Genomic DNA, 144179 nt, shown 5'->3' on the forward strand with positions numbered 1-144179 from the left:
CTAAAATCTGAAGACTTTCCTCCTTAAAGAACTGAAAATAAACTCAATACACCTTGCTGACACTCCCCCATTCCTAAGCTGACTACTTTTTTCACCTAAAACTAAATCAGTTATGGCAGCAAAAGATTTTCATAGCAATGAAAGTTTGTAACTAACTGTATTTCAATCTCTTTATCTTCAACCCAATAATCTTTCAGTAATGCTTCTCCTGTCAGTAATCCTTCATTTTGTTTGGCAAAGGACATTTTGGAAATGTCTATTCTAGTACACTGACATACAGTAAAATGACACAGGTACTGCAAAGATCACACCTGCATGAATGGTGTTGATACTTGATTGGTATATCGCAGATCCAAACGACGGACACCATGAATAACAAAAAGCTCCATTTTCAGAGTCCCTGGTTGAATGTTTAATTAGATTAGTGAATTTCCCGTCTACTAAAAAGTCCATAAAAGTGAAACCTACCATTTGAGTGCTTAATTCTAGTGTGAAGTGTTTTACCATGGGAGTGAAAACTTGATCTTATAAAGATGTCATTAGAACTATCCCAAACAAGAAAAGAATCATCTGGTGCATTTACTAGCTACCCTTACACCTTCCAGCATGTGATTGGTCTCCAGTACCACCCTTATTTTGCACAATTTTTCAGCTCCCCTGTAAGGCCTGTCACAATCCCCAAGACCACTATTTTCCTTTGAATCATAAACTCTTGCTATCCCAGGAGCGGAGTCAGGATGAAAATTTAAATGACAGCACATGCTTTCTACCACATGGACATCTGTGCTGGTGAGCCCACAGAGGTTCCTTTGGATTTCATCATTCTGCATTGGAGGTAACAATGGCCAACGTGGAGGGACATCATCATGACTGGCTCGCAGGTTCTGTAATGTGACACCATGGTGCCAATGAACAATCCATTCAGTGATCCAAAGAGATCTCTGGGAAGACTAGGTCTTGGTCTACCAGATTATTGTTTCAGAGAAAGAGTTCTCTCCAACTTGAGAAGGAACTGCAGAAACTTTCATGGGAGCAGCTGTCCAGAAATAGCTAGGCAATCCTTCCAGAAGATACATCCCCTCGTTTGCAGGCACAGAATACCAAAGGCAGTCTTGAAGTGGAAGTACAAGAACTCCAGCACTCATTCAATGAGGAGAAGATTCAAGTCTCCATTCTAAGATTCTCAACTCCTTAATGAATTTTTGTTCTTAGCATAGTTTCAGGCTGAAGACGGTGACAATCTTTTCTAATATCATTCCGTATTGGACTTTGATTGGAAGAATGAAGCAAGGCTTTGACTCTCACCTCCTCCAATTTGATACACGCCTTCTCAGAGTTTGTAGGTCAAGAAGCCAAAGGGTTGGTGATGACTGCAATGAAAGTGGATCTTATTGAGCTTTGAACGCTCACATCTTGAAATATTGGTGCCAGGAGAGTAAAGCTATCTCCAGCTGGCAGAGCCCCAGAGGGTGCGCTCCCCTTGCCTTTCTGCTATTTTCCACCTTTTTCATCTTCACTGTGAATGTCACAGCTGGCCATATCTTTACCACAGCAGCTAACAAATAAGAAATAATTCTCCCCTTGCCCTGACTGGTTTGGCTCAGTGGATAGAGCGTCGGCCTGCAGACTGAAAGGTCCCAGGTTCAATTCCAGTCAAGGGCATGTACCTTGGTTGTGGGCACATCCCCAGTGGGGGGTGTGCAGGAGGCAGCTGATCAATGTTTCTCTCTCATTGATGTTTCTCTCTATCCCTCTCCCTTCTTCTCTGTAAAAGCTCAATAAAATATATTTTAAAAAAAGAAAAGAAATAATTCTCCCCAAATGCAAGGGCTAGTGATGGCTGTTGTACTACCATGAAATCATTTCTTTTATATATATACTAGAGGCCCTGTACACAAAAATTTGTGCACTCGGGGGGTAGAAGGGGTCCCTCAGCCCGGCCTGTGCCCTCTCGCAGTCTGGGACCCCTCAGGAGATAATGACCTGCTGGCTTAGGCCTGCTCCCGGGTGGCAGAGGGCAGGCCCAATCCCTAGGTGCAGCCCCTGGTTAGGCTCAGAGCAGGGCCGATTGGGGAGTTGGGGCGCCACCCCCTGTCATGCACAGAGCAGGGCGAATTGGGAGGTTGCGATGCCACCCTCAGTCACGCTCAGGGTAGGGCTGATTGGGGGATTGGGGGGGATTGGGGCACCGCCCCCTGTCACACTCAAGGCAGGGTCGATGGGGAGGTTGCGGCCCCCCCCCCCCCGTCACGCACAGATCAGGACCGATCAGGGGGTTGAGGAGCTAACCCCTGTCACTCACAGAGTAGGGCCGATAGGGGACTTGGGGCACCGCCCCCTGTCACACACAGAGCAGGGCAGATCAGGGGGTTGGGGTGCCGCCCTCTATCACCCACAGAGCAGGGCCGATCAGGGGGTTGGGGCGCCGACACTGTCACACTCAGGGCAGGGCCGATGGGGAGGTTATGGCTCTACCCCATCACACACAGAGCAGGGCCCCTGGGGTGGGGATTGGGGCACCGCCTATTATCACCCACAGAGCAGGGCCGATCAGGGGTTTGGGGTGCTGATCCCTGTCACACACAGAGCAGGGCCTATCAGGGGGTTGGGGCGCCACACCCTGTCACACACAGAGCCGCAGGGCGATCATGGGGTTGGGGAGCTCCCCCTATCAGGTACAGAACAGGGCTGATCAGGGGGTTGGGGCGCCTTCCCCTGTCAGGAACAGAGCAGGGCGGATAGGAAGGTTGTGGCCATGCCCCCTGTCACACACAGAGCCGCAGGGCGATCAGGGGGTTTGGGCACTGCCCCCTGTCACACTGATCCCAGTGCCGGGAGGCATATTACCCTTTTACTATATAGGATAGAGGCCTGGTGTACGGGTTGGGGCCAGCTGGTTTGCCCTGAAGGGTGTCCTGGATCAGGGTGGGGGTCCCCACTGGGGTGCCTGGCCAGCCTGGGTGAGGGGATGATGGCTGTTTGCAGCTGGTCACACATCCTTCATGGTGGGGGTCTCCACTGGGGTGCCTGGCCAGTCTGGGTGAGGGGCTGAGGGCTGTTTTCAGGCTGGCGAGTGACTGAAGCTCACAACCTCTCCTTTTTTTCTTTATTTTTATTCTGGGCCAGCTTTAGCTTTGAGGCTTGGCTCCAGCTCTTAGGCCTCCACTGCTGAAAGCAGGTTTCTGGCCTTTGTTTACCTTCTGTATTTGAAATAATGTTGCGATCATGCTGGCTGAAGCCCGAAGGACTAAAGCAGGTTTCTGGGGTTTTGTTTAGCTTCTATATTTGTAACATAGTTGCTTAGAGTTGCAGCTCAGAGGCCGGCAGCGGCAGGCGGGGAACGTTGGAGTCCTCCATCACTGAAGCAAGCAAACCTCATGTTCACTTTAAGCTGCCTGGCTGCCGGCCGCCATCTTGGCTGGCAGTTAATTTGCATATCACCCTGATTAGCCAATGGGAAGGGTAGCAGTCGTACGCTAATTACCATGTTTCTCTTTTATTAGATAAGCTATCAGTGATGACGAACCTTTTGAGCTCGGCGTGTCAGCATTTTGAAAAACCCTAACTTAACTCTGGTGCCATGTCACATATAGAAATTGTTTGATATTTGCAACCATAGTAAAACAAAGACTTATATTTTTGATATTTACTTTATATATTTAAATGCCATTTAACAAAGAAAAATCAACCAAAAAAATGAGTTCGCATGTCACCTCTGACACGCATGTCATAGGTTCGCCATCACTGATATATATACTAGAGGCCCGGTGCACAAAAATTTGTGCACTCAGGGGGGTCCCTCATCCATGCCTGTGCCCTCTCACAGTCTGGGTCCCCTCGGGGGGATGTCCACCTGCTGGCTTAGTCCCACTCCCCGGGGAATAAGGTCTAAGCTGGCAGTCAGACATCTCTCTGGCAGCCCGGCAGCCCTCAGGGGATGTCCACTTGTCAGTGGAGAGCAGGCCTAAGCTGCAGTAGGACATCCTTAGCGCTGCTGAGGAGGCGGGAGAGGCTCCCACCACCACCACTGTACTGGCAGCCATCAGCCTGGCTTGTGGCTGAGCAGAGCTCTCCCTGTGGGAGCACACTGACCACCAGGGGGCAGCTCCTTCATTAAGCATCTGCCCCCTGGTGGTCAGTGTGTGTCATAGTGACCAGTCATTCCCAGTCATTCTGCTGTTAGGGTCAATTTGCATATTACCCTTTTATTATATAGGCTATATATACTTATTTTAATGTTTTAAATCATACATTATTGTTGAAAGTATTGCATATATGTCCCCATTTTCCCCTCATTGACTCCCTCCAGCCCGCCCCTTCACCCTACCCAGGCCCTCACCGCCCCATTGTCTGTGTCCATGGGCCATGCATATATGCATACAAGGTCCTGATTGATTACCTACCACCCACTCATCCTCCCATGCCTTCCGTCTGAGATTCCGCACTCTGTTCCATGCTTCCATGTCTCTGGATCCACTCCATTCATCAGTTTATTTTGTTACTTAGATTCAACATATGAGTGAGATCATGTGATATTTGTTTTTCTCCGACTGACTTATTTCACTTAGCATGATACTCTCCAGGTCCCTCCAAGCTGTCTCAAAGGGTAAGAGATCCCTCTTTTTTACTGCTGCATAGCATTCCACAGTACAAATGTACCATAGAATTTTTATCCACTCATCTACTGATGGGCACTTGGGCTGTTTCCAGATCTTAGCTATTGTAAATTGTGCTGCTATGAACATATGGGTGCATACATTCTTTCTGATTGGTATTTCAGGTTTTTTAGAATATATTCCTGGAAGTGGGATCACTGGGTCAAATAGTTCCATATTTAATTTTTAAAAATATATATTTATTGATTTCAGAGAGGAAAGGAGAGGGAGAGAGAGATAGAAACATCAATGATGAGAGAGAATCATTGATCGGCTGCTTCCTGCACGCCCCCTACTGGGGATGGAGCCCACAACCCACATGTGCCCTTGGCTGGAATCAAACTCAGGACCCTTCAGTCCACAGGCCAACACTCTATCCACTGAGCCACACCAGCTAGAGCTCCATATTTAATTTATTGAGGAAACTCCATACTGTTTTCCATAATGGCTGTACCAGTCTGCATTCCTACCAGCAGTGTACTAGGGTTCCCTTTCTCCACATCCTCACCAGCGCCTGTCATTTGCTGATTTGTTGATAGTAGCCATTCTGACAGGTGTGAGGTGATACTTCATTGTCATTTTAATTTGCATCTCTCTGATGATTAGTGACTTTGAGCTTGTTTTCATATGTCTCTTGGCCTTCTGTATGTGCTCTTTGGAGAAGTGTCTTTTTAGGTTCTTTACCCTTTTTTTTATTTTTTAAAGTTTTACATATGCCTCCTTTTTCCCCAATTGGCCCTCTCCCCCAGCCATTCTCACCCCGGGGAAGCCCCCACCACTCCAGTGTCTGTGTCCATTGGTTATGCTAATATGCATGCATACAAGTCCTTTAGTTGCTCTCTAACCTCCTCTCCCCTACCAATTGTCTCTCGATAGATCTATTCTTTTTTTAAAATATATTTTTATTGATTTCAGAGAGGAAGGGAGAGGGACAGAGAGATAGAAACATCAATGATGAGAGAGAATCATTGATCGGCTGCCTCCTGCACACCCCCTAATAGGGATCCAGGCAGCAACCCCTGGCATGTGCCCTTGACCGGAATCGAACCTGGGAACCTTCAGTCTGCAGGTTGATGCTCTATCCACTGAGCCAAACCAGCTAGAGCAGGATGGATCTATTCTTGTTCATCAAATTATGTTGATCATTATATCTCACATATGAGTGAGATCATGTGATATTTATCTTTCTCCAACTGGTTTATTTTGCTTAGCATAATGCTCTCCAGTTCCATCTATGTTGTTGCAAATGGTAAAAGTTCCTTCTTTTTTATAGCAGCGTAGTATTCCGTTGTGTAGATGTACCACAGTTTTTTAATCCATTCATCTGCTGATGGGCACTTAGGCTGTTTCCAAATCTTAGCTATTGTAAATTGTGCTGCTATGAACATAGGGCTGCATATATCCTTTCTGATTGGTGTTTCTGGTTTCTTGGAATATAGTCCTAGGAGTGGGATTACTGGATCAAATGGGAGTTCCATTTTTAACTTTTTGAGGAAACTCCATACTATCTTTTTAGGTCCTTTGCCCATTTTTTTAATTGAATTGTCTTCCTTCTGTTAAGTTGTATGAGTTCCTTATGTATTTTGGATAGTAACCCTTTATCAGATGTATCCTTACCAAATATGTTCTCCCCTACAGTGGACTCCATTTTTGTTTTGTTGATCATTTCTTTTGTTGTGCATAAGCTTTTTATTTTTAGTTATTCCCATTTGTTTATTTTCTCCTTAGTTTCCTTTGCCTTAGGAGATGTATCTGTAAACATATTGCTATGAGAGATGTCTGAGATTTTGCTGCCTATGGTTTCTTCCAGGATTATGTTTTCACAATTTGCATTTAAGACTTTTATTCATTTTGAGTTTATTCTTGTATATGGTGTAAGTTGGTGGTCTGGTTTCATTTTTTTGTATGTATCTGTCCAATTTTCCCAGCAGCATTTATTGAAGAGACTGTCTTGCCTCCATTGTACGTGCTTGCCTCCTTTGTCAAATATTAATTGAACATAATGGCTTGGGTCAGTTTCTGGGTTCTCTGTTCTGTTCCATTGATCTACATGTCTGTTCTTCTGCCAGTACCAGTCTGTTTTGATTACAGTGGTTTTGTAGTATAACTTGAAATATCATACTGGTATTGTGATTCCTCCAATGTGGCTTTTCTTTCTCAAAATTACTACAGCTATTCAGTGTCTTTTTTATTCCATATACATTTTTGGAGTTTTTGTTCTAGATCTGTGAAATATGCCATTGGTAGTTTAATCGGTTTTGCATTGAATCTGTAGATTGCCTTGGGTAGTATGAACATTTTAATGATATTGATTCTACCAATCCATGAATATGGTATATTCTTCCACTTGTTTATATCTTCTTCAATCTCTTTTTTTCAATGTCCTGCAGTTTTCCAAGTACATGTCTTTTACCTCTTTGGTTAAGTTCAGTCCTAAGTATCTTAATTTTTTTGTTGCAATGGTAGATGGGATTATTTGTTTAGTTTCTTTTTCTGAGAATTCATTATTGGTGTATAAAAAAGTCATCAATTTTTGGGTGTTGATTTTGTTCCTGTTACATTGCTAAATTCATTTATTAAATCTAGTCCTTTTTGGTGGAGTCTTTGGGGTTTTCTATGTACAATATCATGTCATCTGCAAATAATGAGAGTTTTACTTCCTCCTTTCTGATTTGGATGCCTTTTATTTCTTCTTCGTGTCTGATCACTGTGGCTAGGACTTCCAGTACTATGTTGAATAAGAGTGGTGAAAGTGGACATCCCTGTCTTGTTCCTGTTCTTAGGGGAAATGGGTTTATTTTTTGTCTTTTGAATATGATGTTGGCTGTAGGTTTGTCATATATGGCCTTTGTCATGTTGGGATATGCTCCCTCTATTTCCACTTTGCTGAGAGTTTTTATAAAAATGGGTGTTGGATTTTGTCTCATGCTTTTTCTGTGTCTTTTGATGTGATCATGTGGTTTTTGTCTTTCAGTTTGTTTATGTGATGTATTATGTTTATTGATTTGCGAATGTTGTACCAGCCTTGCATCCCTGGAATAAATCCCACTTGGTCATGTTGTAAGATCTTTTTAATATATTGCTGGATCTGATTTGCTAATATTTTGTTGAGGATTTTAGCGTCTGTTCATCAGGTACATTGGCCTATAATTCTCTTTCTTTGTAGTGTCTTTATCTGATTTTAGAATTAGGGTAACGCTGGCCTCATAAAAAGACCTTGGAAGTGTTTATTCCTCTTGGATTTTTTAGAATAGTTTGAGCATAGGTGTTAGTTCTTCTTTGAATATTTGGTAGAATTCCCCTATGAAGCCATCTGGACCAGGGCTTTTGTTTGCTGGGAGTTTTTTTTTTTTATTGCTTCTATTTCATCAGTTATTATAGGTCTATTCATGTTTTCTGATTTTTCCTGATTCAGTTTTTGGAGATTGTATTTTTCTGGGAATTGGTCCATTTCATCCACATTGTACAGCTTGTTGGCATATAGCTGTTCATTTCCTTACAATCCTTTGTATTTCTGTGGTGTCAGTGGTTACTTCTCTGTTTTAGTTTCTGATTTTATTTATTTGGGCCCTCTCTCTTTGTTTCTTGAATAATCTGGCTAATGGTTCATCAATTTTGTTTATATTTTCAAAGAACCAGCTCATGGTTTCATTGATTTTTTGTATTTTTTTTTTAGTCTCTATGTCATTAATTTCTACTCTTAATCTTTTTAAAAAAATATTTTTATTGATTTCAGAGAGGAAGGGTGAAAGAGAGAGAGATAGATAGATAGAGAGAGAGAGAGAGAGAGAGAGAGAAACATCAATGATGAGAGAGAATGAGAGAGAATCATTGATTGGCTGCCTCCTGCACACCCCCTACTGGGGATTGAGCCGCAACCTGGGCATGTGCCCTTGAGCGGAATTGAACCTGGGACCCTTCAGTCCACAGGCCAATGCCCTATCCACTGAGCTAAACCAGTTAGAGCTGCTCTAATCTTTATTATTTCCTTCCTTCTACTTATTCTGAGCTTTTCTTGTACTTTTTTTAGTTCTTTAAGCTGTAGGGTTAAACAGTTTATTTTTTATTTTTCTTGTGTTTTGAGTTACACTGAAGTGCTATGAACTTCCCTCTCAGGACTGCTTTTGCTGTGTCCCAGAGATATTGAGTTGTTGTGTGTTCATTTTCATTTGTTTCATTTTTTTTTTTGGCTCCATGTGCTTGGTTTTGGGTGTTTTTACTGTAGTTGATTTCTAATTTCATTCCACTGTGACCTGAGAAGATGCTTGATATGATTTCAATCTTCTTGAACTTGTAGAGACTTGTTTTGTGTCCTAATATGTAGCCTATCATTGTGAATGATCCATGTGCACTTGAGAAGAATGTACCAAGAAGTTCTCCCACCGTAGACACAGCTGATTCTCACAGACAATTGGCCTGGAGGTCAATTCCTCTGTGATAACTACAACAATCAAGGCCTAACTACAACAAAATGTGCACAAAGCCCACAAAGGGGTGCACCAAGAGTGTCCACCTCAGGTAATTGGGGAGTTTGAGCCACTGGGCCCTATAGGACACCTAGCACACAACGCCACTCTCTCAGTTTTTTATTTCTTTCTTGATCTCGTTGGTGACCCATTCATTGTTTAATAACATGCTATTTAGCCTCCATGTGCTTTTTTTTTTTTTTTTTTGGCTCCATGTGCTTGGGTTTGGGTGTTTTTACTGCAGTTGATTTCTAATTTCATTCCACTGTGACCTGAGAAGATGCTTGATATGATTTCAATCTTCTTGCACTTGTAGAGACTTGTTTTGTGTCCTAATATGTAGCCTATCATTGTGAATGATCCATGTGCACTTGAGAAGAATGTATATTCTGAAGCTTTGGGGTGAAATCTTCTATAAATGTCAATTAAATCCATCTGATCCACTGTGTCCTTCAGAGTCACTGTTTCCTTGTTAAGTTTTTGCTGGAAGATCTATCCAGTGAAGTCTGCATGGTGTTAAAGTCTCCTACTATGAGAGAAACCAAGATGGCGGCATAGGTAAACACCAGAAATTGCTGCCTCCCACAACAACTTCAAAAATACAACTAAAAGACAAAATGGACATCATCCAGAACTACAGGAAGGCTGGCTGAGTGGAAATTCTACAAGTAGAAGGAAAGAGATAAGCACACCGAGACTCAGAGGAGGTGTGGAAGTAAAGTGCGGAGGTACGGAGGCGCACGCAGCAAGGTTCTGGCAACTGAGGACGCAGCTGTCTTTTTGAATCAGGAGGGAGTTACAAGCCCCCGACTGCTCTGAACTCCAGTTCCGGGTGAGTCTCTGGGGACCCAGACTCATACGGGGAGAAACTGGACTGTCTGGCAGCAGGCAGGACTCGGAACTCGAGGGCGGCTTTCTCTCAGAGGTGCTTGCAGCTATTACTGAGACACTGAGATGCAGGGCCTCTTAGGGCAGGGCTGAGGATCAGCTATAGCTGTTTGCTCTGCCCTGTTGATTCCCCGAGACCCTGCCCCACCCAAGCTGTGGCAGAGGCTTTTGCATATGATGCCCTGGCCCTTTGCAATCTGAAAATTACCTAACAAACTGCAGCTGGGCCAGATAGACCCAGAACTTCCAAGAGAAGGCCCAAGGCCCCACAGCAGCTTGCATTGCTTCACAGCTGGGCCTCATTTGGGCACCTCCAAACCCCAAACAAGGGAGAGGAATCTGCAGATCTCTTCGTAGCTCCTGCTGGGTAGCCTCAGGAAGAGGCTACATTAGCACTTCCTTAGATCCAAGAGCCAGTGTACCCAGTGGTCAGAGTGGGACCATCCAGATTACAACTCCTCAGATCCATAAGGGACACACTCAGGGGGCAGACTCAGTGAGCACCAAAGCCCCACTGAAGCAAGTCTTGCCCCAGAAGGGTGTCTCCAGCACAGAAGTTCTCCCACCGTAGACACAGCTGATTCTCACAGACAATTGGCCTGGAGGTCAATTCCTCTGTGATAACTACAACAATCAAGGCTTAACTACAACAAGACTGTGCACAAAGACCACAAAGGGGTGCACCAAGAGTGTCCACCTCAGGTAATTGGGGAGGCTGAGCCACTGGGCCCTATAGGACACCTAGCACACAATGCCACTCTACCAACACAGGGAAGCATAAAAAATGTGGAGACAAAGAAACAGGTCACAAATGACAGAAATGGAGGAAAGAAAACTACTGGATATAGAGTTCAAAACCACGGTTATAAGGTTTTTCAAGAATTTTCTAGAAACCGCCGATAAATTTAGTGAGACCCTGGAGGATATGAAAAAAGACCAACTAGAAATTAAGCATACACTGACTGAAATAATAATACACAGAGATCCAACAGCAGACAAGAGGATCCCAAGAATCAAGTCAAAGATTTGAAATATGAAGAAGCAAAGAACGCCCAACCAGAAAAACAAAAAGAAAAAAAGAATCCAAAAATATGAAGATAGTGTAAGGAGCCTCTGGGACAACTTCAAGCATACCAACATCTGAATTATGGGGGTGCCAGAAGAAGAGAGAGAGCAAGATATTGAAAACGTGTTTGAAGAAATAATGACAGAAAACTTCCCCCACCTGGTGAAAGAAATAGACTTACAAGTCCAGGATGCACAGAGAACCCCAAACAAAAGGAATCCAAAGAGGACCACACCAAGACACATCATAATGAAAATGCCAAGGGCAAAAGACAGAGAATCTTAAAAGCAGCAAGAGAAAAACAGTCAGTTACCTACAAGGGACTGCCCATATGACTGTCAGCTGATTTCTCAACAGAAAGTATGCAGGCCAGAAGGGAGTGGCAAGAAATATTCAAAGTGATGAATAGCAAGAACCTACAACCAAGATTACTTTATCCAGCAAAGCTATCATTCAGAATTGAAGGTCAGATAAAGAGCTTCACAGATAAGAAAAAGCTAAAGGAGTTCATTACTACCAAACCAGTATTATATGAAATGCTGAAAGGTATTCTTTAAGAAGAGGAAGAAGAAAAAGGTAAAGATAAAAATTATGAACAGCAAATACATATCTATCAACAAGTGAATCTAAAAATCAAGTGAATAAAAAATCTGATGAACAGAGTAAACTGGTGAATATAATAGAACCAGGGGCATAGAAAGGTAGTGGACTGACAATTCTTGGAGGGAAAGGGGTGTGGGGGTGCAGGAAGAGACTGGACAAAAATCGTACACGTATTGATGAGGACAGTGGGAGGGGTAAGGGCAGAGGGTGGGGTGGCAACTGGGTGAAGGAGAGCTATGGGGGGAAAAAAGAGGAACAACTGTAATAATCTGAACAATAAAGATTTAATTTAAAAAAAGTCTTCTACTATGACTGTATTGCTGTTGATCTCTCCATTAAAGTCCTTTAGAAGTGTGTATATATATATATATATATATATATATATATATACACACACACACACTTTTGGGTGCTTCTATATTGGGTGCATATATGTTTACCAGGGTTTATATACTCTTGTTGGATCGATCCCTTTAGTATTATGTAGTGACCTTTGTTGTCTGTTGTGATGGCCTTCATTTTGAAGTCTATTTTGTCGGATATGGGTATTGATACTCCAGCTTTATTTTTTTCTTTTCCATTTGCAAGGAAAAATTTTCCCCATCCTTTCCCTCTCATCTTGTGTGTGTCTTTTGTTCTCAGATGTGTCTCTTGTAGGCAGCATATAGTTGGGTCATGTTTTTGTATCCATTCAGCTACCCTATGCTTTTTAATGGGAGCATTTAATTTTTAGGTTATTTACATTTAAGGTTATTTTAATTTTATTTTTATTGATTTCAGAGAGGAAGGGAATGGGAGAGAGAGATAGAAACATCAATGATGAGAATCATTGATTGGCTGCCTCCTACTGGGGATTGAGCCCGTAACACCGGCATGTGTTCTTGTCCAGAATCAAACCCAGGACCCTTAAGTCTGCAGGCCAACACTTTATCCACTGAGCCAAAATAGCTAGGGCAAAAATCTTTGAAAAAAATTTATACATTTTTTATTTCAGAAATAAATGCGAGGGGGAGAGAGAAGTATAAACATCAATGATGAGAGAGATCATTGATTGGCTGCCTCCTGCATGCCCCCTACTGGGGATGGAGCCTGGAACTTGGGCATGTGCCCTTGAAGGGAATGGAGGCTGGGACCCTTCATTCCGCAATCCAGCACTCTATCCAGTGAAGCAAACCAGCTAGGGCTTAAGGTTATTATTGATAGGTACTTTTCTCTTGCCATTTAAATTCTGTATGCCTAGTTTTCTCTATTTCTTCTTCTCATTACAGAAGTCCCTTTAGCATTTCTTGTAATGCTGGCTTGGTGGTGGTGTACTCCTTTAGCCTTTTTTTTCTTTTTTTGTTTGGGAAGCTATTTGACATCTATTTTGAATTATAGCCTTGCTAGATATAGTCATCTTGGTTTCAGATCCTTGCTTTCCATTACCTTGAGTACTTCTTGCCAGTACCTTCAGGCCTGTAGAGTTTCTGATGAGAAATCAAGTATGAGCCTTATTAGAGCTCCTTTGAAGGTAACAGTTTGCTTTTCTCTTGCTGCCTTTAAGATTCTTTCCTTGTCTTCAATTTTTGGCATTTTAATTATGATGTGTCTGGGTATGGGCCTGTTTGGGCTTCTCTGTGTCTCCTGAACCTATGTGACTTTTTCCTTTACCAGGTTAGGGAAGTTTTCTGCCATTATTTCTTCAAACACGTTCTCTATCCCTTTCTCCCTTTTTGCCTCTTCTGTCACACCTGCTATTAGAATATTGTTACGATTCACATTGTTCCACAGCTCCCTTAAGCTGTCCTCCTGTTTTTTAATTGTTTTTTCTTTTTGGTTCTCTGATGGAGTGATTTTTTTCAACCCTGTCTTCTAATTTACTGATTCGACTCTCAGCTTCCCCTAATCTGCTGTGTATTCCTTTCAATGTGTTCTTTATTTGTGCTATGCCATTCTTTATTTGTGTTTTCATAGTTACTGTGCTGGGCTGCATATCTGGCACTTCGGCCAGGTGGAGCATGCTGTCCTAAAACATAGATAGGAATGTACTGACATCAGGCCAGGCCTTGAGATATGATCTCATAGCCCCTTCCTAGCACGCAGGCCTTCTTTCTCAGAAGGTCCAGAAGTCTCATTCCAAATTTGGGAGACAAAAGACTAGAAACAGTATAAATAGAGTTTCCTCCATATTGGGGGCCCAGAATTGGAAAGACATATTTTCTTCTGGGCCTCCACAGAATTTAATAATAAAATGTGACTCCTGTAGTCTGCGCTGCAGTTCAGCCTCTGCTTTGGCAGGGTGCTGTAACTGTAGTTGCTGGTCAGCTCAATAAATCCTCGCTTGCTGTTTAAGACCTAATTGGAGTCGGTGGTCTTATTCTCGCGAATGTCACTCCACAACAGTTACTATATCTTTTCTCATGCGGTTGAGCATCTTTACCATCATTATTCTAAATTCTCTATCAGATAAATTTCTTATCTCCATTTCATTGATCTCCTCTGCAGAATTCTCGTTCTTTCATTTGGGGGTTGTTTCTTTGTCTCCTCATTTTGGCTGCCTGTTTGTGTTTGTGACTGTATTAGGTAGATCTGCTATGCCTCTCAATCTCTGGTACAGGACAGTGTCAAACGCTGTTTCTGACTAATTAGATCAGGCAAAGATTAAAAGCCTCTAGACACCATCTCTGTCTATAGCAGTGGTTCTCAACCTTGGCTGCACATTAGAATCACCTGGGAATCTTTTTAAAATCCTGATTTCTGGGCCTCATCCTCCGGAAATTCTGTTTCTTTGTTACTAATGTTGTGGCCCCACCCCATAACAAAGAAACAGAATTTCCGGAGGATGAGGCCCAGAAATCAGGATTTTAAAAAGATTCCCAGGTGATTCTAATGTGCAGCCAAGGTTGAGAACCACTAGTCTGTAGACTAATAGGATTTTGTCTTGAATTGCCCTCGAGCAATCATCCACAGGTGTGGCAAGAGTTCTTTTCAACAGGGTGGTGCAATTGCTTGTGCCTGGAATTCTTATTCTCAGTCTCTTAGTGGGCCTGAGCAACTCCACACAGTGTGGCAAGGTGTTTTCCAATAGGGTGGAACAATTGTCTCCCCCCCCCCCCCCATGCAAGTTGTCTGTATAGCTGCTATACATTTGCTGCAAATGCCTGCATGAGAAAGATGACCTCTGCAGCGTGAGGGAATGACTCAGCACAGGATACCTGGGTGTCTACCTTCTGAGCTCTAACCCCAGAGTTCCTGATCCTGGCTTCTGCTCACACAGTTCCAGTCCACTCTGCTCTTTCTCTCTCTCTGCAGGAGCACAAGGTGGGTAGCTTCATAGGGAATTTTGTGCATTGGCCCTTTAAGAGGATGCCTGAATTTCCAGCTGTCTCTCCCTGGCAGACAGCAACTCTGCTGCTTTTCACAGCCAGATGTTATATGGGTAACTTTCTCAGTTCTGGTGCTTTCTTCTGGGGGGCCCAGCTTGAGGATTAGACCACAGAGTTCTCAGTGGCAACCCTCACAGCTGAGATATCTCTCCAGAACTTCAGTTGCTGTCTGTGGGAGCCCGGCCAGGCCTTTTGTGCCTCTGTCCCTCCTACCAGTTTCTGTGTGGTCTCCACTTTTGGTCCTAGGTTATCAGGGCTCTCTCCAGCGAGTCTTCCGTTGATAATTCAGGAAGTGTTTATGTATTTTAGTTGTAATTCCGGTTTGTTCCTGGGAGCGTGTCTGAGCAGCATCCACTTACTCCGCCGCCGCCATTTTTAATCTCGAAATCTGTTTTTTCTTTACTTTTATTCAGGCTCAAAGATTTCTGGAATGTTTGAAAACTAAATTCCTTCTTTAAGCCTAGTTACCTAATCCAGAGGCGCGAATCTCTCCCCCAAACATCTGGAGAGACTGTGGTGCTACATGTACGCATTTTTTCCAGTTTCTTTTAAACTTCGGAGCCATTTTCAGGCAGTGGCGGTGGTGGTGACAAGGCCAGAGCTTGTCCCTGCTCCCTGGCTTGCCCAACGGGGCGACTACTGCCCAATGTGGGTTGTTTTAAGGGACTAATTTGTGCTAATTTGTTATACAGTAATAGAAGGTGCATACACCACTACGGTGGCAAACTTTGGGACTGTGGTTGAAGCAGTGGCTAATTTATTTAGATGATTCTTAATTTAGAATTGTTGCATGTACTAGTAAAAGGGGCTGGAGTGGGGGAACAGAATAGGTGGTGAAGAGAACATCTCCTTCAATGCTCAGGTCAGGCTTTCTTTGTCATAGTCCTCCAGCCTGAAGGGACTCTTCCCTCCCTAGATATTAATAGACAGTAATGTACTTTATCACCTAAATCAGTGGTTCTCAACCTTGGCTGCACATTAGAATCACCTGGGAAATTCTGTTTCTTTGTTATGGGGTGAGGCCACAACATTAGTAACAAAGAAACAGAATTTCTGGAGGATGAGGCCCAGAAATCAGGATTTTAATAAGATTCCCAGGTGATTCTAATGTGCAGCCAAGGTTGAGAACCACTGACCTAAATGATATTCATCTATGCTCTAGTCTAGTGGCTTTTTGAACCTAATTGGGCTTCAAGTTCCTTGAGGACAAAAATCTCATTGATTTTGTGTCCTCCACAGTACCTTACACATACAGATGTAAATATGACTTGATTGGCTAAAGAAGGTGCATTTGTCTGATGAGTAAGTTCTTCAAACTACACACTCCAGGTGGTATTACTGGAAGGAGACTGGAGATAGTTCTTGAGACTCCAACAGGGGCTTTTCCTTATTATCCACTGTGAGCCCCACCACCCAGTTTTCCACGGCAGCAAAATGTGTCATAACATTCTCCAACTCTTCTCTCAGGATAAGGACCACAAATATGGATAGCCCAAAGAGCCTGCCTGACTGGGAACATGACCTGGCATTGAACAACAGTTTAACTTAATTAGCTAGCACCCATTAATCAATATGGCCTAAACATCTGCCAGTGGAATCTGAGAAGTCTGTTCTAAAAGAAAAGCTGAGTTTATTCATCACAGATGGGGCACTTGTGAGGAGGTGAGGGAGGGAATGCCTTAACAGTTAAATAAAATTAAGAGGTTGGTGCCCAGTTTCCAGGAGAGTTTGTGTAGTGTATGTGATTGAAAAAATATCAATATTAGGAATTTTCTCTGTGCTCATATCCATTATTAACAGTTTGTGAACTGTCTCAAAGAAATTGAAGCAGAACTTAAGGACTTAGGTATTTTTTAATGTGGTCACATGGCTAGGTAATATAAACGTTTTTGAATAAAGTAACTGACTTGGTTTCTTAAGGATTTTTTTAAATAAAAAGGCTCTGAGAAATCCAAGTTGTTGCTTCCCTTGGTTTATAATTCTTTTTAAAAAAATATGTTTTTATTGATTTCAGAGAGGAAGGAAGAAGGAGCGAGAGAGATAGAAACATCAATGATGATGCAAGCATATAGGCACACAGACAACAGGGGAGTGAGGGCATGAGTGGGGGGATGGGGGTAATGTGGGGATAAGGACACATATGTAATAACTTAATCAAAAAATTAAAAAAAAGAAACATCAATGATGAGAATCATTAGCTGCCTCCTGCACACCCCACACTGGGAGGATTGAGCCCACAACCTGGGCATGTGCCCTTGACTGGAATTGAACCCAGGACCCTTCAGTCCGCAGGCTGAAGCTCTATCCACTGAGCCAAACTGGCTAGGGAGGTTTATAATAATTTCTTCCTGATTTGGCAAGTTACCAGAACAAGAGATGAGGTATAAATACTAATCTGACAAAATGTCTACACAGTGGACTTGAAACTGCAGGAGGATCATAAGAGCTAATTTGTTCAAGGAACTTGTGGAGGCAATTCCGATTTAATGTAGAGGTGTGGTTTAGGTAGATAAGCAAGTGAGTTAATTTATCATTGTTGCACTGCCTTGAGCTAAATGAAATCACCAATTGTGAGGATTTGCAAAGCTATTGGATGGAAATGAAGTCACAACTCAGAAAAAAGTCATGAATTTTGAGGAATATGAATCATCCTTAATATTGTTATGGCTGTGTTTGGAGTGCAAATTCTCAGCATGTCAGTGAGTTAGGAAGCAGTTTGCCTTAATACTGTGGGCAGAATTATCTAAATACCAAAATGATTTTGAAGTTTTGGGCTGAATGACCGAAATCTGAGATGTTTGCATTCATTTAGCCCTGTGAAAGGACCAGTCTTTTTTCATCAAAGTACTTAAATCAATGGTTGAAGTTAGAAGAATTAAGACGTGTTCAAATTGGAACCTTTAATCCCCATCGTTTTGAACAGTTCAGTCTTTGAAATATAACCAATTTATATTTACTTGCTCTACTAGGCTTGTAACTGTCCGTTTTTGTAGGAATAAAGTTGATTAAACTTTTGTAGATGCCTTTGGCATTTATGTTATCATCTACCTTCTTGGCTAAGTAATAGACTGTACCACTTTGGCAAACATGTATTAATCACGTGAGTTTCTTTTTAACCTTCCGCCTCACTGTTAAAAAACTTAGCACTCCTGATCTAGACAGTGCCCTAACCCCTAGCCAAAACGAAAGGGTTACTCCATTGCGCCTTCCGCACAATCTCGTTCGTCGCAATGGACCCTGCGCGGAAGGTTACGCGAGAGCTCCTAGTCATTTTGTAGGTGCGCTGTTGTCCCGCTCCTTCCGCGCTGGTACTTGATTGTAACAGAAAGTAGTTCCGGTCCGTGTTGTTTCGGTGGAGGAGCCATCGCCGCCATTTCAAGACCGTGAGAGTAGATGGCTAACCAGAGTTCCTAAGGTTCGGAGACTAAGTGCTGCCTCCGCTCAAGCCTCCCAAAGCACTGGTGCGGGAGCTGCTCTCTCACTCCTACCTCTAGAAACATTGCAAGTAGTGGTGGCATTGCAGGACTCAACACACCCTTCTTGCTCTCAAGAAGCTCCAGATGGCGTCTTCCGTGGGCAACGTGGCCGACAGCACAGGTACCGGTGGTCGTACTACCTTGGCAGACGCCCTGTTGTTGTCTTGCGCCGTTCTCTGCCTCTCATCCCCTGCCTTCCCTCCAGCCATCCCCATGACATCAGTGCATTGCTGAGCTTACCGTCGTCTACCAGCATCTAATCGGGTTTTCCGCTGTCGTCTGCTCCGCAAACATTTCCTCTTGCTTCCCCCGCTCTTTGCTTCCTTTCTTGCTTTTCACTCTCACAAAGGTCCTAGCTTTCCACGCTCTCGGGACGCTTCTGTCACCAGTGCACGCTTAGAATATTTCGGAATGGACTGCGTTGGAATGCCTGTCCTTTGACTCCCCGTCGCTACCGTTTTCTTCCTAAATTTAGCTCACGGCCTCTCTCTTCCCCCTTTTCACATCCCTCTTCATCCCCCTTACTGCCCTTTATCCTTAGCCCGATTTGGTCCTCTTGTCAATCTAGGGCGGGGGTGCTAGTCTATGTAATCATATCCTCACTTTGCATCACCCAAGGATGAGCAAAAGCTCCTCGGTGTGCTGCAAGTCACCTCAAGAAGAGGGGACATTGAGAAGCACCCCCTGGGCAGTGCCTTACTGGTGTTCCTTCAGTTGAACAGCCCCAATTTAGATTGGAAATTTCCAGGGGTTCCTTTTGCCAGCGCGCAATTCCACCAGCTGCCCCAGCCTGGATTTCCCACCCCGCGCTCCCTCCCCTCCCGCGGGGAACCACACCCTTTCCTTCGTGCTGTGGCCAGCCCTACGCCCGCTTCCTACCCTTGGGGAGAAACCACCCGTGCCGGTTCTTTGGCGATGACCACCCTGCGGGCCGAATTCTTGCTTTGTGTTACTTTCTCCCTGTATTCCTCCGCCGCCTCCTCTGGGTCTTCCATTCCATTCTTGAGCTCGGTATCTCTTATTCATAGGGTGCGTTTTTTTTTTTTTAAGTTTTCATCCTGCTTGAAGAGTTTGTAAAGCAACTGGAGTGTTAGCTGCCCTTTTCGACAATTCAGTCGAGATCATTTGGTACTAAAAATAAGAAAACAATCAAATTATAGGAGTGTCCTTCAGCTGCCTTTCCCTATTGAGGCTGTTTGGGGCGGGTGGGGGAGGGTGGGGATTGGGCTACAATTCTAAGCTTTCCCATGAGGTTCTTTTTTGTTGTTTTCTTTTTGTTTCGCAACTGAGATCTGTCCGGGATTTTATTTAATATGTTTGGGGATTGTGAAGTAAGTAGTAGGCGAATCTTCAATCGTATTTTATCCATGATTGTAGGTAGTGAAATTAATAACTAGTATTCCCCTCCCTCCCAGGTATTTTTAAGATTTAAGGTTTCCCTTTTTAATGTGTTATTTTATTTGAGGGAGTTGTCATTTCAAGTGTTAAATAAATGGCTTTGAAAAGTTGATAATGTTTTGAAATAAGGAGCTGAGAAGGTCTAGAGACTTGTCTGAAATGTAATTTTCTAGTTTAGTTAGAGCTACAACATCCCCCAGATTTGGATGCAAGTCTTTCTGCTTTGTGTTCTGGTCAACTATATATTCTCTTCAGGAAATTGACTTTGCTTTCCTGTATATAGATCACTTGTCAGCTCTAATGATTGGGGGAGCTTGTCTCTAATTTGAACTGGTTACTGTGACATTGGTAGAATTTAAGGAATTTGTACATGGTTTCCCATTGTAACCATCTAGTGAAATTCCAGCAATGTATCACTGTTTAAAGTATTAAGTTGAAACTTAGATGTGTTTCCCCCCCTTCCTCTGGGTTTTGTCATTATGTATCTGAATTAAGTCACTGTAGTAGACACAGCAAAGTGCTTTTATTATTCATTGTGTTGCACTTTGTCAAATGGTTTTATATTTTGTTTTCCTATTCTTTAAAAAAATCATTGCAGCATTAGGTAACTACTTGATTTATATAGGGTTATTTGCAATTTCTTAATCCTTTAGTTAATGTCAGGGCTCTTTGGAAAATGCCAGTGTTAAAGCAGCATGGATGGGATTTAGCTAATTTGGTTTCATCATGAGTATGGGATGGTAGAGGAGCAATATAATCTTGGGTCTTTATTTAAAATGTTTGATGACCCCTTTAAATATATTTGCTCTTGACAGATGAATTCATTTTGTTTATCAGCTGTTTTAAAAATAGCACCTTGACTTTCAGTCCCCCGCCTTATGCTTGTTTCTGGTATTGCCCTTAATTTAAACAAATTAAGTTGTGAAGTATACAAAACGTCACTAAAATGTTGAGTTTAAAACACATCTTGTGTCCCCACCAAGTTAAGAGATAGTTACCAATACTCCTCCCTCCCTGAAATCCCATCTAAAACATGGGAGAAAGTATTAAGTTTCCCAGTATGTTATTCTGACATTATTAAACTGTTGTGACCTTGCAAATCATGTTTTTGTATTTTGTTTCTATATGTTAACTGTAAAGAATAATGTTTAGTAAATTAGTGAATCTTTAAATGCTACTTCTGATTTGTAACTTAAAAATGCAAAATATTTATAGCCATAAAATTTAATATTATTTGAAAGTAAATATTTCTATGTACTCTGGGAAAGAAAGTTAATAGATCAATTCTAAAATGTTACTTCTGCACCTGATGTTAATTATGTTAATAAATAATGTGCAGAACACTCTAGTGCTTTACATAGTTTCAAGCGTTTTCATCTTTAAGTTTAATAGACCATGTTTTTACATTTTTTGTTTGCATTTCTAACTTTTTGTTTTCCCCCCTCCTTCCCTCAAATGTTTTGATGATTCTCCAGAACCAACGAAACGTATGCTTTCCTTCCAAGGGTTAGCTGAGTTGGCACATCGAGAATATCAGGCAGGAGATTTTGAGGCAGCTGAGAGACACTGCATGCAGCTCTGGAGACAAGAGCCAGACAATACTGGTGTGCTTTTATTACTTTCGTCTATACACTTCCAGTGTCGAAGGCTGGACAGGTAGGAGATGGGGTACCTTCTGGTGATTGCTGCCTCTGGTGCTGAGCTTGAAAAATAATACTTAAATATTTGAACTTGAAATGTTTCCAATACTGGGTTTCAACTGAGCCACCGACGCACATCTGTCTTGTCCACTTGTGACATGCCCAGCTGCCAGTTTTTCTCCCTCCCTTTTTGGTGATGGTTATGTTATCAGTATGACTACAGACCTTTTCTAGATTTTTTTCCACTAACTCTGCTGCTTTCTTAGCTCTGTTCAGGTAATAAATATTCATAGTATACATCTGACCTTCCAGCCTCACCTTTGTAAGATGTGTCATCTTGAAGGACAGAATACTCAGAAATGATGCTGTATATGCTGTGGTAGGAGTTCTTAGTTATAAAGACCATCATTAAGTTATATGCTACTTTAGATAATCAGTTGAATTAATCATAATCAGTTCTTATATCCTTTTAATAAATTATCATTCTGGTTTATTTAGACATTAAAAGGTGTGTACCAACAAATGGAAAGTGAGACTCATGCACATAGCATTTTCATTCTTGATCTTAATGATCGTGGTTTACAATGTGGCAGTTTGGGAATAAGACTCTAGTAAGAATTTTATCTCATAAGGAAAAAGAGCATTCCAATTTGAAATCTGAATACCTGCACATTTGAAAAGAGTTGATTTCCAAAATTTTCCTGTGTGCTAGTTTAAAGATAATGTTACTGTTACATAATTAGCAATAGCACATTGAGCTGTTTATGGGCCATACCTTCTTTCTCTAACATGCATACCCCTGCATCAACACTTTTCGCCTTTTTCAGATCTGCTCACTTTAGCACTCTGGCAATTAAACAGAACCCCCTTTTGGCAGAAGCCTATTCGAATTTGGGAAATGTGTACAAGGAAAGAGGACAGTTGCAGGAAGCAATTGAGCATTACCGGCATGCATTGCGCCTCAAGCCCGATTTCATCGATGGTTATATTAATCTGGCAGCCGCATTGGTAGCAGCAGGTGACATGGAAGGGGCAGTACAAGCTTACGTATCTGCTCTTCAGTACAATCCTGTGAGTACAATTTTAATGGTTATTGTTTTCCCTTCACAAAAGCCCAGAAAGAAGTACAGTTTGATACCTCAGACACTAAAATAGGTTTTTGTGTGGAATAAAGTCAAGAGTTTAGAAATGCTTGTCTACTCAAAATGGTGAAATTGCTTTGATCAGATCTGCATCATGTTTTTTTAAAATTTGTTTTATCTAGTAAGTTATATTAAAAAGCATAAAATTGCCCTAGCCGGTTTGGCGCAGTGGATAGAGCATCGGCCTGCGAACTGAAAGGTACCAGGTTTGATTCCAGTCAAGGGCACATGCATGGGTTGTGGGCTCCGTCCCCAGTGAGGGACTTGCAGGAGGCAGCCAATCCATGATTCTCTCTCATCATGGATGTTTCTATCTCTCTCTCCCTCTTCCTTCCTCTGTGAAATCAATAAAAATGTATTTTTTAAAAAAGCATAAAATTATCCTTATTGCAGGAAACTCTATTTTTATAGTGCCTGTAACAGTACAGAACATACGACATTGTTTTTGGGGTTTTGATTAAATTTGGATAAACTCTGATAGGTGTTTGCAACAGTTAATTGGTTTTGAAGGAATAGTGGATGAAGGGCTTTAATCTGTAATATAAATTAGTTACCACTAGATGCCAATATGTGGATCAGTGACATGAGAACTAGGCTGCAAAATTCGTTCCTCAATATCCTATTCTCTTTTCTTTCAGCATAATAAGAAATGGTAGAGTTGAAGTAATAGTGTCCACCCCAGGCTATTGGATAGTTCTTAAATTCTTTTTGGTGAAAATTGCAGATGTTTTCTGGGGACACAAGAGTAAGACTTGCCCTCAGAACTTTTGATGTGGTTAGGGATAGAAGATAGATAGAAACTTAAGAGGTAAGTGATAAAGAGAGGAATGGAAGGAATCCAGAAAATTTTAAGAATACATTTCCAAGCTGTGTTGTCAACATTTAGTTTTGCAGCAACTCTGGAAATGGTTTATAATGAACTGTTGTAGCTACCATTTATTGAAAGTTTACTCTGTGCTCAAGACACTGTCAGTTACTTCAGACGTTGTTGATCTTACATAATGCTCACAGTGAGCTTCAAAATAGATTATGTTCAATTTTACCAATTAAAAAAATCCAGACTTGGGTTATGTAATTTTGGGGGGATCACACAGCTAGTAGTGGTGAAGGGGATATTAAAACCTGAGCCTGAATAAAGCAAACATTCAGGAGAGAAGAAATAAAAGCTAAAAAGGGGATGATGTGCCCAGAGGGCATGCACTCCTCAAGGCAGCCCCAGTTGAGCACAATTTGAAAACCATTGATTATATCCTGCTCTCTCTTAACCCCTATTTTACAGGTGAGGAAACTGAAAGTTTGATTTAGTAGTTTGCACAAAGATCTGAAATCACTTTTTCTTATGACATCTATTAAGTTATTTTTTCAGTTAATTTTGAGAGTGTAAAATTAAAATTTTTTTAATTCAGCCTAGCCGGTGTTAGTGGATGGGCGTTGACCTATGAACCAGGAGGTCACAGTTCAGTCAGGGCACATGCTAGGGTTGCATGCTCAGTGTTGTTCAGGAGTCAGCTGGTCAATGATTCTCTCTTATCATTGATGTTTTTCTCTCACTCCCCCTTTCCCAATCCTCTCTGCAATCAATAAAAATATATATTAAAAAATTTTTTGTGTGGATACAGTGAAAAGTCTCTCAGCTTACCCTTCTTGGAGGTAGCCAATGAAACCAATTTCTTGTGTATTCTTTCAGAGATATTCAACGCATATATATGTAAATTTGAGTGCATTTTGTAATTTTTTAAAAGGATAATTCGAATTTTATTTGTATCTACCTTTGACATGTACAAAAACTCTCAGCTCCCCACCTCCTTCATTTTGTAATTTTTATTACAGTACTATCCATCTAGTTACCCACCAAAAATGTTGGCGAACCATGTCGTATTTGCTGCCACTGAGGCTTGGACCCTGTTCTTGCCAAGGCTCAGAGCTCACTTGTGCACCTAGTTGTCACAGTTAAGTTCTTTATTAATCAGGGTTGGTTTCACCCTTCACTTGTTTATTGAGTGTAAGCTCACGTGTGCCCTCTTACACAGCTGTGGCTCCAAACATCTTGAACTTTGATCCCCTTGGCTCAGGTTTCCAGTTACCTACATGTGTAGTACAGCATTGCTGCTCACAGTATACCAGACCGGAGGAGTATGATGAGGAGGGAAAACTGAAGTGGGAGACAGAACCATGCTTTTCAATATGTAACTTGTTAATAGGAAGCTTATCATTATGCCCTTCCAAAGAAGTAAGATAGCACTAAAATAAATCATGGGACTGCCCATTGAAGGCATTGAGGGAAGGCATTGAATAGCTATGTATTCCCATCTGGTCCAGTTTCTACTAGTGGAAAGTGCTGCTTTATTTCTCTGTCTTTGCCAGTAAGAATGAAAAAGGGATTGTACAAACTGCCTTGATTTCACCTAAATATACCATAGTGATCATTTTTCAATGCATTGAAAGATATCTAGTCTCAACTAGATTTCCTGTCAAATGCCTTTATCAGTTCAGTACTGACATAATCTTGGAGTCTGTTCTAAATTGTGTTATTGTTGGCAGTGCATTTTTGGCCTGAATCATAGATGTATTTGGCATTCTATGAAAAATACTTGAGTAAACTCAGGTTATTTTGGTTTTGCAAAAGTAAAATGTTAAAAGTAGTAATCTTGGTAACTTGTTTTCAGCAGTGTTTACCTTTTTTTTATTTTGGTTAATCTGCACCTGAGGGTATTTTTTCCATTGCTTTTTAAATTTAAATTTTATTTTTTAAAATATATTTTTATTGATTTCAGAGAGGAAGGGAGAGGGAAAGAGAGATAGAAACATCAATGATGAAAGAATCACTGATCGGTTGCCTCCTGCATGCCCCCTAATGGAGATCGAGCCTGCAAACCAGGCATGTGCCTGTGACTGGAATTGAATCAACTGCTCTATACACTGAGCCAAACCAGCTAGGGCTTCATTGCTTTTATTAGAGAGAGTAGAAGGGAGGGAGAAATGTAGGAAGGGAGGGGGAGGGGCAGAGGGAGAGGGAGAGAAACAGAGAAGCATTGATGTGAGACACATCAATTAGTTGCCTACCACATGCAGCCCTGAGACCCGGCCTGGGATTGAATCTGCAACTCAGGTATGTGCCCTTGACCTGGAATCGAACCCAAAACCCTTTGTTGTAAGGGTTGACACTCTAACCACTGAGAACACCGGCCAGGGCACTGTTTATCTTTTTAAGTTAATGGTATGTCAATTTAGAAGTTATTATGTGACTTGATTATAGAACTTACTTTTAAGAGAGCTATTTCATATTTTTACATTTTGAATTATCTCTTATAATGTTGGATGATTTAATAATTTCACTAAAATTTTAGTCCATTGTATATGAAGGTGCTATTGTAGCTGATGATTTTTCACATAATGGCTCATTAGAGCTGTCCATACCTTGTGATTCCTTTTATGAATTATGTGTAAAATTGTCCTAATGGCTATTTATAATCCTTAGTTGCTCTAAGTAGCTCTGTTTCTGAGTCTATTGGTTGGTAAACCATTGCTTCTTATTTGATTGTGGATGCATAACACTAAGAGCTACAGGCATGCTGACCATCATGTATTACTGTCACATTAAATGTTACTTATCATGTTAATTTTATTGTCGCTAGCTACACTGTATATTTCTATATATTTCTATTCCTCTCTGTCTGCTGTTTAAATTTGCCACGCAAGTGTCATATTTAAACAGCAGTGTGGTGGTTGCCAGAGGATCGGGGGGGTTTGGGTGGTGTGCACACAGTACAGAACAAAGATCTTGTAACATAGAAATCACCTGAAACTTATATGATCCCATTAACCAATGTCACTCCAATAAATTTAATAAAAAATAAGTAAATATTTGAGTGCTTATTATTTGTACAATGCTTTGTTAGGAATTGGGGAGATGAGTTGGGAAAAGTTGTGGATTATATTACGAGAGACTATCTGACCCAAAAAGATAAAAGGTGTGAGCTCCTTGGATGATTATCGTTAGAGAGTACTAATCAGAAGATTTTCTTGAGTGCTTAAACCTAAGCATTCTGTAGGAAGGTAAATAGCAGTAGACTTCCTTAGCTGAAGTGGTGAGTCAAATATGAAGAAGTGAGTGAGGTAGAGGAAAGTCAATTGGAAGATTTAGAATGAGTAGAGAGGCTGAGGAGTTTGAATTTAATATGATAGGCAGTTGAGAACTATAGGTTTTTATCAGCCTGATTTTACTTCATGTGTATATGTGTATATAAATGGTGGGGGTGGAGTGGGGTCCTAGGAGGAAACAGATGCTATCTTAGGAGGGGTGGATATGCAGGACATTTTTACTCATTTTCATCTCCTTAACATTCATTGTATTTTCCCTTGTCTACAATGCTCTCCTCCTTTGTCCATTAGAGTCCTACTCATCCTTTAAGGCCCAGCTTAGATTTCTTTTTGAATTCATTTACTTCTCTAAAATTCTTTACCACCTTGTGGGCATTTAATATGCCTTGTCTTTCCACATTAGATTGCAATCCCCTCTAGGGTAAAGATTCTATTTTCTTTTCCCTACAATTCCAGGCATATTATTGAATTGAATAAAGGTTTGCATAAGAGGCAATAACCTGGGAATGGATAGAATTGGCTGGGTTTGAGAAATGTATTCTCTTAGCAGACACTTTTGATTTTAATAAATGAAGCAGAATTGATGTCTTAGATTTTAAACATTTAGGAGAATAGTGGTATCCCTGACTTTTCTAGAAATTAACTGTTCATGCATAAGGTTTAGATCCTCAGATGAGAGAGTCAGATTTCACGATATGTTTTACCTTTTTCTAAAACTGCCTTATCGATTATCTTACAGTAATCTTGAAGATAATCTACTTTTAACTATGGTTATTGTGCTAATGATTTAGTGTGGTGCAGTGGATCTAGATGATATAACTAAATATAGATACACTGTCAAGACTTGGATGGCAGTTATCCAAGAGTTTATAGAAACTAGAGGGTAAAATTATGCAACAGTTGGCTACAATATACAGCCCATTAAGGTCATTGTTGGAGAATTATTGCAAGACTTACTATTATTACTCAGAAAAGAGATAGGAATTGGTAAAAGTCCAAAGCTATATATAACCACAATAATCTGGTGTAGTAGGAACCTGTATGAACAGATCAGATTGTTCAGTCATGGTTTGCAAAAACATAAGGATAACCTTAAATTTTAGGGGGAAAATCATATAAAGTAGATAGGGAGTTATAGAATTCATTACTTCTGAGAGTATAAATAGGGTTAAGAGTTCTTAGACTGCCCTGGTCAGGTGGCTCAGTTGGTTGGAACATTGTCCAGTACAGAAAAAAAAATTGCGGGTTTGATTTCTGGCCAGGGCACATACCTAGGTTGCAGGTTTGATCCCTGGTCAGGGCACATGTGAGCGGCCACTGATCTGTGTTTCTCACATCAATGTGTCTTTTTCTCCCCCCCCCCCCCCCCAAATCAGTATAAACATATCCTTGGGTGAGAATTAAAAAAAAGTGCTTAAACTCATTAGGGGAGGATAAATCTGTAATAAGATCAATGATATGTATAAATGTTTTGAGAATTAGTATCAGCCTTTTGTGCTTGAGGTCACTGGAGACAATTCTCTCCCCAAACACCAATCATTGCTTGATGGGCAGATAGATGGGTAGATCAGGGGACTGACCCAGTATGGCCAACCATAAGGGTGTTCTGTAGCAAGCTATTCTTTGCTGGCTGATTTTTGGTTCACCTGATGGATGATGATAAACAATCACAAAAGCTGTTGATCAGTAAAATTAATCACCTGATTAAAATACATTTGCATATAGAATGATAGATGTGATGATACTTTAACACAGTTGACAAAATTTCACTTTCTAGGATTTAATTTAAGGCTCTTCCACCCATGGAACAGTTTGGAATGATAAACTTACTCCCCATTGCTAGTGTCTCTGCTTGTTGATGGATAGATTTGATTGACAAAGATAAACAAGGACATACAGAAATTTAAACTCACTGTTCTGATGTTTCTTTTCATATTAATGAATGGACTGGTGAGTCAAGATGACTAACAACACAATTATGCTGCTAATAAAAAGCAGAGTCAACTGCTTTTCATTTATTCACCCATTGAACTCTAAATGGCACTTAATACTAATGAGTAATCTAGTGGCAGGTGCCAGGATTGAAGCTTTGATTGGATGGTAATCCTTTTTTCTAATGGTGAAATGAAGGCAGGGTTTCTAAATATGCCTGACAGCATAGGGGTAGGTTAGCTGATAGCTAATCATGGCTAAATACTCTTTTTTACTATGGAAAATTTTTGGTCTTTAATATGTAGGAGTGATTCATTATAACTATGAATAAAATAGTTGAGCAAACATTTGATTTAAAAGTGTTTTTATTGATTTCAGAGAGAGGAAGGGAGAAGGGGAGAGAGAGAGAGAATCATCAATAATGAGAGAGAATCGGCTGCCTCCTGCTCCCCCCTACTGGGGATCGCGCCTGTAGCCCAGGCATGTGCATGTGCTCTGACTGGGAATCAAACCATAACCTCCTGGTTTATAGGTCAACACTCAACCACTGAGCCACAGGGACCAGGCTGATTTTCTTTTTAACATGATTGATATTTGGGGAGAGGAGAAGCTATAGTAAGGCCCATAGTCTTTTGTCTGAAACTGTTGGGATCAAATGCATTTCAAAATTCAGAATTTTTAGGATTTTATTTTTTATTTTTTTTAAATATATTTTATTGATTTTTTTTTTTTTTTACAGAGAAGAAGGGAGAGGGACAGAGAGTTAGAAACATCTATGAGAGAGAAACATCGATCAGCTGCCTCCTGCACACTCCCTACTGGGGATGTGCCCCCAACCAAGGTACATGCCCTTGACCAGAATCAAACCTGGGACCCTTGAGTCCGAAGGCCGACGCTCTATCCACTGAGCCAAACCAGTCAGGGCAGAAAGATAATATCATACATGAAACTCCTAGGTGGGTCTGGAATAGCACCTTCTAGTAAAACACATATTTCTGCAGCAAAAGATATGAGTATTCACACTTAAGTGGGATCAATAAATTCTGTAAATTGTGCCAGTTTTGGTCAGGCTTAATCATCAAATACGTTTTGGAACTTTTTGGAATTTGAAATTGAGGATGAGGGATTGTGGTTCTGTACTTATATTTGTCAGCTTTAGTTGACAATAAATTGGAAGCTAGATGCATAAAAGTTATTTCAAGATATTTTTTAGTTGAGAAAGAGTATAATTAATGACTATCTCTGGGTTTCTAGGATTTGTACTGTGTTCGCAGTGACCTGGGGAACCTGCTCAAAGCCCTGGGTCGCTTGGAAGAAGCCAAGGTAGGTGTTTGATAGAGCACATTTAAACATCAGTGTTATGAAAACTTGTACTTTTTGCCAAGTCTTCAACTCTTCATTGAGCTGTCTTCACAAAACAGTCCTAAGAAACTGAGGAAAACTGACGGCATGAATCGCCTCAGACTAGAGCAGGGCCAGGCTTTGGCATATCTGTTCTAAATCTGGGGGTAAAGCAAGAACCTGAACATCTTGGAGCCTTTCTGCTGAGCTAGATCATCTTTATAACAATGGGCTCCGACATGATCTTTTGTGGGAATAAATAACATTCCTTCAAATCTGAGGCTTGCCTGCTGGTGACAAGCAGAGCGCCTGTGATTTGGCTCAAGACTCCTTATGATGCAGGTGCCATTGAAAATGCTGCTCTTCTAAGTCCTTTGTGGCTTGTAAGTGGAGAAGAACTTCATCCAAATGTTACCCTGTAATACTGGCATTTAAATTCTTATTTAACCTTCCTCCCTTCATCTTCCTCACCCTTTTTACAGTGGAAGAAAGGCTGTTAAAATGATTGCAAATTAATAATTGGAACATCCTGCCCCTTCTTGTCCCCACTCCTTCCTTCAAGTTCCTTTTCCCTCTTTTCCAATCCTAGTTGTCTACTTTTTTTCCTTCTTTACTTCCTTCTTTTATTCCTCCCTACCCCACCTCCTTAAAAAAAAAAAAAAGTCAGGACAAAGCTGGTTTGTTTGGGAAATGGACTGATCGAAAGAAAACTTGCCGAAGTGGAAAGGTGGCTTTTAGCATTCTGTGTTACCAAATAATGAATTTGAACACCAGGTTGGGTTATTAAAGCATTTGGTATAATTTTAAATTAAATTTATAAATGAAATTGTCTTGTTACAAGCCACCTTACGCAACCGCGCTGCAGGGGTGAGGAGTGGGGAGAAACCAGAATGCTTCTGAAACTCCCACCTGTTGCTCTGAGCCCCACGCGCATGCTAATGCGTGGAGTGTATGCGCAGCGTAGCTGTCTGTTTGCCTGCTTTATCCAGGGAGGGAGAAGGCTTTTTAGTATCATCTCATGTTCAAAGGCACTAGTTTTAAGTGCATAGTTCATAAATTCTGCTGACACTTTGGATTAACCTTATGTTGGTTTCCAGCTAATGAATTGTAATTGATTTTAATCTTAGCTGATAAATCCAATTGGTAATTTATAGAACAAATATTTGATAAGCTCCTATTAATTGTCACCCCACCAAGCGGACAGCTAACATGAATTGCACTTCACTGCAGCTTTAGAGATCGGTTTAGGCTGAGACATTGCGCCTGCCTTAGGTTGCTGACTTCTTTATTTCAGAGCTCTGGAGACACCTAGTTTGAAAAATGTTATTCTGTTTTTGTGAGAACTAGTGAACAAGAAAATACTCTTGAGTGAAATGCAATGTATTTCTTTTGTAATCAGTGCATTTGAAAATTCAAGCCAGCATATTCCTAGTAGATGGAAGCAAATTGAAGTTGTCTTTGTAGAAAATGAAGAGCCTTTCTTCCAGTAAAAATCCCTGCTGTATGCAGTAGCCCTGATTAACCCTCTCCCTTCTGCATGTTTCCCATGTTACAGACTTGAGACTGTCCTCATTCCCATATGTAATAGACATCCAAAGAATTTCAATTGCTTTGTTGAACTTTTACTAATGATCTTGTTTTTATTTTCTCTCTTGTTTTTGGTTTTTCACCATTGATATTGTATTTAGAAGGTTTCAGGTGGGTGAAACCTCCTATTCCATGCGTAAGGTGCCTCGCTGAAGGGAGCTCGAGGCCTGGATCTAGGGCAGACACACACCTCCTCCTCTTCCAGCAAGGAACGCACCGAAAAGTCACATGATGAGAAATATGGTAACGGGTTTGTAACTGCCACAGCAAAACAATTTGCCTCCATGCCTGAATCTTCTGTCTTGTGGCTTCAGAAACAGCTTAAAATAATTTTATTTACAAGCAAGTTATGTAAGAGAATGTTTTAAATTATAGCCACAATTCTGTCAAAGATAAGTAAAAGTTAATTGATATTAAAAATTATTAGATAATTTACTAGTAAAAGCTTCTAACTCTTCTTGTTGTTCATTTTTTTCCTTTTTTCTTCTTTGTTTGGATTGCAGCATTCTGCTCTTCTGATGATGCGCTGTGACCCTGCAGTAGCGCAAAGGCTGCGCAGCGTTAATGCGCAATGCGTGCAAATGAGCCCCTGTGAACGGTTGACTAGATGAGTAATCTGATTGACTGGCTCCCTCAGTCCTATTCTGTAGCCTTTTTGGATAAAATTGGGTTTTAACATACTTCAAGTCCCAACTAATCTCATTAAACAAATATTCTCTATGGGCCTGTCTAGTAGATTAATGGATCTGGTTGGCCGTTTGCTGCGTCTAGGGGTGTTCTATGTAGCGCAGCAGTTCGCAGCGATTGCGCAGTGCGATGCTGTTAGGTTGCGCAAGCGACGTTTGCGCTCGCATTACAGGGACCTCAACCTAGGTGCAATCCTGTCATATGAGGTTTCAGCTTCAGTCCCTCTTGGGAGATAGGGACATTGCAAGGATGTAACTTATACCCTGGGTTTATATCTAACTTGGCAGAAAAACATTTTTCTCCCCATAGCATAGTTTTGATGTTATTGTTTAGAGCAGCATTTCCCAAAATGTGTTTTATAGTATACTAAGAAAATAAAATGCCAAATGAAAGAAAAGATCTAGGATCAGCTGAGATCAGGAAACCCTGTGTATACTATTAAAGGCTTAGGGAAGTCCTGTAGTAAAGAAACCTGTCTTTCTAATTTATTTGATCATGAAATACTTTTTTCCATTGAAACCTATTAACACCTCAGAGAACACACTTTGGGAAACAGGTGGGGTCAGGGGGCTTGGCCTTAATTAAATGCGCCCTCTAGATATCACTTGAAAAGATAACGAGTCCTTAGGTGCTCAGATAAGAGAAGTCTAGCATAGATTCTTAAGGCAGCTGACTTCCCAGATAAGTCCTAGTGTAAGGGCTGGTCATTGGTTGGCAGAACTGAACATGGTGGTTTGCACTTGGGTTCTGGTGGCGCAGGCGCAGGAGCAGCCAGCTGTGGCAGCGCATTAGTTTTGGCGCAAGCGAGCCTATGCTGCAGGGTCACTTTTGGCTGGTCAGAGAAGGAATAATGATATCACCTTCTTCCCTCCCCCCCCAATCTTTTTTTTCCCTGTACAAATTTTCCCCTTTTCCTTTACCTCCTTTCCCTCCCATCTTCTTTCATTAACCCCTCCTAAGGCATGTTATTTGAAAGCAATTGAGACGCAACCGAACTTTGCAGTAGCTTGGAGTAATCTTGGCTGTGTTTTCAATGCACAAGGGGAAATTTGGCTTGCAATTCATCACTTTGAAAAGGTTAGTCATTAAATTAATAATTGGTATTTATGAAGTGCTCATGTGTGCAAGGTGTTTTTAATAGAACTACATAATATGCTTTTACTTAACCAATCACATAATATCTTTGTTCCCTGACAGTATTATAGCATTTGCTGGATGGTATGTGATGTGGTAGTTTCCAGTTTTGCATTGAAAATATATTTTTAGTAATAAAAAAAATCCAAGCAGCTTTACTGTAAAGAAGCAGGGCTTCTTGGTGAAAAGGCAGATTCCAGATCCAGGGTAAGAAATGTACAAAGTAATCTGGAGTGCCTTGTCATACCAGAAAGCAAGGAAGCTTTGATATATTACTTTGTGTCTAAAAAGACTCAGGAGGCAACTGGAAGAGGCTTCTATTGGCTAAAGATGGGACTTGAGTATCAGTAGGAAAAATAACAAATATATTAAAACTTGTCAGATATGTTTAAATCCATGAATTCATAATTCTCAAAAGAAATTCATTGATCACCTTTGGAAGATAAGGAGCAACTCATTTCGAAAACTGGTTGAAAAGGGAAGAATAAAACATGTCCTTCCTCCATTGTGTAAACTGGACCTCAGGATAACCCAGTAGTTGATATGGGAAAGTTTCTCTTTATAGAAATATTCCAGCTAATTAGTGAAGAAGGAATGATAGAATCAGAGTATCACCATTAATAGATTTAGGAATTTATCAGTGGCATAAAAGAGACAAACAGTCAGAGATTGTGTACCTTGTGATGGAAGTAAATAATTGCAGTAGGGAAGTAGCCTTGCAAAACGAGGAAAGAACCCAAATCTGATTAAGCTTGTAGTTTTAACTACCAATTTATAGGAAATACATGGGACAGAGAAACATGTTAAAGGACATTGTAGGGATGCAATCAGCAAAATCCAGTCCATGAGAAGCTGTATAGGACAGTGATCTGATTTCTTGAACCAATTACAGGAGTAAAAATGGATAGCTAAATTAAACCTTTAATTTTAAAGATTAAAAGAACCTGACAAAGTCATGTTGACAAATTAGATGGGTTTTATTTGGATCCTGAATCAAAACTGATAAGGAATTGTGCCAATGAATCGATACTTGATATTAAGGAATTACTGTCAGTTTTGTAGGTGAGATATTTGTATTACAGTTATGTTGGGAGGAAAAAGTATTCCATTTAGTCCCTGAGGTACATTTTGGAATATTTTCAGATGGACTGATATGTCCGGGGTTACCTTCAAAGTGATCTGGGAAGAGTGGGAGGTAGGTTGGAATTTAGACTAAATAAGATTGAACATGATTAGCCATGGCTAGATAGCTCAGTTGTTAGAGCATCGTCCTGATACACCAAGGTTGTGGGTTTGAGCCCCAGTCAGGGTACATACAAGAAGCAACCAATGAATGCATAAATAGGTGGAACAGCAAATCGATGTTTCTCTCTCTCCCCCCCCCTCTAAAATCAATTTAAAAAGAAGATTGGACATGATTAATTGTTGAAGCTGGATAATGGAGACCTGGAAGTTTGTTATATTCCTCTGCTTTTGTATATGCTTGAAATTTTTCATAGTAAAAAGTTAAGAGTTCTGGGGGTGGACATCTATCACTAGAGACAATCTAAGTTAAGTGCATCACTTTACTATATAGTTGGCATCTAAGTGAAAAGGAAGTGTTCTTTATGAATCTTTAATGTATTCACAGTTACTTACTACCTTTACCTTTTCACTGTTTCAGTTAAGGTTTGCAGTTATTACACCTCTCTTGCTCAGTGATTGCCTACCTTGGTTGCACACCAGGACATCCATATAAAATATATGGATGCCAGGACATATCTTTTATATGGATGTCCTGGCCCTGTCTTCAGAGGGTCTGATTTAAAAGGCCTGTGATGAACCAGGCACCTTTTAGGTGAATTCTTATTATACTGCCCAGGTTGAGAATCACTGCTCTAGATATATCTGGCATATTTTAAGATAACTTCAGAACTATCTGGATGAGACCATTTAATGGTTAGTTTCTTCTTTACGTAATGTATCTTATTGAGTATACCACTCTAATTACATAGCTTGCTAAGGTCTTACTGAGTATATAATTGCAGTTACTGAGATACATATATTCTTTTTCAGTTAGAGTTCGCTGCTTCTTCCTGTCATTATATAAGATTTAGGCTGATTAATCATTAATAAAATAGGGTCAACAATTAGAAGTATTCAGAAAAATGAAATTGGAGTAGTCCCAATTGAAAAAACTTCCCTTCAGGATATACATTTTTTTATATTACATGAGAAGTTATTTGATAACTTTGAGATTTGTGAATAGGGAATAATGAGTAGGCACTAAAATAATTGGGTTTTAAAAATAAATAAGATTTAATGCAATAGAAGTATAATTAGAGGTCTCAAATGTTCTCAATAAAAATTCTTAATTGGGAAGTGAATCTGAAATCCTAACTTGCGCTAAGTAACTACTGTCTTGTAACTTTCAGGCTGTCACCCTGGATCCCAATTTTCTGGATGCTTATATCAATTTAGGAAATGTCTTGAAAGAGGCACGGATTTTTGACAGGTGAGAGTATGTTCTATTTGATAATTTTCTTGAGAGCTTAGACTGAAATTATGACAGGGGTCTATTGAAATACATTTTCCTTTTCTAGTATGCTGCTTTTCCCTGATCAGGTCTGCTGGTTACCTTTCATTTATAGGTATTGTTGCCTGACTTCATTGTTGGCTTTCCACAGAGTCTTTATCCTCACTTTGGAGTTCAGTTGAAATTTTATTGTAAAAATATTGACATGGTTATCTTTTAGACTAACTTAGTCCTTTGATCTGATTCAGAAAGCTAAGTAAATCCTGACTTTTTTTAGTTGTTGTCAAAGGAAAGTCTATTTCTTAGGTGGGAATAGAAAACTTTTCCGTGTAGAAATATATTTTATAAAGGTGCAATTTTGATTTGAGGTTAACTATAGTATAGCATGAATTAATTGTAACTAATTACAATTAATTGATATACTTATGTATAGTATAGCATGAATTAATTGTAACAAAGCATCCGTTAAAAGTTAGTCGCATTTTGTGTGTGTGTGTTTTTATTTACAGAGCTGTGGCAGCTTACCTTCGTGCTCTAAGCTTGAGTCCAAATCATGCAGTGGTGCACGGCAACCTGGCTTGTGTATACTATGAGCAAGGCCTAATAGATCTGGCAATAGACACCTACAGGCGAGCTATTGAACTGCAACCACATTTCCCTGATGCTTACTGCAACCTAGCCAATGCTCTCAAAGAGAAGGGCAGTGTAAGGATTTTTATTCAGTCTATTTCTTTGTTATGTGGGATGATTAAAAAAGTCTTTTTTGTACATATTGTATTAAGTATTGTGGTGATAAATTGTTTTCCTTCAGAGTTTCGGTTGAGAGGAAGAAGAACAAAAATATTTTCTGGAATCTTACCAGCCATTAGGCTTAACCAAGCAATTATTAGAATAATATCATTGGTAGTTCTATGATTCGTCTGTATGGGTTTTGAATAGTTTGCTTTGTTTTCTAGGTTGCTGAAGCAGAAGATTGTTATAATACAGCTCTCCGGCTATGTCCCACCCATGCAGACTCACTGAATAACTTAGCCAATATCAAACGAGAACAGGGAAATATCGAAGAGGCAGTTCGCTTGTATCGTAAAGCATTAGAAGTATGTTGAGGATGGTGTGGCTGGGTATTTTGTCAGTGTGATAGTAGAAGGAGGGCTGTCAAGTTTGCCATGTTAACTACCTCTTTTGTAAAAATAGTGGTTGAATCATTCATTGAACCGGTAATTGAAAACCTAAGGTATGAGTGAGGTCCTGTGTGACATTTAAAAATTCCCTACATTGAGTTTCTTTTATGGGTAGATGAGATCTGCATAGAAAAATAGAAGAGTAAGCTACATTACAAGGGATGTTACCACTTAAGTATATAATTTCAGTGCCTGATGGCTGTAATGGTGGTTAGTAGGTATGGTAAGAGTTTGGAGCTGAGAGATTTTAGAGGAGAGAGATGCTGGAGTGATCATCATAAACTAAGATGAAGAAAGCTCTATCTCATTATGTTTTGAAACAAGGAGAGGTATAAAATAAAGGAAGAGGTAGAATTTGAGCTCCTTGGCTTTGGAGTATGACTAGGCTTGGAGAAACTGGAGAGAAGTGAAGGGATATAGACTTGAACAAAGTTCCTGTGGTAAGTCATCATTGTTGTTTTAGCAGGTTTTTGAAACTCAATTTTCTTGACTCTTTATAGGTCTTCCCAGAGTTTGCTGCTGCCCATTCAAATTTAGCAAGTGTACTGCAGCAGCAGGGAAAACTGCAGGAAGCTCTGATGCATTATAAGGAGGCTATTCGGTAAGATGCTCACAGTCTTTATTTTTCTTTCTTTTAAACTTAAATATTTGGCATTTGGCATGTGCTACAATGATAACAGATTAAATTCACATTACAGGGGGTTAAAGGTGTTTGTACCTGATAAAACCTGTGTTCTCTTCTTTAGAATCAGTCCTACCTTTGCTGATGCCTACTCTAACATGGGAAACACCCTAAAGGAGATGCAGGATGTCCAGGGAGCCTTGCAGTGTTATACCCGTGCCATTCAGATTAACCCTGCATTTGCAGATGCCCACAGCAATCTGGCTTCCATTCACAAGGTACTCCTGTGTATTGTAATATGTACATCTTAGCATGTAATGTTTGATTTTACGACAAAATTTAGCCATTTCACTATTTATTTCCAGGATTCGGGAAATATTCCAGAAGCTATAGCTTCTTACCGCACTGCTCTGAAACTTAAACCTGATTTTCCTGATGCTTATTGCAACTTGGCTCATTGCCTGCAGGTAAAGAATAACAAGCCAATAATTGGCTTTCCATGTTGTAATCACTTTTGTATTGTTATGTACCATATTAATCAAAGCCTGCCTGGAGACAGTGTTTTTTTAAATGGTTATTTGACATTAGGCCAAAGACATATAAAATGTTAAATCTTGGAAAAGGGTTTTCTATATAACTTATTTTTTTTGCCTCCTCTAGATTGTCTGTGATTGGACAGACTACGATGAACGAATGAAGAAGTTGGTCAGCATTGTGGCTGACCAGTTAGAGAAGAATAGGTTGCCTTCTGTACATCCTCATCATAGTATGCTATATCCTCTTTCTCATGGCTTTAGGAAGGCCATTGCTGAGAGGCATGGAAACCTCTGCTTGGATAAGGTGCGCCTCTTTTGTTTTAATTTTTTTGTTGTAAAATACATACAGAAACTACATCAGTCACACGTGTTGCTTGGTGAGTTACTGTAAGGTGAACACTACCCAAGTTGAGAAATGAAACCTTGTCAGCCACTCCAGAAGCCCCTTCTATTGTGTCCTGTTTCAGTTAGAACGCAGCCCATCCCACAAGGTGGAATTCTTAAATGAAATACTTACAATAAATTGTTGGTGTTTTCCTTTAATTTGAAAACCGTAATGTTCATTAGATTCCACATATAAGTGAAATCACATGGTATTTGTCATTTTCTGACTGGTTTATTTCACTTAGCATGATATTCTCGAAGTCCATCCAATGAACAAAATAAACAAGCAAAATAGAAACAGGCTCATAGATACAGAGAACAGACTGACAGGTGTCAGAGGGGGTGGAGATTGGGGAGATGGGTGACAGAAGGAGACTTTACTTTGGGTGGTGAATACACAATACAATATAAACTTGATGTATTATAGAATTGTTCACCTGAAACCTATGTAAATTTATTAAATGTCACCCAAATATTTCAGTAATAAAAGGAAAAGCCATAATGTTTAATAAAATGTTGATATTTTATACTCACTTTTGAGAATTAGAACACTACATACTTGATCAAAGGTGAGAATTTGCTTGGCAGAATATATTGGACTGCAAAATATAATTCTATTTGTTTTTTTAAAATGCTTCCCTACACAATTTTCTAAAATCCAGGGTTTGTCATGCTCTGTCTATACTGCCTCCTTCCTACAAATTTTAGATTTGCTCAGGCTGTTTCTGAGGGAACAGGTGAAAGTATGAAGCATATTATATAAACTACTAAGGTTGCATTGAACTGGCTATATGAATTAAATGAAGTACTGTGTGTAAACCATTCCTAACAGGAGTGAGGTGCAGATTTGGTGGTGTGTTTTTAAGTCATTTTTTCTAGATGAAAATTTCTAACAAGTATTGGATTCCATTGGTAGATTAATGTCCTTCATAAACCACCATATGAACATCCAAAGGATTTGAAGCTCAGTGATGGTCGACTGCGTGTAGGATATGTGAGTTCTGACTTTGGGAATCATCCTACTTCTCACCTTATGCAGTCGATTCCAGGCATGCACAATCCTGATAAATTTGAGGTAAGATTAGTGTTTCCCTAGAGTCTCTATCTATCTATCTATCTATCTATCTATCTATCTATCTATCAGTCCAGTGCCCAAACGGCAGAACGACCAGAACGACTGGTCGACCAGTCGCATGACATGCACTGACCACCAGGGGGCAGGTGCTCAATGCAGGAGCTTACCCCCTAGTGGTCAGTGTGCTTCCACAGCAGAAGCAGCTGCTCGGCTGACCAGGATGAGCGGCGCTCCCACAGTGGGAGCAGCCACTTAGAGGGTGAGTCCACAGCCGCTCAGATGACTGAGATGAACTGAGTGGCGCTCCCACAGTGGGCCGATCCCCGCATGCCATACCCCCACCAGTGCTGAATCCGTGCACTGGGCCTCTAGTTTGTTGGTAAAATAAACCAAACAAACCCCACAGTGGTGGCTTTATTGTAACCATTAGATGTTAAGCCCAGTGTTTTTTTGGAAAGATTGGAGACAAAGTTATTAAATATACTGTGGTGCTGTCTTTTCAGGTATTCTGTTATGCCCTGAGCCCTGATGATGGCACAAACTTCCGAGTGAAGGTGATGGCAGAAGCCAATCACTTCATTGACCTTTCTCAGGTAGGTGAAATGCTTACACTTCTTTTTGTCTTGAGCAAATAGTGAATAAAACTATTCTCATATAGCTTGTATTTTTCATGACAAGTATTTAACCTCAGGTACTACCTATGGGCACTACCTATGGGCAATTGCTTTGATCTTATTTCCCTAATCTTATTTCCTTTTAATCAGCATGGATTTTGCTGAGGCTGCAAATGAACTGGAAATGTAGCATGTTTGTGCTTGGACATAAAACTTTTCTGGGGATTCAGTCAGCACTTGTGACAGTAGATACTTAATATTAATTGAATGAATTGAACAAAATGGTGACTTGGAAGAAGAATAAATAAATCATTTTAAAAATGGTTCCTTTGGCCTTGGCCAGTGTGCTTAGTGGTTAGAGTGTCGGCCCTCACACCAAAGGATCACAGATTCAATTCCCAGACAAGGGCAAGTACCTGGGTTGCAGGTTAGACTTCTAGGCCCCCCAAGGTCGGAATCATATGGGAAGCAACTCTCACATTGTTGTTTCTTCTCTATTTCTCCCTTCCACTTCCCCTGCCCTTCTCCTCTCTAAAATCAATGGAAAAAATATCCTCATCCTCAGGTGAGGATTAACAACAACAAAAAAAGATTGAAGCCTGTGGGGGAATTAATTTACTAAGGGTATAGACAAGAGTTATTTTTTATAGACTTTATTAACCACTTTGGTGACTAATAGTGATACCCAATATATAGTATGTGTAGTAATTTGAATATGAGTCTTTGAAGTCTTAGCAGGAGGGTTGTGAGACTTGTCATTTAATACTTAATATTTACCAACATCTTTTGCAAGATAGCTGTTGTTTTTAAAGTATATCTTGATGAAGAGTTGGACTATGTGACTGAGAATCATACTGCCCTCCACCTTTGAGGTCTAAAGAGACTCACTGCTTATTGACTGAAGTCTAAACTCTTCAGTGTGGCCTTCACAACTTGGTTTGCCAATACTTTTCACCCACCATTCACCCTTATGTATACCTATACCAGTGGTTGGCAAACTGCGGCTCGCGAGCCACATGTGGCTCTTTGGCCCCTTGAGTGTGGCTCTTCCACAAAATACCGACTTCTGCGCATGGGCCACGAAGTTTCAATCACACTGTACATGTGTGCCCGCATGTGGTATTTTGTGGAAGAGCCACACTCAAGGGGCCAAAGAGCCGCATGTGGCTCGCGAGCCGCAGTTTGCCGACCACTGGCCTAGTGTAATCAATACGATTGCTTCATGGTAGCTTAGCCTATATACTCATAAATGAATAGTTATAAAATTTTTGTGGCATGCAGTATTACAGTCATATTCAAATCAGTATTGGAAACATTGTTACATTATTAAAAAACCACTTACCTTAATTATAGGCTGATAGGCATATGGTAATGTAATTCTTTGAAAGCAAAGTTATAAGGCAGTAAGTAAACAAATCCATTCTCAATTTAATACTGAATATCACTCACCTTATGCCTATTTATGGATAAACTATCCACTTTCATACAAATCTTGCACACCATATTCTATGTTGATGAATATGTAGGCAGTAATGACACAAAAGTATATTATGCAATTCTTGTCATTATTAACTGTACAGCAAGATAATTTACTATTCATTAAGTAGAAGTGGAACCATAAAGGCCTTCATCCTCATATTCACATTGAGTAGGCACTGGTGGAGGAGGAACGGGATGGGTTGGTTTTGCTGTCTCCAGTGGTAGAGGTAGAAGGGGTGGTAGGAGAGGCAGGCATACTTGTAATTCTTCAGAAATACATTTGTAATTTCTGTCTGCAGTTTTGCTTTTTCATTTCGCTAAAAATGTTTTACAGGGTACCCAACCCTTCCACTGTTTGCTTTAGTTTTAGTGCCCGTATCATAAAAGGGATCATGTTGTAAAAGAAGTCAAGAGCAGTCTTGAATAATTAGAACCCAGATTGCCTGATGTCAGTTTGTTTTCTGGCACTGGTTTGGAAGCACTCATCTCTATCAGGTCATCTTTTGTTAATTCTTCTGGTTTGGTGCCTATTAGCTGTTTAATTTCTCTAATATCCATATCTTGAAATCTTTCAGCCCCCTACCCCCATTTTTTTTGCCATATTCACAGTCTTTCATGATTTCCTTGATTGGCTCTGTCATGAATCCTGTGAAATCATGCACAACATCTGGACACAGTTTTCTCCAGCAGGAATTTATTGTTTCAGGCTTGATGGCTTTTATGGCTTTTTCAGTGACAATGGCATCTTCAGTGGTGTAATCCAGGGGTCCTCAAACTACGGCCCACGGGCCACATGCAAATACAAATATTGTATTTGTTCCCGTTTTGGTTTTTTTTACTTCAAAATAAGATATGTGCAGTGTGCATAGGAATTTGTTCATAGTTTTTTTTTTAAACTATAGTGCGGCCCTCCAACGGTCTGAGGGACAGTGAACTGGCCCCCTGTTTAAAAAGTTTGAGGACCCCTGATGTAATCCTTCCAGACATTCACAGTGTTCTCTCAATTGGGGGTCTCTTCCACAGAGTTGACAAATTTTTCCATAGAGTATCATGTTTAATGAGCCTTAAAGGTCTTTATGACTCCCTTATTTAGAAGCTGACTTAGAGACATTGTGTTTGGGGGCAAGTAGTCCATTTTGATGCCTTTGGTGTTGAATTTATGGGGTTCTGGGTGGTCAGGGGCATTGTCCATATCAAAAGAATCTAAAAGGGAGTCCCATACTCGCAAGGTACTTAGGATTCTCATAGTTCAGGTCTTCTTGTAAAACCAAAAGACTGGTAGCTGGTGTTTATCTTTTCCCTTCAAGGCTGGGGGTAAAGGGGTGGGGATGGCTGGGAGGGTAGCAGCTTTGTAGATAAGGGCATTCCTGACCATACACAAAACTGCATTTGCACAAAACAGAGTTAGCCTATCCCTTCCTGCTTTTTAAATTTTGGTGCTCGCTTCTCTTCCTTACTAATAAATGTCTTTTGTGGTACCCCCCCTCCCCCCAAAATAGGGTACCTTCACCTGCATTATAAATCTGTTCAGGCAGCGATCTTTTTTCCTCAATGATCTTAATGGCATCTGGGAACTTACCTGCTGCCTCTTGGTTGACAGAAGCTATTTCTTCCATTGTTTCGACAATTTTAAAAATATTTTTATTGATTTCAGAGAGGAAAGGAGAGGGAGAGAGAGATAGAAACATCAATAATGAGAAAGAACCATTGATCAGCTGCCTCTTGCACACCCCACACTGGGGATCGAGCCCTCAACCCAGGCATGTGCCCTGACTGGAAATTGAACTGTGACCTCCTGGTTCATAGGTTGACGCTCAATCACTGAGCCACACCGGCCGGGCTGTTTTGATATTTTTAAGCCAAACCTCTTTCTAAAATTATTAAACCATCCTTTGTTAGCATTACTTTCTTCAGCTTTAGACCCTTCACCTTCCTTTTGCTTGAGGTTGTCATACAGTGACTGCTTTTTCTCGAGTCATATAAGTCTATAAGTATGCCTTTCTTACAGCAGTTTGGCACCCACATCAAAGTTGCATTTTCAGTACAAGATAGAAAGATACTTCACACAAAAGTGCAAGGTTTTTTTTTGAGTCTGCTGGTATAGCTTCAGAGATGCTTCATGAATTTCCTTTTCTTTTTTTTATAATGGTACTTACACTGGATTCATTTATCTTGAACCTACTGCAGTAGACCTCAAATATGGTGGAATATACCAAGCAATTCAACTTTTTCTTGTAGTGTCATGACTTTTCTTTGCTTCTTGGAGCACTTTCAGTATCACTAGTGGCACTTTCTGTGGGTCCCATGTGTTATTCAAAGTTTATGGCGTTTCATTAAACACCATGAAAAGTATGGGAGAACCGTGAGAGATCACAGTCCATACACTATTTACTGGAGAGATGAACTGCTCGCACAGAGATTAGCAGCATCACATGGCGTTTTAAGCAGATAAAGCAGTTGAGCTCACTGCAGTAGCAACAGGAGGGGGCTAGGAAATTATTATAGTAGTACAGTGTGTACCACAGTTAATTTTATGCAGTTATGATGTAATACCACATCTTTGTTTATTTACATTTCTGTCAACTGCAAATAGTCATATATGGTCTGTAAGTAATAAAATTTTGATCAATTTTAACTTTTATAATAGATTTTTATACATTTTTATGGGAGTAAATGATAAAATAGAAGTTAGTATCTGTATATGTTTTATGCATTCACAGTATAACTTTTTTGTGTGTTTTTTTTTCAATAGTTCTAGGCTATGTAATTCATCTGTATTTTCAAACTGTCACAGATCTCCAACAATTTTTGCAGTATATTTATTGAAAAAAAAACCTGCACTGTTCAAACCTGTATTGTACAAGAGTTAAATATATTCTGTTTCTATAATGCTTTGGGCCCATTTTAATGGCACTTAACCATATTTTTACCTGCATTAATATAATTTGTGTGCTTTTGCATCTAGGAATCTGAATTCTGTTTAATGCCAATAAAACTAATTGAATTAGTCTGAGATTATACCTAATGAGTTCTTATTTTTTTATTCCATAGATCCCATGCAATGGAAAAGCAGCTGATCGCATCCATCAGGATGGTATACACATCCTTGTAAATATGAATGGTTATACCAAGGGTGCTCGAAATGAACTCTTTGCTCTCCGGCCAGCTCCTATTCAGGTAAAGGAATTAATAATTGCTCACAATGTTTATTGGACTAAAAAGACAGTAATGTGCTTTTTTCCCCTCTGGCTACCTGACATTGGAAACAATAGAGCAAGCATACCTGACTTAAGGGAAAAAAGTATAGTTCTTGAAAGGCACAGGGACAGCGAATTTTGAGTGTAGAACACAATGCCCACAGTACATGGATACAGAGACATGCATTTCATAGTTGGGTATAAATAGTTCTTTTGTCTTGTAAATTGGAAAAACATTTTAGCACTTATGTTAGTCTAAAATACTATTTGATTGCTTTTGGCTGAGTCAGTCCTCCCTGTTTGTTTTCTTACTTAATTTTGGACCCTTTGGAAGAAGGTTCTTAGTCTATTTTTTCCCCCTTAGGCAATGTGGCTCGGATACCCTGGCACTAGTGGGGCGCTTTTCATGGATTATATCATCACTGATCAGGAAACTTCACCAGCTGAAGTTGCTGAACAGTATTCTGAAAAACTGGCTTATATGCCACATACTTTCTTTATTGGTGATCATGCTAATATGTTTCCTCATCTGAAGGTAGGTAGAAAAACAGTGCTATGGGGAATTGCAAAGAACTGTAGTCATTTATTTTCTTGCTAGTGTCCCTATGCATCCTAAATGACATGTCTGAAACTTTTTTCTTCTGATTAGAAAAAGGCAGTCATCGATTTTAAGTCCAATGGTCACATTTATGACAATCGGATTGTTCTGAATGGCATCGACCTGAAAGCATTTCTTGATAGTTTGCCGGATGTGAAAATTGTCAAGGTCAGGACCTGGTCAATATTGTCATTGAAATAAAGTTAGTTATCTGCATTTGGGATCTTTTCCCTAATGATACATTTTGTGCAATTTTTTTTTTAAAGATGAAATGTCCTGATGCAGGAGATAATGCAGACAGCAGTAATACAGCTCTTAATATGCCAGTTATTCCTATGAATACTATTGCAGAAGCAGTTATTGAAATGATTAACAGAGGACAAATTCAGATAACAATTAATGGATTCAGTATTAGCAACGGACTGGCAACTACCCAGGTGAGAAGAGAATAATAGAGCATAATATGTACCACCAGGTATACATTCACCTCATTGAAATCTCATAACTCTAGCAGGTAAGCATAATTATCCCTGTTTTATAGGTGAGGAAATGAATTCAGTGGAAATTGGCATCTTAAATAGCTTTGTTTGATTTTAAAATCACCTGGACTCAGCCAGTAGGTTATACTAGTGAGGGTCTATTGTGTTCATATCTTGTTATTTCCTTCTGTGGCTTTATTCTTAACAATGATGAACTTGGTTCTGTAACTAACTTATCCTTTCCCTAGTTAATTCTTACTCATCTTTAAGACTTTCAGTTCAAAGAGCTCCTCCAAGAATCTGTTCCTGTCTTTATCCTCAGATTTCTTTGGATAAATATCTAGAAGAGGGATTGCTGGGTCATATGGTAGTTCTATTTTTAATTTTTTGAGGAGCCTCCATACTGTTTTCCACAGTGGGTACACAAATTTACAATTCCACCAACAGTGCCTGTGCGTTCCCTTTTCTCTACATCTTCACCAACACTTGTTTATTGATTTATTGATAATAGCCATTCTGGCAGGTGTGAGGTGATCTCTCATTGCAGTTTTAATTTCTATTTCCCTGATCCCATTGTATATTGTAACCTCTGTAATATTTGGATATATCTTTATATCCAGTGTGACACATAATTCCCTGGTTTTGTATTCTCCACTGAATTGAGTACTTGTGTCTTAGCAACAATAATGTAATATGTGCTCAATAAATATATAATGCATACTTGAATAAGTGAATATGTAGCTCGGTCACAAGATCATAAGGCAAAGATCTCTGACCTCTTAAGAGTTAAAATTTTTACTTGTACATCATTTTATACCAACAGTGCTCAAAATGAACTCTTTGCTCACAGGCCAACTCCTTAATAAGGAGGTAAAGGAATTAATAATAATCGCTCACTGTGTCTATTGGGCTAAAAAGACAGTGTTGTGTTCTTTTTCCCTCTGATTACCTGGTATTGGAAACACTAGAGCAGACATGTTTGACTTAAAGTATAGGTGTGTTTTTTTTGTTTTTCTTTTTTTGTGTGTGTTTCATTTTTTCCCATCACCATTTATCCCTTCTAATCCCTCTTCCATCTCCACCCTCCTTGCAATCACCACACTAAAGTATAGTTGAAATGCACAGTGACAGAATTTTGAGTGTAGAACGCAATGCCCATATGTATGAAATGGCCTTACACACAGGAATAAGTTACATAACAATGTAAGGCAGTACTCACATGTGGGAATTACAAGGTAAGATTATAATTGGGTATATAGATACTCAGTAATGGATCAATGTGGGGAGAGGCAGTCTTAGTAAAGAATGTTTGGAGGAATAATTTAAGTTTAGCCTTAAAGGGTGTGTTTCATTTAGAAAAGGACATTTCATTCATGAAGAAAAGAGTAAGCCAAACATGGCTGTTGGATTAATAGGGTTTTGAAAGTAACTTTTGGACAGAGTGAAAAGCTTTTATAGTGCATCACGCCCGCCCCCCCCCCCCCCCACAGCAAATTAAGATAATGTTATAACTTTTTTCTTTTTAACTTAATATGTCATGAATATTTTATAGGTCAGTGACGTGACTCTTGACAGCGATACCATTTTGCACATTAATTCTTCACTGATTGAAAAAATATCGGACTATGTTGACTTTAAGTAAAATCATTGTATTCTTTTTCTTGTTCTAGATCAACAATAAGGCTGCCACTGGAGAGGAGGTTCCCCGTACCATTATTGTAACTACACGTTCTCAATATGGTTTGCCAGAAGATGCCATTGTCTATTGTAACTTCAATCAGTTATATAAAATTGACCCTTCTACTTTGCAAATGTGGGCAAATGTGAGTTTATGTAGACTCATTATTAATATGTAAAGACTGGGAAAGATTTGGTATACAGGTCATCTTGCTGAGACTGCCTCCCACCTTCATTCATGAGTGGCTGTGCTCATTTCTGCTTTTTTAAAAAAAATTTATTTCCAGTTACAGTTTAATGCAATATTATATTATTTCAGGTGTAAAACATAGTAATTAGATGTTTATATACCTTATAAAGTGATTGCCCCAATAAGTTGAGTACTCATCTATTTACTATATTCCTGTGCTGTGATTTACACCCACATGGCTATTTTTGTAACTGGCAATTTGTACTACTTAACCCCTTTCACAATTTTTCACCCATTCTCCCAACCCCCTCCTATCTGGTGACCATCAGCTTGTTCTTTGTATCTGTGAGTTTGTTTCTGTTTTCATTTATTTTGTTCTTTAGATTCCACATATAAGTGAAGTCATATGATACTTCTTTCTCTGACTTATTTTACTTAGCATAATACTCTCTAGGTCTAGCAATGTTGTCACAAATGGTAAGATTTCATTCCTTTTTAATGGCTGATTAATATTCCATTTTAGATATGTATGGTATCTTTTTCTAATCATCTATTGATGGGCACTTAAGCTGCTTCCATATCTTGGCTATTGTATATAGTGCTGCAGTGAACATAGGGGTACATATATATTTTCAAGTTAGTGTTTTGGATTTCTTCTGATAAATACCCAGAAGTGGAATTGCTGAGTTATATGGTAATTCTATTAAAAATTTTTTAAGGACCCTCCATACTATTTTTTATAATGACTGCACACCAATTTGTAATCCCATCACAGTGCATGAAGGTTTCCATTTCTCCACATCCTTGCCAATACTTGTTGTTAGTTGGTTTATTGATATGGCCATTCTGACAGATATAAGGTGACATCTCATTGTGGTTTTAATTTGCATTTCCTCAATGATTAGTGATGTTGAGCATCTTTTTATGTTTTGTTGGCCATCTGTATGTTCTCTTTGGAGAAATATCTGTTTAGGTCCTTTGCCCAATTTTCAATTGGATTTCTTGTTTTCTTGGTGTTAAGTTGTATGAGTTCCTTACATATTTTAGATATTAACTTCTTTTTTAAAAAAATATTTTTTATTGATTTCAGAGAGGAAGGGAGAGGGAAAGAGAGAAACATCAATGATGAGAGAGAGTCACTGATTGGCTGCCTCCTGCATGTCCCATATTGGGGATCGAGCCCGCAACCTGGGTACGTGCCCTTGATCGGACTCGAATCTGGGACCCTTCAGTCCACAGGCTGATGCTCTATCTACTGAGCCAAATCTGCTAGGGCTAGATATTAACTTCTTATTGGATGTATCATTGGTAAATATATCTCATTCAGTAGGTTGCATTTTTGTTGATGGTTTCCTTCTCTATGCAAAAACCTTTTAATTTGATGTGGTCCCATTTGTTTATTTTTTTTCCTTTGTTTCCTGTGCCCAAGGAGACAAATTCAAAAACATTGCTACAAGCAGTGTCATGGGGTTGACCGCATGTGTGTTCCGAACTCTAGGAGTTGTATTGTTTCGGGACTTTAATCCATTTTGAGTTTATTGTCTCTTGTATAGAAAGTGATCTAGTTTCATTTTTCTGCATGTATCTGTGCAGTGCTCCCCACACCATTTTTTAAGAAACTTTCTTTACCCTGTAAGTATTGCTTAGGCTCTATAGGATGCTTTGGGAAGTAATGGACATTTTAATAATGTTAAATGTTCCTACCCATGAGCATGGTACATGCTTCAATTTATTTGTCGTCTTCAGTACCTTTCTTCAATGACATAGTTTTCCAAGTATTGGTTCTTTTTTGTTGTTAATTCTCACCCGAGAATATCATTTTTCCATTGATTTTTAGAGAGAGTGAAAGGGAGGGGGAAGAGACAGAGAGAGAAACATTGATGTGAGAGAGACACATTGGATTTGTTGCCTCCCATATGCACCCTAACCAGGGCTGGGCATTGAGCCTGCAGCCAAGGTACGTTCCCTTTGCCTGAATTGAACCCGAGACTTTTCAGTCTGCTGGCCGATGCTCTATCCACTGAGCCAAATTGGCTAGGGCCCAAGGATAGGTTCTTTACCTCCTAGGTTAAATTTATTCCTAGACTGTGAAAAAGAAGGATCTCTTACGCTTTGAGACAGCATGGAGGGACCTGGAGAGTATTATGCTAAGTCAGTGGTTCTCAACCTTCTGGTCCTTTAAATACAGTTCCTCATGTTGTGACCAACCATAAAATTATTTTCGTTGCTACTTCATAACTGTAATGTTGCTACTGTTATGAATCATAATGTAAATATCTGATATGCAGCATGGTCTTAGGCGATCCCTGTGAAAGGGTCATTTGACTGCCAAAGGGATCGTGACCCACAGGTTGAGAACCACTGTGCTAAGTGAAATAAGCTAGTCAGAGAAAGACAAATATCACATGATCTCATTCATATGTGGAACCAATGAATAAAATAAACTGATGAACAAAATAGATCCAGAGACATAGAAGCATGGAACAGACTGATGAATCTCAGAGGGAAGGCAGGGTTGGGTGGGTGAGTGGAGAGAGATTAACCAAAGAACTTACATGTGTACTAGAGGCCCGATGCATGAAATTCATGCAAGAATAGGCCTTCCTTCCCTTGGCTGCTGGTACCAGCTTCCCTCTGGCACCCGGGACCTGGGTTTCCCTTGCAGCCCCGGCTTCCTCCGGTAGGTCATCTGGTCTGATTAGCATATTACGCTTTTATTATTATAGATGTGCATAACCCATGGACACAGACAATAGTGTGGTGAAGGCCTATGGGTGTGGGGATCCAGGTGCAGGGTGAAGGGGGTCAATGAGGAAAAAATGGGACATCTGTAATAAATATAAATTAAAGATACAGATAAATTTTAAAAATACAACAGCAAAAAAGATAAAAAAAATACAAACCCTGCCCAGTTTGGCTCAGTGGGTAGAGCGTCTGCTCGCAGACTGAAGGGTCCCGGGTTCGATTCCAGTCAAGGGCACGTACCTTGGTTGCAGGTTCCCTGGCCCTCGTTGGGGTGAGTGTGGGGGACAACCAATCAGTGTGTCTCTCTCACATCGATGTTTCTCTCTGTCTCTCCCTCTCCCTTCCACTCTCTCTAAAAATCAATGGGAAACATATTGTCAGATGAGGAGTAACAAAAAAACAAAACAAAAAATACAACAACAAAAAAATTTATTCCTAGGTATTTTTTATGCAATTGTAAATGGGATTATCTTCTTAATTTCTCCTTCTGATAGTTTATTATTGGTGCATGGAAATGCAACTGATTTCTGAATATTAATTTTGTATCCTGCTATTTTACTGAATTCATTCATCAATTCCAGTAGTTTTTTGGGGGACTCTTTAGGGATCTCTCTATATAGGATTATCTCATCTGAAAATAATGACAGTTTTACTTCTTCCTTTGCAATTCGGATGCCTTTCTTTTTTTCTTTTCTCACTGCTATGGCTAGGTCTTCCAATACTATCCTATATAATAAAAGACTAATATGCAAATCAACCAAATGGTGGAATGACCAGTCGCTATGTTGTGCACTGACCACCAGGGAGCAGATGCTCAATGCAGGAACTGTCCCCTGGTGGTCATTGTGCTCCCACAGGGGGAGCACCTCTCAACCAGAAGCCAGGTTCACGGCTAGTGAGCGCAGCAGCAGTGGCAGGAGCCTCTCCTGCCTCCGTGGCAGTCAGACATCCGCCGAGGGCTCCTGGACTGCAAGAGGGTGCAGGCCGGGCTGAGGGACCTGACCCCCCTACCCCCGAGTGCACGAATTTCATGCACTGGGCCTCTAGTATTGAATAAAAGTGGTGAAACTGGGCATCCTTGTCTTGTTCTTGATCTTAGAGAAAAAGCTTTCAGCTTTTTACCATTGAGTATGATGTTATCTGTGGCTTTGTCATATATGGGCTTTGTTATGTTGAGGAATGTTCACTCTATTCCTACCTTGTATATATTGATATGATCATATATTTCTTATCTTTAATTATTTTATGTGTTGTGTCACAATTGATTTGTAGTGTTGAACCAACTTTGTGTACTGGGAATAAATCCCACTTGATTATGGACTCTGATCTTTTTAATGGATCATTGAATTCAGTTGCTAATATTCTGTCAAAGATTTTTACATCTATGTTCATCAGGGATATTGGCCCATAATTTTCTTTCTTTCTTTTTTTTTTTTTGTAGTGTCTTTGTCTGATTTTGATATTAGAGTAATGCTGGCCTTGTAAAATTTGGGGAGAACCATTCCTTCTCTGTAATAGTTTGAGAAGCATAGGTGTTAAGAAATGTTTAGTAAAATTTACATCCAAAGTCATTAGGTCCAGGGTTTTGTTTGCTGGGAGTGTTTTGATACTGACTTCATTTTGTTAGTAATTATTGGTACGCTCAGATTTTGTTTCTTCTGGATTCAGACTTGGAAGATTGTATGTTTCTAGGAATATATCCATTTCTTCTAGGTTATCCAATTTGTTAGCATCTATATATATAAAATCCTAAGTGACTGTCTGACTGTTCAACCAGTAGCTATGACATGCACTGACCACCAGGGGGCAGACGCTCAACGCACAGGCATGGAAACATGGAATAGACTGATGAATCTCAGGGGGGGAGGAGGGAGGGCGGGAAGAGATTAACCAAAGATCTTACATGCATACTAGAGGCCCAGTGCACGAATTCCCTCAGCCTGGCCTGTGGGAATCAGTCCAGTATCCCCCGAGGGGTCCCGGATTGTGAGAGGGTGCAGGCCAGGCTGAGGGACCCCACTGGTGTACTGGGCCTCTAGTATTCTTATAATCCTTTGTATTTCTGTAGTGTCACTTCTCTTTTAAATCTTTTTTTTTAACTGTTTATTCTAGGTCACACTTTTTTTTAAAATAAGGTTTTTTTAAATTGATTTTTAGAGAGAGAGAGTAAGAGAGAGGAATTGATATATAGAAACATCAATGAGAGAGGACCATCATGGATTGGCTGCCTCCTGTAGGCCCCCTACTGAGGATTGAGCCCACAACCCAGGCATGTGCCCTGAGCAGGAATCAAACCGGCGAACTCTTGGTTCCTAGGTCGATTCTCAGCTGCTGAGCCACACCTGCCAGGCTTGTCATGCTTTTTATTGTAAAATAAAACACAAGTACAGGAAACCACACAAAACAAATATATAGACTGATGAATTATTACGAGGCAAACATCCTTGCAGTCACCACCCAGGTCAACAATTAGAACTCTGCTAGCCAGTGTAGAAGTCTTTCCATGTGCCCCACCCAATCACAACCCTCTGTCAACCTCCCAAAAGTAACCATTTCACCTGGCTTTTATATAATCACTTTTGCTAGTTTCTTTTTTTTTTCCTTTATTGATTAAGGTATATGTGTCCTTATCCCCCCATTGTCCCCCCACCCCCCCACTCATGCCCTCACCCCCCTGTTGTCTGTGTCCATTGGTTAGGCTTATATACATGCGTACAAGTCCTTTGGTTGATCTCCCCCTGACCCCCACCCTCCCCTACCTTCCCTCTGAGGTTTGATGGTCTGATCGATGCTGCTAGTTTCTTTACAGTTTATCTCCCTTGTGCATCTTGCCCATTTATTTGGTTCTTCTCTTTTTTTTGATGAGTCTGTTTAAAGGTATATCCATCTTTTTATCTTTTCAAAGAACCTGCTTTTGGTTTTGCTGATATATATATATTTTTTTTTACTGTATTTTGTTTATTTCCTCTATGATCTTTATTATTTTCTTCCGTTACCCACTGTGGCCTCTGTTCTTTTTCTGGGTTTGGTAGGTATAAGGTTAGATTGTTTATTTGAGATTTTTGTTTTGTTTCTTAAGGTAGGCCTGTATTTCTGTGATTTTCCCTTATAGAATTGTTTTGGCTATGTCCCATAGATTTGGGGTTTTCGTGTTTTCATTTTCATTTGACTAGAGGTATTTTCTGATTTCCTCCTTGATCTCATTGTTAACCCAATCATTGTTTAGTAGCATGTTATTTAGCCTTGTGTGTTTTTCAGTTTTCTTCTTGCAATTGATTTCTAGTTTCATACTGTTGTGATCACAGAAGATGCTTGAGATGATTTAAATCTTCTTAAATGTATTGAGACATTTTTATGACCTAACATATGGTCTGTCCTGGAATGTGTTCCATGTTCACTTGAAAAGAATATACAGGGTGTTCCCCAAAAATGTATACACACTTTTTTAACAGCTGATAGCTCAGTTTTGAAAAATGAAATGTATTTTTAATTAACACTGTCTTTATAATTACTCATACACTTTTGGGGACACCCTGTATATTCTATTGCTTCGGGGTGAAATGTCCTAAAAATAACAGTTATGTTCATCTGGTCTAATGTGTCATTTTCTGTCCGCATGGTTTATCCATTGATGTGGTAAAGTCCCCTACTAATGCCATATTACTGTCAATCTTTCTATTTCCATCAATGTTTGCTTTATATATTTAGGTCCTCTACATTGGGTGCACAGATGTTTATGAGAGTTCTGTACTGTTGTTGGGTTGATAAGTTTATCATTATGAAACACCTTTCTTTGTGTCTTATTTATTACATTCTTTGTTTTAAAGTCTGTTTTGTCTGCTATAAGTATTGTTATCCCAGCTTTTTTCATTTCAATTTACATGAATTATTTTTTCCATCCCTTCACTTTTTTTTAGTACTCCTCACTTGAGGACATGCTTTTATTGGTTTTTACAGAGAGAGAGGAAGGGAGAGGGAAGAAGGGAGGGAGGGGGGTGGGAGAGAGCGAGAGAGACATTGATGTGAGAGTGAAACATTGATTGGTTGCCTCCTGCACACTCTGTACTGGGGATTGAGCCTGCAACCTGGGCATGTGCCCTCCCTGGGAATTGAATCAGCAACCTTTTGTTGCACAGGATGATGCACAACCAGCTGAGCCACACCGGCCTGGGCCATCTCTTTATTTTTAATCTGTGTGTCTTTCAATCTGAAATGTGGGTCTCTTTTGGGGAGCGTATATACAGGTCTTGTTTTTTTACTCAGCCACCTATGTCTTTTTTAATATATTTTATTGATTTTTTACAGAGAGGTAGGGAGAGGGATAGAGAGTTAGAAACATCGATGAGAGAGAAACATCGACCAGCTGCCTCCTGCATACCCCCTACTGGGGATGTGCCTGCAACCAAGGTACATGCCCTTCACTGGAATCGAACCTGGGACCTTTCAGTCCGCAGGCCAACGCTCTATGCACTGAGCCAAACCGGTTAGGGCCACCCTATGTCTTTTGATTGGATCATTTATCTATTTACATAGAAAGTAATTATTGGCAAGTATATAGTAGTTGTCATTTTATTGTCTTCATTTTTGAGTTGCAGTTTACATTCAATACTATGTTAAACAATCATGTACTTTTACAGAGTGATCATAATTATTGCAATTTTTAAAAAATATATTTTATTTCAGAGAGGAATGGAGAGAGAGTGAGATAGAAACGTCAATGATGAGAGAGAATCATTGATTGGCTGCCTCCCGCATGGCCCCCACTGGGGATCGAACCTGCAACCCAGGCATGTGCCCTTGACTGGAATTGAACCCAGGATCTTTCAATCCATAGGCCGATGCTCTATCTACTGAGCTAAACTGGCTAGGGCAATTATTGCAATATTATTGACTGTATTCCCTATGCTGTAATTTACTTCTTTGTGACTATTCTGTAACTACCAATTTGTACTTCTTAATCCCTTCACCTTTTTCCACCTAGTCCCCTCTGTTCTCTGCGTCTAGGTCTGTTCTTTTGTTCTTTAGATTCCACATATAAGTGAAATTATATGGTATTTATCTTTCTTTGACAGACTTATTTCACTTAGTATAATATGCTCTAGGTCAGCTGTGGGTAAACTACGGCCTGTGGGCCGGATCCGGCCCGCTTGAAATGAATAAAACTATTGAAAAAAAAGACCGTACCCTTTTATGTAATGATGTTTACTTTGAATTTATATTAGTTCACACAAACACTCCATCCCTGCTTTTGTTCCGGCCCTCCGGTCCAGTTTAAGAACCCATTGTGGCCCTCGAGTCAAAAAGTTTGCCCACCCCTGCTCTAGGTCCATCGATGCTGTTGCAAATGGTATATTGTTTTTGGATTGTTCTTGTAATTCTTCTCTGTTCTTTATTCTCCTGCTCTCTTTGATGTTGACTTTATCATTATTATTTTTTAATATTTTTATTGATTTCAGAGAGGAAGGGAGAGGGAGAGAGATAGAAACATCAGTGATGAGAGAGAATCATTGATCAGCTGCCTCCTGCACACCTCCTACTGGAGATCGAGTCCACAACCTGGTCATGTGCGCTTGACCAGAATTGAACCTGAGACCCTTCAGTCTGCAGGCTGACGCTCTATCCATTGAGCCAAATCGGCTAGGGCGATGTTGATGACTTTATATAGTTTATGTTTGGATTCCTTTCTCTTAATTTTTTTTTTTATCTTAGAGATTTTTGGTTTGTGGTTACCATGTGCTTGATCTATAGCAAGCTGTGTTTATAGCAGTCTATTTTAAGTTGATGGTTGGGTAATTTAATTCCCAACACATTGTAAATTCTCTGCAATTTTTACTTACCTCTTCCACTTTTTATGCTTTTGTCATTTTTTTTTACTTTTTTTCATAGGTGTGTGTTTATGTGTATCTTAATTTGTTGTAATTACACGTGATCTTTCTTCTTTTGTCTTTTAACCTTGGTACTAACTCGGTTATTGCATTGCTTTCACTAAGGGTTTGCTTTTGTCAGTAAGATTTTTTTCTTTTCTATATTTTCTTACTTATATTTGATCTCTTATTTTCTACTTGAAGTCTCTTTAACTTATTTTATAATACTCGTTTAGTGGTGATGAACTCCTTTAGCTTTTTCTTATAGGGAAACTGTTTTATCTCTCCTTCAATTCTAAATTATAGCCTTGCTGGGTAGAATAGACTTGGTTGTAGGTCCTTTATTTATTTATTTTTTTAGTTCTTGTCATGTATTTTACTTTTTCTTTTTTAAAAAAATTTATTGAATACACTGGGGTGACATTGGTTAATGAAATTATATAGGTTTCAAGTGTACAATTCTATAATCATCTGTATGTTGTGTTATGTGTTCACCACCCAAAGTCAAGTCTCCTTCCATCATCATTTAATCCCCCTTTACCCTCTTCTACATTCCCCCACCCCTCTTTCCCTCTGGTAATCACCACACTGATGTTTGCTTAATTCCTTCACCTAATTTCACCCATCTTCCCAGTCCCCTTCCCTCTGACAGCTGTCAATCTATTCTCTGTAATTATGAGTCCATTTCTATTTTGTTAGTTTATTTTATTCATTAGATTCCACATATAAGTGAAATCATATGGTATTTGTCTCTCTTTGGCTTATTTCACTTACATAATACTCTCCAGGTCCATCCAGGCTGTTATGAAAGGTAAGATTTCCTTCCTTTTTTATGTCTGAGTAGTATTTCATTGTGTAAATGTACCACAGCTTTTTTAGCCACTCATCTACTGATGGACACTTAGGCTGCTTCCAAATCTTGGCTATTGCAAATAATGCTGCAGTGAACATAGAGCTGCATATATTCTTTTGCAATAGTGTTTTGGGTCTCTTCGGATATATTCCCAGAGAACCCATCTCTGCAGGGGGAACCTTTGAAGCTGAAATATCCATCTGAATCTCAGCTGCTGCCTGTGGAAGCAGGGCCAACCCTTTTCGTGTCTCTGCCCTTCCTACCAGTCTCACTGTGACTTCTTCTTCTGTAAGTCCTTGGTTATAAGTTTCAGCTAGTCTCCAGTTGGTTATTCAGGTTGATTGTTCTATATTTTACTTGTAATTCCAGTTTGGTTCTGGGAGGCGGTTAGTGTAACATCCACTTACATCTTGGATCATTCTCTTTTCATCACTTTGAATATTTTGTGCCAGTGTCTTCTGGACTGCAAAGTTTCTGTGGAAAAATCAGTTGAAGTCTTATGGGAGCTCTCTTGTAGGTTATTAACTGATTTTCTCTTGCTACTTTTTAAGGTTCTCTCTATCTTTTTTTTTTTTAATTAAATCTTTATTGTTCAGATTATTACATTTGTTCCTATTTTCCCCCCCATAACTCCCCTCCTCCCAGTTCCCGCCCCACCCTCCGCCCTCACTCCCCACCCACTGTCCTCATCCATAGGTGCACGATTTTTGTCCAGTCTCTTCCTGCATCTCCCACACCCCTTTCCCCCCCAAGAATAATCGGTCCATTCCCTTTCTATGTCCCTGATTCTATTATAATCACCAGTTCATTCTGTTCATCAGATTATTTATTCACTTGATTCTTAGATTCACTTGTTGATAGATGCATATTTGTTGTTCATAATTTGTATCTTTACCTTTTTCTTCCTCTTCCTCTTCTTAAAGGATACCTTTCAGCATTTCATATAATCCTGGTTTGGTGGTGATGAACTCCTTTAGCTTTTTCTTATCTGTGAAGCTCTTTATCTGACCTTCAATTCTGAATGATAGCTTTGCTGGATAAAGTAATCTTGGTTGTAGGTTCTTGGTATTCATCACTTTGAATATTTCTTGCCACTCCCTTCTGGCCTGCAAAGTTTCTGTTGAGAAATCAGCTGACAGTCATATGGGTATTCCCTTGTAGGTAACTGAGTTTCTTTCTCTTGCTGTTTTTAAGATTCTCTCTTTATCTTTTGCTCTTGGCATTTTAATGATGATGTGTCTTGGTGTGGTCCTCTTTGGATTCCTTTTGTTTGGGGTTCTCCGTGCTTCTTGGACCTGTAAGTCCATTTCTTTCACCAGGTGGGGGAAGTTTTCTGTCATTATTTCTTCAAATAGGTTTTCAATATCTTGCTCTCTCTCATCTTCTGGCACCCCTATAATTCTGATGTTGGTACGCTTGAAGCTGTCCCAGAGGCTCCTTACACTATCCTCGCATTTTTGGATTCTTTTTTCATTCCGCCCCTCCGGTTGGGTGTTTTTTGCTTCCTCGCATTTCAAATCATTGACTTGATTCTTGCGCTCCTCTGGTCTGATGTCGGGAGTCTGTATAATATTCGTTATTTCAGTCCGTGTATGCTTAATTTCTAGGTGGTTCCCCAATATAAGATCGAGGGTCTCATTAGTTTTCTGTAGATCTCATTAAGTTTATCGGCGGCTTCTGAACATTTCTTGAGAGACCTTAAAAGTGTGGTTCTGAACTCTATATCTTCCATTGACAATTTTGTCCTGTTTCTTTGTCTCCGCATTTTGTTATGCTTCCTTGGTGCACCCCCTAGTGGTCTTTGTGCGCAGTCTTGTAGTTAAGCCTTGATTGTTGTAGCTAATACCAGGGAGGGTTTGACCTCCAGGCCAAGTGGCTGTGAGAATCAGCTGTGTCTGTAGTGAGAGAACTTCTGTCCTCTAGGGAGGTGCTAATCTAGCCTTTGCCTGAGGCTATCTGTCAAATGCCTCTGTGCAGGGCTTGGGCGGGGCGGGTCGCACAGGATCAACAGGGTGGGCCGGAGAGAGCAGTTATGGCGGCTCTCAGTCCTGTCCCCAGGGGCTCTGCCTCTCTGAGTCCCAGGGACCGCTGCAAAGCTCGGAGAGAAAGCTGCACTCGCTCTGACCGAAGCCAGACAGTCCCGCTTCTCCCGTTTGAGTCTGGGTCCCTAAAGACTCGCCCGGATCTGGAGCTCAGGGTCTGCGACTCCCTCCCGATTGAAAACACCAACCGCGCCCTCCGCCGCCAGCCCGCTCCGCGCACTCCGCACCTCAGAATTTGACTTCAGCACTGCGCCTCCTCTGAGTGTCCGTATGCGTTTCTCTTTCCTCCTAGTTGTAGGACTTCCACTCAGCCAGCGTTCCTGTGGTTCTGGGTGATGTCCCTTCCGTCTTTTAGTTTCACTTTTGAAGTAGTTGTTCAAGGCAGCAAACTCCGGCGTTAACCTATGCCGCCATCTTGGTTCCTATGTCTCTCTTTATCTTTAACACTCATTTTGGCCCCTTCCCTGTGTTTGTTTCTATGTATGAGGTCAATCTGTTCTGTCTCCTGATATTGACAGAGTGGCCTTATATAGAATGTGTCTTGTAGGGCTCAGTTGCACAGTCTCTCTAATCACCTGAGCTTGGTCCTCCAGGGGTATCCCCTGTGTGTGGGTTGTGTGTTCCCTCTTGTTGTAGTTATGCTTCAATTGGTGCTGGCATATTAATAGGTGGAATTGACCCTCACTCAGGCTAGCTGACTGTGAGGGCTAGCAGTGCCTACTGTGGTTGAGCTGTTGTGTGGGGACTGACCCTTGAGAGTGGGAGTCGCTTTTGCAGGAGTCTTATTCTAGCTGAGTCTGCCCTTTGGGTGTTTTGGTTCTGGAGTTGGTTGGGTGGGAATTTGATGGCATTCTGAAGCAGGACACTGGTCATGTTGGTTACTGGAGACTCTTGGGAGGGGCTCTGGTGCAGGCCAAGGATGGCTGCCGTTGTGCAGGGTTTCAGGCTGCTTGGCAGAAGTTACAATTTATGCTGTATGTATGGTTAAAATTTTTAGTTTTGCAGTCCATACTCTCTGTCACCTCTGTTCATCTTTGCCGTTAGATCAGGAAAACACCATAAATGGTTATATAAATGGATGAACGTAGGTGTGTTCCAATAAAATTTGATTGACAAAAAATAGGCAACATGTAAGATTTGGCTTACAGACTGTAGTTTGTCAGCCCATGGTCTAAACCAGGGGTGGGGAACGTGCAGGCCGTATAAGACTTGCGCAGTCATTTGGTCTAGCCCTGCCAAGGCAGTAGGGGGTGAGTTAATTAAATGTTTCATGAAATATAGCAAGCTAATTTTAAGTTGATAATTTTGTATGGCCCGCAGATGATGTTATAAATATCCAAATGGCCTTTGGCAGAAACAAAGTCCCCCACCCCTGGTCTAAACGAATAGCAAACGTCATGCTTATTCACCCATGTTTAACATTCTTGCAATATTGTAGAGATATAACCAGGAAGGATTTAGTTTATGCCATTACCTTTTAGTCAGCTCATAAGACCAGTTTGCATAAGGAGGATCTCTGAAGGTTCCAACCTTTGGTACCCATATTTGTTTTTCTCCATTTTTTGGTTGATTCTCATCCAAGGATATTATAAGGGAGAGGGAGAGACAGAGAAAAACATTGATGTGAGAGAGACACATTGGTTGGTTGCCTCCTGCATGCTCCCCGACAGGGCTGAGGGTCAAGCCTGCAAGCAAGTTATGTGCCCTTGACCAGAATCGAACCCAGGACCCTTCAGTCTGCAGCTGATGTTTTATCCACTGAGTCAAACCAGCTAGGGCATTTTATTTTATTTTTTAAAAAAATTAATGATAGAGGGAGAGAGAGGGACAGGGAGAGAGAGGAGAGATAGAGATACTGATTTGTTGTTCTGCTTATTTATGCATTCATTAGTTGATTCTTATATGTGCTCTAACTGGGGATGGAGCCCACAATCTTGGCATATTGGACAATGTTCTAACCACCTGAGCTACTCGATCAGGGCCTTCCATAATTTGTTCTTATTCCATGGAGCTAAAATGGAGATGATTCTTGGTTGCTTTCTTTTCTGATTAATATCTGTTTTTTTTCCCCTTTGGAGAGGGGAAGGTGGAGGAGAAGAGGAAGCAGATGAGTACAGGTTCACTATCCCTTAATCTTTACTTCCCAATATTGAAAAAAATCTGATAACTACTAAGTCTTGTCGTGTTTGTGGTTAATTTATTTGGCTGCACATTTACCTGAACTATTTATGGTCTCTTATTCCATTTAGTGTGAATATTCTGACATCTTGATGCAGAGATGCTAATGTGTTTATTTACAGGAAGTTGCTGCTGAGACTCTAATGTAATATACATGCATGTACACTTTTTAAAAATCTGAAATACTCGGAATTCTGAAACTCATCTCTTCCTATGGCTTTCAGAGAGGGGATGGTGAACTAGTAAGGTACATTGAGTAGATGTAGATTTAAATCGGGCATTGGCAAATTGGCCTGTGGGTCAAATTCAGCCCACTGCCTGCTTTTGTAAATAAAATTTTATTGACACACAGCCATATCTACTTGTTTACATATTGTCTGTGGCTGCCTTCCAGTGACAAGGGAGAACTGAGCCTAAAGTTAGGACAGTCTATGTGGTTGCAAAGTCCAAAAAACTTGCTCTCTGGACCTTTACAAAAAGTCTGCTGACATCTGATCTAGATTAGGTAAATAAAGTTAGGCACGTGTGAACTAACTGTTCGTTGTGTCATGGTGGGAGATTTAAAATTTGATGTGGAAAATTGCTATCTCCTCTACAAAAATCACTGCCTAAGATTTTGCCAGTTAGTATCTTGTTTTGTATCTTCTTACATCAGTTTGTTTCTTTTAACTCTCTTTGGGGACAGTTTAGCAGACTAGAAACCTACAGTTCAGTTGATCTAACTCATCTATGTGAAGGAAAGACTTATAAGTTCACAGTAGGCTGCTATCTGGGTGAAAAGGGTAGAATTATTAGAACTCTTATAATTAGAATTATTAGAACATGTGGTTGAATTATTAGAACTCTATAGGAACCTTTCTGGAGAAGGGCAGAGCTGCTATTAATAATTACCATTTTCCCTATTTTAGATTCTGAAGCGTGTTCCCAATAGTGTGCTGTGGCTGTTGCGTTTTCCAGCAGTAGGAGAACCTAATATTCAACAGTATGCACAAAACATGGGTCTTCCCCAGAACCGTATAATTTTTTCACCTGTTGCTCCTAAAGAAGAACATGTCAGGAGAGGCCAGCTGGCTGATGTCTGCCTGGACACTCCACTCTGTAATGGGCACACCACAGGAATGGATGTCCTGTGGGCTGGGACACCTATGGTGACTATGCCAGGTAAACTACTGATAAATCATTGGAATCTTGTTCTTTTTAGAATCCCTTTTATGGAAGATAATTCCAGGTGAAATTATGTGTAGTAGAAGCAACATTTAGGGGAGGATGATTAAAAAAAACAATATTTGTTCTGAGCACTTATCTCTATTCTCATCTGCGTAGTGTGGGTACTTAACATAAATAACATTAATAACCACATACTAGTTGCATTCTTGTGAGTAATTGTCATCTTTCTTATTACAGGAGAGACTCTTGCTTCTCGAGTTGCGGCTTCCCAGCTTACTTGTTTAGGTTGTCTTGAGCTTATTGCTAAAAATAGACAGGAATATGAAGACATAGCTGTGAAACTGGGAACTGATCTAGAATAGTAAGTAAACTTTTCCATGAATAAATCATGATAAAGTGAAAGGAATCAGGAAAGTTTAGAGAGAATATAGGTGCTATAAAATGAAATAATAAAATAAGGGTAATATAAAATAGGTGTATTAGTTGTATTATCTCTGGATGGGAGAACTTTCTAAACTTTCATAAATGAAGTGGTCAATAGGTTTTACTATGCAAAGAGTAAATGGCTGAATGAAAGTAAGTAAAAAAAATTAAAAGACAAATAAGAGGAAAAATCTTGGTTTTTTATGTCAAATATTAATAGTCTGGCTATATAAAGATTGAAGCCCATTTACATTTTAAGTCCCTTAATAGGAACATAAACAAGGAACTGACCAGACAACTCACTGAAGTAGAAATAAAATGGTCAATAAGACAAAGTTTCAACCTCCATAGTAGAAATATAAATTAAAATAACATTGAGGCATAACCATTATTTGCCTATAAAACAAGAGACCTTTTTTTAAAACCTTACTCTACTTTCTTTTTTTAAAACATATATTTCTATTGATTTTGGAGAGAAAGGGAGAGGGAGAGAGAGAGAGAGGAGAGAAACATCAATGAGAGAGGATCATTGATGGGCTGCTTCCTGCATATGCTGCTTACTGGGGATTGTGCCTGTAACCCAGGGATGTGCCCTTGAACAGAATGGAACCTGGGACCCTATAGTCTACAGTCCGACACTCTATCTATCCACTGAGGCAAACTGGCTAGGGCTAAAACAAAAGATTTTTGAAACATTTTTACTGATTTCAGAGAGGAAGAGAGAGAGAGAAACATCAATGATGAGGAGAATCATTGATCAGCTGCCTCCTGCATACCCCACACTGGGGATCAATCCTGCAAGCTGGGCATGTGCCCTGACCAGGAATTGAACCATGGCCTGGTTCATAGGTCGATGTTCAACCACTGAGCCATACTGGTGGGGCAAAACAAAAGATTTTTTATATGATACCCAAGATGAGGGAGTATTGAGGTGCTGGCCTTTTCATAACATCGGTGAGTAAATTGGTATAACCCTTCCTCAAAGTTATAAGATCCTTAAAAAAAACACACACACACACACAGAGCTTTGACCCTAATAATGCCACATCTTCACTACAGCATAAGAAAAAAACAAAAACCATAACTTAAATGCCCCAAATAGGTGGGAATTAGAGAAGTGATGCTTAAATGATTCTTTATCCGTACAAGAAAAAGTGTTTATCTGTTAACTGTGCTTTTTCTTTGTGCATTATGGGATGCCGGGGTCCAACCCCAGCAGGTCCAGGGGTCCCCAAAGGTGTGGACGGAGTCGGCGAAGACTATCCACCCTCTTCCTACAGTGGAGTCCTATCCATCCCGAGAGTGGGGCGCTTACCTTGGGGTCCCTGTTCGGGCGCCATATGCCGGGGTCCAACCCCAGCAGGTCCAGGGGTCCCCAAAGGTGTGGACGGAGTCGGCGAAGAAGGAATGACATGGAGACGGAGTTCAGTTGATCAGCAGCCTAGCCAGGACCTCTAGCCAGGATCTCCAGCCAAGTTCTGGTCTGGATCTCCAGAGAGGTTCTGTGTCCATGGTCTCTTGCTAGGTTCTCCAGCCAGGTTCAGTAGCCATGTTCCCTCGCTAGGTTCTCCAGCCAGGTTCTGTCACCAGGTTCTAGTCAGGTTCTCTTGCCAATTTCTGTAGTCAGGTTCAGTCCAGGATCTTTTGCCATGTTCTCTCCAGCGAAGTTCTTCTGTCTCTAGAGAACGTTCTGTGTAGGTTCTGTGCCAATTTCTGTCTCTCCTCTCTGTCTCCTAAGTTCTGTCTCTTGCTGTCTTATTACATCTGTATTTATACCAGTTGATTCAATCCTATCAATCTCTATTACAAAGGTTAGGGCGTTTCTTATCTCCATTCCAGGGAGTAAAGATTATGTAGCTTAAGCATGATTGTTCATAGTTAAAGTGATTAATTACCCGCCTGGCACTTAGTTGAGGGGTTTTATTCCCTCCCTAACTTCAGGGAAAAATTCCTACCTGGGGAAACAACCTTTCTCGGAGAGGTGACCTTGGTTAAAACACACAGCGCTAAGGGGAGCAAACATATTAAGAACAGTATGCTATATATGCCAGGTCCCTTGAAACAGCAAGGATGGACCGGCTCCCGGCAAATTCCCCCTTTTTTATTTTTTAAAAGCAGGCATTAAAAAGAAAAACCCCAAATGCTCTCTTGTATCCATTTTAAGAGTAGGATTGACGCTTTCCGCTATTACCTGAGTCATGATCTATCACCCCAGGGAGAGCTTGCCAATCCTGCACTTTCCCAGGGTGGAAAGGCTGCAGTGGGGTTAAGGATAAGGCTCCTTGGGCCTACCTTCTCCCATGCCATTACATTTACCTTTCCTTCCTCAGAAAAGCATGGACATATTTCTTGTATAAAACGTTCTGACTGGGAGTAACCTTAATTCCTCTGCTAGCAAGCATATGTGTTAAAAGATCAATACAGAGTCTTATTTCTTTAGACTCAGTATGGCACATCTTCTTAATCTAAAGATCAATACAGAGTCTTCTTTCTTTGGAATCAGTATGGCACATCTTCTCAATCTGAGTTCTGTACTATCCACCTTCTTACCCTACTTATCCTCTGTAGGGGGGTCTGCAGTACCCTGGTGGAGTCCTATCCGTCCCGAGTGTGGGGTTTTCAATGGGGGTGGAGGGCTTACCTAGGGGAATCCTGTTCCAGGAGTTCCCAAAGGTGTGGACGGAGTCGGCGAAGACTATCCACCCTCTTCCTACGGTGGAGTCCTATCCGTCCCGAGTGTGGGGTGCTTACCTAGGGGTCCCTGTTCGGGCGCCAGATGCCGGGGTCCAACCCCAGCAGGTCCAGGGGTCCCCAAAGGTGTGGACGGAGTCGGCGAAGACTATCCACCCTCTTCCTACAGTGGAGTCCTATCCATCCCGAGAGTGGGGCGCTTACCTTGGGGTCCCTGTTCGGGCGCCATATGCCGGGGTCCAACCCCAGCAGGTCCAGGGGTCCCCAAAGGTGTGGACGGAGTCGGCGAAGAAGGAATGACATGGAGACGGAGTTCAGTTGATCAGCAGCCTAGCCAGGACCTCTAGCCAGGATCTCCAGCCAAGTTCTGGTCTGGATCTCCAGAGAGGTTCTGTGTCCATGGTCTCTTGCTAGGTTCTCCAGCCAGGTTCAGTAGCCATGTTCCCTCGCTAGGTTCTCCAGCCAGGTTCTGTCACCAGGTTCTAGTCAGGTTCTCTTGCCAATTTCTGTAGTCAGGTTCAGTCCAGGATCTTTTGCCATGTTCTCTCCAGCGAAGTTCTTCTGTCTCTAGAGAACGTTCTGTGTAGGTTCTGTGCCAATTTCTGTCTCTCCTCTCTGTCTCCTAAGTTCTGTCTCTTGCTGTCTTATTACATCTGTATTTATACCAGTTGATTCAATCCTATCAATCTCTATTACAAAGGTTAGGGCGTTTCTTATCTCCATTCCAGGGAGTAAAGATTATGTAGCTTAAGCATGATTGTTCATAGTTAAAGTGATTAATTACCCGCCTGGCACTTAGTTGAGGGGTTTTATTCCCTCCCTAACTTCAGGGAAAAATTCCTACCTGGGGAAACAACCTTTCTCGGAGAGGTGACCTTGGTTAAAACACACAGCGCTAAGGGGAGCAAACATATTAAGAACAGTATGCTATATATGCCAGGTCCCTTGAAACAGCAAGGATGGACCGGCTCCCGGCAATGGGATATTTTTTTTCTTTGTATTTTTCAAAAAAGTAGCATTATATGGAAGTTTAAAAAAGCAACCTCTTTGAGTCAGATTGCCTGGATTTGAATCCAGGCTCTCCCACTTTACAAGCTTGTGACTTTAGGCAAATTAGTTTCTATGTGCCTTGATTTTTCCATCTTCAAAACAGGGATGACTGATAGTACTTACTTTGAAGAGATGTTGTGACAATTAAAAAAATGTGTTCTGGCCCGGCCAGCATGGCTCAGTGGTTGAGCGACAACCTATGAACCAGGAGGTCATGGTTTGATTCCTGGTTGGGGCACATGCCCGGGTTTCAAGCTCGATCCCCACTGTAGGGCGTGCAGGAGGCAGCTGATCAATGATTCTCTCTCATCATTGATGTTTTTATCTCTCTCCCTTTCCCTTCTCTGAAATCAATAAATATATTTTTAAAAAGGTGTTCTGTGTAAAACACAACAGTTCTTGGTATATAGTAAGCATTCAACAGAGATTAAGTATTTTCATAATTTTCTCCATTGAATATCATGTACATCTAAGGAAAATGAGTGAAAAATTTTAGCCCTGGCATTAAAAAAAATTAATATTCATGTCCACCATCCCAGAGATAACTACAGCAAATAATGTAGTGTCTTTTTTTTTTTTTTTTTTTTACTCTTTGGAACTTAGTTGATTTCATACAGTGTTTTATAATGAAAACTATTAATTTTATAATGAATACTTATACACCTGCCAGCTAGACTCCACCACTAAATTTATTATGCTTGCTGTCTATCCATCTGTTTATTTCTCTAGCATCTAGCAATCCATCTTATTTGATACATTTTGAAGTAAATTGCCAGATATCAGTACTCTTCTCCCTAAATACTTTAGATGTGGACATCATTAATTAGAGTTCAGTGTTTCTTATTTTTTCTTTTTCTTAAATATTTGTATTTATTTCAGAGAGGAAGGGAGAGGGATATATATATAGAGAGAGAAACAGCAATGATAGAGAATCATTGACTGGCTGCCTCCTGCACGCCCCACACGAAATTGAGCCTGCAACCCGGGCATGCGCCCTGACTGGGAATCAAACTGAGACCTCCTGGTTCCTAGGTTGACACTCAACCACTGAGTCAAGCCAGCTGGGCCTGTTGGTTTTTTCAATTATGGTTTATATTTAGTATTATGTATGTGCCTTTATTGTAAATGGTGCTTCAGTGAACATCTTTGCATGACCAGGTGTGCCTGCATCTCTGATTAATTTCTTTTGAATAGATTTTAAAGTGTTTCTGATTGCCAGAGGGTAATGAACATTTAAAGTTCTTAATGTACACATTACTAACCAGTGGTATGTAGGAATAGACGTGTCATTTTAAAGGTGAAAATGAGATGGAATGGAGAAAGCATGGTATCTTGGATATACTTGTTTAAGAACTAATTTTTTTTTAGAGGATATGAATTTGATTATAAGTGTTAGCATTATGTTAACACTTCCCTTTTTTTAGCATTGAGGGAAGGTGGAGTTTCATCCTGTGTTTTATCAAAGATGACTAGGTATTTAGGGGGAGGCTAGTTCTAAGTTCCTGCTCTGTTTGTAAACTTGGCTCCCTTTCTCTCTCTTTTTTTAAATTAGCCTGAAGAAAATTCGTGGCAAAGTCTGGAAGCAGAGAATATCTAGCCCTCTGTTCAACACCAAACAATACACAATGGAACTAGAGCGGCTCTATCTACAGATGTGGGAGCATTATGCAGCTGGCAACAAACCTGATCACATGATTAAGCCTGTTGAAGTCACTGATTCAGCCTAAATAAAGACTCTCCACAGGAGGAATACCCCTCTACCTGAGCCTCAACCTTCAGGGGAAAGGGAACTAGATAATGTACTTTTTACTTATCTGTATAGTGTCATATTACAGATGGGTGACAAATAATGATAATAGAATAGCACAGCCAAGGTTGCTTTGTGCATGATAGGAAGAGACATAAGAGATGGGAAGCTGCTGTTCTACAAGGAATCTCCATAGAATTTTGCAGCAATCAGGTGGTGCATAGATCTGGATGGAAGGTCTGCTCTCCCTTGGTCTTCCATGGGATGATTAGTAGAGGAGAGATCTAGATTGTCCAGCCGTTTTGTGATTCCATTGCTTGATTGAGTCTTCTGAATTAATTTTTTCTTTATATTTTGGGTATTGGAGCTTTTAAAAATGTTTGGTTTCAGGTGATTTTATTCATGTGAAGTGTATATGATTCTCTTGAGATAAGGTTTTAAACTAAAATGTTGCTCCTTATTTTAGTTTCTCAACTCTACAGATTAATGGGAACTTTGCTGGTGTAGTCTTTTTATAGGTTTTATAAACCACTTAAGCCTATATCAGTAGTTTGAGTGTCTGACCTAATGAATGGAGCTGTCAGTGCTTTTTTGATTTAGATCATGATTCAGAATTTCTTTTTCTGGTCTATTTCCTTCCCCTCCCCCTACTTTAAAATTTCTCCTGTAAATCAACTAACAAAACCAAGTCTGTTTCAAAGCATCCCAGAGTGTTTCTCTAAAACACATCATCTAGTGCCAAATGAAACTTCTTAGGAATGATTATTAATTATGAAGGGCACAGTTGTGATACTATCATTGATGATAATATTGATTTTTGGCCTAGTTTTCATCTATTTCATCAGTGTTTTACCTTTGACTGCCCCTCTATGCTGCTTCCCGAAGTAATAGTGTGTGATAAGATTTTTACCTTCCTTTTCTAAGGTTTGCTTTTTTTTTTAAGTGAGTCCTGTTCTTCCTATTTCTGTCAGCAGAAATGAAATCCCAGGTAAGTATAAGTATTCAAATATTTGATCACTAAGTAAAAGTTATTGCGAATATATTAAATAAATTTCGTCAAAAACATGTTATGGGTGAAAAGCTCTGAAGGACCAGCTATGTATGTGAATAATTATTTTTCAAATCATCTAGGGTATTATATAATAACTGTCTTCTGGACTTGGTCTTGAAGTCTCTGTGGATTCAGCCATAGTAGCAAACTGTACTGCTATTTGGTTTGGAGTTACAAATTAGACTTTAGGCCATCTGGAGCTTGAGTTCTTGGTATTAAAAACCATAGGAATAAAATCATTGAATTTCAACAAATGATTGAGGACTTGAGGCTTAAACAAACCAACATATGAATATATGTTTTGTCTTGCTATACTGCACTTATGCTATTCAGTAACAGTAACAGATAATTTTTTGTCTGCTAGTAGTGTTCTAGATTATAGTGTCTTTTCAAAGCACTAAGGCAGTGTACCTATTCTGTAGTTGCAGCTGATGCCTGAATGTATCCTAGCTGACAAATTATTGATTAATAAGAACTTGAATTTCTGAAAGTCTGTTAACCAAAATCTGAGCAGGAGTCTCAAATATAATTTTTAGTCAGAATTACATGTGAATGAACTGTGTATCTTTTAACAATGTAAATCAAGGAACATCAGTTTAGGGATTTCTTAATTTATTTTTTACATGATTGAAATATTAAAGGTTGCCAGCATGGTTGCAGATAAACTGATGTTTGAAATTCACCAAACTACTTAATGTGGAATAAGATGATAGACTTCTAGTGCCCTCAAGGTTGTGACCTTACAGTCATTTTACATAGCACATCATTTCTCCTATAGGGATGAACTTTTTCCTGGCACGAAAGTAGCCGCTCTGGTTAAAGCTTTGCTTATTGTAACAGGCTTTGGTTTCCAGGTAATATGCCTATGGAAGACAATTATGAATAGAGATATAGAGATCACTGGAAACAAATTGTTTTTTTTCTATTATGCTCTGCTTTATCAAAAAAGTAAAACATTTAAATTGTGCTACAGAAATCAGGTGTTGTCTTGTGATCTTTAAAATAATTAATAAATGAATGATTTGTCCTTAATATGGCTGATGTAGTTTGTGTTCTGTTAGATTGAGTGTTGGACAGAATAATTTGGTCATCCAATGATGAAACCTACATTTGAACAACTCCAAACAAAAGACCAGATCTCCCTTGGGCAGCTATGATATTAAGGATTATTTTGTTTTCTAGCCGAATGTGATGGAGGGGTGGGGTTGGCATATGATCCTTTAAGATGACAAAGCCCGCATCTCCCAGCACACCCATTCATGTTTGTTCCTGTTTTTCTTAGGACTGCTGTGGCTTCACTACACTTGTGGTCTCATTCTTTATGTGGACTATTCCTTCCTGCTCTGAAGGGTGGTACGAGGGAGGGACCAAAACAAATAGCAATGCATTAGGGACCAGAACACGATGCTTAGCTGCCTGCTTTCTCAGAAATATAAATGAGAATCTTTTTCAATAAAATTTCAGGTAATTTACCTTATAACTTTTGTGGGTTGTGACCCTCAGAGCCCTAATGTGGATTAGTTTGTTTCCTAAAAGATAGCGAGGGAAGAAGCCTACTCATAAAAGTTCTCATTACCACCCTTTTCTATTTCTTAGAAATGTGCATCAGTTATTAAAGGAAGTGCTTGTGCACCTTGAATAAACTTGTGTAACTTAACACTTGATTCCAATTCTAACCCACTTGTCAACTTGAAGCATACGGCTCTTTTTTTTTTTTAATATATTTTATTGATTTTTTTACAGAGAGGAAGGGAGAGAGATAGAGAGTTAGAAACATCGATGAGAGAGAAACATTGACCAGCTGCCTCCTGCACATCCCCCACTGGGGATATGCCCGCAACCCAGGTACATGCCCTTGACCGGAATCGAACCCGGGACCCCTCAGTCCACAGGCCGACGCTCTATCCACTGAGCCAAACCGGTCTCGGCACGGCTCTTAATATTAACTACAGCTAACATTCAACTACACCTAACATTCAGATTCTTAGCCTAAACCTCTGAGGCGCACACAGTTCCATAACCCCACCCCCATTTTAAAAGGAGAGGCTTGTAAAGCGGTAAACTTACAAGTTTGTTATAGAGATAAAACTATAATGATAAATGTCTTTTATCCAATTCCCTATCTACTCAAAGTACCTTTATAGACAGAGATGAGCAAAAGTAGGTTTGCAGTTGTGAGTACTCAAAATAGTTTATTGTATTATTAATTATTGTATTTTCATATGAACAACTGTAAACCTACTTTTGCCCATCCTTATATGTAGACAGTTTGGTGTTTAAGAGTTTCGGTTTTGGAATTAGTGCTTCTGGAGCTTAATCCCAGCTCTGCCACTTTCTAGCCATGTATGTGACCGCTGTTAAGTGAGTGCCAGCATTGCCTACTTTTTAAAGTGTTGTAAGGATTAGATTTACATGAAACAATTGGAACAGTGCCTCGCATGAAATAAACTTAGTGTTATTAATATATTTACATGCAGAGACGTGTTATTTGTATTTGTTTGCCAAATGGTTAAATTATGATATGTATAGAGAAATGGGCACAATCTAGAAAGCATATATTTTGCCCCGTTTTTCTCCGTGTGTTTGGAGTGAGTGCCAAAAAGCTTCAAGTAACCAACCCCTTTTTATCTCCCTGGTAAGAAGGGTTTTGGAAGCAAACGTCAGTGTTGCCAAGCACTGTCGGGTTGCTGCTTTGCTCTTATCTAGGGGCCTAGGTGCCCTCCCCCCAGCTCGTAGTACTTTGGAGGGCAGGCAAATAGCCTTAGAGGTTTGGGCAGTTAAAGTAAGGAACGAACAGGGAACAGAGCTCGCTTATCTAAGTCCTCACAAGGATGGAACTTTGGAAGATTCAGCTCAGTTTTTTTCCAGTCACCCAAAAAGTTAATTTAGGGATTGCTAAACTATGAACTCCGCAGGAAATGGTGCTCTCAGGACAGATAAGCAATACCCCGTGGAAGTGATTTGATTCTAGAAGCACTACGGCCGGGCGCCAAATTTCAGTTCATACCCGCGAAGTTTAAATCTGCCTCACAACCAAGCTGTGATAGGTGGACACAGGGAGGGCTGTGATAGGTGAATACAGAGAGGGCGGGAACACTTCAGGGCTTACTTTCTGCTGAGCCTGGACTCCATAAAAGCTGGTGCGCACCTGCCGGCGAACCTCGTAGTTGCTCTGGATCTCGTCTTCCAACCGAGGTGGGAGCTGAGCGGCATTCAGCCACTCCAGAGGCAACAGAAGCAGGTAGGTGACGGAAGGGGCTGAGGTGGGTACTGAAGTGGGCACAGTTTTGAAAGCTCATTCTCGTTGAGCAGACTTAATTCAGGACGCTGGACGCCCTGGATACTTATTGTCCATGAACTTTGGGACTGAGATTCTGCTAAAATATTTTGCCTGTTTCCACTTTTCAAAAAGGACTTTAAAGCAAAAAGGATTTTTTTTTTGTTTTGTTAGTGATATTAACTGCTAAATCAAAGATGGGGGATGGGAGTGGGGCATGGAGGTTGCAGTGGGAGTATGAGGGAGTTGAGGTTAGGGAGGTGGCATGAGTTTGGGGAGGGTTTAGGGCTGAATGGTGGAAGAACAACGGGGAGTGAGGTGTGAGTGAGGGTGAAGGTGGAGGGTGTGTAGGGGGTGGGGTGATGCCTAATCTGTGGAAGACTGGCTGGCTGGTTAAAGTGGGAATAGGAGATAGAAGTGGAGGCATTTTGGGGGTGGTCATGCCTCTTTTGGTTGGGGCTAAGAGGTGCGTGTGAGGAGGAGGATAAGTGCAGGAGTCAAGGCCTGAATGTTGCAAGACTAGCTGGAGGTTGGAGGCAGGAAGCGGCTATGGGGGAAAGGAGTGTAGGCCTGCTGGAGTAAGACATCCTGAGGAGAAGAGGTGGCAGCGGGAGCAGGAGGGGTGTGTCGGGGGTTAGTGGAGGAGTCGAGGACTGAGTGGCTGGAGGCCAGGTTGGAGGCGGGAAGCAGGTGTGGTGGGAAGGATGTAGAGCTGCCAGAATAAGACATCCTGAGGAGAAGAGGCGGGTGGGGAGGAGTGAGTAGAGGAATTAAGGCCTGATTGGCGGGAGGCGGGAAGCGGATATGAGGAAAGGGGTGTAGACCTGCCGGAATAAGATCCTGAGGAGAAGCCAGAGTAGGGGGGCGGTGACTAAAGGAGTGGAAGCCTGATTGGTTGAAGGCAGGACGTGGGAGTGGGGGAGGGGTGGAGACCTGCCGGAATAAGATCCTGAGGAGAAGCCAGAGTAGGGGGGGCGGTGACTAAAGGAGACGAAGCCTGATTGGTTGAAGGCAGGACGTGGGAGTGGGGGAGGGGTGGAGACCTGCCGGAATAAGACATCCTGAGGAAAAGCCAGAGTAGGGGGGCGGTGAGTAAAGGAGTCGAAGCCTGATTGGTTGAAGGCAGGACGTGGGAGTGGGAGAGGGGTGGAGACCTGCCGGAATAAGACATCCTGAGGAAAAGCCAGAGTAGGGGGGCGGTGAGTAAAGGAGTCGAAGCCTGATTGGTTGAAGGCAGGACGTGGGGGTGGGAGAGGGGTGGAGACCTGCCGGAATAAGACATCCTGAGGAAAAGCCAGAGTAGGGGGGCGGTGAGTAAAGGAGTGGAAGCCTGATTGGTTGAAGGCAGGACGTGGGAGTGGGGGAGGGGTGTAGACCTGCCGGAATAAGACATCCTGAGGAAAAGCCAGAGTAGGGGGGCGGTGAGTAAAGGAGTCCAAGCCTGATTGGTTGAAGGCAGGACGTGGGAGTGGGGGAGGGGTGGAGACCTGCCGGAATAAGATCCTGAGGAGAAGCCAGAGTAGGGGGGCGGTGACTAAAGGAGACGAAGCCTGATTGGTTGAAGGCAGGACGTGGGAGTGGGAGAGGGGTGTAGACCTGCCGGAATAAGACATCCTGAGGAAAAGCCAGAGTAGGGGGGCGGTGAGTAAAGGAGTGGAAGCCTGATTGGTTGAAGGCAGGACGTGGGAGTGGGGGAGGGGTGGAGACCTGCCGGAATAAGACATCCTGAGGAAAAGCCAGAGTAGGGGGGCGGTGAGTAAAGGAGTCCAAGCCTGATTGGTTGAAGGCAGGACGTGGGAGTGGGAGAGGGGTGTAGACCTGCCGGAATAAGACATCCTGAGAGGAGGGAGTGGGGGGTGGGTGAGTACAGGAATCGAGGCCTGATTGGCTGGAGGCCAGAAGTGTATATAGGGGGAGGGGTGTAGGCCTGGAGGCGGGAAGCCGGAGTGGGGGAAGGGTGTAGGCCTGCTGGAGTAAGACATCCTCAGAAGAGGCGGCAGTGGGGGCCGGGGGATAATAAGCGGGTTAATGGGTGAGTCAAGGCCTCATTGGCTGGAGGTCGGAAGCGGATATAGAGGGAGGGGTGTGGGCCTGGAGGCAGGAAGCCAGAGTAGGGGGGAGGGGTGTAGACCTGCTGGAATAAGACATCCTGAGGAGAAGCAGGGGCAGGGGGGATTGAGGGTGAGTGGAGGAGTGGTGACCTGATTGGCTGGAGGCAGGAAATAGGAATGGGAGGAAGGGTATAGGCCTGCTAGAGTAAGACATCCTGAGGAAAAGAGGGGGTGAATGGAGGAGTCGAGGTCTGATTGGCTGTAGGCAGAAAGTGGGAGTAGGGGCAGGGGTTTAGGCCTATTGGTATAAGGCCTCCTAAGGAGAAGAAGCTGTAAGGTCTCCTGAGGAAAAGAAGTAGGAGTGGGGCCCACAGGACATGGGGTGTGTGTGTGTGTGTGAATGGAGGCGTTCAGGCCTGATTGGTTGGAGTTGGAAGCAGGAGCGGGGAGGAATATAGGCCTGCTGGAGTAATACCTCCTGCGAAGAGGAGGGAGTTGGGATGGAGGATGAGTAGAGGAGTTGAGGCCTGATTGGCTGGAGGTGGGAAGCAGGAGTGGAGGGAGGGCTTTATGCCTGCTGGTATAACACCTCCTGAGAAGAGGCTGTAAGATCTCCTGAGGAGAAGAGGTGGGATTGGGGGCACAGGACATGGGGATGTGTGTGAGTGGAGGAGTCCAGGCCTGATTGGCTGGAGGTGGGAAGCAGGTGTTGGGGGAGGGGTGTAGGTCTGCCAGAGAAAGACATCCTGAGGAGAAGAGGGGGCAGGGGGACTAGGGGGTGATTGGAGTGGAGGCCTGATTGGCTGGAGGCAGGAAGCAGGAGTGGGGGGAAGGGTATAAGCCTTCTGGTGTAAGACCTGAGGAGGAGAGAGGGTTGAGTGGAAGAGTTGACGCCTGATTGGCTGGAGGCCAGAAGCTGGTGTAGGGGGAGAGGAATAGCCCTGCTGGAAGTGGGAGCGGGTGTGGGGGAGGGTGGAGACCAGCCAGTATAAGACCTCCTGAGGAGAAGAAGCGGGTCAATGGAGGAGTCATGACCTGATTGGCTGCAGAAGAGGTGGGAGGGGAGCACAGGGGCATGGAAGGGATGGGTTTTAGGTGCTGGTGTGAGTGGAGGAGTTGAGGCCTGATTGACTAGAGGTGGGAGTAGAGGCAGGGGTATAGAACCACCAGTGTAAGACCTGGGGAGGAGAGGCAGAGGGAGGGTGAGTGAAGGAGTTATGGCCTGATTGGCTGGAGGTAGCAGGGGTAGGGGGAGGACTCTAGGCTTGTCAGTGTAAAGACCTGAGGAGGAGTGGTGAGATGGGGTGCATGGGTGAAGTGAGTGGAGAAGTTGAGGCTTGAGTGCTGCAAGACTAGTTGGGAAGGCAGGAGTAGGAAGATGGAAGTGTGGAAGGAGGGTGGCCTGATTGGTATAAGACCAGTAGGAGGTGGGATAGGGGGATTGGGAGGGTGGTGGTTGGATAGAGGTGTGTGGTGGCCTGGCCTGTGTAAGACTGGCTGGGAGCAGCAGTAGGAAGGTCGAGGGGTCGGGGGAGACAGAGGGTTTGAAGCCTGATAGGTAGACTTCCTTGAGGTGTGAGGTGGAAGTAAGGTTCTTTGGGTTTTCTGACTCATCAGTGCTAAGTGGGAGAGGGGTGTGGTACTTCTTGCTTATAGTTTTCTACATCCAGGCAGTCTGCAATAAGGAAATTTAAGTACTTCTCATTTCACAGAGTAAAGTTTTGCCTTTAAATTAGGGTAAAGAAGCTGCTGAAAGATTAATGCACAATGTAGAAATGTATTCTGTCTTCTTGTTTTCTTAAAATGCATATCTTTGTCTTGACTATAGGTGAGGACATGTCCAAAGAAAAGGCTGGCCAATCGAAGATTCATGATGATGATTGGTGAGATTTGAAAAATTCTATTTTCTCTTAGTTTAGCCCTACTTTGTTGGCAAAACAACTTTCTCAAAAAGTACGTTTGCTTTATTTAGAGTCTGCAGAGTGTATAACTTGGTTAGTTATAAAATGGAAGTATAAAAATGGATCTTAGAATCATTGGAGTCCAGCCTCCTACTCAATACACTTATCTACACTAATAAAAGAGAAACATGGTAATTGGCGTACAACCGCTACCCTTTTCATTGGCTAATCAGCGAGATATGCAAATTAACTGTCAGCCAAGATGGCGGCCGGCAGCCAGGCAGCTTGAAACTAACATGAGGCTTGCTTGCCTCAGTGATGGAGGAAACCAACGTTCCCTGCCTGCGGCTGCAGGCCTCTGAGCGGGCAGTTTAAGAAATTGTAACAAATACCGCAGGACTTCAGCCAGCAGATTCGCAACATTGTATGCAAAGGCCAGAAACCTACTTTCAGGAGATACGGCCTAAGAGCTGGAGCCAAGCCTCAAGCTAAAGCTGGCCCAGAATAAAAAAAAAAAAAGGAAAAAAGGAGCGTTTGGGAGTTCAGTCACCCCCAGCCTGAAAACAGCCCTCAGCCCCTCACCCAGACTGGCCAGGCACCCCAGTGGGGACCCCCACCCTAAAGGGGGTGTGACCAGCTGCAAACAGCCATCATCCCCTCACCCAGGCTGGCCAGGCACCCCAGTGGGGACCCCCACCCTGATCCAGGACACCCTTCAGGGCAAACCAGCCGGCCCCCACCCATGCAAAAGGCCTCTATTCTATATAGTAAAAGGGTAATATGCCTCCCAGCACCGGGATCAGCGAGCCACGAGGCCTCCTGGCACCGGGATCAGCATGACAGGGGGCCGCGCCCAAACACCCTGATCGGCCCTGCTCTGTGTGTGACAGGGTAGAGCCATAACCTCCCCATCGGCCCTGCCCTGAGTGTGAGAGTGGCTGCGCCCCAACCCCCTGATCGGCCCTGCTCTGTGGGTGATAGAGGGTGGCGCCCCAACCCCCCCCCCTGCCGCCCCACGGGCCCTGCTCTGTGTGTGACAGGGTAGAGCCATAACCTCCCCATCAGCCCTGCCCTGAGTGTGACAGTGGCGGCGCCCCAACCCCCTGATTGGCCCTGCTCTGTAGGTGATAGAGGGCGGTGCCCCAACCCACTGATCCGCCCTGCTCTGTGTGTGACAGGAGACGGTGCCCCAACTCCCCTATCGGACCTACTCTGTGAGTGACAGGGGGGAGCTCCTCAACCCCCTGATGGGCCCTGCTCTGTTCGTGACAGGAGGGAGCTCCCCAACCCCCTGATGGGCCCTGGTCTGTGCATGACAGGGTACGGAGCCCCAACCCCCCTGATGGGCCCTGCTCTGTGTGTGACAGGGGGCAGTGCCCCAACCCCCGGATTGGCCCTGCTCTGTGCGTGACAGGGGGTCGCGCCGCAACCTCCCCATCGACCCTGCCTTGAGTGTGACATGGGGTGGTGCCCCAACCCCCCAATCGGCCCTACCCTGAGCATGACTTGGGGTGGCATCGCAACCTCCCAATCTGCCCTGCTCTGTGCATGACAGGGGGCGGCGCCCCAACTCCCCAATCGGCCCTGCTCTGAGCCCGACCAGGGGCTGCACCTAGGGATTGGGCCTGCCCTCTTCCACCGGGGAGCAGGCCTAAGCCAGCATGTCGTTATCTCCCGAGGGGTCCCAGACTGCGAGAGGGCACGGGCCGGGCTGAGGGACCCCCCCTTCTCCCCCGAGTGCACAAATTTTTGTGCACCGGGCCTCTAGCATCTATATAATAAAAGCCTAGAGACATCGTGCAATGCCCTCACGTGATGTCGTCACAAGATGGCCGCCACAAGATGCCCACCACAAGATGGCTGGCAAGGGAGGGCAGTTGTGGGTGATCAGGCTGGCAGGGGTGGGCAGTTGGAAGCCATCAGGCTGGCAGGGGAGGGCAGTTGGGGGCGAGATCAGGCCAGCAGGAGAGTGCAGTTGGAGGTGACCAGGCCAGCAGGGGAGGGCAGTTGGGGGCAATCAGGCTGGCAGGGGAGGGCAGTTGGGTATGACCAGGCCAGCAGGGAAAGGCAGTTAGGGGTGACCAGGCCGGCAGGGGTGTGCAGTTGGAGGTGACCAGGCCAGCAGGGGAGGGCAGTTGGGGGCAATCAGGCCAGCAGGGGAGCAGTTAGATGTCAATCAGGCCGGCAGGGGAGCAGTTAGGGGGTGATCAGGCTGGCAGGCAGGTGAGCGGTTAGGAGCCAGCAGTCCCGGATTGTGAGAGCTGATTGCCAGTTTAGGCCTGATCCTGCAGGAGTCCCAGATTGGAAAGGGTGCAGGCTGGGCTGAGGAACTCCCCCCCGACTCCCCATGCACCGGGCCTCTAGTCCTCTATATAACATCTCTGTTGGTAGCCAGGAACATACAACTCCTACACACAATTGTATTGTTGAATATGTGTACAGGGTAATTACTAGAATGTTCTGCATTCTGAGGAACTTCAAACCTATCTTTACTTTACTTCTACCTGGTTTATAGTGCTGCCCTCTAGAAATAACAGATGTAGTATTTTTCTTCTCCATGATGTTGTACTTTAAGGTAGTTGTCTTATCTCCTCTAGTCTTCTCCTGGGACACTGCCCTGGTTTCCTCCTTCACAGACAAGCATGTAAGCGTATATGGGAGAGTGTAGAAACCGTAGAACAAAGAGTTTGGAAATAGACCTGAATACATAAGAAAATTTAGTTCATGATAAAAATGACACTTCAAATCAGTGTGAAATAGATATACTACCAAACCCTTGCATAGCTTACCATCTGGGATGGAAAGTAGAAACATGTAAACAGGCAATTACAGTATAGTGTGATAAGTGCTGTGATGGGGGAGAAGTACATGATCCTATAGGAGGGCAGACATTATCTTGTTTAATTTTCACAATAGCCCTATGAGATAAATAGTTCTTTTACAACCAAGGCCCAAGAACAGATTTGCAGAAGTTTGGTGAGAAGTGATGTTAGCTTAGAGTAAGGTGGTAATAGTGGAGTGGGAGAGAGTTGGATGAATATTGTAGTACATCTAAGACATTTTTTCACATTTCATCATTTCTGAAATTAGGATACATTATATGTTTGATAGTATGTAATCATTTGGTAGTGTACATATAATAATGTTTTAGGTTAGATGAAATTTACTCTAGAGCAGTGGTTCTCAACCTTCCTAATGCCGCGACCCTTTAATACAGTCCCTCATGTTGTGGTGACCCCCAACCATAAAATTATTTTCATTGCTACTTCATAACTATAATTTTGCTACTGTTATGAATTGTAATGTAAATATCTGATATGCAGGATGTATTTTCATTGTTACAAATTGAACATAATTAAAGCATAGTGATTAATCACAAAAACAATATGTAATTATATATGTTTTTTTTGATGGTCTTAGGCGACCCCTGTGAAAGGGTCGTTCAACTCCCAAGGGGGTCGCGACCCACAGGTTGAGAACCGCTACTCTAGAGGTAGAGCCAACAGGTCTTGCTGATGGATTGGATGGTGGTGCCAGTGACCGAGATGGGTAAGACTGGTGTAGGAACAGGACTGAGGGAGGAAATCAAGAGTTCTGTGTTGGCCATGTTATGTTCTAAATACTTAGTAATACCCAAGATATTATACATATAGCTGGAGTTCAGTGGAAAGTTCAAGTCTGGAAATATATAATTGAGGGACATGGGGTCTAGGGATAGTAGAATGAATGAACCAGGGAGAGGGGACAATAATACAGCACAGAACATTGCAGGAATGAAGTCCTTGAGAAGGCTGGAGGAGGAAGAGCTGGAAAGAACAAGGGAGGACTTGGCCTCAGATAGTGGTAGGGACACTGTGCTTTTGTTGAGAACAGAGAAGGCAGGTAGTTACAGATAAGTCAGTCAGTTTGTTCCTGGGAGGACGAGGGCATTCCTGTCTGATTGCTTCTATTGTCCCAGTGACTTATGATACAAAGTCATTAAGAGTAAAAGGGGGTTTTGGCAGTTTGAAGGGGCGGAAGTGCAGAAATGCTACTGAAATACATAATACAAAGGGTGGGGGTCTGGTGTTCATTGATCAATCAAAGCCTAATTAGTATTTTCATTTTTTAGCCCAAGATTCTTTGTTTTATTTTTTTAAAAGAAGTTTAAATTTTATTTTTTAATTATAGTTTACATTCAATATTTTGTGTTAGTTTCAGGTGTACATAGTGCTTAGACAATCATATACTTTACATAGTGTTCCCCTCAATATTTCCAGTGCCCACTTGGCACCACACATAGTTATTACAATATTATTGACTATATTCCCTATGCTGTACCTCACATCCCCTTGACTATTTTGTGACTACCAGTCTGTACTTCTTTTTTTTTCTTTATTGATTAAGATATTACATGTGTCCTTATCGTCCATTGCCCCCCACAGTCTGTACTTCTTAATCCCTTCACCTTTTTCACCCAGTCCCCCAAGCCCCCTCCCCTCTGGCAACTAACAGTCTGCTCTCTGTATCTAATGCAAAAGCATGTAAGAAAATAGATGAAGTATAGTTTAGTTTATATACAGTGCTACTTATTGATAATAGGTTTCAAGATAACCAAGGTCACATTTGGACCCATTCCTTACAAACCTTACAGAGAAGGCAGGTAGTTACAGATAAGTTACAGATAACCTAGCAAGAATTTTCTTTCTTGATTTAAAAAAAACAAAACAACTTGAAGTCTACTATTCAGTAAGTCTAGTGTATAGTAATGGACAAATGAATAGGACATTTAATTAAGGGAGTGAGCCAGCATGTCTTCCCAGTAATCAACCTCAAGGCTAAAATGAAAGTCCTCAAGAAGTGGTTAAGGCTACCTTTTTTATATGTAAAATCTTGTAACTATTATGTAAAACCATATAAATATATGTAAACCCTTACAGCTATTAAATGTCCACCTTCTTTAGCACCTAGCTCTGTCACAATAACTAATGGTAAGATGACCTATGATTAGGTCCTAGGATGTAGCTAATTTCAATGCTGAAGTGATGCTTACTGCAGCATGAGTTCTCCAAGCTGGATTTGGAATCTCTATCATGCATGGCTGACGACTGTCAGCTGCTATCTGGTGAGCTGAGGGATCCTGAGCCAGAATGTGCTGTGGCCTCACCTCAGGCTGCCACATGGCAGGGAAGAATGAATACGAGTGCCCAAGGAAATTGTGAGGCAGAGAAGCAAGAGGCCCTAACATCATGGCTCAGGGCAGGGACCAGTTACAGCTTTAAAATCATCTGTTGTTTGCTCCCCAAGAAATGGACTCCAGCATTTGTCTGTTTACCTAGATAGTAGTCCCTATAAGCAGGCCCTCTTCAAGCAGTAAAGCCCCAAGGGATGTCCCTTTTGCCCATTTCAATTTTAACTGTATTCTCTTCATCCTTAAGTTCTTTCCCCTATGGCTCCTTTATCAGAATTCACTTTTATATCTTTAAATAGAAAGAAAACATTTGGCAGAAAACAGGCACTGATAGCTAATGATAATCCACTAACGTTCTTCCCCTATCTTTGACTCTGTAGTAAAGACTAAGTTGCTTCTAATTTTCCTTCACTCCCCTATTGTGCCTAATTTCATAAGCCTTTAAAACAAATGTGCATTTCAGAAACTATGATTTGGGGGGTTCTCTTCGTTGGAGATTTTTGGCATTATGATGTTGGTAGCCTTCCTTTAAAGCAACATGTATTTTATTTCTCCAATAGCATTATTATTGTGGACTCAAGCAGTGATGAAGAATTTGAGCCCTGTAAGTACAGCCTATTCAAAGCGGTAATTTAACCATGTCTTTGTAGAGATGACTGAAGTGTGATTTGGTGTGAGCTGGTCCTGGGTTGGTCTCTTCTAGGGCTCTCTCTAGATTGGGGAAGCAAAGTTAATGTCCTTGCTGCTAAGAGCAAAAGAAGTTCCCTGTACTGTGCTCCTTTTTTAATTTGCTTCCTTTACCTCATTCATTCTAGGTCTCCTTACTTTTATTTCCTCTCTATCTGTCATGGGAAATGTAAGAAAAGAGTCCACCATAAATTTTTAACCAGTTTCAATTTATGGACTTTGGTTTTAGGGAGTTAAAAACATGGGTCACCAGATTTTGTCATGATTCAGATACTTTCTAATACCCTCTTTCTTTCTCTAATTTAGGTGTGGCTGGAATGAGCACACAGAATAGGAACATAGAGTAAGTAGGAGAATTAGTGAAATTTGACAATTTTTAAAATCCTAACCCAAGGAGATGCTTACTAATTTTAGAGAGAGGGGGAGGGGAGGGGAGAGGGAGAAGGAGAGAGAGAGAGAGAGAGAGAGAGAGAAATATCAATGTGAAAGAGTACATCGATTGGTTGCCTTCTGTACGTGCCCCGACTGGGGATCGAACCCACAGTCTAGGTATGTGCCCTGATTGGGAATTGAACCTGCAATCTTTTGGTACACAGGATGATGTTCCAACCAAATGAGCAACACCAGCCAGGGCAAATTTGACATTTTTTAAGGAACAATGTTCTGAGTAAGATTTCAGAATAGATATCACCTTTCCTCTGTGAACACCATGTTCAAGCTCATAATGGGTGCTTGATCTCACAACCAGGTTCAAAATATCAGATTCCTTAATTCTGGTCCATTATCTAATTAGATTCTCTTTCAGAATGTTACTGTGAACCATCTCTTAACTTCCAGTCTCCACTACACAGGCCCTGGTCAGTTTTCACTCTTGTGTTAGTGTAAGAGTGCTTTTAAGTGGCTCATCCCCTTGATCTCTTCCTCCTCTGATCCCGTCTGCATCGCACTTCCAGATTCATCTCCAGAGACACTGCATTGGCCATATTGATCCCCTATTTCAATTGCTTGTCATAGGAAAATCAAGCTGTCTATCCCCAGTAGATAAAGTCCTTTGTGGTCCAACACTCTTCCATCTTTCAGCATTATCTTCTATTTCTATTAAGGAGCCTTCTATGCTAGCCAGAGCTAGATGAACAGGTGTTGCCCAGGTGCCAAACTATAGGAGATGCTACAATTATTGGAATAAATCTGAAATATGGTGCTAGATGACTATGGTTTCCACATATACTCCTTACATCTCTGTAGAAATGTTAGTTGGTCATTTCTGCCCCCCATCCTCCTCCAAGCCAAATAGCGCTGTCAAGTGGGAAATTTTTTCTAGTTAGCTCTGATTTATCTCTGTTGATTATTTTGCAACATGTAAGCCATAAAGCCTGCCACCAGTGTGTGAAAAGTGATTTAAAGTCAGCAGTTACAGTCAGCTGTAATTCTGGAACCAAATAATGCATTGTATAAAGCTATTTATTGGAAATGATCAGTTTTATTATTTATACTTAAGGCAGGTTTATTGAGGTTTGATTTACATACAGCAAAATTCACACTTTTTCAATGTACAGTTTGATGAATTTTGACAAAACTCATATACTGTGGTGTAACCATCACCACTGTCAAAGATGCAGAATATTTCCATGACTCGCATTTGCATTTTAAATAGTTTATCATGGATCCTTAGAAGTAGTCTGGTTTATAACATTATACACAACAAAGTCCTTATTTGATCAATTAAAAACTATTTAATTTTTAAATAGAAAAATTGGTTTCTTCCTGCCTCTGCTAGACTAAATATGTAAAGAAAATCCATTTTAAGGGGCCTGTAAGGAGTGCCCACAGATCATGGTTCAGTGCCAGGTGGCTTCTCTCTGGGATACTATAGGAAGAGTGGGTTTGGGGAGGAAAGTGATGAGCAGTTTGGGGCATGTTGAAATTAAGGGGCCAATAACCAGGGCTGATATTCAAAACATTTAATGACCAATAGAGTACAGACAGGAATTAGGATGCTGCCTGAGTTGTCAGAACAGACACTATCAGTCAGCAGTTGGGAAAGTTATTCCTATGCATGCTGACTAAAAATTGGCTCTACACACAGGACATTCAGGCAGGAATTTGGAATTGAGGAGATAGAAGTCAGAGGCAAAGTCGGACTGGATAGGATGGATTGGGTGGGCAGATAGATAACGCTTACCCAATCCCAAGGAGTTGATTAAATTGGTAGGAAAGGGTTGTTAGCTAAACTCTGGTAATGTGATGAGGGAAAGAAGTGAGTGAGGAGTGGATGAAAAAGTGAGAAGAGAACTGAAACAGAACAGTATTCTGGAAATCAAGAAACGAGATAATTTTAAGGATGAAATGTTCAAGGGGATAACAAAGTGACCCTGTTCATTGTAGAAAAGATCGGAAATGTCATGGAAAGAATGTTGTGTTCACACTTTTCTTTGGTGTTTCCCTATCTTATCACTCAGCTATGTGGTGATTGACTCGGATTCTGATGATGAACACTTCCCTGAGGAAAATGGAAGTAAGGACGCTAAAAGTGGCAGAGATAAGTATACCACAAAATTAGAGAAGCAGCTGAGCTCTGCAAGCTCATCACACACAAGCACTGCAAGATAAGTCAGCCAAAGTTCTATTCTGAGTCACTTAGTAGTGATGCCACCATTTCTTTCCTCATATGTGCCGGATGTGGATATAGCTGGATTCCCTACACCCTTTGGTAGATTTCCTAACACAGCAGCAACTGTTCCTGCTGCTGCCTTAGACCCTGGGCATTTCTCTCAATGGAGTTCTCACCTACGTAGCACTGCTTTAAGGGAGCAGAGGGAAGCAAGCCAAGGACACCCTTCTTCCTTCTCTCTGTGTAGGAGTAACAAAGAGGAGTGAGAGAGGCATGGACTCCTTCTTTCTGCCTGATGGAGACTTGGGTGGGTGATGATCATGGGCCTGCAGAAGAATCTGTGCTTTCTTCATCTAGCTCTTTGTCTTTGCCTTTTGCTACTCTCTGTATATTTTCTAGAGATTCCTGTTTTTCTCACCACCTGCTTCCTGCAGCAGGACTTTGCCTCTTTAGATTCAGAGGCCCTTTTAACCTTGTGAGAGGCATGGAGCTTTACTCCCAGGTTAGAACCTGCTCAGTGGGTCTGAAATGTAGGAAGACTAGGAGCTTCTTAAGCATCAGGGGTGGTATTTTATTTATCTTTGTTCGCTTAGTACAAGGTGTAGGGCATGATACATAGGTGCTTAGTTAAGGTACTGGTTACTTCTTTGGTAATTACACTAAAACTACCGTTGGCTAGCATTTCCTAGCTAACCTGGGATATGAGAGCAGGGAAAAGAGAGGTGGCTTAGAACCCTAGCCTCCTGTTCCACCACCTGTCCACTCGAATTTCTTTTCTCCCTCCTTTTCTTTAGCTCTGAGTGCATGTGCCTGAGCAGGAAAGGGGTCCCTGGGAGGTAGCTGCAGAGTAGAGCATGAGTGACAGAGCCCATAGGCCACTAGCTGCTGACTCCTTGAGTCAGAAGATCCATAGTCTTTTGAGGGTGAACTTCCAACTCAGGCTGCTCTTACATGTCTGACCAGTGGGCTAATAACTGTGGGCATCCATTTCAGTCATGGAGGGATGAAGAAGGCTCCAAGGGACTGTCTTTGTCTCTTTATTGTTCTCCACATGAATTTTGATAATTTTACAGAAAAAGAGGCCTGAGGAATTTTAACACACTTTAAACCTCAATTCTAACCTTTGTCAATGGATGGGGTCATGCTTTATGGATTGTGAGCAGTGCGTCCCCACTGTTTGTTTTAAGTTTCCATTGCAGTGGGAAATCTTTAAATTTTCTGGGGAGCATGGCTTTTTATAATAGGAATGCCCACTCCTTTCTCTTCCCTTATTGCATATCTAAAGTTGTTTGGTAATTAATTCAAATAATAGACGAGAGTCCCAATATACATTCTCCCAAATCTGCAATCCTATATAATAAGAGAGGGATATGCTAATTAGCCTGGATATGCTATCTCACTCATTTGTGGATTATAGAGAACAACATAGACTGATGAAAAGGGACAGATCCAAAGACTGAGAAACAGCGATCAGGCTATCAATCCCCAGAAGGAAAGTAGGGGAGGGCGGGGGTAAGGGGAAGAGATCAACCGAAGGACTTGTATACATGTATATAAGCCAAACCAATGGACATGGACAACAGGGGGATGGGAGCATGAGTGTGTGTGTGGGGGGGAGGTTGGGGTTAATGGGGGGGATGAGGACACATTTGTAATACCTTAACTAATAAAAAATAAATAAGAAAAATAAAAACTAAAAAAAAAATAAGAGAGGGATATGCTAATTAGCCTGGATATGCTAATTAGTCACAACTGGCATGCAGATTGACCATCACACCAAATACAAATATGAGATGGATATGCTAATTAGCCCTGATATGCTAATTAGCCATGACCAGTATGTAAATTGACCATCACTCCAACACACAAGATGACCTCCCCCATGTGGTCAAAGATGGCCTGCAGGGGAGGGCAGTTGGGGGCAATCGGGCTGGCAGGGGAGGGCCGTTGTGGGGGACCAGGCCTGCAGGGAAGGGCAGTTGGGGGCGATTGGGCTGGCAGGGGAACAGTTAGGCATCTATCAGGCTGGCAGGGGAGTGGTTAGGTGGTGATCAGGCTGGCAGGCAGAAGCAGTTAGGGGCAATCAGGCAGGCAGGCAGGTGAGTGGTTGGGAGCCAGCAGTCCTGGATTGTGAGGGATGTCCGACTGTCCGTTTAGGCCCAATTCCTGTGTGGGGGGGGTCCCGCATTGGAGAGGGTGCAAGCTGGGCTGAGGGACACCCCCCCCCCAGTGCATGAATTTCATGCACTGGGCCTCTAGTTTTACAATAAAGATTTTTTGTGTCATGGATATGTTTCACATCTTGCCTCTGCTCTGGTTTACATTTTTACATCCAGAATCAGAAACCTAGAAGCTAAGCTCTGAACAGACTCCAGAGAGCATGTGGTGTTAGATATGCCGCCCTTCAAATCAGGTGAAGGGCTCCTTCAACTGAGGGCGATGACATTCCAAATGCTCCCAAGGCCTTTCAGTGCTGACATCAGGACTTAACTCCTCACTCTTACATAAGTGGTTAGAAAATTAAATTTTGGTGGCAAGCATAGAATTGCCAATTTTTAATTTGTCTGATGATGGAAATACACTCCAACTACTATCTACTATCACCATGATTTCATAAAGTAAAGAGCCCCAAAAGTTTAGTGAGAACATAATCTCAAAATAAAGGACAGTCCTTTAAGTTACAGAAATTGAACTTGTTGGGGAAAAAGCCCACTGTATTATTCTATTGTCTCTTATTTTTCTATGGACCAGTGAGACTATACAAATCTACTGACCTGTATTTGGGAATATCTAATCACCTACGTCATGCTATTTAGAGAATGTGATTTGAAGATTTCCACTGGACTTGGATTGGTTTTATCTGTAACTATTCTCTGTAAAGTAAAGAAGTAATAGAGGGAAAATAATCTAGAATAACTGATTCTTAACTGTGATTCATAATGTCACAGTTTCCTGCTTGTTTTATTTCTGCTCAATAATCTGAAGTTGAGTGTCTCAGGGTGGGGACATAGGGTGGAGAAAGTCTGCTTATATGTGAATGTGCCTCTTGAATTTCAGATGAGATTGTGGAAGTGTTATCTGACACTGATGACTCTATGAGCCAGGAGTTTCCAATAATTATCAGTGATGATGATGATAGTAATGTGGAGGGCCCTGTGACAACAGAAGAGGATGCAGCTGATGAGGGCCAAATGGCCTCAATTGAAAAGGAGATGGAGGAGGGTGCTCTCTCTCTATGCAATTCACCTGATGATACTGGTGAAAATCTCTGCCAACCACCAAATGCTGCTGAGGTTGAAGTAGAGATTTCAGATATAAAAATGTCAACTGATGGACCTGTACCAAAGAAAAGGAAATGTAAAACCAAAAATATATGTGTGACACCTGGTAAGCCAGTCAAGCTAAGTATCCCTGTTCCCCCAAGTAGCCCTCCCAGTGTGCCAGCCACGCCTGCCTTGCCCTTTCCCCTGGATATGTGTCTTGTTGGGTCTGCCTTTCCTACCTGCCAACCCTGTGCCATTTCAACAGCTTCATAAGTGGCCAAGGGAGGCCACCATCCCAATGAAAAGGATCTTTCTAGAAATGGAGGAGGAGCACCCAAGTCTTAGTATTCACCATCCTATCTGCCTGGAGTACTTTCTCCCTGAGCTTTTTTTAAAAATATATATATTTTATTGATTTTTTACAGAGAGGAAGGGAGAGGGATAGAGAGTTAGAAACATTGATGAGAAAGAAACATCGATCAGCTGCCTCATGCACACCCCCCCACTGGGGATGTGCCTGAAACCAAGATACATGCCCTTGATCAGAATTGAACCTGGGGCCCTTCAGTCCGCAGGCCGACACTCTATCCACTGAGCCAAACTGGTTAGGGCTCTCCCTGAGCTTTTTTGTTGTTAGTCCTCACCTGAGGCTATCCTCTCCCTCCCTGTTGATTTTTAAAGAGAGTGAAGGGGGGGGGGGGAGAGAGAGAGAGAGAGAGAGAGAGAGAGAGAGAGAGAGAGAGGGAGAGAGAGAGAGAGGGAGAGAGAGAGAGACATCGATGTGAGAGAGACACATTGATTGGTTTCCTTCCACACATAGCTCCATCAGGGCCTGGGATCAGGGATCAAGCCTGCAACCGGAATCGAACCCAGGACCCTTCAGTCTAAGGGCCAACACTCTAACCACTGAGCTAAACCAACTAGAGCTGTCCCTGAGCTTTTTGTCCTGAGGATATCCGATTTTTCTTTAGGACCCAGCCCAGTTGTCACTTTAGGAAGCTACAAGTCAGAGTTGCTCCTCCTTCTGGGTTCCCAGGTTTTTAGACCCCACCTCTGCTAAAGCACTCACATCTGAATCTGTCCCCCCAGTAGACACTGAGCCTATTGATTGGAGGACTCTTACTCACTTTTCAGTCTCTCCCAGGGTCTAACCTGGTGTTTGGCACCTATCAGATGCTTAATAAATATTTTAAGTGAATGAATGACACTCCTGATACATAAGTCTCTGGTTAGAGCCACCAGCAGTATGGGAGCTAGACAATGGTGGAAAGATTTGGCTTTCAAATAGGGTGAAGGTGCTTCCTGAGATATGAGTCATTTTCCTCAGAGCCAGTGTGTGAGATATGCCATGCTGCTCCTTGTACTGCTAACACCTCAGTTGCCTTCACAGTCCAACCTTGGCACTTGCTCCTGTGACCCCATTATAAGTCTCAGTGCTTGTGACAGAGTCCTACACAGCTTTTTTTGTGGGCAGCTCTTGAGTCAGTGTGTAAATATTTCATGCTGACTGATGGAGCAATATGCAGCCTTCAGGCAGACAGTTGTTGCTTATAGATGTTGCTCTGGGTATGACCGGGGGCGGGGGGCGGGGGGGGGAGGTCCTTCTAGGTTTCTGCCAGTTGCTTGATGGTACCAGTTTTTGGGGTACAAATGAACTATTATCTTTTCAGCTGTTAGAGAACAAAAGTGGGTTCAGCCTTCAAAGGAGAAACGCAGAGCAGTGCGACCTAAGAAGTGTGAGCCTAGGTACGTACTGCTCATGTTCAACCAACCAGGAATTGATTGCATGATTGTCAGATGTTAAGCATCCCACTGGGCATATGTGGTGGGGTTCAGGGGGGGATGAAGGAGTCTGGTGGAGGAGGGGGACAAAAGTTTCCATCCCTGAACTGGGAAGGCATAAGCAGGAGGGAGAGGCCCAGGTTCTGGCCGCTCCCCTCCTCCCTTTCCCCCAACAGAGCTGGGGTGGCACTCTGCAAAGACCCCTGCAGTTTTCAGGCAACTAGGACACTTTTGCCCCTGTAGCAGCTCTGGCCTCTGAGGTTTCCTTTGCCCTTTAACTCAGATGAAAGAATGATATGTAACCAAACAAGATACTTGCATTCAGGAGCAATATATACTTACATCTGAATTATCTTATGATAGAAGGCATATATTTGAAGGATTGTATGTTTAATATTTTACTTGTATTCTGGAGCAATAAGTGCATCTTAAGGGGAGAAGAAGAGTGATGTATCAGGCATTGGGCAACACAGTGACTTGGGCCTGAGCAGAGAGGTTCTGTTTCCACACTTCTCACTGGCTGAGGTAGCTGAAAGCAGTATGGCTTGTTCTGTATTAGAAGGCTCCCCTCCCAGCAAAGTTTCTTCTTTGGATTCCTAGATACATATTCAAGCTGCTTTGCCTATAGGAACGGGTGTTTTTGGTCGCTCCAAGGTTGCTTGGCTGGACAGTGTGACAAAAGAAGAAAAAAGCTGCCCCTTTGTCATTGTCCTCTGCTTCATGCAAAGGAGACTAGCCTGTTTGGACTCCTCAGTGCTGCCTTGGTACTTCCTGTTTCAGTCTGTAGACTTCCTGTTGTGCTTAGCATTGTTCCTGTGGAGGCTGATTACTGGTCATGGTGTCTAATGTACCCATTTTGAGTCTTGTTGACTCTGATGTGGATACACCTAGCCTGCAGTAAAATGGCACAGACATTGAGGTGAAGGTATGCTAAGCCACAAGGCCTGCTTGCTGTGAGCACAAATACAAACAGGGGTCACATTCTCTGCTGAGGTCTGCAGATGGTTCTGGTCTTCATCTGCCACCTTTTCTGATGTAAATTTGCTTTCATAACTAAGTAATTTGAGGCAGGCTTTGGGATGAAGAACCTTACTTTAGCTGCATTTGCCTGGTCTGGTACTTTTTCCCTCTCCCTAACCCCAGCCACCTCACATAGGGTTTATTTTGTGACTTAAGGGTTAATTAGTGCCCTGTTAAGTCAGAAACTCACTTCCCTGTGTTTGCTCCTGTTTTATCTTTCCAGCTCTGTGGGCTTGTCTCTTTGGACTTGTGGATTGTTCCAGCCAAGATAAAAATGCTTTAGTTTCAATAAATAGTTATTACAAGTGTGAGGCCCTTATGTGTTCAGCACTGTTCTTTGTGCATTTGAATTAGGCCTTGAAAGATGGGGCAGCAATAGTGGTCATGTGATATGGGTCTCCATAAACTTTGGGTAAGTTAAAACCTTTGAGGTTCAGTTTCCTTATCTGCAAAGTGGAGATCATAAGACTGGTAATAGTTTTTCTGGCAGGCAGTTGTGAAGATGAGCTATGATAATGCAAAAGGAAGTTCTTGGCAAATTATAAAGTGTTACTCAGGAGTTTGTTCTCAGTGGAGATGTGGCCATTCTAGGCCATGGGCAAATAGGTCATACTAAGGCATGAATGAACTGGGAAATCACACTTCCCATCAAGGGAATATTTAAGTTGCTCACTTTGGCCAAAATGGGAATGCCAGTTAGAAATAGAAGTCAGGAGCCCTGGCCAGTGTGGCTCAGTTGGTTGAAAGCCATCCCATGCACCGAAAGGTTGCCAGTTGGATTCCTGGTCAGGGCACATGCACAGCTTGTAGGTTTGATCCCCAGTAGGGGGCATACAGGAGGCAGCTTATTGATGTTTCTCTCTTTCCCTTCCTCTTTCTCTAAAACTCAATTAAAAAAAATTTTTTTTTAAAAAGCAATAGAAATCAGGACTAGCTTGACCTGGGCCAAGAAGTCAGTGGGACATAATTGGAACATGGCCTAGGAAAATTAATCTGGAGGTATGTTTGTGAGTTACATTAGAAAAAAGAGCTTGGAGGCAAGGAACACAGAGGGATGCTGTAATATCAATGTGTAAAGGGGAGGTGAGGAACTAGGGTGGTGACAATGAGGTGGTGGGAAAGAGTGGTCTGTTGTGCCTAATTGGATATAGGGTAAGGAATAAATTAATCAAGAAATGTCTTTGAGATTTTCAGCTTGTGTATAACAGAAGTTGGGTATTAAACACATTGAGCTGGAGACATGCTCATGTGAGTCAGTTGGAAATTTGCATCAGACAATTAATAGTAAACTCAGAACTAGATCTTAGGAGAGAGATCGAGACTGAAGATATAGATATGGATCACTTCTGTTGAGGCTGAAACCGTGGGCTTCCCATATCTGAGGATTTGCAAGGAGTAAAGAGGAAAAGGCTATGAATGGAATCTTGGGAAGTGCCCTCATATAAGGAGCTGGAAGGAGGAGGGACTTGCTAAGTTTTCCAAGTCTCTCTTGACATGTATGTATTTCTTCTATTTATTTGTTTAGTTATACAAGACTCAGTTGAATTTCCTTTTGCAGGAACACTAACTGCAATATACCTGGATGTTTCTTGCATAACATTGAAAAGTTAAAGCAGTATTCTGGAAGAAAATTCAAGAAAAATAAGGATGAACTGGTTCAGAAATTGTACACTCTGATGAACAACACTGTCTTTGAGAACAAGGTAAAATCAATGAAGAAGCACTGATTGAATTCCCACTGTATGCCTGGCACTCTTGGGTGCTGTGAGGTGTGCAGATGTGCTAATGGTATATTTCCTGTCCTTAAGAAGTGTCAATTTAGGTGGGGAGATGAGACATGCTTATGTGAAAGAAATAGAGAATGTTTGTGGATTATAATATACGGTACAGACTGTTACTACCACAGGAGATCAGGAGAGGGAGAAATCACTGAGGCCTCAGTGGTCCGGAAATAGGATTGCCAGGAGGAAGTGAGACTTGTTCTGGTTAATGAAGGATGATAAGTGGAAATAAGTCAGTGATGGTAGAGAGGGCATATTTTGAGGCTCAACTATCTGGAAGAGAATTTGTGTTGAAGAATAATGTGACCTCAGGCAAATTACTTGAGTCCTCTGCCTCCATTTCCTCATCTATAAAATGGGGACAATCATAGTACTGTTCCTCCTACTTCATGGAATTATTGTTTGGCCTAGGTAAGTTAATACACCTGAAGTGTATTAGAACAAGACTTACAGCATAGTCAGTAATACATGTAGCTATTTTTTTGATAGTATAGGACTAGATAATGGACAGCCTTGGGAATCAGGTTGGGGGAGCTTAAATTGAAATCAGTAGGCACCACTGCACAGGGATGTGCTATGAAGCGGCTGCTGAAAGAAACAAGTCTGTCAGAAGCAGGGGTGCAGACTAGATTGGGAGGAATCTGGGGCAGAGAGGCAGACCCATTGGCCATTAGGTTTTTCAGACTTTATTGTCTCTGCAGGGAAAGTTCTGTCATTCTAAAGGTTCCTCATTCTTAGGTGCCCTTCCTGATGCCACATCAGATGACTGATTAGCGGAACCTTAAGTTCTGACTTGCGTTTTCAATTGTGCCTCACCCTCTCACACAGGTCACATTTACCTCAACTGGTTTGTCCTCTCGTGGCTGCCTCTGACTTGGTCTCCATGCGAGGGAGCACAGCCCCTGCACCCCCACGCTCTCAGAGTCTCCCTTGCGTCCTGATGGCCTGTTAATGGTCTTTGCCTGAGCTTTGACTTGCCTTTAATTCTCCCCAGAATGTTTAGATTTGCAAAAATTCTTGAGTTAATATTTTCCGGCCTGCTTAGAACTGCTTTCTGATTTACTGTTTGCTTGTCTTTCTCAGCTGCCAGAGAGACTGGATATCTGCTGGAATAATAAGATGCTGAGAACTGCTGGCTTGTGCAACTCTGGCGTGTTTCATTACCCGAGGGAGCGTTACACCAGGATTGAGATTTCTCTGAAAGTCTGCGATTCTGCAGGTGATGGCAGCAGCATGGCAGCTTTCCCTCTGGGCTCTTTTCTTCTGACACAGTGCCTATTAAGTTATTTTTAGGTGCTGATATTCCCTGGCATCCTGTGTCACAGCCTTACCTGTCATTCCAGGGTGGACAGGCCTACTGTGTGTTGCTTAGAGGACATTATTATTGGATGTCTCACCATCCTTGAGAGTCCCACTTGTCCATCTTTCTAGTAAGCCTAGCTTTCTCTATGCAGCTTCCTGTTGGCAGCAGCAGCATCTTCATTCTCCCTGTAACTGAGGGTCAAGGTTCCCTACATCTACCCGATCACCAGATCTTCATAATGACTCTCCTGTTATTCCTTCTCTATCTTTGCCTCTGCCCAGGTATGGGCCCTCATCACCTCACTCTTCTCTCTGCTAAGAAACCTGGGGCTTGCCAGTGCCTGGAGCCCGGCTTTCAAGGCTGTCGTTGTCTTGGCTCCCACTGCTCCACCACTAGCCTGTGCTCCAGCAAGGCTGGTTTCCCACTGGCTCTCAGAACGACCCACAGGCTTTCCTGGCCTCAATCTTTGCTTACATTTTTCACACCCAGAATGGCTTTTCTAATTTTGCAAATCCAGTCAGTTGTTAAGGGCCCAGCTCAAATCCCGGTTTCTCCATAGTGCTTCTCCTGACCAAATCGCACAGCCCAGGTGACTTTCCACACCTTGTCCACCTATGTTCCTGGAGGGCGGAAACCAGGTCTTGGCCAGGTGTATTTTGGGCAGTGTCCCACAGAAAGATGAGCAGGCTGGAGCTGCTCCAAAAGATTCACCACCCAGGCTCTGCCATTTACCATATTGGGTTGAAGTGGATAGAAATTTCCCTTTCAGAATCCTGGAAAAATAACACTCATGCTCACCTGCATATGTTTATATAAGGGCGTTTTGTGTGGTGGGGTTGAGAGTCCAGGGCTGCGTGGGTAGTGACCGGAAGGTAATCGGTTTAAGTGCTCATGGTTTCTTTTTATTCCTTTTCCAAGACCGAATCCGGGATACTTTGATACATGAGCTATGCCACGCAGCCTCCTGGCTGCTTGATGGCATCCGTGATTCTCATGGCCACGCATGGAGATATTATGCCAGAAAATGTAATATGGTGCACCCAGAGCTGCCCTTAGTCACCCGTTGCCATAACTACAAGATTAACTACAAGATTTACTATGAATGTGCTCAATGCAAAACCAGGTAAGATCCTTCTCCTCAGACTTTTTCCAATCATGTTTTTACTAAGGCCTCCAAGTGGCTCTTCGGTGATTACATTAGTAAGTACATGGCTGTCTGACTTGAGGAGTAAAACCTCTTTACTCCTTTCTGTGTCCTCTTTTCTCCAATCTCCCCTACTTTGAGCCAGCCTGACCACTGCTGCTGCTTGGTGCCCCACTCTCTGAGAATCCCCAGAAAATCTGGCTTTGGGCCCAAGGCCAGCACAGAGAAGAGGCTGAGTTACAGTGACTAACCCTTTGTTGTGTGGTATATCTTTCCTCCTTAGGGTTGGCCGCTACACCAGATCGTTGGACCTTGTGCGCTTTGTCTGTGCTGAATGCAAGGGACCTCTGGTCCTGCTGCCATCAACTCGGAAAGATGGGACCCCCATAAAGCCCCATGTGAGACCCTTTGCCAAATATGTGAAGCTGCATTACAGATTAGTTAGGGAGCAGAAGGAAGGCATCACCCATGGGGATGTGATGAGAACGCTCAGAAGGGATTACTTTATCTGTAAAGAAAAGAAAAATCTTTGAGGTTATGTGAGAGGGTATCTGTGTGAGCTGAGTCCTCTACTGTGAAGAAGTCTTAGAAAAATATCTTTATTTCTATGAAGTTATGGATAATAGAATTTAAATCCTTTTACTAAAGCTTTTATTGTTGATAATTATTCTTTAACCAAAGATTATATTACTCAGCACTTTGTGCCCTTGACAGTGCTCAGAAGCCCTTTGGGCCCACCTTATGTCTTACTTACACTCCAGAGTTGTAACTTGTAGAATGAAATGCAAAAGCAAAATACATTTTTGAGAGTGGCCAGCAGAGAGAATGTGAGTAACGCTGGAAAGGGAACACATTTTAAAGGCAGCAAGGACTGCTGGCAGATGTAACCTGTAACACCTACCTAGAAATAAAAAGCATGTTTCATGAATTTAGTTTCTCTTGCCAATTGTTCACAAAATAAAAATAAATAAAATGTTTTCTGCAATTCACTTGTTAGCAAAGCCTGTTCATTGCCAACCTGTGCTGAGATCAGAACAAGCCCCTGGATACCTGAAGCTCTCCTGGATGTGGTCTGGGTTTTTCTCTGATTCTTGTGACTGCTCACAAGTATGTCAGCAGCCTCCCCACATCTGGGAGCTATCTGGGATGTAGATGGAACCAATGTTGTATTTGTTCCAGATTGCTGCTATAACAAATTACCACAAGCTTAGTGACATTGTTATCTCACCACTCTGTATGTCAGAAGTGTGGCATAGACCTCACTGAACTGTAATTCAGGTGTGGGCTGGGCTGCATTTCTTTCCCGAGGCTCTGGGAACCATTTCCTTGTCTTTTTCCAGCTTCTGGAGGCTGTTGCAATCCCGACTTTAAGTCTTCCTCTGACTTTAAGTCTTTAAAGCTGGCAATGTCCACTTTTCTGACTCCCCTTTTGCCTCCCTCTTTCACTTTTAAGGACCCAGGTGATGACAGTGGCCCCAACTGGATAATCCAGGAGAAGCTTATTTTAAGGCCAACTGATTAACAGCCTCAGTTCCCTTTGCCACGTAAGGTAACATATTCCAAAATTTTGGGGATTGGAGCGTGGCCATCTCTGGGGACTCATTATTCAGCCCGCCACACACATCTTTACTAGTCTGGTGTCACTGTTCCTGTTTAGAGGCTGCATGTGCTCTGTCCATTCCCCTCCTTTCTGCATTCGGCAGGTAGTGTTCTTTCCGTGGCCATAGACGGAAGCCTAGCCACCGGTCTAGATGGGATTGGGTGTGTACAAAGCATGGCATGAGCTTCCCCAGCTGTATCTTTCAGTCCCTTCTCTCCAGTTCCACCTCCAGCCATATCTGTGGTCTCAGTAAAGGCCCTGCTGTCCTGTGAAACTGGATCGTGACACACTGGGGGTTTAGGGGGAGCTGACTGGTGGTTCTGCCCCTACAAAGGGAGGGTTCTGGCCTCTCCCTTAACTCAGTAACCCCATCAGCCGCCATTTTGGGGAGCCCTGGTCATTTCTCCCATTCACTTCCGCCCTAGCTATAGCCATGAGACAAAGTTCCTCACAGCCCACCCATGCCTCCAGATGGCCTTTGTGCTAATGTCTGTCAGCTAATCATCTGATTGCATTGCTTGTCTTCCATCCCACTGCCATTTCCCAAGGAAAAGCATGGCTCACCTAACTAACCATTTTTTTTTTTTTAGTATATGTGCTGCCGAAGCGAGCACTCACCTGACTAACCATGACAGCCTTCTCCATTGGTCTCTAGAATACCATCACCTGACCCCAAACTAACTTGGTCTTATTTTCAACCCTTCTCCTACCTGAATCCTTAACTTTAGCCAGATGAGACCACTTATAATTCCTTCAATAAGCACTGCTGTTTTTAGCCTCCCCAGCTTTCCTTCTGCCCTCCCTTCCTGGAAATGCCCTTTTTCCTTCTTGTCCTGGGAAATACTACTTGCCCTTTAAGGTCTGCTCATTTCTGTCTTCATGAAGCCGTCCCAAATGGCTCCAGCCACAGCGCTTTGAGCCCAAGGTTCACTGTGTGTGCCACACGTTTGCCTCATGGCATAGACTGCTTGGTATTGTTACTTCTCATCACATCTTCCCTGCTGGCCTAAGCTTCTGGAGTGCAGGACTATGTCTTATTTATGTCTGAAGGCTCTTTCCCCAAAGTATACCTATACAGTGTCCAGCCAGCCAGTCAACTGCTTATCCTGCACCCATGTACCTAGGCCAGCCATGGGCAAACTACGGCCCGCGGGCCGGATCCGGCCCATTTGAAATGAATAAAACTATTGAAAAAAAGACCGTACCCTTTTATGTAATGATGTTTACTTTGAATTTATATTAGTTCACACAAACACTCCATCCATGCTTTTGTTCCGGCCCTCCGGTCCAGTTTAAGAACCCATTGTGGCCCTCGAGTCAAAAAGTTTGCCCACCCCTGACCTAGGCGCTTCCTTGCAAGTGACAGGAGTGCCCAGGAGGACAGAGAGGAGGCCAGACATAAATATGAACAGGCAGCATTGGTTGGCCCAATTCCAGGGACAGGCAAGGAGAAGCAGAAAGCGCATCCCAGAGCCTGGGCAGGACAGGCTGGAATAAGGCACTACTAGCACACCTTGGTCCTCATTATCTTGTTTATTGAAAAGTTTTAAGCAGAATTTTAGACATAAAAATGAGCAAATAGAGAGGGGTTGGGGACCATAGCCAGTCATTGCTGCGCTGGAGGCCTGGGCTAAGACCCCACAGAGACAGCTTCCACCATGCTTGCTTGCTTCATGCTCTTTGCACATGGGGAAGGCCAAAGTCTAGTTACTGAATTAAGAGGGTGGTGGGGTTCCATGCAGCCAAAGAAAGAAGGGCCTGAAAGCAGCCAACTCTGAATCGGCAGGATAGGGCTTTGTAACTAAGGAGAGCAGTGGCGAAGTCCCAAGAGCCAGGAGGAGGGCTCCCAGGAAATCCCAGGAGTGTGCATCTGGGGAGCCAGGACCAGGGGAGAGGGAGGGAGAAAGGAACCTGGAATGAGCGGGGAGTCAGGCTGCGTGGCAAAAGGGTAACCTTCAGCCCAGCCTCATAAGCCCGAATAGGAGGCCTCTGTGGTCTCAGACCAGGATGAATCCCGGCGGGAAGATGGCAGCTGCCGCTGGTGCCCACTCTGGCCAGGGCAGCCCAGGCGCAGAAGTAGCGTCCACATCCGCTCTCGGAACTTGACACCCACGAAGGCATAGAGCAGCGGGTTGAGGCAGCAGTGCATATAGCCCAGGCCTGAGGTGACAGACTTGGCCACGTCCACATGGCTTTCTCGGTCGCAGTTGCGGGCCAAAGCCCCCATGTCCATGAGGATGTCCACCATCACCACCAGGTGGTAGGGGGTCCAGCAGAGAGCAAAGGCCACTACTACCACTACCACCAGCCGCATGGCTCGCAGTCGCCGCTGGCCCCTGGAGACCAGCAGCACAGCTAGGATGCGGGCATAGCAGTAGGCCATGACCATCAGGGGCAGCAGGAAGCCAGCCACCAGCTGCAGTAGGCGCAGTGCCGTGCGGCCCACCTGTGGGAAGTTGTACTGGCAGTGGGTGGCATTGAGGCGTGCGTCACGGTGGGCTGACAGGAAAATGAAGTCAGGGAGGGCAAAGAATAGACATTGCCCCCAGACAGCTACACAAGTGAGGGTCACACGAGCCGGGGGCCCCCGGCGGTAGAGCTGAGTGGCATGCACTATGCTCAGGTACCGATCAAAGCTGATGCAGGCCAGCAGGAGGGCCCCTGCATAGAAATTGATGTTGAAGAGGGCACCTGCCACTTTGCAGAGCCCAGAGCCGAAAACCCACTGGATCGCAGCGTCCACTGCCCAGAGGGGGAGGGTTAGCACCAGCAGGGCATCAGCCACAGCCAGGTGAAGCAGGAAGGTGTCAGTGCTACTCAGGGCTGCTCGTTGGCTTAGCAGCACTGCCACCACAGCGCCATTGCCCAGCAGCCCCAGCACAAAGAGGAGGCCATAGAGGGCTGGCAGGAAGGCCTGGTCAAAGTTCAGGCTGACGTCTTGTGGGCAGGGTGGGGAATCACAGCAGAAATCGCTCTCGTTTTCTCCTCCATAGTCAAAGGAAGAGCTATAGTTTTCCAGGAGATAGGCAGGGTCAGAGCCTAGAAGCTCTAGGCGTTCACTGATCTGTGGAGGGAGGGAGGAGAGGAAGGAACAGACCCTGTAAACAAACTCCTTCAGAGATGTAGTCTGAGGAGCCTTTCTGGGAGCCGTAAGGCAGGCCTTGAGGCTGGCGTTGAGGCCTGGGCCACACCCTGTAATTGTCCCCATCTTTCTTCCAAGACCACACCTCCTAAATTGCACCTGCCCAGCCTTGGTGCTGATATGTAATTTTCTTTCTCAAAGGCTAATTCTCACTCACCCTTCAGGGCCATCCCTTCAGCCCAGGGATTATGGGCTGGAGGAAATTTCCCCTGTGCCAAGAGCCCTCCCTGCCCCTCTCCCCTCTCTCCTTTCTCGTCCTTCAAGGCTTGCTGTTCTCAGTGTCCTGGCCACATGTAATTCTACCACCTTCCTCCCCAGGCACCACCTCACCATCCCTTATCCCTTCTCTTCACTCCTCAGCCCTTGTCTGGGGACCCCAACTTCCTGCTCCCCATGGGACCACTCTACAAATCACCGTGCCCCCTATGCATGCTTTCTGCCATTCTTTTCCTCCCTTACACCAAGGACTGCCACCCACTGGGGGCTCCTCCACCAAGCTTTAGCAGAAATACTTCTTCCAGCCTTCTCCCATGAAACACTACAGAGCTGCAGGCCTCCCCAGTGCCAATTCAGTCCAGCACAGAAGAGCCAAAGTCCCAAGTCAGAGCTGAAGGGAGCCTTGCAAGCTCTCGGGGGTGAGCCCCTACCTCCTGCATTTTGCAGATGAGGCACTAGCCAGAGAGGGGAAGTGACTTGCTGGTGGTCATTCACACTAATCAATGGCCAAGGTGGGTTCTCAATTCCCTGTCCAGTGACCCTTCTACATAACCCCTGCATTCTCTACCTACTCACCCAACCCTCTGGTGGTCTGGCTCATGGGCCAGCCCTGCCGATCCCCTAGTGTCCTGGGCTTTCCACTCAAGAGAGTGGTCTGGCCTGGCTGGGCAGCAGCACTTACCTCAGGGAGCATGGCTGGGTTGGTGCTCCGGCTGCCTGGCGTGTGCTGCCTGCCCTTCTGCTTTGGTGCTTGTGGTTGCGAACCTGCACTGTACAGAGGAAGTAAGGGTTTCATGTGGTTCTTGACAGCTGCCTCTTCCATAGGGTTATCTACACCAGACCTCCCTACACCCAGTGGCATTCTCCTGGCCAGGGAAGCTGCTCTGGAGGATCTGCCACAAGCCTGGGGCCAGAATGGCTGAGTCCTAGGGAAGGGTAGAGGCAGGTCCTCCGAGGGGAGAGGCCTGAAGGAGAAGCAGAGCAGGTGGGGAGTGAAATCCTGCCTGCCACCAGGGAAAGAACTGCTTCTCTTGTGCTCATTTGTTCTGGGCGGGAGTCAACTTTTGCCAGATTGTAGACTGGCTCGATAAACATGTTGTCTATAAAAGGAGATTAAACCTCTTTTAAAAATCAAAATATTTAAAAGTAATTGACTACACTAAATCTAATCCTTTACTATTGCCCCTGCATGCTAATCAATGGGGGCAAGGAAAGGGAATTGCTATGTGCCAGATGTTGCTTTAGGTGCTTTCTCTGTCACCGCCTCATTCCAACCACACAACTCCCTCGTCAGGTAGGGGTTATCCTTATGACTAACCCAGAAAGGAGAAAGGTCTTCAGCAGACACAGCAAGTAAGGGTGGGTGCTAAAGCTGGACCCATGGCTGTCTGACTCTCCTTTTTGCCACTTATCACACCGCCTTCAGTTTTTATAAATAGAGAAACTATGACATATTAATGCCGTTAAAACCAAGTGACCTAGAGTTCTATATTTTAATGTGGGTGCATCTGGAAAAGACAATGGTCATGTGGTGGAAGCGGCAAGTTACAGAATATGTGTATAGTTTGCCACCACTTACGTAAATTCTAAAAACCACACACAAAAAAAGCACTGTATTGCTCTGGATACAGCTATTTGTTGTCGAGTTTGAAAGAGGGACTGGAGATGCCACAAATTCGTGAGAGCAGTTGCTCCTGGGGCAAGCAGAAGGGGAATAGAGTTGGGGAAGAGTACCTGGGGATCTCCTGATTTTAAGGAAAATCTGTAAACAGCGTTTGTGGAGCCAATCAGTCCTTTTTGGCTGCCCACTGTGGGGAGTTCCACTCCCACCCTGCCCTCAGCTCTCTCCTGCCCTCTGCTCCCCTCCCTGTCACCTTGTTCTCATTAGCAGCTGGCAAAGGTGGCCATTAACTTGCCTTTCCCAAGCAGTTTCCGCTTTTCCTCTCTCCCCCCAGATGAAAGAGAGACATAGGCAATGCTAGTCCATGGTCTTGGGGTCCAGTGTTTAGCCAGAGCACTTCACAAGAGCCTCTAGCCCAGGGCCTGGGATTCAGTTCACACTAACTGACAATATGCACACTTGATAAGCCCAAAGGCCCTTCCCGGCCTCCTGTGGACAGAAGACATGACTATCCCTGCTCTAAGCAGCTTGTCACCTGCAAGCTCCAGGCCAGAAGGAACTGAGGGCCTGGAGGAGGTCAGGAGCAGTGTGAGTGGAGGGGACTGGGAGGATTCCAGAAGCCATGGAAATAGGATGGACTTGGCAAGGAACTGCCTGCCAGGTGAGGAACAGAAGTGGGAGCCAGGACCAGTTTTGTGATGCTGGTGCAGGAAGAATTTCCATTCACTGGGCTTCTACACATGAGAGAAATGAGGACAACGAAAAGGGACAATAAAAACGCTGTTTACAGATTTTCCTTAAAATCAGGAGATCCCCAGGTACTTTTCCCAACTCTAATCCCTTTCTGCTTGCCCCAGGAGCAACTGCTCTCATGAATTTGTGGCATCTCCAGTCCGCTCTATTTGTTCAACATAATGGAAGGTCTTCTATTCTGCAAGTTTGTCCTTTATCACCTTTGTAGTATTAAAATGATTTTTTTTCTTTATGAGATGATGGTAGAAATAGCTGATGGTTTTGGAAGTATCTCCTGTTGTCAGAAGTTGACAACGCACTGTGGGTCCTCTAAATATATGTCGGAATGTTACTGGTCCATGTGGAATTTCAGTCTAGGGACCCTGGTGTCCTTCCTGTGCCCCACTCGCCTCATCTCTATCACATGGGGACAATGACCCTCACCTTCCTGGACTGCTGGGAAGAAGAAATGGCAGCACGAACACATCAGACAAGAGCTTTGCAAAAATGCAGCTAGCTTTCCTTTCTGAGTGTAAGGGCCGCATCCTGATAGGCCAGCCTGGGGGCGGGCTACTCTCCCTGCTCCCTGTGTGGCCAAGAACATTGAACTTGTCTGGCTCCAGCCCTAAATCCACTCAGTTTGAGCTGTGTGACCTTGGACAAATGACATAACTGTTTTGAGCTGGTCTTAGCAGGGTTGTTACAAGATAAACTGAGATAACCAAGGCTGTAAGGCCCTGGGCACAGGGCCCTGCACTTTGTAGGCACACAGTTGAGAATGCTGAGTGGGAGGCAGTGGCTACAGACCTAGAGTTACTGGGAGTCTTCGTGTTGGGGGAGCCCTGGGAGTGTGGGGTGGGCAGGCGTGTGTTTGTCCAGAGGGTGGCCCCTCCAGAAAGGCTTCCCCTCCCCTTAGGTGGGAGTGTTTGGCCAGCCCTAGCCTAGTGCTCTGGCTTCCCAGCTGTGTAATCTCAGGCAAATCATTTCACCTCTCTGCCTCAGTTTCCTCATTTGAAAAAAAAGGGATAAAGATAGTACATGTGTGATTGGCTTGCTCTGTGGACTGCCAGTGCTACTGTGGAATGCGTCTGACCCAGGGTAGGTCCCAGTGAGCAGCAGTTTCCTGCTTTCCCAGGCCTCAAAACAGCAGGTGTGTGCTGGGCTTCTGCGGTCTTTTACAGCCCAGGTGCCTTGGAAGGTGCCTGTGTCATGGTACTGAGCCAAGCCCTTGTCTGGCCTCTAATTTGGTCCTTTCCTGTCCCAAGCAGCCTCCAGACCAGGTCAAAGGAAGGCCCAGCCCTTGGGGAGACACCCTAGCCGGGAGCCTGCACTCTGAGTTCTGCTCTCCCAAGCCGCAAGCGGGGAAGCTTGAGGAGGAAGTTAGTCAGAGTGAAGCTGCTCTGGGCCCCACCTGTGGTCAAGGTGTGAACTGTGCACCTGTCTCTTTTCTGCCACCCCTCCCCCTGTTTTTTTTCTTTCTTTCACACCTTTGGGCTGTGGTTTGGGGAGATGGGAGGCTCAGAGGTCTGAGCCCTGGGCCCAGTCCCTCACAGGAAGCAGGGCCTCCACAGCTGTCTGTCAGAGCAGCCGGGGAAGGGGGCCATTTCCTCCTCCTCCCTCTCAGTGTCTGCTGCCTGCAGCCCCTCAGAATGCCTCTCGGAGCCTGCTCCCAAACCCCTGGGACTCAGCCACCAGCCCCAGGCCATCTGAGGGGCAGGCTCAGTGAGGCCCAAGCTTCCGCGGGCTCAGGCAGTGGGCCCCCGCTGAGGCAGAACCTTTCTTTCATGAAATTAACATGAGCCCTAGCCCCCAGAAGGAGCGGGAGTCTGCCCCACACTATGCTGGGACTCCAAGCCCCCTTATACTTTTCCTGAATTTCCCAAGAGAAGGAGAAGGAAGGCCCAGGGGCTGGGGACCTCCCCCTCCTTTGCCCCTCTTTTTGCAGCTCTGAGCCCTACTGGGAGACAAGCCCTTTCTAAGTGCTGGGGCCATGGAGTGGGCCTAGCTAGTCCAGGCCCGTGAGGGTGAGTTCCCAAGCTATGGGGTACTCATTCTTTTTGGGACCAGGGAAGGGGGATGTTGCTGCTATTTGTCAGGTGGCAAAGGGAGACAAGGCAATTCAGGCTGTGGGACCAGCAGGTGCTAAGGCAAGGAAGTATAGAACAGCTTGTCAGCCCAGAGGCAGTCAGTCTTGTTGGAAAAGAAGGTACATGTGAGAGCAGGAGGGTAGGGGGGAGGGTTGGAGAGTAGTTCAAGACCCAAACTCTGCCACCAAACATGATGACCTTCCTGTCTTTCTGTCCCCAGAAGGGCTGAGAAACTGCTAAATAAAAAATAGCTTTCATCCAGCAAGCCCGAACTTTCATACACTTTTAAACTCTTCAGCCACCTGGGGAGGCAGAAGGTACTGTATCCATTTTGCAGAATGGAGGTAGAAGTTCAGAGTGCTGAAGTGACTTGTCCCAGGCTACTCAGCCAGTAGGATTTCTGGCAAAATTCCTATCTAGGCTGCTTTCTAATGTGCTATACTGACTGTTGGGGTGGGAGACCCCTGTCTCACCCCCCCTGCCCCCCCCCAAAATACTGTGGCAGGAGCTTTGGTAAACCTCACCACATCCCCATCTTTCTCGCCTTGCTCCTTCCCACTTACCAGGCAGAAGAAATGTCAGAATCTCCAGAATGAGGGACCTGGAGGATCAAGCAAAAATCTGCCAAGCACCAGAGCCCTTTTGCAATGTCCCCAGGAGAGTCTGTAGATGCACCCAGCCACCTCCAGCCCAGCGCAGGCTGACTCCTGCAGGCCTGACCGGGCAGCTGCCCCACCTCTGGGGCGGTGCATGTGTTCCCAGTCCACCCTGTACCTGGGGCTCCATCTCAGCCCAGACTCTCCAGAGGTGGAGGTGGCAACATTGCCAGCGCATGGAAATCTGCTTATGGAAGCCTGACCTTGATGGATTCCCAGTTGCTCCCTCAGTGAACAGGTGGAGGCTGACCCCCTGCACTGCTTAGCTGGGCCGCCCCTTGAAATGAAGTCATCATCAGGCCCAACATTCGCTTCTTGCATTCCCTTGGGTTGCCCCCACGGAGTGAAGACAAAGAGGATAATAACAGCTGATGTTTACTGATTACTTAACTATGTGCTGGGCACTACTCTAAGAGCTTTACTGGGATGAATTCATTTAAGACCTACAACTATGTAGTGGCCATGGCTTATTACTATTATCATTTATTCCTATTTTACAGAAGACAGAAACACAGGAAGTTTAAGGAACTTGCTCAAAGCCACACAGCCAGCAAGTGGCAGAGACCTCATGTTCTCCCCAGTACACTGCAATGCCTGATAAGGTTAGAGAGACCAGGGTGGAGGGTGGTGTTCAGGGAGGACTAGTTTGGCCTTATCTGTAATATTTTGCATGGAGACTGTATTTATGTATTCACTGTATGATTAAAAAGCCATCAAAAAGGAAATTAAAATTAAGCTAAAAACTGGGACAGCCCTGACCAGTGTGGCTCAGCTGGTTGGACATTGTCTGTGCACCAAAAGGTTACTGGTTCAATTCCTTGTCAGGGCACATGCCCGGGGTGAATTCCTGGTGTGTGTGTGGGGAGGGGGGAGGGAAAGCATGATGTTTCACTCTCACATCAATGTTTCTCTTTCTCTCTCTCCCTCTCCCTTCCTCTTTCTCTAAAAATCAATTTAAAAATCTTAAAAAAAACCACCTGGGACAACTGATGAAATTTGAATATATCCTGGGAATTAGATAAAAACCCTATATTCATGCTATTTTGCTAATTTTGACAATGTAAAAGAATGTGTTTCTTTGTGGGAAATACACACTGAGGTACTTAGGGGTAAATGGCTATCACATTGGCAACTTTCATATGACTTGGAAAATCTGCAGTGGGAGGGTGTACAAAGAATAAAGCAAATGGGAAAACATGCTAATGGTTGATGATATGGTAAAAGGGTATAACAAAGTTCATTGTGTTATTCTTGCAATTTTTCTGCAAATTTAAAATTATATAAAAATAAAAGTTACTGAAAGAATATCTCTCATGCACAATGTATTTGTTGTCAGATGCTATTTCCAGGACCAGATTAGAGGCCTTGTGAGAAGAAGCTGGGGTCAAGGCTGCCTGGAACACATGGTCCCCTCTGTAGCCTCTGGGGACAGTTCAGTCTCTACCCCTTCTCCCAGCAGGCTCACTTTGTTTCTGGACTCCAGAGCTGATTTCCTTTTCCCACTCTCTAGTTACCCCCAACCTCTCAGCCTTGAGTTCCTCCTCATTCTCTCTGCAGATTTTATGTGTGTTTGTTTTTTTGAGTGACAAATTATAATATTCTTTTTCTTCTTTTAAAAAAAGTATTCTTGTTGATAGTATTACAGATGTCTCCCCTTTCTCCTCCCTTTACCCCCCTCTTCCCAGCCCCTACCCACCCTCCATGTCTTCACTACCCTATTGCCCATGTGGACAATGGGGCTATGCATATCTTCTATATATATATAAAAGGCTAATATTCAAAGTGTCCCCTCAGGAGTTCAACCAGAAGACCGGGAGTTCGATCACTCGCTATGATGTGTGCTGACCACCAGGGGGTGGCACAGAACGAAGGAAGGTCCCAGCTGGCAGCCAGAAGACCCCAATTGGTCCTGATTTCCAGCCAGGCCTAAGGACCCTATCCGTGCATGAATTTCATGCACCAGGCCTCTAGTAAGTAGATAAGTTCTTGGTTTTATCTCTTCTCATCTCCTCAACCCCACATTGAGGTATGTCTGTCTGTTCCATGCCTCTATGCTTTGGGTCTTATTTTGTTGGTCAATTCATTCTGCTCATCAGATTCCACAAATAAGTGAGATCATGTATATTTGTCTTTCTCAGATGGGCTTATTTCACTCCCTGCAGACTTAGAACCTACAACAGCAGTTCTCAACATGTGGGTTGCCAACCTGTGGGTTGCGACCCTTTCACAGGGGTCGCCTAAGACCATCGGAAAACACATATATAATTACATATTGTTTTTGTGATTAATCACTATGCTTTAATTATGTTCAATTTGTAACAATGAAAATACATCCTGCATATCAGAGATTTACATTATGATTCATAACAGTAGCAAAATTACAGTTATGAAGTAGCAATGAAAATAATTTTATGGTTGGGGGTCACCACAACATGAGGAACTGTATTAAAGGGTTGCGGCATTAGGAAGTTTGAGAACCACTGACCTAGAAGGAAAGTGCTGCCTGCTCACCAGGTGGAAAGCATTAGCAGCCCAAGAGCTCCCTCTCCGAGCCACTCTGAGCCCTGTGTCTGAGGCTCTCAGAAAGACCCCATCCTTGGCCCAGACTGGCTGAAGAGAAGAGATTCGGGCTTGTGTCCTTTGGAGGGTGTCACCAGCTGAGAGCCTGGAGTATTTTTTCCCCAAGCAGAAGTGGGCCCACAGAGCTGGGAAAGCAGGCAGTTTGTGCTGGTGTCCTTGGCTGCAGCTGGGCTCCCATGGAAAAGAAAAGGCACACCTTGGAAACCACGGTGCCCACCCCAAAGGCACTCCACTAAGTAAAAGCTGCTGGGAAGTGTCTCTCTATAGGTACTTACTTGGGAGGTATCCAGTTGTGCTCTAAGCTGCCCTCCTGGGACTTTGCATGAGGCCCTTTGGTGATGATAGGCCTGACTCCAGTCCACCTTCCTGGACTCTCTGGCCTTCAGGAAAATTTCTCTGCCAGCGAAATGCATTACCTAAAATCCAATCAGCATGTGATGTTGGCCTTGAGGGCTATTTATTTATTTATTTATTTATTTATTTTATTGTTTAAAGTATTACATGTCTCCTTTTCCCCCCGATTGACCACCCCACCACCACCCCTGCCCCCCAGGACAAGCGCCCACAGCCCCAATGTCCGTGTCCATTGGTTATGCTTATATGCATGCATACAAGTCCTTTGCTTGATCTCTTACCCCACCTCCCTCCCTTGCCTTCTCTCTGAGGTGTTTCTTAGTCTCTGGATCTATTCTTGTTCATCAGTTTATGTTGTTCATTATATCTCACATATAAGTGAGATCATGTGATATTTATCTTTCTCCAACTGGCTTATTTTGCTTAGCATAATGCTCTCCAGGTCCATCCATGCTGTTGCAAATGGTAAAAGTTCCTTCTTTTTTATAGCAGCGTAGATTCCATTGTGTAGGTGTACCACAGTTTCTTAATCCACTCATCTGCTGATGGGCACTTAGGCTGTTTACAAATCTTAGCTGTTATAAATTGTGCTGCTATGAACATAGGGGTGCATATGTCCTTTCAGATTGTTGTTTCTGGTTTCTTGGGATATATTCCCAGAATTGGGATTACTGGGTCGAATGGGAGTTCCATTTTTAGTTTTTTGAGGAAACTCCATACTGTTCATCACAGTGGCTGCACCAGTCTGCTGCATTCCTACCAGCAGTGCAAGAGGGTTCCTCTTTCTCTACATCCTCCCCAGCACTTGTCTTTTGTTGATTTGTTGATGATAACAATTCTGACAGGTGTGAGATGGTACCTCATTGTTGTTTTGATTTGCATCTCTTGGGTGATTAGTGACTTTGAGCATGTTTTCATATGTCTCTCTCGGCCTTCTGGATGACCACTTTCGAAAAGTGTCTATTTAGGTCCTTTGCTATTTTTTTTTTAAATTTTATTTTATTGTTTAAAGTATTACAGATAGTAGTGCATATATCTCCTTTTTTTTCCTCCATTGACCTTCCCTTGGCCTCCTCTAACCCCCGGCACATGCCCTTACCTCCCCGCTGCAGTGTCTTGTGTCCATTGGTTATGCTTATATGCATGCATACAAGTTCTTCGGTTGATCTCTTACCTCCCCACTGCAGCCCTCCCCAGCCTTCCCACTGTAATTTGACAGTCTGTTCCATGCTTCTCTGCCTCTGTATCTATCTTTTTGTTCATCAGGTTATAATGTTCTTTATTATCCATAAATGAGTGAGATCATGTGATATTTTTCTTTCACTGACTGGCTTATTTCACTTAGCATAATGCTCTCCAGTTCCATCCATGCTGCTGCAAATAGTAAGAATTCCTTTCTTTTTTATTATTATTATTATTAGTTAAGGTATTACAAATGTGTCCTCATCCCCCCCATTAACCCCCAACCTCCCCCCCCCCCCAACACACACATACTCCCATCCACCTGTTGTCCATATACATTGGTTTGGCTTATATACATGTATACAAGTCCTTCGGTTGATCTCTTCCTCTTACCCCCGCCCTCCCCTACTTTCCTTCTGGGGATTGATAGCCTGATCGCTGTTTCTCAGTCTTTGGGTCTGTCCCTTTTCATCAGTCTATGTTGTTCTCTATAATCCACAAATGAGTGAGATCATGTGGTATTTATCTTTCTCTGACTGGCTTATTTCACTTAGCATAATGCTCTCCAGTTCCATCCATGCTGTTGCAAAAGGCAAGAGTTCCCTTTTTCTTACCACAGCATAGTATTCCATTGTGTATATGTACCACAGTTTTCTAATCCACTCATTTGCTGATGGGCACTTAGGCTGTTTCCAAATCTTAGCTATGGTGAATTGTGCTGCTATGAACATAGGGGTGCATATATCCTTTCTGATTGGTGTTTCTGGTTTCTTGGGATATATTCCTAGTAGTGGGATCACTGGGTCAAATGGGAGTTCCATTTTTAGTCTTCTGAGGTAGCTCCATACTGTTCTCCACAGTGGCTGCACCAGTCTGCATTCCCACCAGCAGTGCAGACGGGTTCCTTTTTCTCCACATCCTCTCCAACACTTGTTGTTTGTTGATTTGTTGATGATAGCCATTCTGACAGGTGTGAGATGATAACGCATTGTCGTTTTGATTTGCATCTCTCGTATAATTAGTGACTTTGAGCAGGTTTTCATATGTCTTTCGGCCTTCTGTATGTCCTCTTTCAAAAAGTGTCTATCTAGGTCCGTTGCCCATTTTTTTATTGGATTGTTTATCTTCCTTTTGTTAAGTTTCATGAGATCTCTGTAAATGTTGGAAATTAAACCCTTATCGGCGGTATCATTGAATTCCTTTCTTTTTTTTAATGTTTTATTGCTTAAAGTATTACAAAGGGTATTATATATGTGTCCTTTTTTTTCCCCTGTCCTTGACAATCCCCTGGCCTCCCCTACCCCCCAGTGTCTTATGTCCATTGGTTATGGTTATATGCATGCATACAAGTCCTTCGGTTGATCTCTTACCCCCCTTCCTCCTGCCCCCCAACCCTCCCTGGCCTTCCCACTGCAGTTTGACAATCAGTTTGAGGCAGCTCTGCCTCTGTATCTATTATTGTTCATAAGTTTATAATGGTCTTTATTATCCATGAATGAGTGAGATCATGCGGTATTTTTCCTTCATTGACTGGTTTATTTCACTTAGCATAATGCTCTCCAGTTCCATCCATGCTGCTGCAAATAGTAAGAATTCCTTTCTTTTTTATAGCAGCGTAGTATTCCATTGCGTAGATGTACCATAGTTTTCTAATCCACTCATCTGCTGATGGGCATTTAGGCTGTTTCAAAATCTTAGCTATTGTAAACTGTGCTTCTATGAGCATAGGGGTGCATATATTCTTTCTGATCAGTGTTTCTGTTTTCTTAGGACATATTTCTATAAGCTTTGCATATTTTTTATTGGATTGTTTATCTTCCTTTTGTTAAGTTGTATGAGTTCTCTGTAAATTTTGGAGATTAAACCCTTTTCTTTTTTCCCCTATTTATTTATTTATATTATTTTTTTAAATTTATTGTCTAAAGTTTTACATATGTTTCCTTTTTCCCCAATTGACCCCCCTAAACCCTTTTCTGAGATAGCATTGGCAAATATGTTCTCCCATGCAGTGGGCTTTCTTGTTGTTTTGTTGATGGTTTTTTTTGCTGTGCAGAAGCTTTTTATTTTGATGTAGTCCCATTTGTTTATTCACTCCTTAGTTTCCATTGCCCTAGGAGCTGTATCGGTAAAGATATTGCTACAACATATGTCTGATATTTTGCTGCCTATGGAGTCTTCTAAGATTTTTATGGTTTCCCATCTTACATTTAAGTCCTTTAACCATTTTGAGATTTTTTTGTGTATGGTGTAAGTGGTTATCTAGTTTCATTTTTTTGCATGTATCTGACCAATTTTCCCAGCACCATTTATTGAAGAGACTGTTTTGACTCCATTGTATGCTCTTGCCACCTTTGTCAAATATTAATTGAGCATAATGGCTTGGGTTGATTTCTGAGTTCTGTGATATAGCTTGATATCTGGTATTGTGATCCCTCCAACTTTGTTCTTCTTTTTCAGGGTTGCTGTGGTTATATGGGGTCTTTTATTATTCCTGATGAATTTTTGGAGAGTTTGTTCTAGGTCTGTGAAATATGCTGTTGGTATTTTAATGGGGATCACATTGAATTTATAAATTGCTTTGGGTAGTATGGACATTTTAATGATGTTGATTCTACCAATTGTGAACACGGCATTCTTTTATTTGTTTATGTCTTCCTCTATCTCTTTTTTCAGTGTCCTGTAGTTTTCTGAGTATAGGTCTTTTACCTCTTTAGTTAAGTTTATCCCTAGGTATCTTAATTTTTTTGGTGCAATAGTAAATGAGATTGTTTTTTAGTTTCTCTTTCTGTGAGTTCATTATTGGTGTATAAAAAAACCATAGATTGAACCCCCCGAAATATTGCGGCAGAATAGATTGACGTGTTCTGAGCCTTGTCCCAGAGCAGATAGAATGAGCAGATGAAAAAAATAACATTCACCCCGAATTGGCAAAGGATACTCAGCTGGTGAGACAATTTGCAGCTGGGAAGGGCAGAGGACCCCTGGAGAAAGCCCAGGGCACTGTGACCATGTGAGCAGCAGACACGTGAGCAGCCCTGTCCCGTCCAAGGAGCAGCAGCCCCGCAAGCAGTCTGCCCAAGGCTGAAGAGTGGCAGCCTCGCATGGCCTGTCCCTGTCCAAGGAGCAGCAGCTGTGTGAGCAGCCCGTGCCCCTGTCTGAGGAGCAGCAACCGCATGAGCAGCCTGCCCCTATGTGAGGAGCAGCAGCCACACAAGCAGCATTCCCATGACTGAGGAGCGGCAGCCCTGCACAGACCGCCCCCCGTACAAGGAGCAGCAGCTGCATGAGCAGACCACCCACATCTGAGGAGCGGCAGCCCTGTGCAGCCCACCCTGGTCCAAGAAGCAGCAACCACACACAGCCCACACCCATCCGACGAGCAGCAGTTGGGTGAGCAGTCCGCCCCTGTTTGAGGAGCAGTAGCTGCATGTGCAGTTCACTCACATCTGAAGAGCAATGGCCACGCAAGCAGCCAGTCCCCTGTCTGAGGAACAGCAGCTGCGGGAGCAACCTACCCCCATCCAAGGAGCAGTAGCTGAGCAGGCAGCGTGCCCCCATATGAGAAGCAGCAGCCCTGTGACCAACCTGCCCCTGTCCAAGGAGCAGCAGCCTCACGAACAGCCCGCCGCATCCAAGGAGCAGCAACCACATGCAGCCCGCCCCCATCCAAGGAGCAGCAGCTACGTGAGCAGTCCACGCCCATCCAAGGAGCAGCAGCTATGCGAGCAGCCCACTCCTGTCTGAGGAGCAGCAGCTGTGCAAGCAGCCTTCCCCCACCAGCCAGAGGAGCCACCACTGCTGCGAACAGCACTCACCACAGGAGCCGTTGCCAACTGAGGAGCAGCCACTGCTGCAACCCCCCAAGGAGCAACCACAGTCCGAGGAGCCACTGCCACCCAAGGAGCAGCCCCTGCACAACTCGATGTCTAGATTCATCAGTGAGATCAAAAATGGGTAGACAAAGAAACCCCCAAAGGAAAGAAAAGGAGGAATCACCAGAAAAGCAGATAAGTGAAATGGAGGCATGCAATATGTCAGAAAAAGAATTTAAAATAAGGGTCATATAGTTCATAAACCAGATGGATGAAAAAAATCAACTACTTATGTAAGAATCAAGAAGAAATGAAAAGTGATATAACTGCAATAAAAAACACCATGGAAAGTTTCAACAGTAGACTAGCAGAAGCAGAGGACCAAATTAGTGAATTAGAAGACAGGGAAGAAAAACACATCCAAACTGAACTGCAATTGGAGGAAAAAATTAAAAGATAGGAGGAGAATCTAAGAGAGCTATGGGACAACATTAAACAAAACAACATACGAAAAATAGGGGTACCAGAACAACAGGAAGAGGAACAAGGGTTAGAAAACCTATTTGAAGAAATTATATCAGAAATCTTCCCTGATGTGGGAAAGAAAAAAGTCACACAAGCACAAAGAGTCCCAAACAAGATGAACCCCAAAAGACCCACACCAAGACACATTATAATTATAGCAAATGTTTAAGAAAAAGAGAGACTCTTAAAGGCTGCAGGACAGATACAGAAAGTTATGTACAAGGGATCTCCCATTAGATTATCAAATGATTTCTCAACAGAAACACATCAGGCCAGAAAAGAATGGACAAAAATTTACAAAGAGATGCAAAGCAAGGGATTCTATCCAGCAAGGCTATCGTTCATAATTGAAGAGGAAATAAGGAACTTTGCAGACAAAAAAAGGCTAAGGGAGTTTATCACTACCAATCCAGCAATGCAAGAAATGCTAAAGAGACTGGTGTAAAAAGAAGAAATAAAAAGGTAAGAAGGAACAGAGGCACACAAAATAAAAATGGCTACAAACAAGTACCTATCAAAAATAACTTTAAATGTAAATGGACTAAATGCTCCAATCAAAAGACATCATGTGGCTGAATGGATATAAAACATGACCCATATATATGCTGTCTATAAGAGACCCACCTCAGAACAAGGAACTCACACAGACTGAAAGTGAAGAGATGAAAAATATCTTTCAGGCAAGTGGAAATAAAAAAAAAGCTGCGGTAGCAATACTTATATCTGACAAAATAGACCACAAAGTGAAGTCCATAACAAGAGATAAGGAAGGCCACTTCATAATACTAAAAGGATTGATACAACAAGAAGATATAACCCAGATAAACATATATACACCCAATGCAGGAGCACCCAAATACATAAAAAACCTCCTGGATGATATTAAGGGAGAGATCAGCAACAATACAATCATAGTAGGGGACTTTAAGAACTGCCGGGAGCTGGTCCATCCTTGCTGTTTCAAAGGACCTGGCATATATGGCATACTGTTCTTAATATGTTTGCTCACCTTCTTGGCACTATGTGTTTTAACAAAGGTCTCTGAGAAAGGTTGTTTCCCCAGGTAGGGATTTTCCCCTGAAGTTAGGGAGGGAATAAAACCTCTTAACTAAGTGCCAGGCAGGTAATTAATCACTTTAACTATGAATAATCATGCTTAAGCTACATAATCTTTACTCCCTGGAATGGAGATAAGAAACGCCCTAACCTTTGGAATAGAGATTGATAGGATTGGAATCAACTGGTATAAATACAGATGTAACAAGACAGAACTTAGAAGTCAGAACCCACACAGAACCTAGAGACAGAAGAACTTCGCTGGAGAGAACATGGCAAAAGATCCTGGACAGAAACTGGCCACAGAACCTAGAGACAGAACCTAGCGAGAGAACCTGGCTGAAGAACCTAGAGACAGAACCTGGATAGAACATGGCAAGAGAACCTGACTAGAACCTGGTTACAGAACCTGGCTGGAGAACCTAGCAAGAGAACATGGACACACAACCTGGCTGGAGAACCTGGCTGGAGAACCTAGCAAGAGAACATGGACACAGAACCTGGCTGGAGATCCTAACCAGAACTTCGCTGGAGATCCTGAACAGAACTTGGCTGGAGATCCATACCAGAAATTGGCTGGAGATCCTGGCTAGAGATCCTGGCTAGGCTGCTGATCAACTGAACACTGTCTCCATGTCATTCCTTCTTCGCTGACTCCGTCTACACCTTTGGGAACCCCTGGACCTGCTAGGGTTTGACCCCAGCAAAGAACAGACATATAGACAATGGAATAGAATAGAGAACCCAGAAATCGACCCAAACCACTATGCTCAATTAATATTTGTCAAAGGAGGCAAGAACATACAGTGGAGTCATGACAGTCTCTTCAATAAATGGTGTTGGGAAAATTGGACAGAAACATGCAAAAAAATGAAACTAGACCACCAACTTACACCATACACAAAAATAAACTCAAAATGGATAAAGGACTTAAATGTAAGATGGGAAACCATAAAAATACTAGAGGAATCCAAAGGCACCAAAACCTCAGACATACGCCGAAGCAATTTCTTCACCGATACTGCTCCTAGGACAATGGAAACTAAAAAGAAAATATACAAACGGGACTGCATCAAAATAAAAAGCTTTTGCACAGCAAAAGAAACCATCAACAAAACAACAAGAAAGTCCACTGCATGGGAGAACATATTTGCCAATGTTATCACCGATAAGGATTTAATCTCCAACATTTACAGGGAACTCATACACCTTAACAAAAGGAAGATAAACAGCCCAATCAAAAAATGGGCAATGGACCTAAATAGATACGTTTCAAAAGAAGACATAAGGAAGGCCAAGAGACATATGAAAACATGCTCAAAGTCACTAAACATCTGAGAGAAGCAAATCAAAACGACAATGTGGTACCATCTCACACCTGTCAGAATGGCGATCATCATCAAATCAACAAATGACAAGTGCTGGAGAGAATGCGGAGAAAAAGGAACTCTCCTGCACTGATGGTGGGAATGCAGACTGGTGCAGCCACTATGGAAGACGGTATGAAGTTTCCTCAAAAAACTAAAAATGGAACTCCCATTTGACCCAGTGATCCCACTACTAGGAATATATCCAAAGAAACTAGAAATAACATCAGAAAGGATATATGCAGCCCTATGTTCATAGCGGCACAATTCACCATAGCTAAGATTTGGAAGCAGCCTAAGTGCCCATCAGCAGATGAGTGGATTAAAAAACTGTGGTACATCTACACAATGGAATACTATGCTGAGGTAAAAAAAGAAGGAATTTTTACCATTTGCAACAGCATGGAAGGAACTAAAGAGCATTATGCTAAGTCAAATAAGCCAGTCAGAGAAAGATAAATACCACATGATCTCACTCACTTATGGAATATAATGAACAACATAAACTGATGAATAAAAACATATCCAGAGACAGAGAATCATCATTCAGACTATCAAACCTCAGAGGGAAGGTAGGGGAAGGTGGGGGTAACTGGGAGAGATCAACCAAAGTACTTGTATGCAGGCATATAAGCGTAATCAATGGGCACAGATAACAGGGGGGTGAAGGCATGAGTAGGGTGGTGGTGAGGCAATGGGGTGATAAGGATACATATGTAATACCTTAATCAATAAAGAAAAAAAGCCATAGGGGAGAAACCAAGATGGCCCCATAGGTAAACACCAAAAATTGTTGCCTCGCACACCCACTTCAAAAATACAACTAAAAGACAAAACGAACATCATCTAGAACCACAGGAAGGCTGGATGAGTGGAAATTCTACAACTTGAAGGAAAGCGAAAAGCACACTGAGACTCAGAGGAGGTGCAGAAGTAAACTGCACAGCTACAGAGGCACACGCGGAAAGGGCTTGCAACTGAAGATGCGGTTGTCTTTTGCAATCGGGAGGGAGTCACAAGCTCCCGACTGCTCTGAACTCCAGTTCTGGGCCAGTCTCTGGGGACCCAGACTCATACGGGGAGAAACTGGACTGTCTGGAATCGGGCAGAACTTGAGGGCGGCTTTCTCTCAGAGGTGCTTGCAGTGATTACGATGGTACTCTGAGACCCAGTGCCTCTTAGGGCAGGGCTGAGGATCAGCCATAGCTGTTTGCTCCACACTGTTGATTCCCTGAGACCACGCCCCAACCAACCTGTGTGCAAAGGCTTTTGCATATGAATGGCCCAGCCCTTTGCAATGTAAAATTACCTATCAAACTGCAGCTGGTTCAGAGAGACCCAGAACATCCAAAAGAACGCCCAAGGCCCCACAGCAGCTTGCATTGCTTCACAGCTGGGCCTCATCTGGGCACCTCCAAACCCCAAACAAAGAAGAGGAATCTGCAGATCTCTCCATAGCTCTTGCTGGGTAGCCTCAGGCAGAGGCTAAATTAGCACCTCCTTAGTGATCCAAGAGCCAGTGTACCCAGTGGTCAGAGTGGGACCATCCAGATTACAAATCCTCAGATCCACAAGGGACACACTCAGGGGGCAGACTCAGTGAGCACCAAAGCCTCACTGAAGCCAGTCTTGCTCCAGAATGGTGTCTCCAGCACAGAAGTTCTCCCACTGTAGACACAGCTGATTCTCACAGCCAATTGGTCTGGAGGTCAATTCCTCCCAGTGATACCTACAACAATTAAGGCTTAACTATAACAAGACTGTGCACATAGCCCACAAAGGGGTGCACCAAGAGTGTCCACCTGAGGTAATTGGGGAGGCTGAGCCACTGGGCCCTATAGGACACCTAGCATACAAAGCCACTCTACCAACACAGGGAAGCAGCCAAAATGTGGAGACAAAGAAACAGGTCAGAAATGACAGAAATGGAGGAAAGCAAACTACTGGATATAGAGTTCAAAACCACAGTTATAAGGTTTTTCAAGAATTTTCTAGAAACTGCTGATAAATTTAGTGAGACCCTCAAGAAATCTAGTGAGACCCTTGAGGATATGAAAAAGGACCAACTAGAAATTAAGCATACACTGACTGAAATAAAGAATATTATACAGAGTTCCAACAGCAGAGTAGAGGATCACAAGAATCAAGTCAAAGATTTGAAATACGAGGAAGCAAAAAACACCCAACCAGAGAAACAAAAAGAAAAAAGAATCCAAATATATGAAGATAGTGTAAGGAGCCTCTGGGACAACTTCAAGCGCACCAACATCCAAATTATGGGGGTGCCAGAAGAAGAGAGAGAGCAAGATATTGAAAACCTATTTGAAGAAATAATGACAGAAAACTTCCCCTACCTGGTGAAAGAAATAGACCTACAAGTCCAGGAAGTGCAGAGAACCCCAAACAAACGGAATCCAAAGAGGACCACACCAAGACACATCATAATGAAAATGTCAAGAGCAAAAGTCAAAGAGAGAATCTTAAAAGCAGCAAGAGAAAAACAGTTACCCACAGGGAGTTCCCATAAGATTGTCAGCTGATTTCTCAATAGAAACTATGCAGGCCAGAAGGGAGTGGCAAGAAATATTCAAAGTGATGAATACCAAAAACCTACAACCAAGATTACTTTACCCAGCAAAGCTATCATTCAGAATTGAAGGTCAGATAAAAAGCTGCAGAGATAAGAAAAAGATAAAGGAGTTCATCACCATCAAACCATTATTATATGAAATGCTGAAAGGTATCCTTTAAGAAGAGGAAGAAGAAGAAAAAGGTAAAGATACAAATTATGAACAAGAAATACACATCTATCAACAAGTGAATCTAAAAATCAAGTGAATAAATAATCTGATGAACAGAATAAACTGGTGAACATACTAGAATCAGGGGCATAGAAAGGGAGTGGACTGACTATCTCGGGGGGGGGGAAGGGGTGTGTGGGGTGCGGGAAGGGACTAGAAAAATATTGTACACCTATGGATGAGGACAGTGGGGGTGGGGTAAGGGCAGAGGGTTGGGTGGGAACGGGGTGGAGGGAAGCTATGGGGGGGGGAAGAGGAACAACTGTAATAATCTGAACAATAAAGAGTTAATTAAAAAAATAAAAATAAAAGAAAAAATACAAAAAATAAAAATAAAAAAAGCCATAGATTTCTGGGTGTTAATTTTGTATGCTGTTACATTGCCGAATTCATTTATTTATTTTATTTTTTTTTAATTTTTTTTATTAGTTAAGGTATTACAAATGTGTCCACATCCCCCCCATTAACCTCCAACCTCCCCCCCCCCACACACAAACTCATGCTCCCATCCCCCTGTTGTCCATGTCCATTGGTTTGGCTTATATACATGTATACAAGTCCTTCGGTTGATCTCTTCCCCTTACCCCCGCCCTCCCCTACTTTCCTTCTGGGGATTAATAGCCTGATCGCTGTTTCTCAGTCTTTGGGTCTGTCCCTTTTCATCAGTCTATGTTGTTCTCTATAGTCCACAAATGAGTGAGATCATGTGGTATTTATCTTTCTCTGACTGGTTTATTTGACTTAGCATAATGCTTTCCAGTTCCATCCATGCTGTTGCAAAAGGCAAGAGTTCCTTTTTTTTTTTTTACCACAGCATAGTATTCCATTGTGTATATATACCACAGTTTTCTAATCCACTCATCTGCTGATGGGCACTTAGGCTGTTTCCAAATCTTAGCTATGGTGAATTGTGCTGCTATGAACATAGGGGTGCATATATCCTTTCTGATTGGCGTTTCTGGTTTCTTGGGATATATTCCTAGTAGTGGGATCACTGGGTCAAATGGGAGTTCCATTTTTAGTCTTCTGAGGTAGCTCCATACTGTTCTCCACAGTGGCTGCACCAGTCTGCATTCCCACCAGCAGTGCAGAAGGGTTCCTTTTTCTCCACATCCTCTCCAACACTTGTTGTTTGTTGATTTGTTGATGATAGCCATTCTGACAGGTGTGAGATGATATTGCATTGTCGTTTTGATTTGCATCATTTATTAATTCTAGTAGTTTTTTGATGGAGTCTTTAGGGTTTTCTATGTACAATATCTTGTCTTCTGTGAATAATGACAGTTTTACTTCTTCTTTTCCAATTTGTATGCCTTTTATTTCTTCTTCTTGTCTGATCGCTATGGCTAGTGTTATAGAATTTAGCGAACTAAAGACGCTTTAGTTAGTAAGCCAAATTTAAGAGTCTTTATTTCAAAAGCCGGTGGCTACGAAGGGCTCAGGCCCCTCCAAACCTTGCTGCCCTGGAATGAGCTTAAGGATAAGCTTATAAAGGCAACAAAAAAACCTATGTGCTGGGATGGGGGCAGTGAGACTACATCTCAAGGCCTGGCCTGGTGCTAGCACTGATAACTCCATCTGGGGGTTGTGTATTGTTTATGGCTTATGGCCTTTCTAAAATGGGAGTAGTACTTAAGTAAACAAGTCTTGCAGGACCAGATAATTAAGAGGGGGCAGTGACTAGTTTATAGGCTGATAAGAATGTACATTAGGTTACTTCCTGGAATTAACAGAACAAAGGACCATCTGTGTTTATAGGAAAATTTTAAACGATAGCTCTTACAAAATGGATGTTATGGGAACAAGATGTGTGGGGTGCGGTTATGGTGTTTTGGCCAGGTTCAAGCCTCGGACTAATGAAAGGATAGGGTCCTCTCATTGCCACATGCAAGTCCCAGCTGGAGGGCAGGGCCCTCCCAGCACAATTATAGCCAACAGCTATGGTTGTAAGCTTGAACCTATGGTCCAAACATGTAGCCCCACGTGCCTTGTGATAGAGTTCGGGTGCATGTAGTTGAGTGAGGTTGAAACTCACGAGAATGCTGTAAACAACGTGATCACACCCCTACTTTGCCTCGTGGCATCTGCTATAAAATAAAGACATGGCTTGTGGGCGCTGTCGTTATCTCCTCAGCAGGGAGGCAGCGTCCCACTGAGACCCAGCTATTATTCTCTTATCTGTCTTTCCTTAATCCTTTCACCCCCCCACTCGGGATCACCCTTGATCATGGTGGCGTGGCACAAAGATGGATTGCCTACAGTTCAGATGGAGGGTGAGGGACAGGATGGAGTCAGTCCTTTCAAGGCTCATTGTTCACTAGCACTTCCAGTACCATATCGAACAGGAGTGGTGAAAGTGGGCATCCCTGTCTTTTTCCTGTTCTTGGGGGAAATGGTTTTAGTTTTTGCTCATTGAGTATGATGTTGGCTCTAGGTTTGCTATATAAGGCTTTTATTATGTTGAGATATGATCCTTCTATTCCCACTTTGCTGAGCTTTTATCAAGAAAGGGTGTTGGATTGGCCTTGGGGGCTTTGTCCACATGTCCTGTGCTGGGCTGCCATGGCTAAGCCCTGCCTCCTGTTCATGTCGACCCCACATTTCCCCAACTAGGCACTATGTCAACTGCACAGGCACAGGCAGAGGTGCTTGTCTGGCCAGAGTTGAGCCGGGCCACGTGGAAAAGCAGCACAGAGGAGAAGCACATGGACTCTGCAGCAGGCTGTCCGGAGAGCATTCATGACTCTGAAATGTCACTAGCTGTTTGTGCCCAGGTGATGTCTCCCTCTCTGGATGAAGAGTCAATATACCGTATATGTAAAGGTGTTCAGCTACCCTCTTCACTGTGGCTCCCACGAGTGGGCCCTGAGGGAGCATACCTTAACCGTAAAGCCTGAGCCTGAGACCTGCCTGAGTGGCAGAATTGGTTAAAGCACTGCCGCCTTTGGCTGTGGGCCCTGACTGCCAGTTTGAGTCCTGTGCCAGGTGGTCAGGGGTAATGGGTGTGGGGGGGTCCCTTCTGGATACTGAGCCCAGCTGCCTGGGCTGTGCCCTCTGTGCTGCAGGTGCCAAAGGGTCTGGGCCTAGAAGCTGGGCCTAATAGGAGCTCGAGGAGACTCTGAATTGAAAACATGCTTTCCCCTGTGATACCCATAAGTTCCTCACTCACAGAATACCACAGTGACTGCTGACTCAGCCAGAATGTCTGTTGATGATCCGACAGATGGACAACAACAACAATAATCTTAATCAGTAACACGTAAGCACTCACGATGTGCCAGGTGCCATTGGAAGCACTTTTACACATACATATCCCCCTAACAAGTCTTTGAGATAGGTTCTATTTTTATTCCTATTTTAAAGGTGAAGAGACAGACTTAAATAGATTAAGTAACTTGCCCACAGTTAAACAGCTAATACGTGACAGAGTCTGGTTCAAACCGAGCAGTCTGGCTTAAAGTCCACACTCTTAACCACCCTGTTCTACTGTGTGGGTTTGAAAAGGCCATCATGTGAATTTAAGAGGAACAGAGGAGTATGAAGCTGTCCCATCCACCCCTGCCTGGTGCTGCTCATTATACAAATTCCCAAGCCAGGCTCAGAGGGGCTGAGATGCAGGGGCTGGGCCCCTTCCTAGAACAAGGGAGCTCTTTAGGCTCAAATGGGTGCCAGGACAGAAGAGGGAGGGCAGGAGTCAGGAACTAGGGGCAGTTACCATGGAAACCAACAGTGCAGTAAAGCTCAAAACTGAGCCTGTCCAGGTCTAAAAAACCCCAAATGATATTTTAAAAGATTCTAGAATTTTGGGAAGGATGGCTTAGGACAAAACAAACCCTCTGTGGAACTCGGATGATTTTTTTTTTTTTTTTGCATATTTGCTAGTGAATAGTGGTCTTTCACATAACCAAAGTATTTATAAATTACTGTAGCTTTTAGTGTAGCTAGAGAAGTGCTTGCATAATGGAGAGGCACAGGATGGGATGGTTGAGGAGGATGGAGGGGGTGGAGTTAGGGAAGGAGCTGGAAGAAGGCAGATAGTTAGGGGGCAGGTGAGTGTAGGGAGACGTTAGAAAGAGGGATAGTGTTAGCTGAAGTGGGGGTAGCTGGGATGGTAGAGAGGGGAGAGAGAAGGTGATTTAGAGATGGAATTCACAGCACTGATGGACTACCTCCAGCCCAGTCTGCCTCTAATGCGTCTTCATCTATCTTCGCTGTGAGGATGGCATCCACCATGGCCTCTTGGGTCTCCCTCTTGCCCGCATGTCAGGTCTGGGAAGTCCGGCATAAAAGGGTTCTGTTTAGCCTCTTTCAACTCCAACTTATTGACAAGGAGCCTTTATCTTTTCACACAATCTGCCTTCCTATTACTGCTGTTATTATTCCAAAACATGAGTTGTTTGCAGGACACACTTTGGCAAATACCAGCTCAGAGGACGGAGGCTGTTTTCCTGGCCTGCCTTCAAGGCCTTCCAAGGTCTGGCCCAACCTCCTGCCCAGCCTGGTTCTCCATTCTGCTTTGTGCATCTTATATTCCAGCCAAATTGGGCCGCATGCTGTTGCAAGCATACCCCAAGTTTCCACTGCTTGGCTGGTCTCTGCCTGACTTGTATACACCCTTCAGGACTCAGAGGTGCAGCTCAGAGCTATGAAGACCAGAAAAGACCCTTTGGGTGGACACTGTGGCTCTGCACTGAGGGTCCAAGGAGATGGGGCAGGACAGAAAGGAGATGTGAGAAGACCCAGAGGAGGAAGCAGAAAGTTTCAATACCCTATGTCTACTTTCCCAAATAGATTGAAGTAATTCTGCAGGGCAGGTCTCTGCCTACAAGTATCTTTTGCCATCTGATCTCCTGCCTCCAACTTTCTCACCCCTGGAACTATTCATTCCACTGGGAATCATTGAACAAGTATAGAAAGGCCAAGGCAGGACCTTAATGGGAGTGACTGAGTGCAGAACTGTGTAGTATGGTAGTAAATGAGCTTTGTTTGGTGCCCAACAGGGCTGAGTTTCAATCCTATGTTAGCCACTTAATAACTGTATAATTTGGGCAAATCACTTCTATTCTCTGAGCCTCAGTTTCCTTATCTGCCAAGTGGAAATATGACAAGGATGAAATTGTTATTGGAGGGATTACATGAGATTAATTTAGGTAAATAGCCTGGTACAACACTTGGCCTTCTCTGACACCCACTTGAACGTAGCCACCCCCATCCTTCTTTATACCTTTAGCTTGTTTTATATTCTTCAGAGCAAGCTGTTTATTTGCTTATTTGTTTATTGACTACTCCATTAGAGTATACTTGTCACAAGAAATATGATTTTTGTTTTTTAAATCACTCTGTACCCAATGAAGAATTTCTGATACATAGTAGGTGCTCATAAATATTTACTGAATGAGTTCATAAATGAATTGATAGTAGGTTCTGAAGGGGTAGATACACTATATATATATCTCCTATCTAATAAAAGAGAAACATGGTAATTAGCGTATGACCGCTACCCTTCCCATTGGCTAATCAGCGAGATATGCAAATTAACTGCCAGCCAAGATGGCGGCCGGCAGCCAGGCAGCTTGAAACTAACATGAGGCTTACTTGCTTCAGTGACGGAGGACTCCAACGTTCCCCGCCTGCCTTGCCGGCCTCTGAGCTTGCAGTTTAAGAAACATTGTAACAAATATAGAAGCTAAACAAAACTCCAGAAAGCTGCTTTCAGCGAGCCCGGGATCTCAGAGCTGGAGTTATACATTGTTTCGATTATAGAACCTAAACAAACCAGATACCTTCTTTCAGCAGCAGAGGCCTCAGAGCTGGAGCCAGGGCTAAAGCTGGCCCAGAATAAAAAAAAAAAAAAAAGAAATAAAGGAGCAGTTGGGAGCTTCAGTCAGCCTGAAAACAGCCCTCAGCCCCTCACCCAGACTGGCCAGGCACCCCAGTGGGAACCCCCACCCTAAAGGGTGTGTGACTAGCTGCAAACAGCCATCATCCCCTCACCCAGGCTGGCCAGGCACCCCAGTGGGGACCCCCACCCTGATCTGGGACACCCTTCAGGGCAAACCAGCCAGCCCCACCCATGCACCAGGCCTCTATCCTATAAAGTAAAAGGGTAATATGCCTCCCAGCACTGGGATCAGTGGAGCCGCGAGGCCTCCTGGCACCGGGATCAGCGTGACAGGGGGCAGCGCCCAAACCCCCTGATCGCCCTGTGGCTCTGTGTGTGGCAGGGGGCAGGGCCACAACCTCCCTATCTGCCCTGCTTTGTTCGCGACAGGGGAAGGTGCCCCAACCCCCTGATCAGCCCTGCTCTGTGCCTGATAGGGGGGAGCTCCCCAACCCCCTGATCGCCCTGCGGCTCTGTGTGTGACAGGGTGCAGCGCCCAAACCTCCCCCCCGCCACGGGCCCTGCTCTGTGTGTGACGGGGTAGAGCCATAACCTCCCCATCGGCCCTGCTCTGAGTGTGACAGGGTGTGGCGCCCCAATCCCCTGATCCTCCCTGCCCTGAGTGTGACAGGGGGCAGTGCCCCAACTCCCCTATCGGCCCTACTCTGTGAGTGACGGGGGGAGCTCCTCAACCCCCTGGTGGGACCTGCTCTGTGCATGACAGGGGGCAGCGCCCCAATCCCCTGATCAACCCTGCTCTGTGCGTGACAGGGTACGGAGCCCCAACCCCCCTGATGGGCCCTGCTCTGTGTGTGACAGGGGGCAGCGCCCCAACCCCCCTGATTGGCCCTGCTCTGTGCGTGACAGGGGGTGGCGCCGCAACCTCCCCATCGACCCTGCCTTGAGTGTGACAAGGGGCGGTGCCCCAACCCCCCAGTCGGCCCTACCCTGAGCATGACTGAGGGTGGCATCGCAACCTCCCAATCTGCCCTGCTCTGTGCATGACAGGGGAAGGCGCCCCAACTCCCCAATCGGCCCTGCTCTGAGCCCGACCAGGGGCTGCACCTAGGGATTGGGCCTGCCATCTGCCACCCGGGAGCAGGCCTAAGCCAGCAGGTCGTTATCTCCTGAGGGGTCCCAGACTGCGAGAGGGCACAGGTCGGGCTGAGGGCCCCCCCCCCCCCCGAGTGCACAAATTTTTGTGCACTGGGCCTCTAATATATATATATATATATTGCATAAAGGCTTTGTATGCATATGACTTTCAATGCTTTTTGGGTCATAGCTGCTGCTAGCATATAGACCTAGCACTGGGTGGATTCTGGAGAGTAACTGTTTAGGGCCTGTGTTTAGGAAACAATGCCCATCAGCATAGGAAAGGTTTCGGGAAGTTCTGTTGTAAAGACAACAGTTACCAAACTCATTTGGTCACTGTATCAGCTTCCTAAGGCTGCCATAACAAATTACTTACTGTGTGGCTTAAACAACAGAAATTTATCCTCTCACAGTTCTGAAGGCCAAAAGTCCAAAATCAAGGTGTTGGCTGGGCCACACTCCCTCCAGAACTCTAGGGGAGAATCTATTCTTTGCCTCTCCCAGCTTTTGGTGGCTGCTGGCTGGCATGTCTTGGCTTGTGACTATATCACTCCAATTTCTGCCTCCTTCTTCATATGACTTCCCCCTGCTTTTATGTGTCCAGTCTCCTTCCGTCTCTGTCTTATAAGGGTACTTGTGATGGCATTTAGGGGCCTTCCCCAAGTAATCCAGGGTAGTCTCCTCAACTCAAGATCTTTATGTTAATCATATCTGTAAAGACTGTATTCCAAATAAGACAATATTCACAGGTTCTGGGGTGTAGGACTGGCTAGATCTTTGGGAACCATTATCAGCCAACCACAATCACTAACTACCCTATTTTTCACAGCCCCTCTACTATCACTACAGAGTATACTTTGAAAAATGGTGATTTGAGAAAAATGAGCTTTTAGAAAGAATGGGGGTAGACATGGGAGTAGAGTACAGAAAGAAACAACTTCTTGAAAATTTAAAAGGTGCTACAATTGTCAGGCCCTCCTCAGGATGGGATGAATATTGACTAAACCTCCTGCTGATTCTTTTTGTGTCAAGACTGGGCCCCACTGGTATAAAGACATGGAGAGGTAATTACACCTGATGGAGAGTAGTGACTGCTCTGAGCTTGTCATTTAATTGGGCCACAGAGGGTGTCTGGGTATGGATGGTTTTCAAGTGCTCTCTAGGTAATTGTATGCCAGGGTCCAACCCCAGCAGGTCCAGGGGTTCCCAAAGGCGTAGACGAGTCGGCGAAGAAGGAATGACACGGAGACAGTGTTCAGTTGATCAGCAGCCTAGCCAGGATCTCCAGCCAAGTTCTGGTCTTGATCTCCAGAGAGGTTCTGCTGTTTATTGTCTTGTTACATCCGTATTTATCCGAGTTGATTTTAATCCTGTCAATTTCTATTACAGAGGTTAGGGCGTTTCTTATCTCCATTCCAGGGAGTAAAGATTATGTAGCTTAAGCATGATTGTTTGTAGTGATTAACTACCCGCCTGGCACTTAGTTAATGAGTTTCATCCCCTCCCTGACTTCAGGGAAAAATTCCTACCTGGGGAAACAACCTTTCTAGGAGAGGCATCCCCTCCCTGACTTCAGGGAAAAATTCCTACCTGGGGAAACAACCTTTCTCGGAGAGGTGACCTTGTTTAAAACACACAGCGCTAAGGGGAGCAAACATATTAAGAACAGTATGCTATATACGCCAGGTCCCTTGAAACATATGCTGTGCAGATGTTTCTTTCCTGCAGCAACTGTGTCAAGCAGCAAGGATGGACCGGCTTCTGGCAACTGTAATGAATAGTAAGAGTGGAAAACCACTAGATAATAGTGTTGAGGCAGTGAGAATTTCAAAATACAGCTGTTAATGAACATTATCTTTCAGAGTAGCAACAAAGTTCATAATGCTGACACCAATAATTAACCCTCTTAACAAACTCAGTGAGATGAAAACAAATGTAGAAGTGTCAGGAACACTGGCTACCTACAGGGGTGGGGTGGGGGATGCTTAGCAAGTGGGAGGTACAGAGAGAAAGCAGAAAGCATCTCTGGAGCCAGTGATGTACAAGAGCCTCAGCCCCCAGATGGAGGCTACAGGGACAGGGCTGGGGGGAAATAGGGAACCAGCAAAGAGCTTCCAAGAGTTGCCAGGAAGAAAGAGAAGGTGTTGTTTATTGAATAAAAAGGGAAAAGCCCTTGGTCGTGGCCCAGTGGTCAGTGGCATCTACTCCCTTCTGGCCCAGCAGGATGGGACAACCCTGCAATGAGTGCTGAGGCCACAGTGTGACCAGAGGGAGGAGTGTTCCTGGCAACTCTGCTGACTCTCTGATGGATAGAGAAGTTGGCCTTTACGATGGGCCAAATGCTTTTAGTGCCAAAGTATTAAATGTACACGTGAGGTTCAAGCTAACTGGTATGAGACTTCACAAAGGGTGCACTAAACCTTTTTTTTTTTTGAGGTTGGAGCTTCCAAAAAGGAATCCGCCTTCTTTTATCTATGGGGTCTTATCTAGGGCTTTCTTATCCATTTCTCCTGAAGTCCCCTAGTTCCCCGGGGAGATAAGCCAGGCAGGCATTATTGTTATTTTTTCCTCATTAAAAAATTGTGGCAAATACACGTAACATAAAACTTACCATTTTAACCATTTTTGGGGGGGACAATGAATCATAGATACATGTTTATGATAGGCAATGTACTCTTCACATATAGAACATCACATTAACCTCAAAATCCCAAATCATTTCAATATACTGAAAGGATAAAATGGGATATGTCTTTGAAACTGCTTTTTATAAACTTTAAAGTTCTAGTTTATTTAGAATAATTATAAATCAGGAAGAATAGAGTATTTGTTACATTTTATGTCTGACTCTCAGCCTTCTCCCCCACAAATATAGGGTGGAATAGGAACTATATGTCAACATGGAATCAGATACTTGGTTTTGAGTTATTTAATTTAGACACTCATTATGTTTTTATTTTCTTTATTGATTAAGGTATTACATATGTGTCCTTATTGCCCCCCCCCCTCCGCTCATACCTTCACCCTCTGGTGTCTGTGTCCATTGGTTAGGCTTATATGCATGCATACAAGTCCCTTGGTTGATCTCTCCCCCTTACCCCTTCCCTCCCCTATCTTCCCTCTGAGGTTTGATGGTCTGATTGATGCTTCTCTGACTCTGGATCTGTTTTTGTTCATCAGTTTATGTTGTTCATTATATTCCACAAATGAGTGAGATCATGTGATATTTATCTTTCTCCGACTGGCTTATGTTGCTTAGCATAATGCTCTCTAGGTCCATCCATGCTGTCACAAATGATAGGAGTTCCTTCCTTTTTACTGTGGCATAGTATTCCATTGTGTAGATGTACCACGGTTTTTTAATGCACTCATCTGCTGATGGGCATTTAGGCTGATTCCAAATCTTAGCTATTGTAAATTGCGCTGCTATGAACATAGGGGTGCGTATATCCTTTCTGATTGGTGTTTCTAGTTTCTTGGGATATATTCCTAGAAGTGGGATCACTGGGTCAAATGGGAGTTCCATTTTTAGTTTTTTGAGGAAACTCCGTACTGTTCATCACAGTGGCTGCACCAGTGTGCATTCCCACCAGCAGTGAATGAGGGTTCCTTTTTCTCCGCATCCTCGCAGCACTTGTCATTTGTTGATTTGTTGATGATAGCCATTCTGACAGGTGTGAGATGGTACTGCATTGTCATTTTGATTTGCATCTCTCAGATGTTTAGTGACTTTGAGCATGTTTTCATATGTCTCTTGGCCTTCTGTATGTCCTCTTTTGAAAAGTATCTATTTAGGTTTGACACTCATTATTTTAATGTAAGTGCTTTTACTTTGGTAGCTGGCATACAATATTTTAAAAAATTGTAGCAAAATACACATAACTTAAAGTTTCACATCTTAACCATTTTTATGTGTACAGTTCAGTGGCATTAAGTATATTCACAAGTTTGTGCAACCATCGTCATCATCCAACTCCAGAGCTCTGTTCATCTTCCTCAACCGAACCTCTGTACCCACTCTCTTTCTATGCATTTGACTACTTCAGGGACCTCATATAAGTGGAATCACACAATATTTGTCCTTATGTGGCTGTTTTACTTCACATAGTATAATGCCTTCAATGTTCTTCACATGGTAGCATTTGATAAGATTTCCTTTCTTTTTAAGGCTGAATAATATTTCCTTGTATAGATATACTACACTTTATCTACTTATCCATCAATGGACATTTGGTTGCTTCTACCTTTTGGCTATTGTGAATAATGTTGCTATAACAGGAATTATTATTTTGCAGGAGAGGAAAGTGAGGTTCAGAAAGGATCATACAGCAAATCAGTGGCAGGGCCAGGATTCAAATGCTGGCTTGACACAAGTCCTATTCATTGGCTGGGCTAGGTGGCCTCCAAAGAAACAATTGCCCTGCTCTCCACCCTTCCACCTTCAACCCTAGCTATCCTGTGAGCTGGCCATTCACACCCTCGGGATCTTGGACTGGGCCTAGTAGTAAAGACGCTCATGGAGAATGCTTTCTCTTTATCTTGCACAAGCCCCCCCAAACCAGATGGCTGAGCTCCTCTGATTGGGTGACATTTATGCTCTTTCTGACCAAAAGGAAGATGTTGGGGGTCTCTCTCCTCTCTTCCCTTGCCTCCTGCCTCCTGCCTCCTGCCTCCTAAGGCTTCCTGACACTCTGGTCTCAAATAGGGCACGTTTATTTTTGAAGACTAATACTACAGACCTCAGGAGGAGCTGGAGGGAGAAAGAGAAGCAAGTTCCTGTCTGGAATTTCCTGTCCAGGCTAAGTCTGAGAAGCAAGTTTCTTACAAAATGTATGGCTCTCACTTCTTCCATCCCTGCTGCTACTACAAGACATGTAGGAAGCAAGTACCTTACCAAAACTTTGTGTGACATTTTTGAAAACTTTTTTGCATCTAAGTGCATGGGAAACCTCCTAAAAGTAACCCTATCTTTCTTGCTTGCCTCAAAGGAATGCCAGCCCCTCCAACAATCACAAAAGTTAGAGGAATCAAATTTCTCTAAGGACTGTAATTAAACCTTCAAGTGGTTTTTTCAGCTACAAGTCACATTCCATTTTGTGTTTCCAGTGTGCCATAACCCAGGTCATCTCACCAGCAATATGGGAAGGAGCAGAAGAAGCAAATTCACAACTTATAGCGAAGAAAGGGGTCACTTTTGTGTGGGAGAGAGCAGGATGTCCAATTGAAGGTGCTCCTGTGGAGAAGCAAGCAGGCTGAAGTGTGGGCAGATGGCGGTTCTGGAAGACTGTTGGTTGTTTGCCTAACATCCAAGCTCCTTCCCTTCTTTCCCACTGGAAGAGCTTTTCTCCCACAACAGAGCTTGGAAATGCCAGGTACTCACTTTCCCAGCATCTTTTGCAGGTAGGAGTAGTCATGTACGATGGCTGAGTTCTGGACCGTGATGCATAGGGGGAAATTAGCTAGATGGCTTCAGGAAAAGGCTTTTCTGCTTTAAAAGAGAACTTGGTGAGAAATGTCCCTCTGGGTAACCCCCCCACCCCCACCCCGGCTTCTTGTCTTTGAGCATAGCTGTATGAGGCAGCTGTGATGTGACAAACCTTAGAACAAATGTGAACATGCTTAGCAAACTTGAAGGATAGAAAAAGTCTGGGGTCCTTCATGCAGCCTTTGTGCTCCTGAATAAACCCTGGGACCATTCTGGATTTATGAAGTGAGAGAATAAAAATCCTTATCACTTGTTTTACTTGCAGCCAAAATCATCCTCACTGATACAGTGTCCCAGAGTAGACCATTGGAATGCAGAGGTCAGTTGGAGTCAAGTGAGGCAAAAGGCATGAGGCTGGGGCCAGAGTCCATGTTGCACACGGTCATGCCTAAAGTGAGGAAGTTTAGGCTCCACCACTTGTGGCCACATGAATTGAAGAGGCTGACTAGGAGAGAGAGCTCCGGGTAAGACCCAAGTTTGTCAATGCAGGCGAAACAAGACTATATTGTGATAATGGAAAAATCCCCTGGGCCCACAGGGTTAAACAAACAGAATTTTATTTTCCACTCACATTAGATGTTAAACAGTGGTCAGTGAGAGCTTGGCTCACTATAATCACTCGAAGACCCAGGCTGCTGGTGGCCCTATCTTGGCTCATGCTCTCATGGTCACTGCAGCAACGGGATGAGAATGAGATGAATTGTGCACTGTCTCCTAAATTTTAGACTAAAGCTTCATTGACCAAGGCAAGCCACATGGCCACTCCTAACTTCAGTGGAGATGGGAAGTGCAGTCCCACCATGTGCCTGGAAGGAAACCTGTTTGTAGCTCTGCCACCTGTCAGCATTTGTCTCTAGCCAAGACTTGGCTTTTGAATGGATTGGAGGGCAAGGAAAGGACATTGATTTCTAAGAGCTCATGTGGCCTGGGCCAGAGGTGGGCCATCTGTTCTAATCCTACCCTCCACAATCTGGTAAAGAGAGGAGAGACAGGACTATGGGTTTCTTTACCCTGCTTCCTAGTAATGTTCTGAGGAGCTGTTAATTCTCCAAAGTGGAGTGCCCCCCCTCCCAGGTTCATCCAAAAACACCAGGGCTGCCAACCATCTGACAGATTTCCTCAGCTTCCCACAGAAGCAGCAATGGAGAAGGGACAATGAATGGCTGAGTGGCAAATTACATACTCCAAACAATCGATGACCAGGTGCCTGGGATTATTGAAGGTTCCCAGACCTAATCTTTTTTAAAAAAATATTTTTATTGATTTTTGACACAGAGGAAGGGAGAGGGATAGAGAGTTAGAAACATCGATGAGAGAGAAACATCGATCAGTTGCCTCCTGCACACCCCCTACTGGAGATGTGCCCGCAACCAAGGTACATGCCCTTGACCGGAATCGAACCCGGGACCCTTCAGTCCACAGGCCAATGCTCTATTCACTGAGCCAAACCAGTTAGGGCCCCAGACCCAGTCTTGATCTCAGGGAGGCAAGAACTACAAGAATGAATCAGGTAGAACTTCCAGACACTCCACTGAGGTGGGGTGCAGAATTGAAATTAAGTTGATTTAGAAAAACAATAGAAAGGCGATATTTCTTGCACACCTAGATTATGGTCTTGTTGAGTAAAACTCCCTCCACGTTCTGTGTGGAGTAGGGTTCGGTATCTGAAAGAGGAGCCGCACAACAAATGAGAGAAAAAGACACTAGATAATTTTGCAATATTGGGGGACCAGGCGGCAAGTCCCGAAGGACTTCCACCACTGCTCAGGCTGCTCCAATCTTTTATTGATCTGAGGTAGCCCTTAGGGTAAGGAGGTTTCAATGACACACAGATCATCAGACAATTTCCAGGAATAGACAAAGTATCTGATTAGCTCATCAATAGATTTCCGGGAGTAGGCAGAGTATCTGATTAACAATAATCAACAAGGATCTACATAAGTATCTAAGGAATTAAGGGAACTAAGGTGGGGATGCTTCAACTATTATTACCTAAATTAACTGGGTGGTGCACAGTTCTGACCTTTGCTAGGACTTCAAAGGTTACTAGCTTTTGGGGGGGGGGTCTCTGTCTAAACTCAGCTAGTGAAGACAATGAATGGACTCCGGCATGGTCTGGGACTGATAACAAGAAAAACACAACTTTTAGTCTGCAGAGGAGTTTGGGCACAATGGGAGAGAAAGCAGAAGGGAACCATGTGGTTATATGAAAAATCACATGCTTAAAATGAAACTTTTTATTTTTTTTATCCACAATCACAGAATACAATCTCTTTCATGGAACAGTTTTATGAAATACCATTATAGGAACACTAAGAGAGAATGAAAAATAGTCAGGATGCCCAACAGCGCCTACATAAACTGGCTAGCCTTTTTGGAGAGCAATTGGGCAGTCTCTAGTAAACAAGCACACTTTCTATGACTCAGCAACCCCAATAGCACCAATGCTCAAAAACATACATACAAGGATGTTTTGAAATAGCTTTCCTCCTCTGTAGCTTTCCTTCTGGTTCAAGCTGGCATCTCTTACCTAGCCCACTGTGACAGCCTCCCATCTGATATGCCAGTACCTAGGCTTGCCACGCTATGGAAAGACTGCTCAGAATACCCGATCATATCACTTCCCTGTTCAAAACTATTATGGTCTTCTCCACTGCCCTCTGTACAGGGGTGAGCAAAAGTGGGTTTACAGTCGCCGAAACCGGTTTGGCTCAGTGGATAGAGCGTCAGCCTGCGGACTGAAGGGTCCCAGGTTCGATTCCGGTCAAGGGCATGTACCTGGGTTGCGGGCACATCCCCAATAGGGGATGTGCAGGAGGCGGCTGATCGATGTTTCTCTCTCATCGATATTTCTGACTCTCTATCTCTCTCCCTTCCTCTCTGTAAAAAATCAATAAAAATATATTAAAAAAAAAAGTGGGTTTACAGTCATTGGTATGGAAAACCACAGACAGGTTATGATTATTACAACAGCTTTATTAACTCAAAAGAATGTCACAATGCAACTGTAGACTTACTTTTGCCCACCCCTGTATATAAGCTGATGCTCTGAGCTTGCCACACAAGGTTGACTGGCTCCTTAACAACTACTCTACTTTCCAAGCATGCTACAAAGTTCATTCACCAAATGGGTCAGGGCTCCTCTCTGTGCCTCTGTGCCTGCTGTTGCCCTCTGCTCTGCCCTAACTCAGTTGCCTCCTTATTCATCAGGAAGCTGATCCTCTCAGAAGCTGGCTTTGAATGCACAATGCAGTAGTAACTGCTTCTCCTTTGGGCTCTCATAGTACAGTGTGCACCAGAATGGAGTAGAAATTAGCATACTAGGTTGTAATTTGAAAAACAATACTTTCTTCTCCACTGATGAGTTCTTTATTTCATTTTGTAAAATTCTCAATAGTTCTTTCCAAGGATATGGTTTCAGGCACAGGGGGCTCCTCATTCTTTCAGACCACCTCCTGGTCTCTGTCACCTCAGCCTAACGGTGCTGGAGCTGGAGAGTTCTTCACAGAGGCATGGCGAGGGGCAGTAAATCCTATTTTCACTTAAATTGCTCAAGAAAAGAACACAGTATCAAACTGCACGCCTGTATCTGCGACTTCCTGTGCAATAAGGGACAAATCATAGTCTTCAAGCTTCTGTTTCTTCTCAGTAAAATGAGCATAATAATAATTGCTACCCTCAGAGACTGTCATGAAGGTAAAGAGAGAAGTGAAAGTGCTCTGCAAATTGTCATGCGCTATACACTAATAATAACCTCCAAAGGAGCACTGTAGTTAAAAGTGGCCCAGAACAAGAGTTATAAAAAATTAAGCCCCTAATTTAGGAAGTTGGTCCTACAGATGAAAACCTCTTTATTGCTTTTCCACTGTTAAAACTTTGTGCTTAATTCTGCCTTCACCTGTAGGACATTGTCCTCTTCTTTCCACGCCATCTTTTTACTCTCTCCCTAGTGACAGAAGAGCACCAGGTCTTTTCTGTGACACAGTTACCTGGATATCAGAGTCACAGATCTGGGTTCAAATTTCATGTCTGCCATTTCCTAGCAGTATGACTTTGGACTGGCTACGCAACCTCCCAGTGCCTGTTTCTTCATCTTCTATTTCCTAGGTATGTAATGAAGAATGAGGCCATTTCTGTTCCTTTCAATTTCAGTAATCTCCATCTCTACTCTTATTCACCCTCCCACACATTTAATCACACCTAGGATGCCATCTTCACTCAACCAAAGTTTCATTTTCAAGAGTTTAAACTTGGAAATCCTCTTTTCTAAGTATAACCTCTGATTCTTTCAGTTTTCTTCCTTCCACCAAAGTCACTTGCCTTCAGCTTGGCTTCTAGCCCCTCAAGCCATCCTCATTCTCCAAGACCACCTTGGTCTGGTTTCAGCCACCTCTCTCACAAGCCAGAACCCCATGGCTAGCCATGCCACTGTGCTCTCACCGCTACTTTGCATTTCCACATTCCGTTTCTCTGGATGACCTCCGGGACTAGGGAGTGCTTACTGTTTTAGCTTCCAAATGTCCAAGTTCGCAGGAGAAAAAGTCATTTCCTCCTATGTTATGAGAGCACCCTCATCACCGGAAAGTCTATCTCTCCCTGATGGAGAAAGAATCATCTCTTTCCTTGCCAACAGTCTCCCTGATAGGTGCCCTGGCTCCCACTGCATAGAGCCTCCCCCAGCCTTTCTCCTCTGTCATTGGCTCTTCAGTTGGTCTTTCTACATCTCCTCCTCCTCAGCATGTAACAAACTCAGATCTCTCCCATTCTAAAACCACTCTTTTGGCCTTCCCCTCAGATACGACCCTAAGCTAATCCATGCCAACATTACATTTCTTCAAAGAATATTCTACACATGCTGTCCACCTGCTCATCTCTTACTCACTTATTAATCCCTTATAATGACTTCTGCTTTCACCACTCTATTTAGTTGCCAACCTAATGATCACTAAAGGTATCCTAGCTGCAAAACTCAATGACAATCGTCATCCTCCATACAGCACTTGCCACTTTGGCCTAGCTGTCTCTTTTGAATCACTCTCCTTCCTTGATCGCCATTGCTGCTTCATTATGGATTTTCCTGTCTATTCTCTTCCTTACTCATGATGTTCTTCCCTTGACACCGCTCACTTGGTGTGCCCTCTACTCTCATGGTTTCAACTGAGAGTTGGAACACTTTTTCTTAAAGGTCAGAGAATAAATATTTTGGCTTTGTGGGCCAATAGGCAAAATCAAGGCAATTGTGTAGGTACTTATGTAGGTAAACATATACAATGAAAAAACTGTGTTCAGCTTACAAGTATACAAAAACTTTGTGGGTTTGATTTGGTCTGTGGGCTACAGTTGACCCTGCTTTCAAGCACCACCTCTAAACAGAAAACTCCCAATCAACACCTCCAGCTCCCACCTCTTTGGAGGGAAGTCTGCTGAGTTCCACACTTGTGCTTCCAATTGCCTACTAAACATCTATACTTTGTTATCCCATGTACTCCTCAAATGCAGTGTGTTCAAAACAAAATTTATCTCCCCAAATCACTTCCTTTCCTTATTTTTGTTAATGGTATAGTTACCTCAGTCACCCACTTTCAAAATCTCAACCATTCTGACTTTTCCTGCCTTCTGTAAAGTACTGGCAGAGTTACTTACTAATCATCTCTTGAAATCCTCACCTCTATTCCATTCCTTTCAATTTGTCCTGTTCTAAGCCCTTAGCATCTCTCCTCTGGACAATTATCACAGTCCCATTACTTGATTCCCTGCCTCTAATCTGTGCCCCAGTTAAAGCCAGGTACACTACTGCCGTCAAGGATTTATTTTTTTATGGTCTAAAGTTTTACATATGTCTCCTTTTCCCCCAATTGACCCCTCCACCATCAGGGATTCCAACCCCGGGCAAGCCCCCACTGCCTCAGTGTCTGTGTCCATTGGTTATGCTAATATGCATGCATACAAGTCCATTGGTTGCTCTTTAATCCCCCTTCCCCTACCATTTGTCTCTGGATCTATTCTTTTTTTTTAAATTAAATCTTTATTGTTCAGATTATTACAGTTGTTCCTCTCCCCCCCTCCCCCATAGCTCCCCTCCACCCGGTTCCCACCCCACCCTCTGCCCTTACCTCCCCACCCACTGTCCTCATCCATAGGTGTACAATTTTTGTACAGTCTCTTCCCGCACCCCCCACACCCCTTCCCATCCCCCCCGAGATAGTCAGTCCACTCCCTTTCTATGCCCCTGATTCTATTATATTCACCAGTTTATTCTGTTCATCAGATTATTTATTCACTTGATTTTTAGATTCACTTGTTGATAGATGTGTATTTGTTGTTCATAATTTGTATCTTTACCTTTTTCTTCTTCTTCCTCTTCTTAAAGGATACCTTTCAGCATTTCATATAATACTGGTTTGGTGGTGGTGAACTCCTTTATCTTTTTCTTATCTGTGAAGCTCTTTATCTGACCTTCTATTCTGAATGATAACTTTGCTGAGTAAAGTAATCTTGGTTGCAGGTTCTTGCTATTAATCACTTTGAATATTTCTTGCCACTCCCTTCTGGCCTGCATAGTTTCTGTTGAGAAATCAGCTGACAATTGTATGGGTACTTCCTTGTAGGTAACTGACTTTTTTCTCTCGCTGCTTTTAAGATTCTCTCTTTGTCTTTTGCTCTTGGCATTTTAATTATGATGTGTCTTGGTGTGGTCCTCTTTGGATTCCATTTGTTTGGGGTTCTCTATGCTTCCTGGACTTGTAGGTCTATTTCTTTCACCAGGTAGGGGAAGTTTTCTGTCATTATTTCTTCAAATAGGTTTTCAATATCTTGCTCTCTCTCTTCTTCTGGCACCCCCATAATTTGGATGTTGGTGCGCTTGAAGTTGTCCCAGAGGCTCCTTACACTATCTTCATATATTTGGATTCTTTTTTCTTTTTGTTTTTCTGGTTGGGTGTTTTTTTTTGCTTCTTCGTATTTCAAATCTTTGACTTGATTCTTGTGATCCTCTAGTCTCCTGTTGGAACTCTGTATAATATTCTTTATTTCAGTCAGTGTATGCTTAATTTCTAGTTGGTCCTTTTTCATATCCTCAAGGGTCTCACTAGATTTCTTGAGGGTCTCACTGAATTTATTGGCGGTTTTTAGAAAATTCTTGAAAAAGCTTATAAGTTTGGTTTTGAACTCTATATCCAGTAGTTTGCTTTCCTCCATTTCTGTCATTTCTGACCTGTTTCTTTGTCTCTCCATTTTTTATGCTTCCCTGTGTTGATAGAGTAGCTTTCTGTGCTAGGTGTCTTATAGGGCCCAGTGGCTCAGCCTCCCCAATTACCTGAGGTGGACACTCTTGGTGCACCCCTTTGTGGGCTATGTGCACAGTCTTGTTGTAGTTAAGCTTTGATTGTTGTAGGTATCACTGGGAGGAATTGACCTCCAGGCCAATTGGCTGTGAGAATCAGCTGTGTCTATAGTGGGAGAACTTCTGTGCTGGAGACACCATTCTGGGGCAAGACTGGCTTTAGTGGGGCTTTGGTGCTCACTGAGTCTGCCCCTGAGTGTGTCCCTTGTGGATCTGTGGAGTTGTAATCTGGATGGTCCCATTCTGACCACTGGGTACACTGGCTCTTGGATCACTAAGGAAGTGCTAATTTAGTCTCTGCCTGAGGCTACCCAGCAGGAGCTATGGAGAGATCTGCAGATTCCTCTTCTTTGTTTGGGGTTTGGAGGTGCCCAGATGAGGCCCAGATGTGAAGCAATGCAAGCTGCTGTGGGGTCTTGGGCTTTCTGTTGGAAGTTCTGGGTCTCTCTGAACCAGCTGCAGTTTGTTAGGTAATTTTTAGATTGCAAAGGGCCAGGCCTTTTATATGCAAAAGCCTCTGCACACAGCTTGGTTGGGGCGGGGTCTCAGAGAATCAACAGTGTGGAGCAAACAGCTATGGCTGATCCTCAGTCCTACCCTAAGAGGCCCCACATCTCAGTGTCCCATGGTAATCATTGCAAGCACCTCTGAGAGAAAGCCGCCCCCGAGTTCCGCCCGATTGCAGACAGTCCAGTTTTTCCCCGTATGAGTCTGGGTCCCCAGAGACTCGCCCGGAACTGGAGTTCAGTGCGGTCAGGAGTTTGAGACTCCCTCCCGATTGAAAAAGACAACCACGTCCTCAGTTGCCAGCCCTTTCTGAGCGTGCGCCTCCGTACCTGTGCACTTTATATCCGCACCTCCTCTGAGTCTCAGTGTGCTTTTCTCTTTCCTTCTAGTTGTAGAATTTCCACTCAGCCAGCCTTCCTGTGGTTCTGGATGATGTCTGTTTTGTCTGTTAGTTGTATTTTTGAAGTGGGTGTGCGAGGCAGCAATTTCTGGTGTTTACCTATGCCGCCATCTTGGTTTTCCCTGGATCTATTCTTGTTCATCAAATTATGTTGATCATTATATCCCACATATGAGTGAGATCATGTGATATTTATCTTTCTCTGACTGGCTTATTTCGCTTAGCATAATGCTCTCCAGATCCATCCATGCTGTTGCAAATGGTAACAGTTTCTCCTTTTTTATAGTGGCATAGTATTCTATTGTGTAGATATACCATGGTTTTCTTATCCTTTCTTCTGCTGATGGGCTCTTAGGCTGTTTCTAAAACTTAGCTATGCTAAATTGTGCTGCTATGAACATAGGGGTGCACATATCTTTTCTGACTGGTGTTTCTGGTTTCTTGGGATAGAGTCCTAGAAGTGGGATCACTGGGTCAAATGGGAGTTCCATTTTTAACTTTTTGAGGAAACTTCATACTGTCTTCCACAGTGGCTGCATCAGTCTGCATTCCTTCCATAGTGCTGGAGGGTTCCTTTTTTCTGCATCCTTGCCAGCATTTGTTGTTTGTTGATTTGCTGATGATAGCCATTCTGACAAGTGTAAGGTGGTACCTTATTGTTGTTTTGATTTGCATCTTTCGGATGATTAGGGATTTTGAGCATGTTTTCATATGTCATGGGCCTTCTGTATATCCTCTTTGAAAAAGTTTCTATTTAGGTCCTTTGCCCTTTTTTTGATTTGATCATTTATCTTCCTTTTGTATAGTTGTATGAGTTCTCTGCAAATTTTGGAGATTAAACCCTTATCAGAGATAACATTGGCAAATATGTTCTTTCATGCAGTGGGCTTTCTTGTTGTTTTGTTGATGGTTTCTTTTGCTGTGCAGAAGCTTTTTACTTTGATGTAGTCCCATTTGTTTATTTTCTCCTTAGTCTCCATTGCCCTAGGAACTGTGTCTGTAAAGATATTGCTACGACTTATGTCTGCTATTTTGCTGCCTATGGAGATTTGTAGGATTTTCATGGTTTCCCGTCTTACATTTAAGTCCTTTATCCATTTTGAGTTTGTTTTTGTGTATGGTGTAAGTTGGTGATCTGGTTTCATTTTTTTCCCCATATATCAGACCAAATTTCCCAGCACCATTTATTAAAGAGACTGTCTTGACTACATTGTATGCTCTTGCCTCCTTTGTCAAATATAAATTGAGAATAATGGCTTGGGTCAATTTCTGGGTTCTCTATTCTATCCCATTGGTCTATATGTCTGTTCTTCTGCCATTACCAGGCAGTTTTGAGAACTGTGGCTTGGTAATATAGCTTGATGTCCAGTATTGTGATCCCTCCAACTTTGTTCTTCTTTCTCAGGATAGCTGTGGCCATTTGGGGTCTTTTATTTATTTCAGATGAATTTTTGGAGAGTTTGTTCTAGATCTTTGAAATATGCCATTGGTATTCTTATAGGTATTGCATTGAATCTATAGGTTGCTTTAGGTAGTATGGACATTTTAATGATGTTGATTCTTTTTTTTTTAATTTATTGCTTAAAGTATTACAAAGGGTATTACATATGTGTCCATTTTATCCCCCCGCCCTAGACAGTCCCCTAGCCTCCCCTATCCCCCAATGTCTTATGTCCACTGGTTATGCTTATATGCATGCATACAAGTCCTTTAGTTGATCTCTAACCCCCCTACCTCCTGCCCCCCAACCCTCCCCGGCCTTCCCGCTGCAGTTTGACAATCTGTTTGAGGCAGCTCTGCCTCTGTATCTATTATTGTTCAAAAGTTTATAATGGTCTCTATTATCCATGAATGAGTGAGATCATGTGGTATTTTTCCTTCATTGACTGGCTTATTTCACTTAGCATAATGCTCTCCAGTTCCATCCATGACATTGCAAATGGTAAGAGTTCCTTCCTTTTTTAGAGCAGCATAGTATTCCATCGTGTAGATGTACCACAGCTTTCTAATCCATTCATCTACTGATGGGCACTTAGGCTGTTTCCAGATCTTAGCTATGGTGAATTGTGCTGCTATGAACATAGGGGTGCATATATCCTTTCTGATTGGTGTTTCTGGTTTCTTGGGATATATTCCTAGAAGTGGGATCACAGGGTCAAATGGGAGTTTCATTTTCAGTTTTTTAAGGAAACTCCATACTGTCTTCCATAGTGGCTGCACCAATCTGCATTCCCACCAGCAGTGCACAAGTGTTCCTTTTTCTCCACATCCTCTCCAGCACTTGTCGTTTGTGGATTTGTTGATGATAGCCAGTCTGACAGGTGTGAGATGGTACCTCATTGTTGTTTTGATTTGCATCTCTCGGATGATTAGTGACTTTGAGCATGTTTTCATATGTCTCTTGGCTTTCTGAATGTCCTCTTTTGAAAGGTGTCTATTTAGGTCCTTCGCCCATTTTTTGATTGGATTCTTTATCTTCCTTTTGTTGAGTTGTATGAGTTCCCTATAAATTTTGGAGATTAGGCCCTTATCAGATATGACATTGGCAAATATGTTTTCCCACACAGTGGGTTTTCTCATTGTTTTGTTGATGGTTTCCTTTGCTGTGCAGAAGCTTTTTATTTTGATGTAGTCCCATTTGTTCATTTTCTCTTTAGTTTCAAGTGCCCTAGGAGCTGTATCAGTGAAGAAATTGCTTCGGCATATGTCTGAGATTTTGTTGCCTTTGGATTCCTCTAGAATTTTTATGGTTTCCTGTCGTACATTTAAGTCCTTTATCCATTTTGAGTTTATTTTTTGTGTATGGTGTAAGTTGGTGGTCTAGTTTCATTTTCTTGCATATATCTGTCCAATTTTCCCAACACCATTTATTGAAGAGACTATCTTGGCTCCATTGTATGTTCTTGCCTCCTTTGTCAAATATTAATTGAGCATATTGGTTCGGGCCGATTTCTGGGCTCTCTATTCTATTCCATTGATCTATATGCCTATTCTTGTGCCAGTACCAGGCAGTTTTGAGAACAGTGGCTTTGTAATACAACTTGATATCTGGTATTGAGATCCCACCTACTTTGGTCTTTTTCAGGATTGCTGTAGCTATTCGGGGTCTTTTTTTATTCCAGATGAATTTTTGGAGAGTTCGTTCTAGATCTCTGAAGTATGTAATGATGTTGATTCTAACAATCCATGAACACGGTATGTTCCTCCATCTGTTTATGTCTTCCTCTATCTCTTTTTTCAGTGTCTTGTAGTTTTCTGTGTACAGGTTTTTTTTTTTGGTTTTTTGTTTGTTTGTTTGTTTTTAACCCCCTTAGTTACGTTTATTCCTAGGTATCTTATTTTTTTGTGTGTGTGCAATGCAAATGGGATTGTCTTTTTTTTTTCATTTCTCTTTCTGTGAGTTCATTATTGGTGTATAAAAAGGTCATAGATTTCTGGGTGTTAATTTTGTATCCTGCTACATTACCAAATTCTAGTAGTTTTTTGATGGAGTCTTTGGGGTTTTCTATGTATAGTATCATGTCATCTGCAAATAAGGACAGTTTTACTTCGTCTTTTCCAATTTGGATGCCTTTTATTCTTTCTTCTTGTCTGATCACTATCGCTAGTACTTCTAGTACTATGTCGAACAGGAATGGTGAAATTGGGCATCTTTGTTTTGTTCCTGTTCTTAGGGGAAATGGGTTTATTTTTTTGCCCATTGAGTATGATGTTGGCTGTAGGTTTAGGATTTTATTTTTTAAGTTATTTTGTTATCTTGGTAAAAAACACATAACATAAAACAATATTTGCCATCTTAATAATTTTAAGTGCACAGTTAACTATATTCACATTATTGTGAAACAGATCTCCAGAAATTTTCATCTCACAAATCTGAAACTTTATGTCCATTAAACAACAACTTTGCTT

The 144179-nt window shown here is 42.9% G+C and overlaps 3 protein-coding genes across 3 annotated transcripts; 2 read left to right on the forward strand and 1 right to left on the reverse strand.

Annotated features, from left to right (window-relative positions):
* Positions 1 to 18493: 18493 nt before the first annotated feature.
* On the forward strand, positions 18494 to 70871 carry OGT (O-linked N-acetylglucosamine (GlcNAc) transferase). Its single transcript, XM_081080854.1, has 22 exons — positions 18494 to 18640; positions 21393 to 21573; positions 22385 to 22628; positions 29987 to 30055; positions 33308 to 33424; positions 35896 to 35975; positions 36506 to 36701; positions 36953 to 37093; positions 37678 to 37778; positions 37924 to 38077; positions 38165 to 38266; positions 38460 to 38639; positions 39636 to 39794; positions 40298 to 40387; positions 44939 to 45064; positions 45449 to 45619; positions 45734 to 45850; positions 45949 to 46119; positions 47832 to 47984; positions 62619 to 62871; positions 63115 to 63238; positions 68594 to 70871. Exons 1-22 carry the CDS (start codon positions 18604 to 18606, stop codon positions 68766 to 68768), a joined length of 3141 nt encoding a protein of 1046 aa, XP_080936980.1. The 5' UTR covers positions 18494 to 18603; the 3' UTR covers positions 68769 to 70871.
* Positions 70872 to 71922: 1051 nt separating this feature from the next.
* GCNA (germ cell nuclear acidic peptidase) lies at positions 71923 to 96818 on the forward strand. Its single transcript, XM_081080950.1, has 11 exons — positions 71923 to 73080; positions 76996 to 77050; positions 82799 to 82842; positions 83232 to 83268; positions 85385 to 85440; positions 88594 to 88923; positions 90470 to 90545; positions 93160 to 93304; positions 94466 to 94601; positions 95604 to 95808; positions 96113 to 96818. Exons 2-11 carry the CDS (start codon positions 77004 to 77006, stop codon positions 96360 to 96362), a joined length of 1326 nt encoding a protein of 441 aa, XP_080937076.1. The 5' UTR covers positions 71923 to 73080; positions 76996 to 77003; the 3' UTR covers positions 96363 to 96818.
* A 2136-nt stretch (positions 96819 to 98954) lies between these two features.
* CXCR3 (C-X-C motif chemokine receptor 3) lies at positions 98955 to 100637 on the reverse strand (the record flags this gene model as incomplete). The annotated part of the gene is made up of 1 exon (XM_081081642.1): positions 98955 to 100637. The coding sequence occupies one exon, from the start codon at positions 100635 to 100637 to the stop codon at positions 99396 to 99398; it is 1242 nt and encodes a 413-aa protein (XP_080937768.1). The 3' UTR covers positions 98955 to 99395.
* Between the last annotated feature and the right edge of the window lie 43542 nt (positions 100638 to 144179).

The sequence above is a fragment of the Myotis nattereri genome (genome assembly GCF_964212035.1).
Source record: "Myotis nattereri genome assembly, chromosome: X".
Lineage (NCBI taxonomy): Eukaryota > Metazoa > Chordata > Mammalia > Chiroptera > Vespertilionidae > Myotis > Myotis nattereri.

Excerpts from the sequence above, each read along its gene's own strand:
- OGT (XM_081080854.1), top strand. The coding sequence starts at position 18,604 with ATGGCGTCTTCCGTGGGCAACGTGGCCGACAGCACAG. Across the intron at positions 35,976-36,505 it reads GAGGCACGGATTTTTGACAG|AGCTGTGGCAGCTTACCTTC; the intron begins GTGAGAGTATGT and ends TTTTATTTACAG. Across the intron at positions 45,851-45,948 it reads CGGATGTGAAAATTGTCAAG|ATGAAATGTCCTGATGCAGG; the intron begins GTCAGGACCTGG and ends TTTTTTTTAAAG.
- GCNA (XM_081080950.1), top strand. The coding sequence starts at position 77,004 with ATGTCCAAAGAAAAGGCTGGCCAATCGAAGATTCATGATGATGATTG. Across the intron at positions 77,051-82,798 it reads AAGATTCATGATGATGATTG|CATTATTATTGTGGACTCAA; the intron begins GTGAGATTTGAA and ends TTTCTCCAATAG. Across the intron at positions 82,843-83,231 it reads TGATGAAGAATTTGAGCCCT|GTGTGGCTGGAATGAGCACA; the intron begins GTAAGTACAGCC and ends TCTCTAATTTAG.